Source organism: Dermacentor silvarum, chromosome 4 (assembly GCF_013339745.2).
Source record: "Dermacentor silvarum isolate Dsil-2018 chromosome 4, BIME_Dsil_1.4, whole genome shotgun sequence".
NCBI lineage: Eukaryota > Metazoa > Arthropoda > Arachnida > Ixodida > Ixodidae > Dermacentor > Dermacentor silvarum.
Window position 1 is genome coordinate 21,338,111 of NC_051157.2, and position 122,969 is coordinate 21,461,079.

Genomic DNA, 122,969 nt, shown 5'->3' on the forward strand with positions numbered 1-122,969 from the left:
AAAATTTGGTATACTTAGTAACGTAATTAAATGGAAAAAGAGACATCGTAGCAATTGTTACAAAGGAAACACATACAAGTTCCTCTAAAGAAAAGCCTCGCAGTTGAAGAAAAATTCGTCCTGGTCCGGCACTCGAACCCGAGACCACCGCCTTTCCGGGGCAGCTGCTCTACCATCTGAGCTAACCAGGCGGCTAGTAGATGGCAGGGCGAAGTCAAATTTATCAATAACTCGAAGCAAAGGCAAGTGTTTGACGTAATAGTTCAGCGGAAACCCGCTAGGTGGAGAGAATTAATTAAATGGAAAATGAGACTCAAACCCAGGATTACCGCCTTTCCTGGGCAGCCGCTCTACCATCCGAGCTAACCAGGCGGCTACATGTGATGACATTTGGGTGATGTGGGCTCCCCACACTGGACAATTGGGTGAACACATCTTTTGTACCGGGACCTCTAATTTGCTAGGGCAAGGAAAACTTATTCCACGATGGCACTTGGGACAAATTGTACTGAGGGAAAAGTAGCATTCACTGAAATGAACTGCTAACTGTCCAGCAAACAAAGTAAACTTAAACCTGCCTCAAAAGGGTCAGTGATCTGCATGCGCACATCCAGTTTATTGTGTTCTATTTCAAGTTCTTGCACCTGTTTATGGTACAGCCTGTCAGTAATATTTTGGACAAAGCTATCGCCTGCTTCTAGGATCAGATTTTGCTGACGGCCAGATCCAGTCCCCTCCTCCCCCTAGTATTTATTTAAGCTCTGGTTCTAACCACAGTTTTAAAGGATGTTATTACACATGAAATCAGTTGTGGTAATAGTGCTAATTGGTCAAATTCTTTGTACAAAACCTCTGCATGAGCAGCGTTACCATTGCTTCGGATGACTGAGAAATTATGTTGGAGAGATAATCTGTGATGTAATGAAATGTCATATGGTACTTTTTTAGCTACTTTTACGTATGCAAAATACAGGACCAAGTGAAGTTTCAACACTGTGCATTAATTCGGTTCTCCCGAGCTTTGTACTTTAGGCAGGGCTTTTGTTGTGTGCTCCGACAGCCATAAAATTGCGTTTGGTGTAGAGTGACGTCTTGAAATTTTCCAACATCTGTGACCATTCTATGCACGGTACAGTAGCGAATTGACGTCATGGAGGGGCATGAATAAGTTGAAAGCTGTGCCGCTGCGCGCCTCAGCGGCGCTTCTAAGACAACCCTCTAGCCACTTTGCATAGTTTTAGCAGACACCTGAGGTTTAGCTTCAGCAAGCTGGTTCCTTATTCCACAATTTAGTCACGGCTCTACTCAGAAGAAAACATGAGCATTACATCTTTACCCTCCAAACCACTCCCCGAGAGACAGTGGCGTTATGCTCGGTGTCTTCCTAGGCGCTATTGCAAGACCGGCCAGTGAGGGTGGCTGGGTGGCCACCAGCATGCGAGTGGCTCGGTACACAGTTAATCTCACTGGCCATGCCACTTTATAAACAAGAGAACAGTTATTGTTACAACTTTATTTTTTCTAACCGGCAAATTGGTTTTAGAAGCAAGGTTCAATGTCACCCAGAAGACATCAAACACGCCTAACGTTCATTCTACTGAGCTACAATGTCTTTTCTTGCCTCGTGAACACACTTTGTGAACGCATCGACGAGCTTAGAACAATTTAATGGCGCGCGCTGGTTCTTCGCGTAACAATCCATTACTTTTTGCTGGTGCACCTCGCAGACGGGAGTGCACGTATGTTGGGTGTACCGCTCCTCTACCTGCTTTACGGCACCGGCGAACTTGTCGGTCGCCAGCTTGTACAACTCTTGATTCTGCCGTTCTACCTCCTTCAAATTTTCTCGCCAGACGTCATCAACTTTTTTCAGTTCGTCGTGGTTGAGCCTCCGGCTCTGAAGGCTGTCTCCTGCGGCAGTCCTCGGTTCGTAAGGTGCACCGGCAGCAGTCTGTCGGGCCACTGTGGACGAAATCGAGTCGGATTCTCCCTTCAGCCTCTTCACAACGGAGTCTGATATCTTGATGACATCCGGGGAGTTTTCGTTAACGATGGTAACTCTCCTGGTGCTTCCAGACGAGCCCATAACTGGAAAGAAAACGAAGACGAGAGGCACGGTTCACGGTGCCCGCACGACAACGAGCAACGAGAAAAGGCGACGGACCGGCACGCAGTAGCTAGATTACAACTCTTCTGTCAATTATCCATTCAACTGGTTATCAGTTTCCTTGCATTGCGTCTCGCTAAAATCGTCAAAGCCAGGGCAAAACACATCGCATAGCAATCACAAATACCTTGCTGAGACTCCGCCGCTCTTGCTGCACCTCCAGCAGAAAACAAAACGTTGCGATGACAGCGCTTACGCCGGAGACATCCGCAACTACGTGAATGATTGCTCTATTTATACAACATGCTAAATATTATGCTATTGTAATCAATTTTTAGAATGCAGGCGTGTAACTTCTTATTATGTCTACATTGAGTTAATTTTTGTCACTTTCTGATGTTTTTTGCTGTCAACAGTAAATTCAAGGGTAAATCGCCGCTAGAGAGCGTTTAGCGCGCCAGTGGTAGTTTGTCGGCTCATAATGGCGAGCCGGGTTGTGTCTTTAGACGTTTGTAAAAGTTGGGAAAGATCAGGAAAACTTGAGTTGTAAGTGTTTACAGAAGCAAACCGCACCATCTGCATAGTTTTCAGATGCTACATGTGTGAGAATATAGGCCTGTCTCTTTGAGACAGCCAGAATAATGGCTTTTGCTAGGCCTATCATGTTGACAAAATTGACTTAAAAATGATGCGATAAAAACGATGTGGTGTGCCGGTGATTGCGCAGAACGTGTATAATATATGACATTTCATATTCATGCGTACATGTTCTGACGCAGTTGCGTGAGAGTTCCTGTGAGGAGCGCTGGCACAAGTGTTTTACAGTAGCGCCCCATCGCCACAGCTTGAGCGTGCTAATGCGATTACGCAGTTCGTTTTCTTAATTTGCATGGTACGTTGCTCTTTGGAAGCGGCCTGACGCGTATAATAGTCGTTTTCGGGATGAAAATTGCTGGAGGAAGTGTTAGTCGTACGAATAACAGCACTGATTTGCAGTAACTATTGCTACTTTGAAATCGAAGCTGGCCATTATCTAGCAGCATTGTGACCTTTACTGTCTTGTTTCTTTGTTTTTCTCTAACTAGTATCAAGTTATGTCGTTCAGCAGCAGCCGGTATGCAGACGTCGAGGTTGCCTTCAGACAGAGGCGGGAGGGGTAAGTTCGCGTCAGTTGCACCTAGCCTACAAATTATAGAGGCGTCCCAGCTTCCGTGTGCGCACTGAGCTATATTCTGTGTGCCTCTTTTTTCACGTGTGTTGCGCATTGCGGTACCTTTTGTTCATGGTGCGGGCTTGAAATTATTACTTTAATTTGTCGTTTGTCCTTGCATTATTGCTGTCTCTTGTCTACATGTGTTTGTACTGCCACGAAGCAGGCTCTCAAGGAACGTGCACTGCCGACGTGGTATAGAAACCAGTAGTGTTTTGACGCTTAAATTTTCCACACTTCCCATTGGCTGTTGCGGTAGGAAAACAATACTTTTTTTTTCTTTTGTGGGTTAATGCTGTCGAAGAGGAACTAAAAGTTCATTGTCTTGTTCTGCTTTCGCAGCAGCCTTATCAATACTTGAAATTGGAACTACTATTTGTACAGTGATGAAAAACTGTGAAAACTTAAGATTCTGGGGATTCTGCTCAAATCCCTAAATTTTTTTTACGCATTATTTTTAGGTTTACATTATCTGTGTTGTCACACGGTTGAAAATACTGTTCACTGACATGGTAATTATTACCAAAATTCAGGTGCATGCTAAAGAACGTCAGATGCTGAATGCCTGCTTCGGATGTGTCCTGGAACATGGACGATTGATATTAAGAATTTAAGAAAGGCTGGACTGAAGCCAGACTTACCTGAAGACTATGACTGTTGGGTGACGGGCAATAACTTTGCAAAGACACTGGAGCAATTCTTGCATGATGCAGAGTTAGAAGCTTTTATTTAACTTTATTTGATTCTTTATGTAAGCATTGTGGCAAATCCTCCTGAATAATAATAAAAAAAAATCAGATAGTATGTAAATTAATGTGGATCCCTCTTCTTAGTCATAGCCTATGTTTTGCTTTTGGTAAGAGCACTGTGGCTTTACACGAATGTTTCTAGAGGAAAATGGAGCAGTGCAAGATTTTAATCATGAAAGCCTTGATTAGGTTACGGAACTTTGTTACTTTCCTGGTAGCTTTGTTCAGATTCACTGTGTCTTTCATTGCTATTTGAAGTTTAATTGGGTTGGCTTTCACAATGTTAGCAGATGCTCCAACTTCGCACAGAATTTTGCACTGTATAATCAATTGACTGTGTATAAAAGCTGCAAGCTTGGTCGTTCAGCTAGCATAGGAACGATAGTAGTGTATGGATTTGCTGAAACTTCGACCATATGCCTTTATGACTTTCTATATTGATCACTTGCAACAAAACATTGGATTTCAAGTGCAAGTATTTGGAATGAAGTGTGCATGCAGAATGTTATTGTCTTCATACGTTTAGAAAAATATGATTGAATGGAAATTAAACAAGAACATCTGGAGCTACAAGCACAAAAATTACACAAATGCACATACTACCCGTCTTTCCAAGCTAATCGATCTCAGCATCGGAGTTATCCCTAGCAATTTTATTAAGAAACTCTGCGCTCTGGGCAATATGAAGCAGACGATGCCATCTTGCTGTCAAATCTGTGCTTATGCTGAGCAAGTCTACAACCTCTTGCACAGAACCTTTGCTGCCACTCAAAACAAATGGCATCATGTGTGCACTGCGCAGTGCTCGGGTGCAATAAATGATGGCATGCAACGCCTCAAAAACCAGTTCAGACAACACAGGACAGTCAAATTAGTGTTTCTCGGTCACAGTTTAGTGGGGCCTGTGTCCATTAGGTAAAAGCAATGAAAGATTTAAGTCAACGCCACCCTGCTGGAGGTTTTATGATAGGATAGGTGCTGCTACTAAATACGTGCTAATGCTCGACATATTAGAGTAAGCTTGTGTCTTTTTTCTTTTCTAAGTCATGGTTGCATGGCACTGTTGTATTGTCACTGGTTTTCTGAACAATACGAGAAATGGTGTGATTTGTACGTGATGAACCCTGCATATTGGTACATCTGGCTCCATCTATTTTTTGCTGCCCTGAAATGAAAGGAGGCTATTGGTGTTCAAGCAGAACATCTCAATGTTTTCTTCAGCATTAAAGAATCAAAATACTGTCATCTGAAAATGACAGTATTTGATAGGCCTTTGATGACGGAAGGTTGCAATGGGCTGAACCTGTTTTTGCAGAGCTGCAGTTGCTGTTACATGACCTATGCTGGCACGTGGTGGAGGACCGTCTCAAGGTGGACCAGGCCCTGGCGGCCCTAGCCGAGGTTACCGTAAGTGGTGTTGTCGTGTGGTGGGCGGCTTTCGAGCCGTGCGGATTTGCCCCACGCCTGCTCTGCGCCGGGGCACTTTGTTTGCTTAGGCATTGCATCCAGAGATCTCCTCCATGCTGGTGGACCTGGTCTTCCTACTGGGTATGTGCCTGGCTGCTTGCCTCCTTTCTCCATAAGGCGTTGTCGGTGGCCTATCTAGACGCCTCCTTACCACCTCTTTAGACTTCGAGACGCTGTCCGGGGATAACCGAGACCAGAGGGACCGTTTCCACTGGCTTCTGGCTGGCTGCGCCAAGGTGAGTGGGCTGTTGCCGTTGTCTGTCTATGCTGGCAGCCTTCACTTAGGAAGTGCATGTGACAATCTCTAGATAAGTTGAGCATTCCTGCATATATGTATAATAAAGGCCACCAAATAACCCACCGATATCTCTTCATCAAGTTTGTCTCTAATGAGGTTATGTAGTGCTAAGTTGGTTTGACATAGTGCTATTTCCCAGCTCAAATGGGGCAGCCAGATATACAAAACAGTGCTCTGTCTTGTCGTGATGGTTATATTGACCGATTTTTGCCCTGGAAGATAGCACTCTAATTAACCTTCTCAGCAAAGACAAGTGAGAATTACGGGCAAGAATGCTCAAGGTGTGGCCTGTTTTTCAGTCTTTCTAGCAGTAAGCAGCAGTTGAATTTTGTTTCTTCCAAAATTATCACGCCAGCTTTTCTGTTTGATAAGGTTTTATAAGGTGGAGGACACTGATTATTCTTTTTTATATTGTGGCATTGACCTTATAAATAAGCATTAGCACACATTTAACAGGTAGAAATTTCATTGTGCAGCAAGGTTGGGACAGTATGTTTATTGGACAGCAGTTGTGCTAAAATTTCATTGCATAGCAACTACTATCAAGTGTATGCAAGGCCGAAGTGTTTCTATGAAATCTAAAATTTGAATGATATTCTTTCATAATAATTTTGATACATTAAATGTCTGCAGTTTGTGCTAAAAGAAGGCGCTAGTACCGATTGAAGTTCGATGAGGAAGATACGTTGTTCTCTATCTTAATAAGTGGCATCATCAAATACAGTATAGACCGCTTATAACGTAACCTGCTTATAGTGCAGGACCGGATATAGTACGGTCTTTTCAGACTCTTGTTAATTTTCCCATAGCACTCCCATGTATATGCATACCGCTTACAGTGCAGCCGCGTGAGATGAAATACCGGTTATAATGCGGCTTCCGCAGGAAAATCTCGCCGACAAGGGCGGTAGCGAGCACGCTTCTCAACGAGGGCGATGCGGAGGAGGAGCATGAGACGTGGAGCGTGAGTCCAACGGCGATAAAATTGTCGCCGCGCGCCGTATGTGCGAGTGAAAGCGCGCGGGGGACGCGCGCCTTCACGGAGAGCAAACGCGACTTCCATCGCGCGAAAGGCCGTGGGGGTATGGGAGGGAGGGTGGGCGACGCTGTGCTGCGGCACCAAATGCGTATTTTGCAACTGGACGCAAGGGAAACTGGCGATGCAATATCCCACGCGAAAGGAGCAAAGCGGAAAGGCAGCACGGGAGGGAGGAAAGGGGGCTTCTACTCTGCCAACAAATGCGTTCACGCCTGCGCTGGCTGTCGGTATTGTGGCGCGCACCGTATCTTGAAAGTGATCTCCACACGGCTCTGGCCTTTGTATGCGCTATGCTTACGCCGCTCAGTTTCCGTTGAAGCGATAGACTGCACGAACCTTCGCTCGCTGCAGCGGCCTGCGTTTCCCCACTGCCCGTGTTTTGACAGTGGTTGTCTGTGGTCATCGAGTCTATTCATGTTTGCTTGTGCGCGTTGACACACCGCTTGTTAATTCAGTTAGTAAGCGAATGTGTCAAGTTTATACAGCTGATAAAACTACTATCCCTACTCCTTATAGCTCTCTACCAATTTGCTATTGCAATTGATGCTTCGCCTTTCGGGTAAAACTGAGACATTTTTTATAATTATTACTTTGCTTCGTGCGAAGATCGTAGGTACTTGGACATTAACCTTTCAACGTTCGTAAGTTTAAACGGATGCAAAACTCCCAGTCACACGTTTCGATTTTCGGATACGCGCGGCTGCTTGGTCTACATGTTTTGCATACGTGCAGGGCTTGAAAATCGCTGTTTTGGTGATAGTGCGGTACCGATTATAGTGCAGATATTCACGACTCCGGTGACTTACGTTATAAGCGGTCTACACTGTATACTGACTATTTATTAAATACTAATGTCCTTTGAAAGTGTGATAGCTGCCACCAGGCTGAAATCATAGTGTTAGCAACTGCTATGCCCGCTTAACGCACTTGTGCAATCCAATCGAAGAATTTGTTGAGAGGCGATCCAATACTTGTGCTATGTTGTTGTGAAAGGCTAAAGGAACATTTTGGCTTTACTAGCAGATGTATTGCTGCTCCTAAACCCTAAGTGGCTTTCAGAGCTGCAGTGCATGTACTTTAATTTACTGCATGGATGTTACAGTGAACCCTCTTTATATAGTAAAATCCCTTTATTCGAAGTTTTTGTGGTCATGACTCCAGTGCATGCACTTTAGAATGGATTATTCAAAGTTGAGTAGCAGGACTCTGCTTAGTACGAAGTGAGATGTAGGGAAATCAGTACAGGACTGCTCCAGCTGCTTCATGCAGCATACATGATGACCCATTGCGTTTCTATGGGCCACCCTGCTGAGACAAAGAGCACTGCGAAGGTCATTGCACCACGTGGTGGTAGCTTCTTAGGTCCAACTGTGCCATGTGATTATCAGCGACAGACGAGGCAGCTTTTTATTGGAAGAATTTTGGTGCTGTCACACTGCCATCATCAAGTTGGCTTTTATTTAGATATTACATATAACGAGCTCCTGTGATGTTGGAGTTTACATTGAATGGTTCATGACTCTCTTATAGCTCCTCTGATTTTCATGAAATACCTACTTATAACAGTAAATTTCCTGTCCCCATGACATCATTATATAGTGAGTTTTTACTGTACTTCAATTTACTCACTCAGAGTGCAAAGTTAGTAAAAACAGAAAGTGTGAATTGAATGTGGGACAACTAAAGCATGGCACCTGTATTGAGTTTCCTTTCATCCATTGTTCGATTTTTTTTTTATTGGCTATTCCTCAGTAAGGCCATTTGGTAGACTGGCAGGGAGTCATGCATATTGTTGTGCTTGCAGCTGCTTTAGTGCCTGAGGAGCGCTTTCCGTCAGAGAACTAAAATATGCAGTGCTTAAGATGGACATTACAGTTAATTTGAGCTTTTTCTGTTTTCCTTTTGTTACATACAGGTTGTTCCTGATGCCTTGCTGAAAGAAAGAATAGAGATCGAGTCCTTGGGTGATGCAGGGATTGTCAGGAACAGCCGTACAACGGGCACCAAATTTGTCAAGATCAAGACACGGCTGTTGTGAGACTTTACCTCATTTTTCTATAACTGTTTTTTCAGTAATTGCTTCTGGTAGTGTACTGTGTGTGTGTGAAAGCTGATAAGTGGACGGGCTGGTATACATTGCTTTCAACTTGTAGTGCATAGGTAATTCAACACACAGAAGAGAGAGTGCTCATCCTTCCATGCGTTTGCTCATCTGTGTGTGCCGTTTCTTTTGTATTATCAAAGTGGTCATTAACCATACTCTAAATCTTAGCCCTCTTCTATCATATAAAGTTTTGCTTGTGTGGCATGTTTTGGTTAAGTATCAAGAGCATGTTCTTGTTGACATTTGAATGTCAAGAGGTCATTCTATGATTGTGCATATAATGTTGAACAGATTTGTTGTGCAGGATTTCTGCAGCTGAACTTGGATGACTAAATGAATCGGTTGCTTTGCTGTGCAGTTACAAGCAAAACAAGTACAACTTGTTTCGAGAGGAAAGCGAGGGCTACGCAAAGCTAGCCACAGAGTTGAGCCAAGAGATCACCGGCAAAATCAGTCCAGACTACATGATTGAGGTCATGAGGTCTCTTATAGGTGAGTGTGTGAAATGCCACTAGAGTAAAATTCCAGTGATATGATCCCTGCTGGTACGAATTTCGGTGATACGAATTTGTGACATTCGCCGGCCGAAATACATTGCTCACAATAAGAAAAAAATCGGCTGTTCCTAATGTGGTGAGCAACAGCGGGGGTGGCCGAGCCAGTGGAGCGACCGGCACAGACAAGCCAGCACAGCGGGATCCATAGTCCCCAAGCAACCGTCTACGTCACGCGGCTGCACAATCTCTCATTGGTCCCCACGTCGAGCAGACCGGACCACATCACAGCCTAGCCGATGGTTAGCGAGAATGTAGACAAGGACCGCTGCAGCAACGACGACTGTGACGCAGCCCTGACGGCCAGAACGCTACAGTCGAATTCCCCTACAACGAATGCCGCTACAACGAAATTTCCGCCACAATGAAGATTTTCCGATTCCCCGTCAGCCGCCCATAGAAAGTAATACAAAAAAAGTCGCCATAACAAAGGTGTTTTATTCAGTATTTCCGTTTCAACGAACTTTTTGAGAACGAAACTGGGACTCAATTGAAATTGCAACTGCCGAGTAGTCAAATTAGAAGGCCCTTCCAAAGCTGTAACAATCATATGTCCGCTCGAACGAGGTTTTCGCGAACGAAATCAAGTTCTAAGTATCGATTTACGCCACTGCAATCCATAGCCACGCGTGGTCATCACGCGTGAGGCTGCATGGCATCACCACAATCGCTGCCGTTTTCTATGGTGTGTGTGTCCGGTCGAAATGGCTACGCCAACAAAGAAGCGTAAATTTCTCTCTCTCGAGAAGGCACATATGATCGCCGAGGCAGAAAGCGGGAGGAAAAAATTTCGCAGTTTCACTCGAAAGGCGAAGCATTGATTGCGATAGCAGATTAGTAGACAGCTATACGAACTAAAGATTGTAGTTTTATCGGCCGAGTAAACTTGTAAACATGCGCTTACTAACTAAATTACCAAGCACGGTGTCACGCACGCACAGGTAAACATGAACACATCTTGCTCGATGACCGTGGAAACTCGGTGACAACACGCTGGTATGAAAAGGCACGACAATAGCAGTGAGGGAATTGACCTCTGTGCCGTCTCTCGCTTCAACGCGAACTAACCGTCGAAAGCACAGCGCACACAACTCTTTCGGCACTAGTTGCACTTTGCCCGCATCGCAGATCGCTTTGAAGATGAGGCCCGTGCGGGTGCACACTTTGTTTTCAAGATACGGCGACCGCATCCGCTGACAACAGCGAATGGTGTCAGCAGATGCCAGCATCATGTCAGCGGATGTCAGCATCTCGTCGTCTGGGGAAAATGACAACCCGCTAGACTCAATGACTCCGGCGAATGCTTTGAAAGTAATGGATCCTTGTGAACTCATCTTAAATGTTATCAGAGCCCACGTCATTGACATTGCGATGGCTCTTCTAACGGACTGTGAGACTCTCATAACGCCTTTGCTTGCCGTGAAGCGTAAGAAATCCAGGCTGAGACTTCTGAAAATAAAACCTCCACTAAGCGCAAGTTTGCCGACTTTGTCATAAATATGCAATGAAATTGTGATAATTCAAACCGCTTCATTGCGACGGTGCGTCTGCCGCAAAATGAGTGTTTCGTGATCGGCTGAAGACGCGCATTGAGTTAGGCATTGGCTGTAATGTACGAAAAATGCTGTAACAGTGGCGCGAAATGCATTCTCTCATGAAGTTGACACTTTATTGACCGCCTTCGGTACGTCTCTACCTCTGCCCCCACGCCATCGTGAAAATTTCCCGGACGTTGGTTTCGGTTTCGTTCGTGGCTTTGCCGTTTGGTGTACGTATATACATACTAATTTCGCGTCAACGACGTTCCGCCACAATGAAATTTTTCGCATGTCCTGTGAATTCGACTGTACCTGTACTCGACGTGCTCAGGCGTTCAGTGGTGTGTGAAAACATTCCTGAGATCACACACTTATACGCCTTTCAGAACGCGATCGTTCACGATTTGAGCGAGAGGAAAACGTACACGGTTAGTAAAACCTCTTGATACGTTTTTCAAAGGACCGCAAAAAAAAAAAGTCGCAGTTTCACCCGAAAGGTGAAGCAACGATTGTGATAGCCAATTAATAGACAGCTGTACGAAGTAAGGATAGTAGTTGTACCAGCCGTATAAACTTGTAAACATTTGCTTACTAACTAAATTAACAAGCACAATGTCATGCGCGCACAGGTAAACATTAACACATCTTGCTCGATGACTGCGGACACTCGCTATCGAAACGCTGGCATGAGGAAGTGCAGCAGCAGCAGCGAGTGAATTGACCTTTGCGCTGTCTCTTGCTTTAATGCGAATTAAGCGTCGAAAGCACAGCGCATACGAAGCTACCGGCACTAGGCACACTTTGTCAACATCGCAGATCGTTTTGACGATGAGGTTTGCGCGGGTGCGCAATTTGCGCACGTCACAGATACGGCACCCGTGTGGCTGCGTCGTATCTGCAACGTGCCGGTCGCTTGTTGCAATTCATCGGTCGCTTGTTGCAATGTACAAGCTGGCTGCACTGCTAAATTTACGTGACCACCACATTCAAACACAACGTAAGATGCAGGAACATTACAGATTGACGGCATATCACGGGGAACTTAATACATGTAGGTCAATGGGATTTAGGTTGGGACCGCGAAAACGCAACATAGCAGCCTGGAAAACGCAGCAGTGAGAAAGGTATCATTGGGGTTCCACTATTAGAAATCTTTTCTGGTAAAAATCATTTTCTCTTGATTTTGTGTATGTTTTGATGATACGAATATTTCACGCGGCCCCTCGAGATTCGTATCACCGAGATGTTACTGTGATTTGTTTCCAATTGGCTCCCACTTTATAATGCTTCCAAAGGCCTGCACCATGTTTGCTGTTATCTTCTTTGCAGAGTGTAATAAAAACAACTTATGTGGACAACTAATTCAAGTGCATGAGAAAGAAATGCATTATGAAGATGTAATTAGGGGTAACAATGTGAGAGATCAAGCTACTAGTTGGTATTCGATGTAACTGGGGGGTAGCATTGCCTTGGCTTGTGATGTGCTGGGAATGACAAGGTGAATGGGAAACCTTCAAATGAGGTGAACGGCAACTTTCAGTTCTGCTAAGAAGAATTCACTTGTACGAATGCTTTGCAAAATACTTACGAGAAAGGGTTCATGTCTCATTGACCATTCATGCCCAATTATTGTGAGTTACCATAAAGACTTAGAGAGGAAGAGACTTCATTGAAACCTGGATAGGTTTGCATGGCGTCCTACCTAGCATCCTGCCTAGGTGTAAGCACCAGTGATAGGGCACACACGGAGCCCACTGCCCTCACACAGCACAGATACGCACATATCTACCCCCAAGGCTAACTGCAGTATCTGATTGAGACCAAGGTGATCATCTGTGCTAGGCGATCAGCCCGACTAACATCTCGAGCATATCATTTTAAATTTTGTATCTCTCTCTCTGTGGGCGTATGGGCATGTTGGCCTTACCCATTGCATACTCACCTGCTGGTACCGTGGCTTTATGCAGGCTGCTTCAACCTGGATCCTAACAGAGTTCTGGATATTGTATTGGAGGCTTTTGAGTGTCGCATTCATCTTGAGGACTTCTTCGTGCCTCTGCTCACTAAGTTCTTGTGCAATCCAGCCACCATAAGCCAAGTTCTTGGCTTCAAGTTCACATTTTACCAGGCAAGCTTGCTTTTTTTCTTTATTTTTACAGTAGGAATTTGTACAGAAATAAGTCTAATCCCTAATTGGCCATTCCTGCTGTTAAAAGCTGTGGCCAACTGCTACTGTAGTATCTCAATTTTGAACCCTGCTGCTCTATAGTGATTGGTTGCTTGTGCAAAAATTACATTTCAGAAGCATTAAGAAGTTAGTGCCTTACAACAAATGCAGAAGGATCGGGATCTACATCTATTAACGAATATTGCCTTATGACTTAATCACATTGTCATATAGTCATACTGGCTCACTGAATGGTGGAAAGTTGTGTTAGCTAGTCCCTTGTGATACAGTGCAGTAGTGTGTGGAAGATTGAGCTGCTGTTGATTTCAGCAAAAGGTCAAGCTGCAACTCATACCTGTCCTTGTTCTCATTGCAGGGAGAAGCTGGAGAACCGACACCATTGTCTTTGTACCGCCTGGCTGCAGTTTTAATCCGTAATGAAGTCATTGCCCTGGATGACCTTTACTCTCTAGTAAGTGCCGTGGCACTACGTGCAGTTTTACTGGGCTTTGCTTTGCTTGGGAAATGCAGTAAAACATTAAGATTTTATAGGAGTGGAAGAATTTCAGACTAATCATAATATTTAATTGCCAAACGGACCAAGAAATTAAAGGGATACTAAAGGCAAATATTATTTCAACGTGGACTGTTAAAATATGATACCAGAAACCTCGAAACGCTTGTTTCGTGTCAAGAAAATACTTATTTTAAGAGAAAATTGCGTCTGAAGCGTCCGCGTACCTCTATCGCAATTCAAATCGCGCGCTGAGCGAGGAGTGGTGACGTCATGGCCGCCGGTGAGTAAAACGGCGCCCGCAGACGGCGCTACGGCTTTTTTTGTGGAAAGCGCAAACGCGCGGCCAGAAACAGAGCCAAGACAGAGCCGACGGCAGTGCGAAAGTACAGTGTACTAGTTCACTATAGCGAAAGGGGAAGTAGGGTTACAGTGTACTAGAAGGGGCCACCCTACTTACAGTGTACACTGTAGTAGGGTGGCTCGTCGCCAACTAGTTGACGACCCTGACAACGACACATTGGCTCGCGATGCTGGGTTCGATTTCAGTGATTTAAGCTCTGATGAGCGTGACATACTGCTGAGGGCTCGCACTGCCCGCGTCGTTGCCTACTACGACGGCGGCCTCGACACCGGCTCTTCCGAGCGCGAAAGCAGCGAGGACTCCTGCAATGCGACGTCGGGCGACGAAGCTGGTCACCGTCTGGACGTGCCGTCGCGACTCTCAAGCTGCTAGCAAATTCAAATGCGAGTTTAGCGAGCCAACAGCACCAGCGCAGTCATGGAGGAAGGAAAAGCTTTTCCTCCATGAGCACAGTACTACGCGATAACGTAACTTCTGAAACTCGAAAGCGAGCGCGGCGCAGAGTCGAGCGAAAACGAAACCTTTTGACCGCCCGCGTCGTTATCAAGTGTAACACCAAAAAGGTATTTTTTTCTAAGAATTTAATAGAAGTACCATTTTCTTCCGTCTTATAATCCAACGAAACAATGTTTTTAATACGAGTGGTTGAGTACTAGTGACATATTTTTTTTTTTTTTTTTTTTTTGAGGAGTGCCTTCGTCATCGGGTAAGTACCGGAATGTCCCTGGGGCGTCTCTTATCGTGTCCTACATTTACCTCAATTTCTCGAATACTAAAGCTCTGTTCGCGATTATATTGACGCCTTAGACGTTCTAGAGCATTGCTCTATCACTTTAGCCTGACTTTTTATTTCACTTTAGTGTCCCTTTAAGGAGCAATGCTGCATCAACATAGCTTTATTTAGCAAAATGTTATCCTCTGTCATAATTTAAATGAAACCTTAAAATTTTCTTCAGCTTAATTAAATAGGCATTTACGAACTGCTTTGAGAAGTTGCACAACCGCTTCTTTCATTTTATTTGTCGGTGGTATTTCTGGCAACTGTCATAACGCAACCAAAGGAAGCAGCTGCTTGCCACAGCTGCTGTCTGGCAAGTCCTGCATGCATGTAGTGCCATATGCTGTACTGAATACAAAGAAGCAAACAAACACTATGAAAAATTTTGTCATTCCTTTTGGATTACAAGCATTCTATGCTTTGATTTCTGTTTCCACTTTTGCCACTCGCATTTGTGGCACTTAACACACTGTGCTGTGCAGTGTTAGTCCAATTGCCGTATTTACTTGATACTATAATGCGCCTTTGATGGTATTGCGCACTCAATTTTTCTCGGCTCGAAATGGAAAATGCAGTTTCCTCGATTGTAATGTGCACCCTGATTTTCATTTTACAATCGTGTTTGGTTCTCACTTGAAAAAAGAAACATTATAGCATTCGAGCCACAATGGTACTGGACATCACTCGTCGAACACCAATTTGAGGTGGCGTCCGGTGATCAGTTTTCTGGCACTCACGGGAGCTTCCGGCACGCACAGCACAGCAAATCGTGGCCCTCGAGATGGAAGGTGGTACGGTAAAACTTTGATAATTTGAAGGCCGCTGGACCACGAAAATTCTTTGAAATAACCGAAATGAAGAAAAGAGATCAGTAGCCCCTCCCCTGTCGAGGAGATGGGGGTAAGCGAAGCTTGTGTGTTTCTTCGATGTTCCTCCGAATGAATTCCACTGACGAGTACCACGCTGTGCTCGAACCACAACCGGTCAAACGCACTGCAGCTGGCTCCGAAGTTTCGGCTGAGAAAATACCATTGAAACCTGGCCATGGCACTGGGGAAGTTGGCGCTAGCATAGCTGAAGAGTGCATCACCGCTCTCAGGTTCCTGGAGGGCAAGACGGTGCTGACGTTTGGCCTCAACATCGCGTCCCTGCAACTTGGGGTCGGCAGCTCTTCGCTGATGTTTCGTCTGGGCTTCAGAAGCCCTCAAGCTAGAACCGGCATGTCGACAACCAGCCCTTTCTCAAGCACTTTCATTCTGGATGGATTTCCATAAAATTTCTTCATAATTAAATCTGTCCATTACGTAAGACAATGAATGGCTCATACCCCCGTAAGCACGGCCTCCCCATTACGACGACAGAAGTGAAATTTTACACTGGAATGATTAGTGGCAATGCAACCAGCTGTGGAAGCAATCGACGAACGTCGGATCAGTGGCATGAGTGCGTGCCGAGCACGTGCCGCGTGCCTGTGCAGCTCTGTGGGCAGCTGGCTTTTTTAGTGCTACATTGCCGGCGCAAGCTAGCGTATACAGTTGCCGACGGATTTTTCGGACTTGTTGGATATTCCGGACTTCATAAGTACACCGTCAGGATTCCCATAGAGCTAATGTATTTTTCGGAGGAATTTAGGCCCCAAAGTTCGATTTTCCGGACTAAATCGCTCGTTCCGAGCCAGACTATTTGATCTTGGAGGCCGCCATGTTGGATTTTCTACTGGCTTGGCTTCCAGTGGTCCACTCTATAGCCTCCAAGATTGGGAGGCTCACGCGCTCCATTCTCTAGTCTCGGAGGCTATGCCCGCTCTCCGTGGCTGACAAAGCGCTCCAGGGGACGACAATTTTTCCTTTTTGCGGTCAGCATTATCGTCATGATCATATATTGTGGAATCTGTTTTTTTCTTCAAAAGTTTCAGTTGCTATTTTGATCATGGTATGTCCACTGAGCAGTTGTCTCGGAGACGTTTGTCTCGGTGATCGGCGCCACCTCCTGTGCTTCGCGAGAGCCAAGTGGGTCGAAGCTCATTTATTCGATCTCCATGGCGAACTCTATTGGCAGAGATCACCAGCACGGTGACACTCGTGTCGACTGTACATGGAGACGTCTCTTGCACCAATTCAAGCAAGTCTGATCCCCCTCTAGGCGTAGTATGAGGCAGGGCATTTTTGAGATTTTTTAAGCCATGCTAGCGGCTTAATAAATTGTGTTTTTTTTTTTTGCGGGGGGCGGGGGGGGGGGGGCGAAGGAGTTTTTCGGACTATTTTTCGGTCCCTGCGAGCTCTAGAAAATCGGTCAGCGACTGTATGGAGCGCCCTAACCTAAGAGTCGCACATTGCTGCCAGCCGGAAACTACGAATTGGTTATTTTCAAACTTTACTCCATCAAAAGCTCTTCTAAAGCTTTTTTTTTTAACCAATTCATGTGGAAACCTCATTTTACCTCTTCACTATGCAATATATATGTATACTATATGTGGCACACGCCATCGTTTCAAATCTGCCAAAAGACAGAAAAAGCGCGCAATTTCAAGAACACGGTTTTTGAGCACTGGCAAAGTGCTGCCAACTGTGTAGTAGAAAACAGACAGCAATAGACACACTTATCCAGCACTGATAAAATAGCTGCCATCTATGTTGAACAGACTGAATCAACACAGGTTCAAGGTGGTGAAGAGGAGCTGACATCAATGTAGTAAGAAAAAGAAAAGAAAAAGGCAAAATGATTTCAAATGCTGGCACTGCAGCCGTCTGTGTAGTCGAAGAAAAACTAGGTGGTCATGTTGATTTCGTCGAAAGTGCTTTGAAAATGGGATGCTTGCCATTGACGAGTAGAGCTCATTCAAAGAATAATCAACCATGATTGCTTTAACAGGCTGAGCTCGTCCAAAACACTTAAAAGGTTAGGCATGTGCATTTGGCATGATCATCTTTTGTGTGTAGACCTCTGTGCCGATGCTTTGGTAATGTTGTTCGTGCAGCTGCTGCCAGATGATGCAGCTTGGCCAAGCAACACAAGAAGGAGGAAAATGCAGCCTTGCAGTACGCAAAACGCTCGGCAATGGTGATCATGTCCTCTGAGAAGAAAGAGGAAGAAAAGAAAGACGAGGACAAGGATGATGACCTGACATTGGCAAGTCTGATCTAGTTTTCAGGAACTTAGGAGTACCCAATACTCCGTTATAGCAAGATTCGTTCAAGTGAAATTTGTTGCATTGATAATTTAGGCAGACCAAGTGTGAAGAATCGTCTGTTAAGCCTGAAAGTGTGTTGTATGCAGATTCGTTTTAACAGACATAGGATGTACTTCAAGCCATTTCTTGACCAAGAAAGCAAAAAGGGGGCTCGATGTCTTTTTTTTTTAATCGTGGCCATATAAAGCCAATGGGCAATGAAGCCAAGGTCAGCATAGGGGTAATTAGCTGTGGTTGAAATTGAAATGTAGAAAATAATGTAGAAAAGGGAAAATGAAAGTGGATGAGGAAGATCAAAATGGAGAAAAAGCTAACTTGTCGCCGGTCGAAATGAACACACAATGTCCGCATTACGCTTGTGTTGCACTGTCAATTATACTACAGCGATGGCCACCAGTCCATCCACTAACTTGGGTATTTGTATGTACTAGATCTAGCCCTAGGAGTGTTAGCCAGGGCCATAGCAGACGGATTGGAAACATCCTTTTTTTTTTTTTGCTCAGTGGCGTTGTGTAACATGTGTCTGTGAGCAAGCAGGTGGCTAGTAAACCCTCGTATGCTACCTAATGGTATCAAGGCTGGTAGATTCAAGACACTCGCTATGAATGAAGAAAAAGAAGGGAAACAGAGGGACTAGATTTTTGTTCATCACGATCACATACAGCCATTTCTTAGCACTCTGGCCATTCCTGGCTCTTGCACGGTAAAACAGAAAAATAATCATAAGCAGCAAAGGCTGTATAACTGGTTACAGAAAGTTGTTAGCTGTTGAGTTCATGCTTAGCGCTTTATGGAGGAAGTGGGCCATGCTGCTGTTTTCTTTCTGTAGGAGGAGAACCAAAAGCTTGGCCTGTGTGAGGCTCTGCTAGAGGTGGGCGACTGGCTCAATGCTGAGAAGCTGATGCAGCGGCTGCCTGAACACTACGCTGTGTCTCAGCCGCACATTGCCCGTCGGCTGTGCCTTCTGGTGCACACTCTGGTGGAACCACTGTACTCCAAGTGAGATACCTTGCATGTTGGGCATGAGGCATTAAAAGGACACTAAATGCCACAATAAATCAGTTGAGGCTTGCAGAATATCATATTGATTCATTTGACAGGTTTCCTTCTTGAACTTCATGCCAGAGTTCGTAATTATGCAAGATAGTCGACAGATTTGTTGAGTTCTTAGTTGCCTTAACGGCAACTTTGCTGTTCTGAAGACATGGCAACCTTTTTAGGGACATAAGTAGCCAGTAAATTTGCCTGCTAAAATCCTCAGAAGGCTTTGGTAGGGCGGTGTGAATATTTGAAAATTTCAAATATCATCGAATATTATATTTTTAATACCATAAAAGGTTGGTAATTCACTCCTAATTCAATGTTTTTTTGGTTTATTGGGGAGGAGGGGGGGGTAGGGGGCACGAAAGCAACTAAGGTTATGATGCCCCACTGGGTAATTCAATCTAAACTAACTGGCACAGTCTGACCAAGTTCCAAAGAACTCCATGTATTTAAAAGGTAAATAATTCACATGCAAATCAGATCCACCACGGATAATTCGAACTGGTTAATGCGCACGGCTGATCTTCAGTTTGCGCTTACCGTATGTAGTACAGTCGAACCCACTTCCAATGATCCCAGATATAACAATCTGTCGGTTAGAACGACCACATTCCAGTGCTTTCATGATTTTCTAACCCTCCCTATGGAAACTGCTTCCAGATATAACAAACGTTTTTAAAATCAACGTACTGCTACAACAAACGCTTCGAACCCAGTCACGTTAAAAAGAGGGCACATGTGAAGTGACAAAGCACGAAAGTGCGACCAAACTGGGTGCATGGCACCGTGTGCCTTCTCCCACATTGGGGGTGGGGGAGAGTGAGCTACATAAGCCCTGCCAAAGAAAGCAATTGTTGCCCTGGTGAAGATCAGTCACCTTGTTGAACCGTTGGCTTCAGCTTCAGACCTTCCTTGTTTGACCACGGTTGATCATTAATGTAAACAGGCCAATCAGAATTTCGAAGTTTGTTTGCATATGTATGAGTTCGCTGCCTTTGTCTGTCTGGCAAAGGAGTGACTTGTCTTTGCTCGTGGTAACATATTGGTGTTGCGATTCTGCGTGACAGGCACAGTGGACTGCCAGAGGGTTTCCGCCGACCATACAATCCGCCATCAGGAGGCCTGCGTCCACTGCCCCTAGTGGAGACGTTTAGCGAATTCCAGACACTGGTGCTGCCCATGCTCATGTCTCTGGGTCCTCTGATGCACATAGATCCCGTGCTGATAGTGAAAGTTGTGCGTCTGGGACGGGCTTTCCTTCACCAGAAAGGCTCCACCACTGCAGACCTTCGTTTTGACCTGCTCACATTGCTTGGAGAGACTCTGCTGCCATCTCTGTCGCTGCTCGACTGCAACTGTTGTGTTGCTGATGAGATCTGGTCTCTTGTGAAGCTCTATCCGTACCAGCAAAGGTGAGTGACTTTTTTTCTGTACAGTTGAACTTTGATGAACTCGTGTAGTAAATATTACTCTATTAAGCAACCTTTTAATGTTGAAATGGTGCAGTGTGCACAGATAAAAAACGAACCCTTGGTACTGAAGAAAAGTGGAAGGATTTTGCAGTATGTGAACACTTAATGCTACTGAATTGCCATGGTACTAGTTGACTTCTATCTGCATCAGATTACCGTAAAGTATTAATTGGCTGTTTATTCAATAAAAGAAAGTTGGGAGCTGTAACTGTCTAGTTGAGGACCGACGAAGGTCTATATTAGACTTGCTATGTACAGCTCTTTTTTACTTCAGCAATCAAAGGGGGCAAACACGTGCCCTGAAATGTCCTTGCCATTTTTCAGACAAGAGGAGTCTGAATTAGCAGTGCAGAGTCTCTCTGCTATTCTGAGGTAATGTGGCTCATCGAGGAAATTAGAGATCACTCTTTAGCTGTGTTTCTGGAAAGCCAACCTGCTTTATGTTCTCGTATCTTCTAATAATTTCCCGGCGCCAACATCCTCAATAGAGAACACACACAAAAAAAATGACCCAATGCAGTTAGGCATCTTTTTACCGGTTCATAAGTTCGTGGACAATGTATCGGCACCAACATTCAGTGCATTGCCAAACTGCGATTGTATGATAGGTTTCTGGCCACTAGATCCCGATTAAAAGAGAAAAGGCAGGAGGCGCATCCGATGGAGAGCAGTAGCCGCCCACCGCATCAGCTTCCCCGCAATACTCGCCCGCTCGTCTCATGTGGATACGCTGGCGCGCATTCAGTTTCCCATTTTGGTACCTGCAAATCTCCTCTTTCTCACCAATGCTCTTGTCATATAGCTGCTTTGGGACTCCAATGCAAGCTGCATGCTAGCTGATCTCTTGGCTGTTCTGACATTTCATACCGACCATGCTTCCACAAGCCATTGCGGGAGCCTGCTTAACAGCTTTGATGTAAAATGCAAAAGTAAAGCTGAACTCACTAAAAGCCGTCTCTTGGTGAACTTGTGAACTGGGCATGCCTTGCTTGCCATTGGTTGTGTTACGGAGAAGTGGCTGCATGCAAGCTGCATGCTTTTTATATTTAGGGTGGTACCTCTTAGGGTTGTCCGGAAATTCCCAAGGGTATGGAGAGAATCTCCTCGAGCACATGTGGTGCTTTCTAAATGTATCGAGGAGTTGGGTGTTCGTAATCTCATCACAATGGAGTTAAGGGGATCAAATAGTCAGTAGAGTCTATGGATTTTTTTTTTTTTTCAGGTACCTTCTTTACCATCACTGGAAGAATTCTTCCTACAAGAGTCATCCTCTTCTCATCAGGGTGAAAGCAGACTCACTCAAGAAGATTAAATACATCATGAAGTATGTGTTTCTTTGTTCATCACCCTAACATTTTTAACGAAATGTGGAGTTTAGGGATGTTAGTGGCATATTCCATCTGAAACTTTTGTTTATTTTTTTCTTTTTTCAACACGTGGGTTGAAAAGGCATTCCCACCAGGCAAATGTCTTTTCAATGTTTCGCGTTATAGGACTTCATTCTTTGTGAAGCTGTGTTGTCTTGTAGCTTCGTTGCTTTATTAGCCACATATTTTTGACATTATATTCGAATAGTTATAGGTCACACAGTTCAGAATAGTGCTAACTGTAAATATATTACTTGGCACTTGTAACAATAATTTACTACTGAGAGATAAAAGTATTTGAGTTGGCCTGTCATTAGGTTTGGGGGGCTGATTTATGTGACTGATACTGTTTTCAATGAAGGATGTTTGCGCTCAACAACGTCAACGCTGAAGTCAGTTGGGTTGTGTAATGGAAGATAGGAATTATTTAATGGAAGCTAAATGGAACAACTGGTTCTCTACTGAAGCAGCTTAGTTTCTCTCAACTTTTCAGAGAAGGCTGTATTTGGAATTTCCTTTTGGCTGGCATTGTGTGGTGCATGCTCCCAGCTGTATCGCTGAAACCGACGGCAATCCACACAAGGCATACTGAAGTCACTCTTTGTTCAGAGCACCAGCAGGATGAACGCGGTCTTGGTTGCATCTCAACGGGCATTTCGAGCTCTTCTTCACCTGGGGAATTCGTGGAACAACGTGAAATCACCGTGGAGGATCCCGGCGAAGGCTGGGTTCACAGCTCGGGCATTTCGCAACGCCTTGGCTACTTCTCCTTCAGTCCGCTTCCATCACTTCAGCAACGGGGAAGAGTTGTTTTCAACGCTGCCATCGACTGCTCAACCTCCTCTTCGCTTCACTGAATGTTGTGCGTCATCTCCTGTGTCGGCAATCTCATCAGAAACCAGCATGAGGCTTACATGAGAAAAAGCTCTGCTGCCTGTGTGCCTCTGAGCCTTCACTTGTCAAAGCACCACCCATGAATTGTGCATTGTCTGCACTCACTGCCAATAAATGTCAATGCTGGTGGAATCAACTCATGTCAAATCTGTCTGGTCAACTGGAGAATGCTACAGGCCTGCCTCTAAACCACCGCTTCTCGCTCACTCCTGGCACCACATTCTAATGTGATGAAGATTTTGCTTCACCCTACTTGATGACCACAATGAGCTGCTGCAACCTCCACGACATCCCATGTGATCTCAGCACCTTTGCTTACAATGGCTCTACAGAAGGTCATCCCTTGCTATAGGCTCGTTGCATCAAGATTGTTCCTGGCTATCTACTTGTCTTGCAATCACTCCAATGTCTTCACTCTGTTTGCCATCCTGTCAAGCAATAAAAGTCAGATTCATACTTTGTGACGACTGTTCCATGCTGAGTCCAGCAAGCATTGACAAGAAAGCATCCTTTTTCAAGACTTCAGAAGCAGCATCGTGTGTGCTCAGAACAACACTGTGTTCCATGGAAGTCAAGGGAAAGTTGATGTGTTTAAAGCTGCAGTGAAGTTTCAGCAAGTGCATAGTACAAGCATTGCGACGAGTTTGCATCAAGTCTGGCAAGAAGGAAATGAGACAGCTGTTCACCATCAAGGCCAAGAAGGTTGCCTTACGACAACGATAATACCAGCAATACCTGCTGATGTGCAAGTGGAATCGTCCAGCAATATCTATCATTTGCCATAGGAAGAATGTTTATTTGTGTTTGCACCCACTACCATTGACGCATCTTTGATTGTAATAGTCATGTCCAGTGTGGAACCCGGATGCCTCGACACATCATAGGATGCATCCAGACAACCGTAAGATGTGTAACAACTGTTTGAGAAATGAGAAGATAGTGCATGCCAATGCAAGCTGAAGGCCTGTTGTATGAAGCTGCAAGAAAACTGGGCATTATTTTCCTCAACGGTGTGCAAGCACTTGTCTGTCTTTGAAGTTGCACAAGCTGTTGTCATCATGAGCAAGTTTAAAGAAGAGCAAGTCCTCCTGAAGCAGAGTCCTGACGTGTGTCTGCAGAGATGTGTCCCTCCAAGAAGACGTGTCCCTTCAAAGAAGTGTATCTCTTGTGAATGTGTGGTGTACTGTGCTGACCAGTGCTTGTGTTGTGCCAAAGACAGCCTCAAGCAGTCGTGCTTCAGTGGTCATCTGCAAGTGGTGTGCAAGAAAGTGGTGTGCGATTGTTTGGGGCCGGAGTGCTCTAAGAAGATGGTAATCTTGCTATTTTAATGTGTGGGGATAAAAAGAGATGATACCTTATAGGCTTTATTCTTTTGTCATTGAAGTTACACACCCTTGGGAACGAGCAGCGTGAATCAAATTAACAAGATGCAGGCAGCACAGCGCAGTGATGTCTTTATTTTCCCCCCCATTATTCGATGCTTGTTTCCAAGGGTGTTCCAACTACCATGTCGCCCAACTTGCCATATTGATTGCAATATGGGGGGGGGGGGGCTTAAACACCTGGTGCTAGGAGCCCTGGAGGGTATGTAGAAGAGTTCGTCACACACTCCAGAGCATTGGAGTAGTGTTGATGCAACAGGAAGCCATGTAGACATCCTGCGGACATGTTTGCAGTGAGTTTAATTCTTTTGACAAAAGTGCCGTCTAGTGCACTCTTCGAAGTCCTGGAAAATTTGTCTGCAATTGTGTGGTTCATATTACTGCCACATCTAAATAGTAGCTATCACATCTTGTGTAACTAGAACTGGTACATGGGCAGTTGCAATTACCATTGTCTAGCATTTAGTTTTAACTATATAACCGTGTATGATGAGAACAAAAAGTACTATTTCTTGCTTGTGCAAGAAATAATGCTTCACTTACAGTAGGCCTTCTAAAAATGAACATTTTAGAAATTGATTCCCTGTGAAAGTGCATGGGACCTGCAGAACATAGCCTATAGCCCCCAGATGCAGTGCAAAAAATAAATTGAGGGGATGTGGATAACGTTCAGTAGCCATGCATAATAGAAAGCAAAGAGCTTTCAGTATTAACTTTTACCTTGGTGATGGTCTTCAACTCCCTCGTGTTTAGGAGGGTGGGTTGACCAGGACCGAGGGATGCACTGTACTTAATTTCACTTCAGAATGCAAGGGCCTTTGTGCAAGGAGTTTCAAGGCAGACAGGAAGTAGGGCCAAATCAGTGCTTAGCATGGCAAAGAGCAGTTGGCTGTGAAAAAGAACCTGGTTGATGTAAACAATTAAGAATTAAATGTTTCTTTGTAGATTCATTTTGAACTATGCTTATTTCATTGTTTTACCCAGTGCAGTAACTGGCAACCTGATTTTATGGCACTTGTGCCTACTTCTGATGAGCTAAAGAGACTTCTGTGATCTGTTCAGCATTAAATCTTTAAAATAGTCTGCTGTACTTCCATGACAGAATTTACATCATGCTGTTTCATACTGCATGTTGAATATTTTGGTGTTGTGAGCTTGCCACGATGTAGTTTAAAGGGGCCCTAAACAGGCTTGCACCATCGGTGTGCAAAAACTGCAGGTGTTTCCCTTGCATCTCATGTGTGATGAAAGACTGCAAACTATATCCTCCCTTATGATTTGCCTCTTGCCTGTGCTTGCCTTTAGTGAGCCACAACTACAGCTCTTTTCGTCCATCCACACTAGTTGCTTAAGTACACATTTGAAAAGCAAATAATTGTGGCAGTTGCAACTAGAGCTGACAGTCAGAGACACACTAGCACATGCTGCTGGTACATTGCAAGTGCGCAACACCGAGTAGACCACAGAAACACATTATGCGGGTTAAAGATGCATAGTGTTGGGTTCCACAGTGGTGAAGTCTCTGCCTAGCATTGGTGCAGATGTGTGTATGCACAGAGAAAGGGAGACTAGATGATCTTGATGTAATATTGAGGTAATGTAAGTCAGTGCATCTGCTAGAGGTGGCAAATTAGCAACACTGTATGGCTGGTATATGAGAAGTGGAAAGCAAACTGCACACACACACACCACACAACAATGAATAAGTGATGATTGATTGGCACATATATACACATTCCCTCTAAGGTGTGTTTGCTACTGTATTCTTGAACTGTCACCAAGCATAGTCTCTGCAGGCCCTCATGAAGTTGCAAGAGTGCATAGAGCTGTTAATAAAAGCAAGGCCTTCTTGCACGTTTTGGTACGTGGCGAGTCAACAGAACCATCCATGGTAGTTCTGCAGCACACATGACTGCGTGATGGCATCAGTGGGGTGCCAGCAAAAAGATTTGCAACAGTATGGGCGAGAAACTGGATCACCCGAGTCTGTTCAGGGCCTCTTTAACTAAAGACATTGCAGTTCATTGTAGCATTGAGAGTTATGGCATTGTATGTGTAGAAGAATGACCTTGCAGCAGGGGACTCAAGATCCCATCTGGCATCTGGCTGTGTACATAGTTCATAGCTCCCCATGGGCCACACTGTGCGGTGCATGCGACAGGTGGGGAGGAGAGTTGCTGATGTCTAAGGTAACTTAGGTAGGTGGGGTGAGAACTCGAGGGGCAATGCGAGGGGGGAGAGTATGGGCACGTACGTGGTTTGCACTCAAGAGCTTGCCGGTTGCATATCCGTCTCACAAGCTGCATGTTTACAACCAGTTTCGTTTACCTCTTAGAAGTGGCCTTATTTTTAAAAAGCTATTATCATCTTCTTTGCTGTGCAACTTGAACCTAATGCAACATCAAGCAAAAATGAAAAGCCAGGTAGGTTGCATGAAAGCTGTTTAATTGTTAACTTACTACCTGTCAGTGGAATTAATTCTTCTGGAAGTGTGCACTTGAATGTGAGATGGTGTTGACAGTGCTTATTGTAAACAGGGCTTGGTGTTGCTGCAGTCTTAATTCTGCAGTTAGGAGCAGCTGAGTAAGGGCAAAGGCATCTGGAAACCCAGCATTTGCATCTTGCAACAGCTGTGCAGTGATTTCCACCCATTCTTGCCACTTACAAGCCGTGTTTTTGTGTTTTATAATGTCAGCTGTGTTTAAGGAAATATTGCTTTCATTATGACTGTCCTGACTGGAGCTGTAACAGAAAAAGCCTGCATTCAGAACTTTCTCAGGCTATTGGTGTGTGTACAGGTAATGCTGCAGGTGTTACCTTGCTGAGAGCTTTAGTGGCACTGTAATAGTTACGGCTGTACATATTTTAAGCATGAAATGCTTACAGTTCATTGTGAGATCCGTTTATACCGAGGTCTTGCCCATCAGAAACTGCCATCGTGTGACCCCATTGCACTTGCATAACTACTAGTTTTATTGCCAGTGATATCTGTACATTCTGTGCTGGTCACGTTCCGAACTGTGCTTTAGAGGAGTAATGCCACATGCTAAATGTGTGTTTGGTATAGTATGAAACTAATAATGTTGCAAAAAATTTTAGGTGAGTTTTGCAGTTACTTGGGAGAGCTTAACCTGTCGTAAATGTATGAGGAAAAGGCCTGCCCCTGTCAAGTGTGTAACAGCATTGTACCACTCTGGGAAGGCCAAATCTATTTGCAGGAAAGCACAGTATAGACCTCTCCAATGAGAAACATCTCCAGCATCTCATTAAAGCATGTTTCTCTCCAATGAGAGAAGAGAGTGCCTCCTATTTGGACTGTTGTGCTGAGTGTAAAACTCGCATGCTGCCGCTTGCATTGCTTTTGAGTGTTGGCTCGTGCAGACTTGCAACAGTAGAGGACATTATGGGGGGAAAGGTCTATATGCTGTACGTGGCAGTGAATTGGTGTGGCTTGTACCTTGCTTTGGTAGTGGCACATGCATTGTGTGCCTCCTATGGTTTACTTAAAGTACCACTTAAGGTAAGAATTCAGTCAGGCTAAATTGATGGATTAGGGTTCTGAACTTAATGTGTTGCTGTAGCAATGAGTGGAGCTAATGTTAGTGAGCAGATGGCGTAATTCTAAGAGATCGGTAAGAGACGCATGGAAGTTGTCCCTGCTGATTGTACTACATGGTCATCTGCTCTTCACACCTCATTGGTATACAAATGACACAGCTTGAAGATTTCTTTTACTTTGCAGGGAATAAATGAGGCATTCAATCATGATTTGTCTTTGCTACCTCTTGACACAGAGTGGATGTTTAGGGATTCCTATAGTCTAATATAGATGTCTAGCTTGGCTTGGTGTCTGAAAATTTTCTTGCAGAAAGATGAAAAGTCTTCCAGATAATGCTTCTTTACAGGAAAGACGACTTCAGTAACGACAGTGATGAGAGTGCGCTGGTTACTTGAATTAAATATAAAGTGTGTTTCGGAGGCAATCCATCATGTTAGGATGGCTGGACAGGGACCACAAGGTGGGGTTAGAACAAGTTCTACCTGATAGAAATGATCTCTAGTTCTTTGCCAGTAAGCATTTCATGCTTACTCTACTGAATTATTGTAATAAATACATTAGAGCAATAAGCTTGTTTACTTGTTTGGGAAAAATGAATGATGACTTATGTACAACCAAAAGAAAACGACTGGTGGTATGACAGTTTTGACAGTGTCCCGAATTGGGAGTAAATTGCATGTCACTCAAATGTGCCTTGTTGATGCGGTTTAGCAGTTGACATAATTGGGCAGGAAGAAAGCCTTGTGTGTACTGGTGGGGCCAAGTTTGGTGCCATAAACTACCGCTTTGGGCAGCTCTGTGCACGATGTTTTGATTCTTGGATTCATTGCCCTTCGAGTTGTCCCCCGAGTTTTGAGGGAATGACGTGACTTGGCAGTGTGCTGATTTTTCTGTTGAAACTGCCTCATTGTGGTGTTGTTTTGTTTCTCAGGCGTCTAAGTAAAGAGAATGTGAAGCCTTCAGGCCGTCAGATAGGAAAGCTGAGCCACAGTAATCCCTGTTTCCTCTTCGACTATGTGAGTATTGGACAAACTTGGGCACAGTCCGGATCATAAGGCTTGACTGTGTTGTCTTGTCTGCCAAGCCTCTTAGTGAGTTTGGTGGCCTTACCTCCTCCATTTAAGTTTCATGTACTTCACTGTGTGTGCAATGCAGATCCTGTCTCAGATCCAGACTTGGGACAACCTCATAGTGCCAGTGGTGGACTCTCTCAAATACCTCACTATGCTGTCTTACGATGTTCTTGCCTGTATCCTTGAAAGCTGGTGTATTTTTTGCTCTGGGGCACTGTTGATTTTTAGTTCTTTCTCTTCTAGCTGCATTTAGCATATGTCATTAAGAGTGAGGTTTGGAAGTGCTCGCGTGGCAGAACTTTGATAGCTTCCAAAATAATCATTTGCAGTCCTTGTAGTTGGATGTATTTAAGAACTTCTACATGTAGTCGTTGACGCTATAATACTGCTGAATTTTACAATAGAGATAATCCATATCTTGAAATAAGATATTGAAGTTTGTGAGGAGAGAGTGGGGGGGGGGGGGGGGAAAGCCATGCGCGCATTTGACTGTAGTTGCCAGGGGAAGGACCAGGTGGCACGAGTGCAGCAGCGAGAAAGGAAGGAAGCCACGGGTAGCGTGAAGTGTGCTTGGTGTGGTGTGCATAGGAGGGCAGCTTGTGGACAGCATGGGGGAAGGGTCGCGGAGTGCGGTAATAAAGTGAATGTTTGCGATGAACATGTCAGCCTGTGGTCATTCGTAACAAGTTTCAGCCAATCAGTGCACCGGGGTATAAGCAGCATTTGTTTGGTATAAATGCTCTATTAGACAGCAGTAAGGCTAACCACAGGCCAATTAGTGGTGATCCTATGAGCTGTCTCTTCGAGTTGCTGCTTCAGCAAAGCTCATCTAATTGTGCACCTTTCTAAGAGAGGGTCAAAACATCACTTGCATTTGAATTAAGTTCGAAATTGTAAGTTATTTATTGACAGTCCCAGCATTCCATTTCGAGAACTTAAATGTCCCACTTTTGACTTCTTTGTTTACTCCAGGCTGTGCTTCTCTGCTGCAGGGCAATGTAGCTAAGTTGAAAATAGGCAGCAGTTAGCTTTAATGGGTTTAGTAACCTTAAATCACATTTTATGGCTGCATGCCCTGCAATGAGTGTCCACTGTATTTGCCTGTGCTCAACTTCTTTTTCCAAAGTCAAAGACTGAACGGTAGGTGGCTGACACGTCCTCACTTAATCATACTGTGTTTGTTTGAATGTAGGCTGGTATAGTTATTTTGCGAGATGTTGAATGTCAAATTCACAAGCTGACCTGCATTCAAGGATGCCATTGTGGTGCGCAAGGTTTAAGGAAGTAATTGTTGAATTTAAACGAGTCGGCTGCAACCGCGTAATGTCATGAACATTTACAAATAAATTTAAGGGCAGGTTGTGGAGAACACTGCTTTGTATGGCTGCGTAAAAAAGAGCAAAGGGCGTTGATTTCAGGTTACAAGGAATAAATGTCTTGCCTTAAAACTAGGGGTTTGCAAATATTTGAAAATAATTGACTATTGCATTTTTAATGTTCGTATTCGATTCAGGACTCTAGGTATAGGAAAAGTTTCAAATATTCGGTTGGATGCGAATATTTGAAACAAATTGAACGTATTGCTGACTTTGTGGGAGCAAACACGGTTCTTAGCGTTGTTTCTATCTAATCTAGGAATATGTGTCGGATTTCATACTGCTGGCAAAATTTCACCTAAAAAGCACGCTTAGCCACTGGACTTAGATAAGCTTTGTGGGAAAGCTAGTTTGCAACTGCAAGGGTGCACTCTTCTGCAGGTGCCACTGCCAATCCTGAGCTTATTGCTCGACAGCAAATGCGATTGCTGACTGATTGGCACAAGGTCAAATGCCACTGAGTTTACGGGCAATTAATGCTGCATAAGAAGGCACAGGTTGGCAAGAGCAGGCAGCTAGTGGGAATTACTCAATTGTCTAAGTTAACATTAGCCAAATACTGAATCTTTTGGTATAATTACTTGCTAGTTGAATGTTAAATTAATACAGCTTGCTAATAAATGCATGTGCATATCATTATTCGATATTCAAAGCCAAGTACAGTGAAATACTTTTATAACGAAGTTCTCGGGGCCTCCAAAATCATTCATTATACTGCTAACCTTGTCGTAAAGGTTGCACAGCACACAGCTCACAATAGAACCAGGCAGACTTATTCCTTCATTATTCAAGTTCATTTTGTTTTGAAGGTGTTTGTTGTAGAGGTGCTCGACTCTATTCGTATTCAAAAATTTTGATATTCGCACACTCTTAACTTAAAACAAGTCATTTTTATTTCCTTGTATCAATGGCTGGTTGGGCTACAGTTGTGGTGTTGCCGCATTTTCTAGAATTTGACCACGCTTTTAATATAAACACTTCTTTATTCCCGGTTTTCACGATGGAATAACCTGAGAAAATACAAATGCTAGTGCCTTTTCTACCTAGAGTTGTACCCCGATAATCAGAAGTGCACCTTAACTTCAAGCACATGCTTGACTTGATCTAGATGAGGCCTGGTGAGAATATGCTGAAGGTGCTCATTGAGTTTCCTTCGGCAGGTTCACGTCAGGCGTTATTTTATCCAAGTCAAGCAGGGGCTTTAAAAGGTGCATTTCTGAATATGGGGTAAGTCTCCTGCCCAACTTGGGTCGACATGAAATGGTGAAAGAGGTGCTTAGGTTCAATTTGACTTTTTCATGTGTAAATGTTGAATGTCACAGCAATTGTAGGGTTGGCTTATATGTGCATAAATATGGTACTTTGAGTGGATACATTGTTATAAGTGGCTTTCCTTAACCCTTTGTGCCTCATAGACTGTGTTGTTGAGGCTCTTTCCTCACCTGAAAAGGATCGCATGAAGCATGATGGCACCAGCATCTCAATGTGGCTGCAGAGTAAGTTTGCCAACAATGTTGAAATTGACTTAGCCCATTAGTTGATCTTATACCTCAGCCACCTTCTATGCAATAATTCACCTAGAACATCACTTGGGACAGTGCTTCCCACGCTACTGCGTTGCAGAGCATAAAAAAAAAATCAATATGACCCCATTTCTCCTTTCTATTTTCCCTTGTGTTTAGGGGAGCCGCAAGCTACCTTAAACATATGAGAAAAAACAATTTTTTTCAATTTCACATTGTCAGGGTGGATCGTTTAAATAGGAAATTACTGCTATAGAAAATACATATGTATTACGAAAATACTATCTTCTTAATGACCAAGCTGTTTGTTACAGCGAAATTTCTAAAAATGGGAAACAGTTCTGAGATACTGCAGATTTCATATTTCAGACCCAGCTTTGACATACTGGGTGTTTCAGCGAACACTTTTAAACATTTTTAAAGGTTACATGTGGCAGATAGCACAATTCTAGCTCATGAGCTGGTTTACTCGAAAAGGTGGACATTACTTGCACAAAAAATTGAAAGGCATAATTGACTAATTAACAAAAATTTATTAAGTTTTTAACTAATTATGTTATTGCCCATATTGCAATTTTGAAATTTTAGCCGTGTAGTTCGCAAGGCGGATACACTTGGAATGAATTCTCAGGATGTAACTGGAACACCAGTGCATTTCTCCGGCAAGTTCGGGAATTAATATAGCGAAACTGGTGTCATCCTAAGAATTATCAGTACCTGTGCAGTCCCTGTCCAGAACGGTGGGTATTGACAGTATAGCCTCAGAGATAGCTATGGCATGTTATTGGACCATTGTGTATCCTCATGTGCTATGTACTAAACCTGTGATAACTTCTGCAAGTGAACCTTGTGACATTGCTGTGCCTGTGCACCGGCCTGGGTGGTTGATTTTGGTTATATATTCAGCTCCTACTACTGCACCATTTTAAAGGGGACTGACCCATACTTTAAAGTTGTAGGAGCTGTACCACACGCTTCTCGTGCATAAAAGAATCTCACTTTAGCAAGTGTGAAGGTTGGGTTTATAAGGTATATTTATTTGATACTAAAGTTGGTCTTGCAATGCCAAACTTGGCATCACTGGAACTGTCGGGATGTCTTAACACATCAAAGTTACCGTATTTATTCGAATATAAGGCGAGGTTTTTTTTCCTTGAATCCTTGGCCTCGAAGTCACTCCCTCCCCCCATCTTATATGCGAACTGATAGATTCATTTGCTGTTTTCGTATGGCAGCAGCAGCTGCCACATTTAAATGACAGTGCAAATTGTACAAACTAATTTGGCAGCTGACGGCAGTACTGTATTTTTGAGCATATGACGCACAGTGAGTATTAGAAAAATTTGACAGCAAAGGTGGAGTGCGGGTTATATGCAAATACAGTATAGACCACTTATAACATAACCGCTTATAGTGCAGGACCGGATATAGTGCGGTCTTTTCAGAGTCCCGTTAATTTTCCCATAGCACTCCATGTATACACTATCGCTTATAGTGCAGTTGCGGAAAATGAAATACCGGTTACAGTGCGGCTGCCTGGGAGTACGGAAGTCAGCGGAGATGGCGAACGCTCCCCTCAAACGGGCGCCCTAAGGAGTGCTCGAGGAAGAAAGAGACGAAGTGGAGGAGAAGGGCACGTGGTGCGAACGAATAGCCAGTGAGGCTGAAACCAGAATCTTGAGTGCGAGTCGTGAAATATCACGGCCGCATAGCTGAGTGAGGGCCGCGAAACTGCCAACGCCATCCAACGCTCGCTTCACGATAACGGCAGTAAACGAAACTTCAGGGAGCGGGTGGCGCCGGCACAGCACGGCGAAGGGCGCACGCGGAGACCGTGGAATGTGAGGGCGGCAGGGAAGCGGATTTCGCCTCGGCAACTCCGCCGCTTCGGTGGCTCCCCTCGCCCTCCCTCGTAGCTCCCTCACTTTCGACTGTCACCTTGCGCGCCCTCCGCCGCTCCAGCCGGCTCGGCGCCAGCTCTCCGAAGTTTCGTTTTCTGCCGTTATCGGGAAGCGGGCGTTTGCCGGCGTGGGCAGTTTCGTTGGCCGGCCTGGGACAGCGCCGCTGCTTCCCTCTGCGCCGCAGCCGCAGCGTGCAAGGTCAACACGTGGCTAGAAAGTAGAGGAAGCATAAAGGAGAAAGAAGGGTTCGCTGCCAGTTTCTAAGCGTGGCTGAGACGTCGGCACGTACACGCATGTTCCGGCGCAACGCAGAATCGGCGACCTTGCCATTTCAGAGAGGGTGAAATTTCCGCCGCATTTTTTTTTTCTTTCTTTTTTTTTTCTTTGTTCGCGCGCAACATTGAGGGGTCTCTCCTAAGCTTTTACTCTATGGCGGTGCCGGAGCAATGCCAGTCGGAGGCGCCGCCCCGTGATTTGGTTCGAATTAACAAGATTCGACTGTAAATTGAACGCAAACGTTCTAGCCGCATTCCTCGACTGTCGCATACGCGTGGCAGCTCGGTGCACATGTTTTGCATATGTGCGGGCCTTGAAAATTGTTGCTTTGGTTATAGTGCGGTACCGCTTATAGTGCGGATATTCGCGACTCCGACGGACTTATGTTGTAAGCGGTCTACACTGTATTGCCTTGAGGTGTGGGTTTTAGGCAGTGTGAATTTTGCCTTATAGAGTTGCTTCATGGCATCATGGCGTGCACTGCCATAAAGCCACACCTCAAGAGAATGTTTTCACCAATCCACTTTCATTATCTCCTTGGGAACACCACCCTCTCCATGCTTCCCTGTATTGAAGCTCGCTTCCAGCCTATTGGAATGCGCTCACTTGAAGTGTCACTGAGTTTGCTCATCTGACTTGGGTATCACCTGTCTTTCCTCTGTAAAACAATGTAAACTTTTGCAACTGACTGTTTTGTCTTTATCAGGCCTCGCCAGCTTCTGTGGAGCTGTCTTCAAGAAGTACTCCATTGACTTGACAGGGCTTCTTCAGCTTGTGGCTAACCAGCTGAAGGCTGAGAGAAGGTAACTCAGTTTCAAGCGGAGATTCTGATTAGATGAGCTGTCATTCATTACCTGGCTATCATTGGTGTGTTTTTCTTTCCTTTCACAAGCCTGGACCTGCTGGTACTCAAGGAAATAGTGCAGAAAATGACTGGCATTGAGTCTACTGAGCAGGCCACTCAAGATCAACTGGAGGCTATGTGTGGGGGAGAGCTCCTCAAAGCAGAGGTGAACTTGATACCTCCATACTTGATGGATGTTGCATGCCTTCATTCTTTTAAAAGCACTGTAGCGTTTTTAGGGAGACCGCCAGGTGTATGTGTGAGGTACAGCAAAGTAGAGTGTGGCTTCTCACCTATGTGAGCGCTCACACTGAATAGTTAGACTTCATGAGCTGGCTGATCTGCTGTCTAGGTTAATATATTTATGGAAGTGGAGATTTTGTAGAATATGTGACTTGCAAAACTTTAGTTCATGTGCCTTATAGCTCAGCTAAGAACTCTTTATGGCCTGTGCCATATGTTACTGCATGTGGTGTTCTGCTGCTGATCACAGGTGGCATAAAAAGAACCATGTGCTGGGTATGTTGGTAATCATACTTGAAACTACAGTGCAAAATTACACAGTACGAAAAGGAAGACAAGACGGACAAGCGCTTCAGTGCTTTACCCGTCTTGGCTTTTTTTCGTTCTGTGTAATTTTGTGCTGTAGTTACAGGTGGGGTTTTCACTAACCAGCCATCACGGCAGCATTTCAGCGTGGGCAGAAATTAAACATAGCAACATACTGAGGTTTTGTCAAAGAAGTGGATGTCAAAGCACCATGTAATTGGAATTAACTCAGCCCTGCACCATGATGTCCCTCATAGCATTTGCTGGTTTGTCATGTTGAAAAAATCATCCTGCAATGACTGCTGACCAGCTGGGGTAGACAATGGATGAACAAAGGGCACCTGCTTGCAGGGAGGCTACTTCCACCAGTTGAGGAACACCAAAAAGTCGTCGCAGCGGCTGAAGGATTCATTGCTTGAGCAGGACCTGGCGCTTCCCCTGTGTTTACTCATGGCCCAGCAGAAGAATTGCATCCTTTACAGAGAGCAGGAGGCCTCGCACCTGAAGCTAGTCGGCAAGCTGTATGACCAGGTGATGGCATGCTGCACTTTAAACATTCTTTAGACCTACTGGTGCCTTGCGGTGCCTGTGTCCTGTTAGCACCTACTGAATTTCGGGTCACATGGGGCGGCATGGACATTGCATTTTAACTTTTCACTTTGGCTCACGGTGCTAGTGGCTATGTATGGTGTTTAACACTAAGAGACATACTTGCTGACTCCCATATTTTCTGTAAAGTTTACAAATTCAGGCTTATTTTTTTATGGTGTGAATGTATTGTCAAGTTCTGCGAAAAATAAATTTTGTTCGTTAACAATTTTGCTCATCGGTCTCCTACCTATTCTTGGGAGTCTTCTGATTATGAAAGCACACAAGACTTGTACTTGCTTGAGCAAGTTAATCAGGTTCCTGAAGCAGGTGAAATCAGCAAAAGGAAAGTTGTTGAAAAAGTCACTGTCACATCCTGTCAGCTTCAGCTGTTAAGTTTGCTCCTGCTTGTGTGCCGTGTCTAAAGATAAATGATCATTAACCCTTTGAGGGTTGAATTTTTTTGCCAAATGTGACCCCTCAGGGTCGATTTTCTTTTATTGCTGATTTAAATTCTTCGAAAGAACCCATTTCGGAAAAAAAGTCGTAATTTTTTAAGGGTGACCGTGAAGTGACGAAAAAATTGTTTGTGTTGTAAAATACACAATGTTTATTCATGCATAAGAAGCGCACTGAAAAATGGTTGTGTGCATGTCCGGAAACCGAAATAAGTGAGAAGCCTTCGTCTTATTGCCAACAAGGTGCGATAGAGCTTTTGTGGTCTCCAAAAAAGGAAACCCAAAAACGGCAGCATCATTTGTGTATATATGCGCCTGTGCTGGAACAGGTTTAATCGCGCCGCGGTGAGCGATAAACGATTGAGTAACAAGCGGTCACCCTTTGAGAGATTTGAAACCAGATAGCCATCAGTTTAGTGCGTGCACCAAGTGCGAGCCGCCGCAGGAAAAAACCAAAACTTGCTGCGGCCATTGTCGTTGCCATAAAAAACAAAAAACGGAGAGGCATTGGCGCAAGCAAAAAATTCCACGTGTTCCCGTCGCGTGGCAGCACATGCCAAGCGAAAGAAATGATCAAAAGGGGTGCGCTTTTTAAATGTACAAGCGATGACGTACATGTACGTCATTGACCCTGAAAGGGTTAATAAAGTGTGTATCACAAAAGCAGATGATCAGAGGAGACCTTAATAAATGCATGCTATTTTCTTATCTGGTGCATTACGTCTTTTAAGGTTCCCAGGTTAGCACATGTGTGGAGATATGCGATCACATCGCAGTCATTGAAAATGTGTTTTAGGACCAATGTGAGAAGGAGCAAGGGAGAGGAGGAAGGTTGGGTGAATGGTCGTTTTGTCTTTCCTTCCTAGTTCCATTGCGGTACAGTCGATCCCGTATATATCATACTACTCGGATATATAAAGTTATTGTCCATATCGAACAGTTGTAAAATCCCCTTGAAGATCCCATGCAAACCTATACCGATGTACGTGTACATCAAACTCCCATTCACCGACACATTCGATATATCGAACGCTGTGCCTTGCCGCGCCCCTGCAAGTGCGCTGCTCCTCACGAATACGCGATCACTTCTTGTGTCGGCGTAAATATTTAATGCTGACAAATTTGAACCGGCACTGTTTTGGCAGGTGCTGTTAAACAAGATATTGAATCTGAAAGGCATTACATGCCATGGAGAAAAAATGATGAGCAGTATACTCTACAACCGCTCGCTGCGCATATGGGTGGCTCATGCAAACTGCTGCCGTTCGGTATCAGCAAAACCAGATCGCTACTCTGCTTCAAGAATGCGAAAAGCTTTCCAGTCTGATATGCGTTCGACAAAAAAGCATGGATGGCTCTTGATATTTTCACTGGGTTGCGCTGCACATGGGATGCCAAACTGGAGATGCTGCGCCGCCGAATTTGTCGTCTTGTAGACAAAGGTTTTGCACGAACAGCGTTTTAGGATTCCACGAGCAGCCAAAATGAAATCCGACCCCAACCTCCACTTGAACGGATCTTTACATTAGTTTGAATTTACCAAAGTCCCTGCCCGCCACATCCACACTTCGCGGAAAGGGCCATTGCGGCAACGGTGCGCAGGATATGCTGTGCGATTCGCAGGTCCACGCTGAACATGTTTCATTCGTACATGCACAGTTACATGTCAGTCGGAATGGCCTTGAATGTTCTGAAAAGCTGAACGGCACTTTCGAAACTAACAGCGTGTGTAGTGTCGGCAGTCACCGACGCATAGGCCAGAGGGGAAGAGCCGAGAACAAAGGGAGTACATACCGGCCGCAAGACATCGTAGTGCTGAGTGGCACGCAAGAGACCAGCGGACTCTTTACGATGATCGAGAAGAGAGGACAACTGGTTCCAACAGAAAGTTGGTTCCAAAACCCAGCTTGACAATTCACTTGGCTCATTGCCCACGTATGGCAATCGGCCGTTTAAATGGCACATATTGTAATGGTCACGTGGCTGGGCACGTTCACATGCGATTTTATGTACGCTTGTGCACTGATGGCGGCATGGCACGTATTCATACAGGGTAGTTTGTTTCCGAAGTGCATTTATTTCTACCTTTCCTTGAATAAAAACATGCAACATGCACTTCGACGCGCCTGAGACACACTGCTGTCTTGTGTTTGGGCGACGTGGGCTTTTAGGGTTAGCGTTGCGAAGACCATTCCGCAGCACGAGTGACTTGCAAGGTTCGTGAGCAAGAAATAAGCCAACTTTTGTGCAGTCGACATGGTCTTGGAGAAGAAAATTGGTAAGTTCCGGCTTATCATGATCTCGAGGAAACTGACAGACTTGCGGAGATCTCAGATGAGCTTCAAATGGTCATATTTTATATTTCGAATGATCAATATATCGAACTGTTTAGCGATTCCCTTCAAGTTAGATATATCCGGGATTGACTGTAGTTCCAAAATGCATTGTGAATCATTGCACCAGTTAGCTCAATACTCTGTGATAGTCATCACAGTTTGTGGGTACAATAAAGTTGTTTGCATGGCTACATTGTTATATCATGTTCATTAAAAATGTTGTGGCTTGCAGTGATCCAAGAAAAACATCTTTTGATCAGTGTTGTCTCTTTACAGTGCCAGGACACGCTTGTGCAGTTCTGCAGCTTCCTCTCAAGCAGCCTGAGCACGGAAGAATATGCAGGAAGGCTACCTTCAGTGGACCAACTCCTGTCAAGATTTCATGTGCAGGCAGATGTGTCTTTCTTTCTGGCAAGGCCCATGTTTGGACACCAGATCAATGTGAGTGTGACTCCTCGCCTTCCCAACATTTATTTTCACGAAGCTTTCCCTGCGATCATAAATGTTTATTTAAGCGACAATTCCAATTCAGTGACTTTGAATTAGAGATATTATAATTGGTACCAGCAAAAATACTTGAGCTGAAGTTGTGATACTCTTCCACTGCTTTACTGTCACTGTAGTGTTCATCCTGCTCTACTTATCCTGTTCTGGTTTTCTGCAGCTCAAGTTTGATGAAGCGAAGAGGAAAGACAAGAGCTTCAAGACCATGGCTGCTGCTCAAAAGGTAAGTTTGAAACAAACGTGAGCGTTTAGGCGTTTTGCTATGTGTACATTTAGAAGCTTCTGTGTAGCATCTTCTCTTTCTCGCCTTTTTACTAAATTTATTATCCTTGTTCTAAGGTGCATTTTGGGGAAGCAGTTCATCCTATTAAAAAAAAAATAAGAGGGGCACACAAAAATGTGTCGATATGGACAAGTTGGCTAAACTTCCTTAGCGTATCAACACAGTATGCAGAGTTTCATTGTGTTTGCACATAGAAAGATGTCTCGTAGTGTGAGATAGTCTATTTAGTAACCTCGTACAGGAGTATACAAGCATCATTTGCTAGTGGAAGATTATATGACAATGCAGTTCCCACTAGTAAAAGAAGTTAAACATGTTTGAGATAAACTATGCTAGCACTTGCTGTGACATAAAAAAAGAACCTGCTATGAGATTTGAAAGCAGTGAATACAAGTTTTTCTGCAAAAGTGTGGCTCTCGCATGAAATTAAGGCACATGAATACACAAAGCTTGTGTGTTTGTTGAGATGCTGCATTAAAGGGGCCCTGACCACCTTTCTCTGAAGCCTCAAAACTCCTTGGAACAAACGAAACGCTTCCAAGGAATATACATTCGAACCCATTTATAACGACGATATCGGTTTTAACAATACCGTATTTACTCCCTATAAGACAGGTCCAAAAGTCCATAAGACAGGTTTTTCCCTATAAGACAGGTCCAAAAATTGTGTGCGCATTAGAATCGAGTACAACCCTAAATCTGCGCTACCATATAGCCATCGGCATTTCAAAATGGCTGCCTCATGCGCGCTTCGAGCCTAGCTGCCGTAACTTTCACCATGTGCTGCAGTACTTGTGCTTGGGCATTAGTCTACCGTCTGTCTTCCCGTTTTCTGCGTTTGCTCTATCAGCATGAACTGCCGAGTTCATCACGATGCCACATTTAAAAGGAAAGTGATCATGTGCGCGGAGACAGACGGAAATCGAGCAGCATCACGGGCGTTCGGCTAATCCGAAACTAGCGTGCGGGACTGGCACAAACAAGAGGATTTTCGCCAGCAAAGCAACGCGGAAGGGTTTCAGTGGACCGAAGCGGAACGTATTGTGCGACGATCCACTCGGCGATACTATCGCCTTAGCCCTATCTTGAAAGCGATCTGTGACGGGGAGAGTCGGCTGCACGCTGTGTTTTCACCGCTTATATTTCGCGTTGAAGCGAGAGGCATGCTAGCACGAAGGTCAATTCGCTCGCCGCGCTTCGTCACTCGCGTTTTGACAGCTAGTTTCCGTGGTCAACGAGCGGGATGTGTTCATGTTAGCATGTGCGGCACGACACCGTGTTTGTTAATTTAGTAAGCGAATGTTTACAAGTTTATACGGCCGATAAAACGGCTATCCTTATTTCGCTTAGCTGTCTACTAATTTGCTATCGCAATTGATGCTTCACATTTTGGGCGAAACTGCAACTTTTTTTATTCATCGCAATTTTAGTGCATCGGTAGTAAATCTGTTTTTTCGAAATGAGAGAAAGTTGTATTTCTGTATGAAAGCATGAGGTGCGCGGTACTGTAAAGTTTTTTTTTTTTCTTTTCGGTCACGGATAACGGGTGCGCGTTAGAATTGAGGGCGCGTTAGAATCGAGTAAATACGGTATATTGGTTATAACAATGAGAACCTGCTGCACCATCAGCTTTTGTATGTTTTCCATGGTGAAATAACCTGCTTACTACAGTGCCTCCATGCCGCATTATCGTTTATAACGATGAAGTCTGGGTACTGGATGTCCGTGCCGAAAGGTAATGGAATGCGAAATCCTTCAAAAGAAAGAGAAATTCAAGCCGCTGAGTGCCGCTGCACACTGTTTTCCAGCCTTCTTTGCATCGTCAGCCTCGTGCACCTCTTTCCCATCGCCCTTCCACCCCTCTGAACACAAATGGGCTGCGCCCATAGCATCTACACTGCACCACCCTCCGAAACGCTAATGGACCGCTGCGCTGACAGCCCTGACAGCACAGGGCGCTTTTCCGAGATTACTCGTTAGTCCCTCATTCTCCGCAGTTATGCCGACGGATTAAGTCGCTCGTGCTTGTCTTTGTTGGTTGCGTCGAAGTCGTTCCTGGCCACGTGGTTTCTCATCCTTGCTTGACTCGCCGCCGAAACTGAAGATGGCTGATCCGCCCGCCTATCATTGGCAATGCACGACGTTGCTGGTGAAAAGAAAGTGCACTGCTATAGATTTGGGAACGAATGCTGTGCTTCTACCAACGAGGCGATTGCCGCGAACGTGCGTGCATCGGATAGCGACGACGGCAGCGATGATGCAGTAGATTCAGTCCCTCAGGGGCATCGTTCTTGCGAGGGACCTTCTGCTGCACTACATGGTGCCTTGGAGAAGCATGTCGGCAAGCTTCGCGTAAAGCAAGCAAGCAAAGCTGACGGACATGGGGTTTTATCGTGCAAGCCAGTGAGAAGTGCATGGCGAGCTGCTTGTGGCGGTCACACCTCAGCGTTTCTTCTGGATTTCTCAAGCTGAGAGGCTGCCACAGCAACTTTCTCGCATTTTCTAAAAGGCCCATTTTGAATCCACCAAAACAATGCCTTGGCGGAGCTCACATGTCACCTGCCACCCGTGACCACCCCGCTTTGCAGTTGTTACAGCAGTGTAGCACCCTGCGACACCACAACACGGGGATGCTATGGCCGGCACTCTCAGCCGGCTCCTTAGTGCTGGCTGCAAAATTAGAAAAAGTCAACGCAGCTTCACTGACTTGACATCGCGGAGACTCATGAAACAGCGGAGCTGGTGGCTTTAACTTGGCTTTTACTTCCCGATGAGTCTCTTCGTACCGTTGCCGCGGCGTTGCCTCCTTCACTTGAAACTGTGGGTCTTCGGATCTTCGCTGTCACTTAGCCTTAGCTTCCCTTGCTCGGTACTCTGAGTCGGCACGTCGTCGTTGGGCCCATGCTCGAGCAGCTTCCCGTCGTCTTTCCTGCCGCGCTGCTTCTTCCGGATACAGTTGCCTCTTCGTCCTCGCCATACTCGTCGCTGAATGTCGGTATGCTCGTGCCGACAGTACGCTTTTATACTGCTCGGTTGACCCCCCCTGCTATCTCTCCCTGGAAAGCGTCGCTGCATCGCTGCCGTCTCTCTCTCTCCTTGGCTTTGCCCACCTGTCGTTTGGCGCGCGCTCTCCCTCTCTCATCCTCGCCACTCTCCAACTACCTGTGGCTGGTGTGCGCTTCGCAAAACTGATCAACGCTCGGCATAGTTCAACCTCGGCCTTAAACAGCTCTGCTGTTTAAAAAAAATGTGCAGCGCATGCTCGAGGCGCAAACTCGGCACGAGCAGTGCTGTTCTAGAAGCCAGCTACGTTGGTCCTCTTGGTCGGGCACTCCGCTTCGACCCTGCGGTTCCTTACAGCAGTGCCATTCTTGAATGCTGACAGCCACGGCTAGTTAAAATCGGAGCGGACAGGAAGCAGAGTATGAGTCGACAAAATCAGCAGCCAGATGGAGGAAGGTGGTGGGGAAGAGCACTGGCCACCCTGCCATTATAGTTTTCTCACAACAGCTCTGCCATCCTCCTATATTGATTTCTTTCATGCAACCCGTTTGTAACAATTATCGGTTATACCAATGGAATTTTTGAGGCACTCGAATATTGTTATAAGTGGGTTCGACTGTATTCCCAAAAGAATTATTGCTAGTACGAGCAGAGATATTACAAGGGCAATGTTTACCTTTCCTGTTCCTCGTCAACGTCCTCTCTTACGAAGGAGTGGGGCAGCGCTGGCCCGGCTATGGCACTACATTTCACTCCTGCTTGGGCAGGTGCTGCCGAGCGTGAGCAGACAGTCAGTTTCTCCTGGAAGTGTGCAATTCTTATCAAACTTCAAAACGCAGATTTTCAGTTACTTCAGCCTGTTTAGCTAAATGCATCAATTAATATACACAGAAACAGTAGGACGAAGTGCGCTGATCCAAACATCTTGCTTGCTTCATGTCAGCTGTCGGCTAATATGCCAAATCTCTATGGGAATCTGCTTTATGACGACACATGGCAGCTGCTGGCGCTGCCGGCTGCGTTGAAATGGGTGAGGATCGGGCCTGGTTTGAAAAGAAGACGTTTGAAGAATAGTCATCTTTGCACTCCACTTGTGAACTCCACGCACCATGTTTGACAGCAAAATTTGGCTGAGTTGTTCACGGCTGCGTATAGTACTATCCACAGAATACGTTTCCTCACCATGTTCGATGGGTGGTTCAGGGCCTTTTTAACAGCATACTGGGCATTAAGAGCATAAATGCTGCTGCAGAATTGCCCATTACCTATAGTGTTTGTGACTGGATAATTGATGCTTTTGTGAATGTTACTTTGTTCAAACAAAATAGTCTTGGTTTGTGGTGACGTTTCATGTTGAAATCCTTTACCTGTGTAAAGCAGCAGTGTATGTTGGGGAATGGTGTGTTCTGTACAGTGTAACTCCATGTAACACTTTCCTCTCTAGCTCCAGCGCTACGTAGACGCCGTGGACCAAGTGATGTCCCAAGTCGTTGAGAACATTAGGCCACTGCATCCTGCAAAGACATGGGAAGACCTGAGGTGAGTAGGTAGAGCTGACGAAACTGAGGGCACCTTGCTCTTCACAACTGAGAAATTGGGTCAAAAGTTGCTTCTTTAGTCATTCTTCATTAGAGAGCTTTAGCTTGTCTGGTATTCTGCTAAATGCAAGCGGACTAGGCCTTTTACTGGATGAGTGGAGGCACAAACTTGAATGGCCTGCACGGTGCAGCCACCTGGTGGCGTAGAGCTCAATCAGACACAGAGCTAATATTGCAATAATCAAGTGTGTTTTAATTCGCTGCTGGTGTAGATTTTGGCATTGACATAATCGTGCTGCTGCCAAAAATATACACTAAATCACTAAATGCATTCAGTTGGCGGCCATTTGCATGCATATTAGCAAATTAATTTATCAAAACCTACTGCAATAAATTTTATCTTCAGATTTGGAACACAGCAGGTGAACAAGACAGATCGACTGTGTAGAAAAGTGTAGATATCAGAGCGGCTGAGTTTGTTTGCAGAAATCGGAGCGCATTGCTTCCGTTTCTCACTGCGGCTTTAAGGCAGCACCGTATTATTGGACTTGTATAAAGGTCACATAATTGTCATCGCAGTGTTAACATGTGGCCAAGCGTGTGCCACTGAATTTAGTTCTTTTATCCCAAAAGTACGGAAATAGAAAATTAAAAGGAGCATGCGGCTTACTAGCCTAATTCTTTACTGTTGAGTTGAAGGGACACTAAAGGCAAATACTAAGTTGACGTGAACTGTCACGACGAAGTACCATTCCAGAAACCTCAAAATGCTTTTTCCGTGCCAAAAAAAAGACTTCGTTTATGAGAAAATTGCATTTGAAGAGTCCGAATACCTTTATTGCAATTCAAATCTCCCAACACCCAACCGGGGAGTGGTGACGTTGCATACACCACCCTTTGTGTCTGTCAGTGAGTAAAAAGGCGGCCGATAGGCAGCGGTACAGTTTTTTCTGCAAAACACGTGGCCATAGAGAAATCAATCCAAGACAGCGGTTCGCGGCTGCAGCTTCTTTTGGTCAAGTGGGGTGGACTGTTCGGGCATCCCACGGCATCACATGGAAGTGGAATTCTTGGTTACTTACAGTTTGTGCGAGTTTCATGAGCCAGCAAAACGTGCAGCACTACGCAATAATGAAACTGCGGAAACACGAAAGCATGGGCAGGGCAGAGTCGAGCAAAAACGAAGCCTTTCGACCACTCGCATCATTGTCACGGGCAATATTAACTAGTTCTTTTTCTAAAAATGAAATATAACTGGACAAATAGCATTTTCTTTTGTCTTATAATGCAATTGAATGATGTTTTCATAATGAGTGGTTGAATACAAATGCCAGAATTTAAATGAGTAGTGCCTTTGTCATCGGTAAGTACTGGAATGTCCCGGGGCAGTCTCTAATCGTGTCCTACATTTACCTCAATTTCTCAATTACTGAGGCTCTGAACGCGATAATATTGACCTTTTAGAGATTCTCGAGCACTAATCTATCATTTTAGCTTGACTTAATATTTGCCTTTAGTGTCCCTTTAACATAGCCAAACTTGCTATTAAATTCATGTGCATATCGTTATTCTGTATTCCATTTCATAGTCAAAGCTAAACATTCGTGTTAGAAAATTTTGATATTTGCACACCCCTATTTCTGTGTTCTCCACTGGCATTGTTAAGGCAATTGTGCACAAATGTTATGACAGCCAGGAATGGTTTTCTATGTACCTTCATGTGGCTTATTTTCTGTGTAGGGACATACAAGGCCTTGCATGTTGTAGCACTGAAAAGACCAGAGTGATGCTCTAGCTCAAGTGTTAGTAAAAGTTGCGCTGAACTCTCATCTTTAATACGGTGTTTGACTTGCCTTTGTATGCTTTGATCTCATTATCTCCATAGCCCGCAGTTCTACGTGACCTTTTGGTCGCTGTCCATGTATGACTTGCACGTCCCTACATCTAGCTACCAGCGTGAGATGCAGAAGCTGAGAGATGCATCCAATTCTGAAGAGACAAAGGACATGGTAAGTATTGTTAAATTATTCGAAGTATTCTCTAGCTGTCTCTTTCGATTTTTCACATTTTCAGTCAGGGTAGCCTCCAAGCCGCAGATGGTTCATTGTGCTGTCATAAGTTTTCCCCTCATATGCATCTGATGGAGCGTCTAGCCCAGTCATAGGTCAGCATCTCACTCACGAGTACAGTGATTCATGCTTACTTCACGCTCATTTCACAGGTATGAGTTAAAGCGTTAGTGAGTGACGAAGTGGATGTGGGTATGAAGTGGAGTAAGTGGTGGTGAGTTTGAGTGGATGTGAGTATGTATGTAAGTGAGTGGTAGTGAGTGGGAGATAATGTGAGTATCAATGCATGAGTGGGTGCCAATAAGTGTGAATGGAAGTGTCTGTGAATGTGAGTGAGTGTTGGTGAGCATGAGTAGGAATGTGAGTGCACGTGTGTATGAGTGCGTTTATAGCCTGCAAAAATATTGGTGAGTGAGAATCCGCATATTCTGCTGTTCTAAGCATAGCGTTGTTAGTTTCCATTCATGCTCCCATAGGAAGTCAGACTTGTGTCTGTGTTTCTTACGCCGCCGTTTGCTTTGAAGGGAAGCAAATTCAAACAGCTGCACTGCCCATGCTGTGTTGGTTTCAGTGCTGCTGAGAGCACCAACACTTCAATTACTGTTCATCATATTCACTTATGCCTTAGATTTTGTTTTATTTTAGAGACTGAGTTTTTGTAGTGCTTTGCTAAACTAAAGCTGCAATTGTTTGTTGCATCTGTATGGGGGCATTCACACAAATGTTTCCTTCTTGTACACTGCCTTGTTTCCAGTCTAACCCAGTACAGAGACGACCATCGCAAGTATGCTTTCTCTAAAATTATTCTATATTTAATTTGGTATTCACTTGTTCTATTCAAAAATAAATGAAAATACTTCACCAACGAAGCCTGAAGTAATGAAAATGCCAAAGCAAAAGGTTGTAATGCAATCTGTTGCCAAGAAGAGACACCGTTGCTGTGCACATGCTTGTTTGTGTTACCAATTATTGTTTTCTCTAGGAGATGAATTTCTTGTATGCAGTCACTAAGTTATCTGACTTCATGCTACATCTCTAGTGGATGACAATCTTTTCCTTTCAATTTACTGTATTTACTGGATTCTAATGCACCCCTATTGTGAAGAGCACCAAATGTTTCATGGCCAGAGATTAAAATGGCATGTGCTCTATTATAACATGCAGCTCAAGTTAAGTATAAAATTCAAAATTCAGAACCCTTGGTCGTTTTCTCGCTACTCACCACTTTCATGGTGAAAGAGAGAAATAGCAATTTGTTCTCGCTCATATAAAAATTTTTTTGATTGCATTCGAGCTACAGTGGACTCCTCGGTGCTGTCCGAGAGTGGAAGGGGGAAGATTAGTTGGATGAGACTGGGACACCACCTAATTCAGTATTAGTTCCGTACTGAACTCTTGACTCAAATTTCATACTTTAGCGCTTTAGAATAAATTAAATATGGTACTGCTGGTGGCATGAGGTGACATAGAATTACAATGGAAAGTGAATTCGCCGATTCGCTCACCTTGTGCTGTTCCCCCAAATCCTGTGAGCCACTTTTCCATATCCCTCATTCTAACTTCCCACCCCTGGCAACAGTGGTCGCTGTGCCATTTCCTGCCACTAGCGAACCATTAGGAAGATAACATGTGTTTGGTTGCTGCAGGCTCCCAGCAAACGCAAGAAGGAGAAAGACAGGTGTGATGCCTTAGCCGACAAACTGGCCGAGGAGGAGCGCAAACAGCAGGAGCACTGCACTCGAGTTCTGGCTCGACTGCGTAGTGAGAAGGATGCCTGGTTTCAGTCAAGTATGTATTTTTGCTTATGTGCTGTGCTTGTCTTCTGTGGTATTGTGCCACATGCTAGTCACTCGGAATAGCCAAGTGAATAGCACGTACCATGTTCCTAACAGTCGAGATGCACGAATGGTTCCGTGCAAAATGTGACATTTGAAATGAGTACAGGTGCATCACTGTAGGCTCACAAAAATCTGACATACTACAGTTGATCCCGGATATATCAAACTCGAAGGGGAAAGCAAAATAGTTTGATATATGTCTATAATTCAAAATATAAAATATGCCTATCTGAAGCTTATGTGAGATCTCTGCACGTATCTGACAGTTTCCCGAAACCATGAAAAGCCTGAATGTACTGATTTCGTTCTTCAAGGCTGTGTTGAATGCACAAAAGTTTACAAATTTTTTTCTCACCATCGTTGCAAATTGCTAGCACCACAGAATGGTCTTCACAACGCGGGGGAAAAAAAAAGTAGCAGTTTCGCCTGAAAGGTGAAGCAAGATTGCGACAGCAAATTATTAGACAGCTGTACGAAGTAAGGATAGTAGTTGTACCGGCCGCATAAACTTGTAAACATTCGCTTGCTAACTAAATTAACAAGCACGATGTCACGCACGCACAGGTAAACATTAACACATGTCGCTCGATGACCGTGGACAGTGGCTATCGAAACGCTGGCGTGAGGAAGCGCAACAGCAGCAGCGAGCCAATTGACCTTTGCGCTGTCTCTCGCTTCAAGGTGAACTAAACGTCTAAAGCACAGCGCATACGAAGCTACTCGCACTAGGCGCACTTTGTCAACATCGCAGATCGTTGTGACGGTGAGGGACTTCACGTCGCAGATCGCTTTCAAGATACGGCACTCATGCAGCTGCGCCGTATCTGCAATGTGCCGGTCGTATGTTGCAACGCATCGGTCTCTTGTTGCAACGTACAAGCTGGCTGTACTGCTAAATTTACGTGACTGCCACATTCAAAAGCAACGTAAGATGCTGGAACATTACAGATTGGCGATGTATCACGGGGAACTTAATATTTATACATGGAAGGTCAATGGGATTTCGGTCGAGACCGCGAAAACTCGACGTAGCAGCAAGGAAGGTATCAATGGGGTTCCGCTATTAGAAATCTTTTCTGGTAAAAATCATTTTTTTCTTGATTTTGTGTTATGTTTTAATAATGTGAATTTCTGGTGATACAAATATTTCACGTGACCTTGCGAGATTCGTATCACTGAGATTTTACTGTATATCCAATGTGGAGGTGAACAAGAGTTCAATGTACATGTACATCGCTATACTTTTGCATGGGATTTTCAAGGGAATTTTACAACTGTTCGATATAGACAGTTCAATAGATCCGAGTTCGATATATCCGAGATCGACTGTATTCGGTACCAAACAGGGATGAAACCACGTCACTACCGCCTGCTCTGAGTGGCACAGAATCGGGACTCCCTCCTGTATAGTCAGACTTGCTGCTTACAAATAGTGGCCATTGTTGTGGGTCTGCGATTTTCTTTCTTCATTTTAGTCGCAGTAAATGCAAAGCAGTAACAAACAAACAAACATGTACCATGAGGTGGTGTGCGAGTGCAGTTTTTCACATTTTTGGGATTTTGATTGGTAGGAGCCCCTCACTGGGCCCCATTGCTGTGTGTACGGGAATCGAAGCATATGGCCCAGATGTGCCCTCACTTTTGTTTGCGAGGTGGTTCCTCTGTTTTTCAAGTGCCATACAGACCCTAGGAAGTATTTCATTGATTCTGCACTAAACCACAACTTTGGCTGCAGATTCCTGACGAGACAGCGCTGGTTAGGACTAGCAACATAGGCAACCTCCAGGGGCACTCTGAACCAGCATGCTAACGCTGCAATTGCCGCTATTTCTTCTTTCTTGCCTTCTTCCACACTGGAGCTGAGGGATTGCCTCATGTTTGCGTCGTGAGCCCCTCCGCTTTATCTTTCTCTTCTTTTCCTCTTGCTGCACAGCGCACTCCCAATAATGGTACATATTGCGTTGTTCAGTGTTAGACGATTTTTCAAGGTCACATGCTGTAATCGGCGACATTGCAGGCAGTACATCTATGCTACATGGTGGCATTTGTGTATGTGACCTTGACTTTCTCACTGGATGCGGGGTTTCCTCGTGAGGAAGGGTGTGCAGTTTTCTTTTTAGTATTTCAGCTGTTTTTGTTCCATGCAGCTGCCTAATGCTTTGCAGACCCAGTTGCCACCGCGTGATCTATGTGCTGCGCTTGTTTGCTTGCAGTGCCCAATCTTGATGAGGGGCACTATAATTTGTTGGTAGTGACAATTGTGCTGATAGCTCCACTGGCAGGCAAATACGACTTTTACTTCTGCATTATACCCGCCGCGGTTGCTCAGTGGCTATGGTGTTGGGCTGCTGAGCACGAGGTCGCGGGATCGAATCCCGGCCACGGCGGCCGCATTTCGATGGGGGCGAAATGCGAAAACACCCGTGTACTTAGATTTAGGTGCACGTTAAAGAACCCCAGGTGGTCCAAATTTCCGGAGTCCCCCACTACGGCGTGCCTCATAATCAGAACTGGTTTTGGCACGTAAAACCCCACAATTTAATTAATTTAATTAATTTTACTTCTGCATTATGCCCTCATGTTGTGAAAGTATAGCTGTGAGTAGCATTCAGGTGTTCACATCATATCTTACTTCCTCACTTTGTCTGCTCAAGGGCTAATTAAGTGCATGCAATTAAAATATGTGAGATAACGAGGCCTGCAGCTTTGCCACGACTGCTTTGACGGCATTTGTAAAAGTTTGTTTAAGTAAAACTCTATTGCAGTTTGTAAGTGATCTACCTGCTGAGCTCCTCAAGTGCACCTGGGAACATGTGTAAAAATGTTAAGCTGGGAAAGACAATTGTCTTGGGATGGTACTGCTTCCTCTTGCATTATTGTTGAGGGTGGATCTTTTCCCATTGAATTTATGCACAGGGTCATCCAAGAACGAGACAATCATGCAGTTCCTGCAGTTGTGTGTGTTTCCACGCTGCACATTCACAGCGTTGGATGCCTTGTACTGTGCCAAGTTTGTTCATTTGATCCACATCCTCAAGACACCCAACTTTTCTACCCTCATCTGCTATGACAAGGTGAGATCATCAGGACTGTTTCCTTTCAACAGTAAAGTTGTTGAACTCCACATTGCAAATGTGGAACTGGTAATTGCGCAGTGGTTTCAGTCGTATGTTTTCGTTTCTTCATTTACTTGTACGTATTTATTTGTTTATTTTTGTATGTATTCATTTATTTAGACATACTGTTGTTTGTACGTACATTAGCAGTAAGAAATTCATCTAAAGGGCACTCGTGTACATTTCCGGGCAAAGCATTCCAGCACTGAATTGTGTGAGGGTAAAAAGTGTACAAAAACAAGTCTGTACAAGAACTATACGGAACAATATTTAGAGCATGATATTTGTCAAGTATTTGAGTATTTGTGAACAAACATAAATGCAAGATGCATCATGGAACTGTGAAGATTTTATTCCAGTATGTAATAAACGTTCATTACATAACGAGGGCTCAAATCCGGCAACATTGATGCCTTCAGGTAGCATATGTGGGTTTATTGACCAGTTGCCTTCACCCAAAAAGAGCACATACTCGTGACGCCTGCGGCAGACAGGATGTTCCACATCCGCTGCCTAGGTTTGTGAGTGGTGGCGCTGGATAACACTCCCAGGGTTAGTTCTAGTTGTAAGACATAAATACCCCAGAAAGTGGATGGGAAAATGGCGCCGCGGTAGCTCAATGGTGAGCATCGCACGTGTAATGCAAAGATGTGGGTTTGTTCCCCAGCTGAGGCCAGTTGTTTTTTTCATCCATTTTCATTTTCATTAATTTATCCTTAGGGATGACATTGCCCGAAAATGAAAAGCTGAGAAAATGTTGCCCAAAGTTTTGTTTGTCAGAATCATTGCAAGAAAGCCTTAAAGCACCCTAATCTTGCCTGGACAGCAGTCCTTTACCAGTGTGGCAGATCTTGATATGTAAGTCTCTGAAACACTCAAAATGCACAGCACACTGCTGCCAAAATGCGCACAAAAGAAACACGCCAGTGATTCAAATCTGCATCAGCCAATTGGAGAGGAGCTCTCTGCGTGGACCAAGTGACTGCAGTAACGAATCACGATGCTAGTTTTTTTCTTTTCGCGACAGCTTCTTCTCTGCTTTAATTTTTGCGGGCAGGCTATCTTAAGCTCTGACCTCCTGTTTATGCCGATATGTACAAGGGTGGCGGTACTTCGTTACATTTTGTTACATTCCACTGTGAGGTTAAAAAAAAAAAGTCAGGATTGCAAAAATAGGAAAGTAGAAAATTTTGACCAAATTGACCGTTTCAAAAAAACCGCCTCCCCGCTTAATTACGATTCTAGCTCAAGCGCACTTAGCAGGTTTTGTCTCTGAACCTCTTTTCCCTGTCAGTGCGCCACTGCCTACAGTTGACCTTTATATTATTTTATTTGCTCTTTTACTAAAACTTTGTTTTTGCATAGGTAGGGCATCTTTAAAGATACCACATCACTCTACATTGACCTGCCATTTCTGTGTTCGTTCTCTCTCTAACCTGCAGTTCACTTGCCTTCTCCTGCAGATCTTTTGTGACATCACATACACTGTAACAGCATGTACAGAGAATGAGGCCAATAGGTATGGTCGCTTCCTTTGCTCCATGTTGGAAACAGTGATGCGCTGGCACAGTGACAAGGCCATCTTTGACAAGGTGCGTGCTGTCTGCTTGCTTCAATTACCGTAAAAACCCGCATATAATACGGACCCGCATATAGTACGAGGTGTTATTTGGGGATAGCAAAAACAAAACAAAAAAATGTTTTCATCCGCATATAATGCGAGTGAGGAAAACTCATAGAAAGCATTTATTTGCATTGCAGTTAACGTTCAGTACTCGTCCGTTTCACTGGCACTGTCTCCTGATAGCCCCTTGTTGGAGATATCTTCCCACAGAAAGTCGTCTTCAGTGCCGTCAAGTGCGTTGGCGATGCCGCATTTCTTAAAAGAGCGACTTACGAGCTCCTCGGGGATGCTGGTCCATGCATCCGCAATCCAGCTACAAAGCACCACTGGAGAGGCCCGTTTCAGCCATCCGGTAGCCGTTACTCCCGGGTCTCCCGACCTCATCCACTCTTGGTAGCAGCACTTGATCCGGTCTTTAAAAAAAGGGCTTGTTAATGCTAATGTTCAGCCGTTGCATCTGGAATGTCATCCCAGCCGCGAACGCTGCCCTCGGTGACGGAGAAGTGCAGCCCTGCGGTGCAATTTCCAGTGGTCTCGGCAGCTAAAATAACTTTCCTTTTAAACGCAGCTGGGTGCTGCTTTCGCGGTCCCGACATTGTGTAAGATTAGCATGGTCAAGATGGTGCCCGTTGAAAGCAGTAGCAGTCTACCAACGCCACCACAAGATGACACATCTTCTGCTAAGAGTCTTGATAATGATAGCACTCAGCAAAAACGAAACCGAAACTGTAAATTTCAGGCTGAAAGCTTTGGGATCCGCATATAATATGAGGCAGAAATTTTACATGGTAAAATTTAGAAAAAAACCTCGTATCATACGCGGGTTTTTACGGTACTGGCTTGTTTTACAGAGGTGGCTGTTACTGGTTCTTTCAGCTCTTAATGTGTCTGTACACTCGTCAATATGCTGCACCACAAGACTAGTTATCTTGCACAGCCTCCATATTTGCTTTTGCTAACTGTGTGGGGTTTAACGGTTGCAATAAAGATTTATTCTAATGATATGGAGTTCTAGTGTAAGAATATTTACTTTACCTCTTTCCCAGCATGGGAAAAGTAGGTGTTTTTTGTCGGCTATGCCAGATTTTTTTAACATGAAAGTGTTTAATGCCGGCTTTCACGAATGACTTCCTGCCACTGATGTGACATGGTGCCATGTAGGAGCGGTGAAGCGAAATACAGTATCATGACACTAACGAGCGCCGACAGGGAGCACTTCGGTAGTCACAGCGCAGCGGAGGCTCCAACATGATGCAGCCACAGAATAAATAACCAAGTGTAAACGGCTTGTAAACTAGTCATTTTCAACGAAGTACTATATAATAAATAATAAAATAAACATAAAAACTGTCCGACGGCAGGATTTGAACCCAGGACCTCCAGTACATAAGCCAGACATCGAAACCATTACGCCACGGACACATGCATCGACACGCGGCTTAGAACGCCCTTATCAATTTCTCACGGGCATGTCAGCGCGTTGAGACGCCTGGCGTGTTACAACACCGCGTGCAAAGCAAACATGCAGTACGGTCACCCGCCGCCTCAGTGGCTAAGGCGTTGCACTGCTAAGCACGAAGTCGTGAGATCAAATCCCGGCCGCGGCGGCCGCATTTCGATGGAGGCAAAAATGCAAAAACGCCCGTGTGCTTGTGTTGTAGTGCATGTTAAAGAACCCCATGTGGTCAAAATTAATCCGGAGCCCTCCACTACGGCATGCCTCGTAATCGGAACTGGTTTTGGTACGTAAGACCCGAGAAAGAAGAAGATGCAACACGGTCGCCGTCCCACAAATCGTGCGTTTTTCGCTGCAGCGGACCGTGAGTTCATAAAGCAAACATGCAGCAGCTTTTGTAGAGACACGTTTCACTTTCGTGTTCTACCAATTCCCATGAAAGAAGGATCAACCATAATTTTTTTTACTGAAGGAACCACTGCACTCAATATTTATGTAATACAAAAACAAGAAGCAGAATGAATGCACTTTTCTCACATTAAAAATTTATTAACGAGATGTATGTCATAAAGAAGATATAAATTGAACAAAGTTTGCAAAGACACGCTTGTACCTACTAGAAAAAAATGTTATGAAGATTATGAGATATACAAAATGTATTGCTGTCTAATAGTCACCATCTCCAAAAAAATCAATTTTTCATTGAACAGGTATTCCGTTAGATACATTTAACTAAAAGCACTACAGTTGGGCGTGCCGAGTGCGGCCACTGATGTTCCGGGCTTGTTTGCGCCGTCGTCGCTTGCCGAGTCAGTCCAACGAAAAAGCAGCATCGTTAGGCTCGCTGCTATTCAGTCCATCGATAAAATCATCCGCAGACGCAGCGGAATCATCTGTGATCTTTTGAAGTGCGCGCTGCTCTCGGAAGTGGCCAATTTTGCTTTCTACTTTGACGATCGCGAAATTTCGGAGCGCGTTAAGAAATTAATGCCGGGGGGGAAATAAAGTGAACTGCTTAGAAAACAAAAATGTAGTTCCCCTTCTTCTAGTCCGATGGTGGCGCTGAAGTTCTCAAAAGCGGCATTTCAAACCATCGATAGCAGGCTAACGATGCCCAGTGGACGTACATAGAGAGTTAATCTAAAATCGTTCTTATTGTAAAATAGTGTTCTGTGCTCAGTATTGTAACCAGCATCATTGGTATCCATAATTGTGTCAATGGTGACTGTGGTTTTGTTCACAGCGGTTGCCGCAAACGCTAGTTCCTTTTTGGCTCAGTGCAATGCGCGTGCAATGTCAAACACAGCGAAAGCTGTCGAGGATGAAGAACAATTATACTGCAGCCTTGCACAGTGGCATCATACCCACTGGCTACATTGCGATGCTGTTGCTGGCCAGCTCACTAGCAAAAAAATAGGGATGGGCATGCGATAATGAAAAGCATGTCTCAGATGAAGACGCAGGCCTTCCCAACTGCAAGCACTAATCAGTCAAGGCGATAATTGTAGGTTCCGCACTGATTTTGTGAAAATGGAAACAGGATTTGCTCATTCATTCTGTAAATAAGGTGTGTTGATGAAGTAAGCATTTGTTTATTCTCTTGATACCCTTGATAATTAGACATCTGGTAAATTTTTTTTTTTTCCAGTTTCATGAAACCCGAATTAACAAGGTTTTACTGTACTACAGTGAACTAGAAGGCTATATGAAATACAACTTAATTTTGGGTTAGGACCAGACCCGTGTCACAACACCACCTTCATATTAGAGCCCAAACATTTAAGAAACAATATATCTCGGAAATTATCGGTGCACCTTCTTTATTTTTGATCACATCATGTTTGCCATGGCCATGTCGCTGCAATTGCGGGTTGCAGTGTGCAAACATGCGAGGGCTCGTGCCACTTTCCTTGCTTCTGAGACTCCAAGTAGCTCATGCGTTTGTCTGCTCTTTAGTGCACATGCTGTCTCGCTTCCTGCAGTAGCGACTCCCCAGGCTTTGTGCATTTATAGTTGGCTCCTGTTAATCCGACCTCGGTTAATTAAACTTTTTTATTAATTCGAATGCACTGAGTCTCGGTGAGAAACCATACTATGGAAGGAAAACTCGTTTAGTTTGAACTTGAAAGCATGTCACTTCGGGTAATTCTACCAACCCCCACCGGTGCTTCCTCAGGCGTGCAGCGGCTACTATAAGCTTGAAAGCAAGAAATTCAGCAGACGATGCTACTGCTTCCCTAGGCATGAAGCTGTTTTATATTAATTTTTATCTTTTAGTGGCTGATGACGCGCCTTCCACCTGTGAAGCAATAGGTTGCCACTTGTTTTGTGTTATCATGCTGAGCCAGCACATGTCATCACTCTTCACCTCATGCTGACTTATTTGCGCTTCAAGAGCTAGACACAAAAAGTCATTACAGACTACATTAGGCTATAAAAAAGACAAATTTGTTCATTTTGCTTCCCATTGTTCATTCAACTTTTCGGATAATTCGATCAAATCTTGTGGTCCTGCAAGCTACGGCTGTTAACATGCCTCCAGGGTTTTGCTACTTTGGTGGACATTTATTTGTCTTTTAATGGCCGTAGGTGAAGATGATGGCTTGTGCTTAGCTGCTAGGGCTACAACTGTCATTCTGAATTCTTGCAGGAGTGTGCCAACTTCCCCGGTTTCATGACCAAGTTTCGTGGTGCTAGCCAGTCATCGGACATTGCCACTGATCATGTTGACTATGAGAACTACAGACACGTCTGTCACAAATGGCACTTCAAGATCACAAAGGTATTTGTGTTTCTTTAATGACCATTCGTGTTACCTGAGCCTGGCATAAAATATCTCATTTGGTGACCTTTACCGGAAAGTCTGATAATTTCTTTAAGCTCACATTCTTTTAACTATAGCGGCGTGGTTCAGAAAAACTTAACACACAATAGCAACAGACACGAAACAATAACCTGTAAGTATTGATTTGTTACTCAAAAACATTATTTTTTTTTTTTAGCTAAATGCGGTTGCCAACTTAGGTGGGAACTTAGGCCAGCCTCAACGTACGGGGGAGGAGGATGTGGGGAGCACACGCATCCATCTTCTCCCGTGTACTTCCGTCGTCGCGTGTGCACGTTGCGGACGCAGCGGGAGCCGGTGCAGACACGAGAGAGAGGCATTTTGCCCTCTCCCGGTTCTCGCTTGCCTCTCGCGATGCACGTACGAAAGAGAAAAGGTATCCGACAGGTGAGGAGTGGTTCTCCTTGCGAAAGGTAAAAAGATAACTGCCTCCCTACCTCTAATCTGCCAGAACGGATATACCCGCTGCAACCCATGAGTGACCTCACTTGCATGACTACCACACGCAACGAGGCAAGCCAATTTATTTCTTATTACAGAGCGGACTTCCCTCTGCCAGTGTGCCTTATTGCCCGCAGCAATATATGCTGTTGACTCGCTCGTTGCCTTATTCACCCGAACCCTACGTAGCTGCGCTTGAACGCGCTGCGGGTTGGGGAGTACCCCCCCACATTTGGCGCTACCAATGTGGTTCGAATAAGGCAACGTGCGGTCAACTCAACAACATTTATTACTGCGGGCAATAAGTTTCACTGGCAGAGGGAAGTCCAATCTGTAATAAGAAATAAATTGGAGGCCAGAGAGAGCGGGTCTCCCCCGTTGGCGCTCTTACCTTTTTACCTTTCGCGAGGAGAATCGCCTCGTCGCCCGTCGGATACCTTTACTCTTTTTTGCGAGGGTATGCGTGTCGTGAGAGGCAAGCGAGAACTGGGAGAGGGCAAAGTACCTCTCTCTCGTGTCTGCGCCGGCTCCTGCTCCGTCGGCAACGTGCGCACGCGGCGACGGAAGTAGGCGGGAGAAGATGGGTGCGTGTGCTCCCCACAACATGCATTTGCTGTGAAGACAACTTTCATATAGTAAACACCACTGTATGTAGCCACGGAGCAAGCAGTGCACGCATTTAGTGTTTGTCTACATGAAGCATGTCTTAATAATAATTAGAGGTGTGCAAATATTCAAAATTTAGAGTTTTGCACACCCCTAATTATTCAGTTGATATTCGATATAAAAATTTACTGTTTGAAGTTGTCAAATATTTGTTTCTTTTTAAAGGATAGCAACATTTATTGATTCGAGTCCCAAAGGAGAGATAATGATGGAAGTGAGGACAGTTCTGGATGATTCTTGTGCAAGGGAGCTTCGGTTGCTGCACAGGGGTACCAGTTCTGGAGAGAATGCACGAGGCAGATAATTTGTGCTCAATATTTTCTGTCATTCGTGAATGGCCCACTTTTAGGAAGCCTATAAACAAGTTTGCTGTTTTGATTTAGGCAAACCAATTTATTATTCGGCCATTTTCATCATGTTTCTGTACCTTTAAAACAGTGCAGTACTGTAAGATCACATTTTTCTCCTTGAGCGAACTCAACGTGCTGGTGACATGCTGTTCCCTTTATTTTGTTACTGTCATTAGAGAAAAAAATTGTCATCCGCTTTTTTGTAGCACTAAGTTTTCTCAGAAAGAAAGCTTCTCAGCCGAGTTGTGCTTTGGCACAAATGTGTCTGTTTTTGCAATGCCTCCTTTACTAGATGCCTGCCGCGTTGTCCGATAAACCCGGTTCCGTGCCCTCTCCCTTTTTTCGTCTCCGCGGAAAGGCAACGAGCGCCCCTGATGGCGCACGCCTGCAACCTAGATCACGTGCTGCGGCCTCTGAGATTACTGTAGCATCTCTTACCGTCTCGGAGGCGGCAGACGCTATCAACGCGCCGGCGGAAGTATTCGGCCGCCGCCTCACGGAATTCATGCAGAACTAAGGGAACCGCCGCCCCAATGGGAAAGTGAGCGACGCGGCGGGCATCTAGTAAAGGAGGCATTGGTTTTTGTGTGAAGTGCTGCTGCTTGTTTCAGGTGTGTAGCTTGGACCATGACTTTTCTTATCTTCCTTCCAGGCACTCGTGATCTGCCTAGAATCTGGTGACTATGTTCAAATCCGGAACAGCTTGATTGTGCTCACCAAAGTGCTACCTCATTTTCCTGTGATGACTAATTTGGGCCAGGCGCTGGAGAGGCGCATAGAGAAGATTCGGCAGGAAGAGAAGGACAAGCGGCCAGACCTTTTTGTTCTGGCTACCGGGTGGGTTTTCTGCTGCTATTGTTTTGCCGACTCTGTCAATGTTCTTGAAGACCACGTCACATGAAAAGTATGCTGAAAAGGGTGTGCGTTCAAGAGTTTGTTGTGTACAATTCTGCTGCAAGATTATTATGGATACGTGCAATTATTAAGTGGGCTAATTTGTGAGAATGAGACCACAATTAATTCAAGTATGACTTATTTATTGGAATACTTAGGTATGAGTAGGACTTGTTTAGTCTGTTCAGTATAGTACACACACCACAATTCTCACATGTCGCAGTTTCCAATGTTTTGAAACGGCGTTTGAGTTTTCTCGCAAATAAAAATTTCTGGGCAATTATGAAGGTTATGGAGAAATTTTTAAAGTATTTATTTTTATCCGAAACTTGTTTTTTTTAACTTAGTGTCTGGACACGGCGGCGGCGGCGGTGGTGAGATAAGAGTGCTGGAAACCAGGGTGCCAAGATTGGCAAAGATAGTGCGGCGCATACCGACGTATCCAGAACTTGTTGCTCGGTTTCTTTTGCCCACTGTTAAACAAAGTTGATTAAATGACGACAATATATTTAAAAGCTCCCATCATAATATATATACAGTTTTGCTGAACATGCGAGTTTATTTTTGATTTTAAAAATCTTGCCTAACCGATTATTAGACAGTAAACAAACTTTCACTGTGAGTTTGCCAGCATTTCGAAAAGCACGAATATTGCAACTGCTCTCGAAGCGAATATCGAATAGCGTAATATTAGAAACTATTATTCGAAAATACGCATATTTGCACAGCACAACTCGTTACACAACACTGTCAACGAAATCCGCGCTCTTGGTCACTGGAGTGCTGGCATTAATATCTTACCAGAATATGCTTTCCAAGTATCCGAAATTGTTTGCACACTAGGAAGTGAGGAAGGCACCTTCAAAAGAGCCCCTGAAGTGCTTGGAATCTAATTTGGTATAAGGTGACCGAGAATTCGTTCAAACAATACAGAGTTTGAACTTTGATGCTAAGCTATGGTGCAGTCTGCGAGTTAAACTTGGGCTATGTGAAAGTCTTGACATTACTGTGATATGCTATTTTCCTGGTACAAAAATGAACCGTTTGGCACAGAAGCAAAAGGCATAAGCATGCAAGCCCCCTGCTCAGGCTGAGCTTTGCAACATTTATGGCACAGAAACATGATGTGCATCAAGACATATCAGCTGGCTGTTGGCCTACACCCACAGATCATGTGACCACCAACATGACGCAGCAGTCCAAGCTCACTGGTGATGTCTGTGCTTTCTCTTTGGGCTGTGGTCGATGACCACAAGTACCTTCAGCTTTCCTTGAGGGACAAAGACTTGCGCTTGCTCGATGCCATCGTCGCACCTGTCGAACAGACTGTTGCAAGTGCAAAAATGAAAGCTCTTTCTGTGCCAGTGGTGCATGAGGGCGGCATGTAGCTTGTTCAGCCAATGCGGAGAGATTTGGCTGCTTTCATTTCTGCAAGCGATGCACACTTGGACTGGTCCCACTCGGAGACTGTAGGGAATGGCGGTGCGTATAAGCCTATCGCCTTTTAAACGCGTGTGGTATGCTTCCAATGGTACTATGCCACACTCACTGTCAAAGTGATATGCTTATTGAACACGCTTATTGCAATAGTGTTGGTGGCAATAGCTGTGACTGTTATGTGCACCAGCCAGCGAGATTGCTGGTACCAGAATGGGAAACTCTGTGCACGTCCACATTCTCACAACGCGGGTGGCTGGGAACAGCAGGAAAGCTGCCCGCCAGTTATTCATCACTGGTACCTCGCGCCTTTACGTGCTTACATGGGATCTAGCAGTCGGGAGACATACCATATGATTGTAGTTTGGCAATGTACTGAACATTGGTGCCAAAGGAATGCGTTTTCCAGGAACGCATTAACCGGTCATAAAGAGGCGTAGCTTTATTGGGTCATTTTTTGTGTTCCCGATTGTGAACATTGTACCGGGAGATCATACTAAATGGGATCGTAGCAATGAGGTTCTACTCTGTTTTGCAGTGGCGAGAATTTTGTTGCCTTGGGCTGTCGTTATCACAAGATTCGACTGTATTCATCAACAGTGCTGATCAGAAAAATGGCTTTTACAGGACAGCAGCATATCTTCCAGTCATATTGTGAGAAATGTTCCGAAACAGCTCTTAACATTACGGTCGTTGCAGCTGTGCCATTGTAGAAGAGGTGCTAAGTATGCATCGGAGCCTTTACCAGTATGATGTGGCAATTAAGATTTGCAATTTGGAGTCATCTTTCAATCAGTCAATGATCAAACTGATCAGTAACCTCATTAAATCCATTAGTCATGGAAAGCAGTCCAAGATTTCTATGCTAAGTGGTATGTGTGAGCAAGGAATCTTATTATAGCCGTTGTTTACCAGTTAGAATCGGAGCCAAACTTTGTTTCTTCATATTTTATTGTTACAAATGGTTACTTCAACAAGCAGGTCTTATATCCAGAGTGTATCTGGACCTCAATGCACAGGTTGCCCTCATTCAGAATGTAACAGGCTGCCTTGAAATGCGCGGTGCACATTGCATCTGCAAAGTTTAGGTGCTGAGTTCCAAAAGAACCCACCGTGGTGGCGTATTGGCTTTGGTGTTGCGCTGCTAAGCCCGAGGTTGCAGCATTGAATTCCGGCTGCGGAGGCCGCATTTGCGAAAACACCCGTGTACCATGCATTGGGTGCACGTTAAAGAACCCCAGGTGGTCAGAATTTGCTCGGAGTCCCTACTACGGCATGCCTCATAATCCTATAGTGGTTTTGGCATGCAAAACCCCAGAATTTAATTTAATTTAGTTCTGAAGGGAAGTAGTATGTATTGCAGCGCATGGAGTATGGCTCCACGTCGTTACACTTGGCACATGTGCTTGGTACTCCGTGCTTGATTTACTAATGAATTTTTTCTGTTACAGTAAAACCTCGTTAATTTGGACCTCACGGGACCGAAAAAATTGTCCGAATTACCCGAATGTCAAATTATCGAGGATATCCAGAAAACAATAAGCAAATGCTTACTACGTCAACGCGCTTTTATTTTGTGAATGGGTGAGCAACTCCTGTTGCTATTTTGCACAAAAGCAGAGCGGCAGCTGAAATTCTCGTCATCTCGTGACTGATTGGCTCTCGCAGCAGCGATCGAGGCCTCACGACTTTCTTCACAGCACGGCCGTGGAGCGCGCCTTGCTGTTTTCGCCAGTGAGCTTGCGAAAACATAATCGCGATGTAGCCGGTGCTCTTCAACCTCAACAGCTTTGCACCGAGTCAAAACGAAACACTGTTTGCTGCAATCGCTTCGGAGAAAACTATCGACGCTATTATGAACGGGGAGGGGATTTCATGGGACCGAAAAAAAATGTCCGAATGTCGAATTATCGAGGGTATCCAGAAAACAATAAGCAAATTCTTACTACGTCAACGCGCTTTTATTTAGTGAATGGGTGAGCAACTCCTGTTGCTATACTGCAGCGATTATGAATGGCGACTTTGCGGTGCTGAAGGCACGTGCCCGATGCATGCACCGAGTATGAACAAAACTACCATTCGCTGCAACAACTGCGGACGAATCCGCGGTCGCTATCTATGCCATGATCGATGGTGACTACGCAGTTTTTTAGGCATGCGGCCGATGCACGTACGGGGTAAAAACACGAAACTACTGTTCGCCGCAATCGCTGTGGAGAAAACCGTGGCCGCTATCGACGCGATTGTAGATGACTACGCAATTATGAAAGCCTGCGGCCATTGCGGTATTATGCGGGGCGGTAAATGCAAGAATACAGGCTTTAAAGACACAAATAGGCATGAAGCGTTCCGGCGTTGCTATCATTCCCGTACGATTTGCGCTGATGACTATGGCGACGTGGACTCGGCCGCTTCGTTTCGATTGGGCGCTATCGCCATATTTGCTCTTTTGCATCGTGGAAAATTGTCCGAATTAACCGATGTGCGGCCAAGTAAGTCCGAAATAACGAGAGTTTGATTGCATTGAATAATGCGTACGCTGGCCGGTACCAGAGGATGATGGTCGAATTAATCAGGTTTTACTGTACTTTGCCTTCTCAACCTATACACCCAGACATTGTACTTCTAATTATCACACACTGCATCTACTTGCAGGTATGCCGGCCAGCTGAAAAACAAGAAACCTGATTTGATTCCTGAGCACGAATTCCATGTGAAGGACAGCAAAGAGGTGGGTGAACCTTCATCTATTTTGAATGTATCTTCAAAAGCATAGCTATGGCTTGATATCTTGGAATGATAAAGGAAAATATTTAGGTCTATTATTGATAGATCACGCATTAGGTATAATAGATGAGCAGCGTTTACTGACATGGGAGGTTTAATAGTGAAAGATGTGAGGGTGGCACCACCTAGCAGTTATCCTTGTACAGACTACTTTGCGATTCACTAAACTGGCATTATAAGACTGAGGCTCAGTGAAAATTCAGTCTGGCAGTGTTTAGGTAAATGTCGCTTTAGTGGCTGCAGGCAAAAAAATAATTACACGTTACTGCAAATTTGTTTTATTATTTGCTTCGCCATTAGGGAATCTGTATCGGCCACTCTGATCACGTTTGGACAAAACTTGAGTGCTGGTTTTCTCGCAGTGCGCATTGTCATCAGCTAGGGATGAACGGAGCAAAGCGATCCCTCTGTAGTACCTAGGATCCATAGTACCTAGCATAGGTACTATGCTAGGTACTATGGTTAACCGGACGTGCGTCGGGTTAACCTCCCTGCCTTTCCTCTCTTCTATTTCTCTCTCTCTCTGATGTCACCTGCTGCCGCCATAGTTCTGATACAGCGTGGCAATGAACGAAGTTAGATAGACAAAACCTTCCTCCAGCGCCTAAATTTGTGTATTTTAATTGTGAATTTGCTACCTGTATGTCATACCGTATTTTTCCATGTATAACCCGCCACTGCTTATAACCTGCAACCCCAATTTCAAACGCACGGAAATAACGGATGCACTACTCGTCTACATCGTATCTTCAGCCAGTGGCTCTGTTCCTCCCCTATTCGGCAGGGCTGATAAAGCTGGATTCACACAACAGACATGATTCGGATTACTTCGCAGCTAGCATTCACATGACAGGATGGCAGCCCGAATGGAGTAGCCCTCACATGGGCAATGGCAATGAGCAAATGCAACTGAGCCAAAAATCCCTACGGTGATTTGACTCTCTGCCGTATCGTGAAGCGCTCTGCGCGGACCGAGCGAGCCCCATGGGAAAGGATGACATATGATCACATACATGATATGCAATCTGCAAGGTCAGATCGCAATTTGCTCTATTGTGTGATTATCTTCTGTAAAGGACGGCCGTTGAGCGCCACTCATCGTGATCAGAGTTATAGTTTGTCGGTGCCACCTGCACCATTCGGTAAATACTAAACGCAAAATGGTGACCGGTAAATAGGAGGAGAATGGGCGTCCATAAAAGAGGGAAGAGGGAGCTTCAGCACACAAGGGTGGGGTTCCCTAGGTGATAACGAAACTTTGAATGGGGAGAACCTTGCGTTAACGTGTGGCTTCACATAAGCACGTGCTGCGCTGGCATGAAGCTGCACCTCAAGGCTAAATTCGACCTTACCCCGGCCTTTCTGTCAAATTTCTTAAATTCTTGGCGCAGGTTTTACCTGCAAAAATACGGTATGTTTAGAATCTGCAATACATTTGCTAACCAGGTGTGCAATAAAATGTCCTTTTCGGAGCGCATTTAATTTTTTTTTTTGCAATCAAAGCATATAGAACATAGGGGTCGGCACATTCTATACATATACTAGTGTAGCATGGGCATTGTAATAGTAATGTGGTATAAATATTGTAATGAAAGTTTATTGATCTTGCTGATGCTTGTATAATACACCAACAGGTAATTTTTAAATTTCTTTACCTGGATCCATTTCATTTGCAGGTGTATGTTGATCAAGCTTTTAGACCTGTGCCTCTCTCCACTCGTTTTTCATGGATACACGTAACTAAGCTCAAATACAAGTTGATGAACAGTAACATTGATAGAGCGTGATATTATAGTGTGTCCTTAATATGAATTCTGGGGGTGTTTTTCTTCTATTAGCACTGCCATGTATGGGAATTGTGCTGACGGGCTTGTTTTGCACACATTGGTGGATCTACAGGAATTGAAATACAGTGTAGCAAAGATACGAAAACTTCTCAGTCAAGGCTTATGTTAGTCTAATATTTTTTGCCTGTGCTGTAGGTCTAATGAACACTAATGTGTAGATAACAATAAAAATATTAATTAAGCATCTTTATTTGCACGGAAACCTAAAAAAGGAGGGGAGGTGGCAATTGTTTTGGGTGGCATGCTAGGCTTGGCAGAGTGGTGCAAACCTGTATGCGAAGCACATGCCAATCAGCTACACGCCCAGAAAGTGTGAGAAGGCTGGGTACACACCACACAAGGCACTGCATACAAGATGTGTGAAAGAATAATGCAATGGAAACTTACTTAGTTCACTGAAGGCTCAGCTGCATCAATTTTGTTTTGTTCAGCTGCTATGCGAGTGGAGTATGAAATGCACTTAAATAAAGCTAGGTGAAAAAAAAACATTAAGTTCATATTGTAGGATTGCTTGTATTATTTCACAATTTGCTGTTGTGCAAAGGCAGCATTATTTGGGCATTAGGCCAGTGTAATACTAAAGAGGCTATTAACAAGATTCCTTCGCTCACCTGTTTGTGCCTATTGTACAGTTGCTGGCATTTCACATTTTTCCTTTAATACCTACTTTGTATGGTTATAGTACAAGAGGTTTTCATATAAAAATGAATGCCCAATTTGTACTCAGCGTAATAATTGCTGCAGAATGATGACTTCAGTTAATAATTTCTAAATAGTCACCCTTCTTAAGAATCAGCTATTAGTTGCATTATTCATTTCAAGCATAAACGTAGCACAGTTAGTGAGCTTGAGGCTTTTTGTGCTTTTCAGGCACTGCACTTGCAGTTCAGTGAAACCCGTTTATAAGAAATGTGATAGTTCCGTGGAAAGTGGTCGTTGTATCAGCAGTTCATTATATGTGGACTCTCAAAAGGCACAAAAATTAATGACTCTGAAGCTGACCACGGCAGTTATGATTAGACACCACGTTGGTCCGAAAATCGTATTTTTAGTATCTTACTTTTTTTTCATGGCACTTCCCCGCATCTAGTTCAGTTTTTATTGAAAACATAATCTGAAGAACAAAATGCGGCATTGTAGCTCTTTCAAAATGGAGTTCAGCAGGTTCCAATCACCTGCTATTTTGAAACTACGAGCGCAACCGCTGCCTTTTTTAGAGCTTGTTTGGGAGTCGAGTAGATTGTGAATGATAGCGAAGCATTTTGGTTGGCTGGAATTGCTGCAGCATGCAGGCATTTTGCAAAGGTCTTGTCGTTTGGTAACAACGGCTGCGCCGAGAACCGCGAAGTTATGTTTTGATGTCGCTTCGGTCGAAAAAGCATGTTTTCTATGCCGCTTCGGTCCCGATTCTGGGCTTCGGAACTTCGTGAACTTCGGAACCTCAACCGATTTTGAAGTGTTCGTTGTAACAGTGTGCCACTGTTGGAAATGTTCCTTATATCTGGGCGCAGTTTCTATAGGCAGGGTCGGAAAATCGTAAATGCAGTGAAACGTAGTCGCTATAACCGATAAATTGTTATATCTGGGATCGTTCTAAGGGGTTTTGACTGTACTTTGTCATATTTTTTTAGCGATGCAAAAGAATATAAAAGCAGAATATGCAACAGAAAAAATTGCACACAGTCGAACCCACTGTAACTGCTGACGCCAGCTTCAGTGCAGTTAATTTTTTAGCGTTTTAAAGGTCAGGTCCATATATATAACACACTACTGATATATAACGACCACTTTTCGCGGAACTATGGAGTTCGTTATAAACGGGTTCTACTGTATTTGCTACTGAATGAATTGAATTTTTCTTGGACCATGTTTTGCCTCGTCAGCCATGCATGAAAAGAATTTCAAGCATAATTGCACACATTTCGATACGTGTACCCATTTGTATGTGTGTGTACGTTGAAGTCCCTGAATGAAGGATGCACTCTTACTGGTTTGCCTGTTTACTTGCTCCAGGGGCGAGCAGCAGGTTCTTCCCAGGTCAAAGCATCTGACCCTGTTGCGCAGCTCCGAACTGCAGCAGGCTTGTCCTCTGGTGGGGGTAAGTGTCATCCTTGGTCTTACTAAGGAACCCGTACAGGTTCCGAAATGTTAGTTTTTTTATCTTGACTTGGTCAGTGACCGCAACATCATGTTGCTCGACCAGACAAATTTTTTTCGAACCATTGACTACCCACGGCCACTGTGAGGTCATTCGTGCTTGTGTTGTGATTGCTTCTTATCTGCTTCACAGTTGTTGAGCTTTTCCGTCTTGCCTGCATCTCTCATTGTACTGTATTCATTGTAATCATAGAATTCTGTTTGGTATCCTTCTGACTGTCATGTCTGTTGCATTAGGTGGAGACACTCAGAAGGAGAGAAAAGCAGAGGCCATGGCGAGAGTGTCACCACAGCCTGGAACAGTGGTATCAAAATCGGCCAGCGTCAACGCTGCAGGCTCAGGGATAAACAGCAGCAGCAGTACCTCATCTTCCAAAACAAGCTCAACTGCGCGCCGGGAATCCAGCCGGTAGGCATCTAAATGCTGTCCTACACTGGAGATATGAAGGCTTGAATAATTTTCAAATAAGTTTTCTTTTAAATATCATACAGTCGACTTCCCTGAAGGGAAGACGCGAATTTCGCATCGCGAACAGTGGCCAGAAAATATCTTTTTTGAAAATCACATTTTCAGTTTCTATAACTCTTTTTCTGTCTGATTCCGAAATATGTTCACTGAAACCCACGTAGAAGTGCTTTAAAATATTTGTTGCATCAACCAAGGCGGCGAAAAATTTCGTGGAAAACTTGAAAAAACTGCAAGCCCCGATATCTCTAAAACAGCACAAGCGAGCACCCCTATCTTGCTCTCGTCAAAAAGTGCATTTCTCTGTCTTCATTCTTCAGCTAGCTCGTAAACTGAGAAACAAGTGTACCGAAAGAAAAAGATTGAAGGTCGTTCTGAAGTCGTCAATTGGCATGCATGTGTGTGCGTGTATGTTCCCCAATAAAATTTAACCAAAATACCGCGTTTGCGGCGTTTGTATGCTTTGCCGCATAACATTGCTGTATTGCGCTAAAGCTGACTTCAAAAACTGTGCGGCAAAGCTGACTTCAAGAAACCGGCCAGCACTGTGCAACACCCATTAGACCCTTGCCCATTTGTCTTGCTAAAAAAATAGGGTGCGCATTAAATTTATTCTTTGTTTAGGAGCTTTAACGTTATCTCTGCATTAGTTTTCTACTTTGGACGTATAGAAAGCGTGCACGTGCTTATGGTTCTAAAACATACTATTCTAAAACAGTAAATTTGATCTTGATGACAACCACAGCCTTCTTCCTTTTCCATGCATTATTGAAAAGTTATTGCACTAGACAAGAGGTTTCTCACCTATGAAAATTTTCAAGCAATCTTCTCCATGGACGGTGTAAAGGGAAGCTTGCTTATGGATTTTAAGATACCGCCGTTAGTACTTGTTCCTGGGCAGTGAAATTAGTGTCATGATACAACACTTTCAGCTTGCCTTCCGTATGAACCAGTTATGCATGTAGTCTCTGGTTTGCCTGATGATACAGTCCACAAGCCTAGTGATGCTCCCTTTTCTCTCTACCATCAGGTCAGCGAACAAGGAGAGCAGTGGTGATAGTCATGACAAGGTTGCTGGCACACTGGCTGAGCGGAAGAGTGCCTTGCAGCATGACGACCCTCGGCTGTCCAAGGATGACATGCACAAGAGTGACCATTGGTCAGAAACTAGTGAAGGTCAGTGGGGCCCCTTTTTATATTCTTTTGGTTTGTCCCCTTCTCATTCTCATGAAACACTCATTGCATTTGTCCTGTGGAGGCTGGCAGGATTGAACCCACACCACAGTAGGCAGGTGCAGATACCCCATGAGCATAAACTTTTATATAAAAATTATTAGACAGAATTCTGGCTCTGTGATCGTTCAACTATCATGTTAATGACCGGTAGTGTACATGGATTTGTATTAATTTTCAGGCTTGTGACTTGTGACACATTCCGGTGGTTGTTTGTTACACTTTCTTTCTGAATTTTCAAGAAATCATACTTTTCTAGACAAATTAGAGGCTTACAGTGGCTTAAGAAAAATGTTGCAGTTTCGCCCAAAAGGCGGAGCAACAATTGCGATCACAAATTAATAGACAGCTATACGGAGTAAGGATGTTAGCTTTATCAGCAGTATAAAGTTATAAATATGCGCTTACTAACTAAATAAGCATGGTGTCACGCGCGCACAAGTTAGATGAACACATCTCGCTCGATGACCGCGGAAACTCATTAAAACGCTGGAGAAAGCGCGCCAGAAGCCGCGGGAAAATTTACCTTCGCGCTGTCTATTCTCTCGCTTCAACGCGAACGTCGAACAAACAAAAACAGAAAAAAAAAACAGCACATACGAAGCTACTGGCACTCGGCGCACACCCTTTGTACCCATTGCAGATCGCTTTGGAGATGAGTCCCCAGCGGGCGCACACTTCGGCCACATAGCAGATCGCAAGATGCCGTGCCTGCGCGGCAACTCCGTCGGCAGCAGCCGCTAGAGCTGAACGCAGCTCCCTACCGTCTCCGTTTCCGTCGCCTTGTCCCTCCCTGTGCCCCGCGAGCGAACGAAGTCTGCGCGCTTCCCACCGCTTTCCTCACTCCCACGGGATGTGCGTTACCGGCTCACCCTCGCAAGCTTTCACCCGCACACAGTATACGGCTCAACCGAAACTTAAAAAAAAAAAAAAAAACTACGACTGCTGAGCTTACCAGGGAAAAAAAAAAAGCAAGTGCCCCTTTTTGGAACGTTTTGTCGGCCAAGGAAAAGCGGGCATGGCCTCCGAGACGGGAGGATAGCGTGCGACTACTAATCTTGAAGGCTATACAGGGGACCACTGGAAGCCAAGCCAGCGGAAAATCCAACATGGTGGCTCCCAGGATCGGGTAGCGTGGCTCGGAGCGAGCGATTTAGTCCAGAAAATCGAACAGTGGCACCTGGATTCGTCCGAAAAATCGGGTGTGAAAATGCATTAGCTCTATGGGAACCCTAACGGTACATCCATGAAGTCCGGAATATCCAACAAGTCCGAATTTTTGGAGTCTGAAAAATCTGTCGGCTACTGTACTTGTTTTTCTTTCTTGGGTCCCTGAACTGCACCCTAGTCTTACAAGTGTTAACGAAATTTGTAAAAGGGCCAACGTTTTACAATATAATTTAAAATCTTGTATAATATTGAGATTCTAGTTTCACATAAACTTGAATTGAGAACCGAAGACCATGCTTGTTGCTGTGGGTTGTACATTTATGTCCCGTGGGTGCAAGTTCACCGAAGAAATCATTGATTTCTGCAAGTTTGTCTATTTTAACCTGGCCTGCACATTGTCATCATAATGTCGTGTTTGACTGAACATAGCTTTTTACTGCTGTGTCCCTCAGTCGGTCCATTGTCTGTTTGCAGAGCACAAGCGTCGACGGTTGGACGCTGCAAGCAACAGTGTGACCTCGGGAGGTGGCAGCGGTAGCAAGGTAGGGGGCAGCCCACGGGCTGCCACGGGTGGCCGTGGTGGCTCCTCCCAGCAGAGCCCCAAGGTGGTGGACGATCTCTCGAGCAAGGTGGCCTCCACTGGGGAAGACCTACGCTCTTCGTCTGAGAAGTGGGCCCATCCGAAGGACCCGCACGATGGGGACAAGGCCAAGGTCAAAAAGGGCAGCCGCAAGCGAGACCACTCAGAGGAGAGTGCCCCTGAAGGCAAGCGCAAGAAGGATGAAGACTCTGGTAGGCAACTTATTGTATCTCATGCAAAATTCCACAGTTTGTTGCAAGAACCCTAGACTTAAACATACATCCCCAGAATTGGGGCGACGTCTAGTCCTGTGCTGCGCCAGCTGTTGCCCAGATTTGCCTTAACAATAGTTGTTTCTGTCTAACAATAGTTGCACAGATTTGCCTTACAATGACGCCTAGAACCAACTTGTTATAAAGGCTTCGTTTCAATTGTTTTCTGAAGGAAATCTGGTAAGCGGAACTTTAAGCAGTTGAAGATTGCACAGTATGGCTCACTATTAAACTAAAGCCTCATTGATGTTCAAGATGACATAGCCATTTCTTCAGCTTCAGAGGGAGAAAAAAGCACTTGATTTTATTTCATAGACATTGTATTCACATTTTTTTCCCCAAGCCTTCATATAAGGACTGAGTTGTGATCAGTCATTTCATACTAATGAAGTATTTTCAACAAGAGACAACCATAATGGACCATAGCTACCATAGCTATTTATAGCTAGCAACATTGTTATAACGAACTTACGCAGCAGCTGGCTTTCCTGCACAAAAAGTTTTGAAGCATTAGACTGTCATATTTTCTGATATTCCAATTCGATATTTGCCTTTCTTGATTTAATTCGATGTTATTTGAAATCTACTTATTTGGTGCTTGCATACCCATAGCATTGATGGTAGGGGCGCACTTCTGATAAACTTATTGTGCTCTCTGTCTATGCAGCCAAAAGCTCGAGCAAGCGCAATGGAGAGGATGTCAAGGAGAAGGATCGCTATAGGAGGGTGAGGGATGTGCAGTCCTTCCCAGGACTGCCTCATGACCAGCCACTCTCCTCTCTCCAGGAAGAGGTGTCGCCCAAAATTCGTGGGGAACGACGAGCCGATCGGGACGACAAGAAGCAATATCCTTTCTGCCTCTGTGTGCCTTTAGAATTGTCTGGGAGAGTTTGGGGAAATGTCGAAAAAAATTGTCTGCTAGCTAAGAGGGATCTTTTTTGAAGATATGCAGCAGCAGTGATGTGTTACAGTGAATAGGCAAACATTGGGTTAAAAAAAAAATTGGAGGGCGCTTAAGCATCGCCTTTAAGAGTGGAATGTGATAGCGTTAATGGGCCCCGTTCGCATCACATTTTTGTTTCAGTGGGCTTCACTGCAACACAGAACATGTGAAAGCCAGCTTACAAAGACCAAGCTTACAACGATCCCTTTAAAGTCGGCTTCACTTTTAAACAGAAATGCATTGCTGGGAAGACGTTTTTTCAGGGACAATATAAGTTGTCTTATATGAAAATGTGAAGGCCCTAGCACCTTTTTTTTATTATTTTATTAATTGTTTGCTATTGCCCCGACACGCGCGCATGTCCGAAACGCATTAGGCAGGCGAAGTCCCAATTTGACGTGCCGAGGATGCGAGCGCCATCTGGATAGTATCTTCGCAAGTAAATTACCCGAGCGCTCCCTGTTGGTGTGGCAGAAATGCTGGAAAAGGGGTTTGTGTTTGAGTTTCCTCGTAACAGAATTATGTTTTCTCGTACATTCAAATTACAATTTGACGCCACCATGCCTGTAGGATGTGGTTAAGTCGTACTTTACCGTTTTTCTGATGGGTTTCACTGTGAGAAATTCAGTTTTTGTTCACCAAAACCCTGCACCACATGGGTGGTTCGGGATGATTTTCTCCTTTGCTAACACCTTGCGCCACGCGGAGAGTCTGTGTGGTCGGCGTGGTTGGGGATTTTCCGCCACGGATGCCAACATCCACGCCGATGCCGGACTTTCTGCGACACGGGGCCCTTAACGCTATCGCGTTAAAAAGTGCTCACCATTGCATATTATGCACATGGCTTTTATAGAAGGGCAAGTTGTGTGGGAAGGGTTGGAGGGTGCATTATAATCGGTGACAAAGCTGGTCCCAAGGCTGTCATGTCAGTAATTGAAAACGAATTATGCAGCCTGTCATATTAATGTGGCACGTAAAATGCTGTACTGTACATTGTGTCGGTGAAGGAGTAGGCAAAATAAACATTTTTCGTAATTATGAAGCTAGCATTCTTGTTAGGTATGTTTAACAACCAATGGCAGTGCAGTCATTTTTTCATACAGTACATGTAAGCGCAGTTTGGTTGTATTTACGGCATGCTAATGAAGATGTGGCTCTCATGATGAAACTACCATATTTTTCTGCATATAGCTCGCCACCGCTTATAACCCGCAACCGCAATTACAGCAGCCCGGGTAAAAAATAGAAATGTGCATTTAACTCGTGGAAATAACTGCATACAAAAATGCTGAAATCTTTGCAAAAACAGTCTCCATTCATGGATGGATGACTCATCCACATGTTTTCTAGCTACTCTTTACCCCCCACTCATCGGCAATGCTTATTTGATAAAGCTGGATTCACACGACAGATGTGTCGCGGATGAATCAGTCATGTGATGTGATGTGAATCCGATCACTTCGCACTTTGCATTCACACAACAGAGGATAAGAGTGCAGACAGAGCAGCCCTTGCATAGGCAACAGCGACGGAGCCAAAAATCTCAACGATGATTTGACTCTCCGCCATATCGCGCCTGTGGGAACGGGGGACGTTTTGATCACATGATATGCAAACCACAAGCTCAAATTGCGATCAACATGCAAGGGTGGGGAGAGAGTGGGGTTTCCTTGGAGATAATGAAACTTTGAATGATGGGGAACCAGTGCGCGAGCTGCCGTGAAGCCACACCTTAAGTCAGAATTTTGAAAAACCTGCACCCCGACATTAATGTTAAATTTTTTTAAATCGTGGTGCAGGTTATGTGCGCGAAAATATGGTACATGCAAGAGAGAAGCCCCAGGATGTGCAGCTAGCACTTTGCCCCATATAAGCAATGACCAGTGCCACCATTAGCTGCGCCATGTGTTGCACGCTCTACTAGAACACGCGGCAGTCCTCCCTAAAATGCTGCTTTCTGCAGCTGCCAGAAGGCGGCGACACAAGTTTATTATTGCTCCGACATGCCAGAAAATTGCATCCCCGTAAACAAAGGCAAATTTGCACTTTTTTCTAAAAACCAGGAATTTAACTGTGGCAAGTGTTACACTGAACGTTGTAGACTCCAAAATTCGATCTTTATGCAAAATTTTAGCAAGAACAGTGCAGCAGTAAGCGCAGAATCTTTTTTTTTTTTTTTGAGTGTATTAAGCCAAATATGCATATCCGTGTACAGTGTAGAGACATGCCCTTGAAAATTAAAGAAAGTATGCACCATGTTGTCAAGTAAAACCTGGGTAAATTCTTTGTTCTTGCACTTTTTCTTTTATTCTCTTTTCTGTGACAGTTCTAGTTGCTCTATGTGCAGGTGTATTTGCTTCCTTAACTTGTCATACTCATCGTTCGAGTAGCAGCAGTTCAGCATCTGCAAAGAAGAGGTCATCATTCTGATCACCATGTTCCAATTGGAGAGTGCATCCACTTCACCATTGGTTGCTGTGTCAAGCTGTCATCAGTCACCCGTCCCTGTCACCTCCAAGAGTGCCTGTACAGAAACGAAAGTTGTGTTAATCATTACAAACATTTCATTGTGTTAGCAATGTGCAGCTGTTCATGTTGCCTGATTCATCCTCCATCTCCTGGCCTGTTTCTGTACAATAAAAATTATGGCGCCAGGAAAGTAGCTCCTCATTATTCCTTGTTCATACTGATTCGTTTTAGCCCTGGAGACCCTTCAGTTTGAATCTGAAAATGTCATTTTGCAGGCCTTGAAGTAAGTATTCGAAAACCTGGATGTGGCCAAACACAGCATATATATTTTCTCATTTGCTGTGTGCCACTGAGTTTGCATGGCTCAAGCTTTGTCGGCACCTGACTTGTGAGCTCACATTGTAGGCAGTCACTCTATGGGCCCCTTTCGGCACTCTTCACCAGTGGAAATTATAGCATATTGTAGGCACTATTAGCATGCTTCTTTTTTTTTTTCATAAAGGGTGGTATCAAAACATTTTGTGACTGGCTCTGTTCTGAAGGAATTTATGTGCATTTAAATGGCCGTAACATTTGAAATTGTTCCCTTGTGCAGCAATACAGTATCTCCAGGGTTCCTGTCACTTGGTAAATATGTCCTGGACGTCTTCGTCTTCTTTCGGGGAAGTGTCGAGCACCCTTTTGTGCTGTCGCCTTGATTTAAACAATCGTGTCTAAATGCTGACTATTGAGCTGGGTTTTATTTTTGGGAAGCGAGCGAAATAAGCAGAAGCAAGTCCTTGTAATTGCCTGCCTTTCACGTTGAGGATCATCACTAGAAACCAAACTTAGGTGTACAGCTAAGACTGCAACAATCTTCGCTGTGGAAAAGTTTGTCTCCATGACTGAAAAAAGGCTGGGCATGTCCGCAGTGGACTCCGTAGATTTTCTGCTGTGGGGACTTTAGTCCGCAGCTTGACCAAGTGCATGCTCAGTGTTTTTTGGCAATTGTAATATTGTGCATACGTAATTTGTCCCAAATGGTTAGACTATGAACATATGTTTTATTACCAAGTTATAGGTTATCTGAAGGAGGCTGTTTGGAGCCTTATCAGGGGCGCGTGAGGAACTGGATGCTGTATGACGGCAATGCACAGTCAAATGGCCGGAAACTACATGGTTTGTACCCTACTTATCAGTTAAAAGGAAAACACATCCACCCAGTCGTAGCAGCAGCAACAAAGGAAAACCATACGGGTTCCTCGAAAGAAAAGCCTCGCAGTTGAAATAAAATTCGGCCTGGTCCGGGACTGGAACCCGGGACCACCGCCTTTCTGGGGCAGCCGCTCTACCATCCGAGTTAACCAGGCGGCTAGCAGATGGCAGGGCGAAGTCTAATTTATCAACAACTCGAAGCAAAGGCAAGTGTTAGACGTAACGGGCGTTCTCCGGTAACATCAATTACCGGACTGTTGCATGGCGGCATCAGATCGTCGCCATTGCTTTCGGATGGTGCATTACCCGGACATTCCATAGAGGAAGTAGGCTTCGCGTAAGTGCTCGTGGCTCAGTGAGCGTGCCTCTCGTTTGCCTGTGCGAAGTGACATACGATTGATTAGTTCGTATGTTCATGTGTTAGGCATATGCATAAATTCGGCGGGGTTAAGTTGAGCGCATTTGTTTTTATAAAGGCAGGAAGCAATAATGTGGGAACAGCATTAGGGCTGGGCAAAGCCAAGCATGCGACGTTGCGTGGAGTTCGTAGTAACAATTTTGCCTGAGTGGCTAGAGGCGTCAGATTCTGAACATGAATGTCACACTAACGGAGACACTGCAAACATGGCATGAAAGTCTGCTGTACGTTTCATAAGCTTGAAAGGCGACGGATGCACGCAACGTGAGAGACTCAAGGGGCCGCAAGTGACCGCAGTAAGATTACATTCTTCGGATCGCCTCTCTCCTTTTGCCGAGTCGGAGGAAAAAGAAATCTTAAATACACAGTAGTTCCCCCACTGCAGGTATGCGCCACAACCACTCCGGTATTCTAGGTCACTCCGGCCAACAACAACAGTATGCTGGGCCGACATGGCGCGTAGTCGCTGTTTCAGTGTCGTTTTCGGTCGTTCTGCAGCCGAGGCCAAGCTTAATGGGCGTCGTTCGCGTCTCTGGGAGATGCGCTTGTTAAAGCGAAATCAACGCAGAGTTATGTTTCCAACTGAAGCCAATCATGCCCTACTGGGCACCAGCGACCTATTGCAGCTGGTTTTGCTTGTTACAGTTGCTTTCCAACTGGTACCAACTTCTGTAGCCACCTGAACGCGTGAAATATGTACGGAGCAGATTGATTCATTGATTTTATTTGTTACAAAAACAATGAGGTGTAGTTGGAACGTAAGCGTTCTGCTGTACCGAAACCGAAACCAGGTGCAAAGCAACTGCGCAAACTAAATAGCCGTCACGAATGTTTTTGATTAACATGTTTAAAGGGTGAATTAACAACTTACTTTAGGAATGTTCACAGATAGTTTTCTTTTTGCCAGTACGCACCAACTGCGTACTGCAAGAGTAGTCGAACCAAGAGAAGTCGAGACAAGGCACTAGAGGGTCGGCTGTCCACACGTTTGTGGTGCCGGCAGTTCGGGCAGTTTCGGTAAGTTATATTCCTATTTCTGGCTCCTTGTATGGCGATGCATTACAGTATGCACTTGTCTGTGTGTTCTATGTTAATTTCATTGTGAACGTGTTTTCTTTTTCAATTTACTATGACAAGGCACAGTCAACATGAACAGAACTGGAGTGTCGGTAAGCGCACACCTTGCGATGTAACGAATTCAACCCCAGTCTAATTTTCTCCTGCATTTTTTTTTTTTTAGACCTTACTACAGCTCACAAGTCGGGCTTTAAGAACTCCTGTTTCCAGTGCAAGGTCGATCATGAAGTACCACGAACCGGAATATCTTCAGGTAAAGTAGTTCTCAATCGTGTGTGTTGATGTCATGGTCAGTAATGTGCTGCTTCTCCATTTTTTTCACGTGCAGTATTTGAAACCGCCACTGCCAGTTCACGAAGGGCTTATTAATGTCCAGCTGAAAGGTTACGACTTCACCGTGCTCGAGAATAATGCCAGAAAAGTGGCTAAAATAGCGGCGATGTTGGGCATTCGGGTTTCAGAATGGTAAGTGGTTGTTCAGCTCTGATAGTCTTCTGGTCAGATTTTGGAGCACTGCTGAAGTTGCCGTTTTAGATTATACAAAGAAGCGCTCAGTTAATTCACTCTTTTTCTTACAGCTGGGCTACCCCTTTGGAATCAATGGCAATATCTACGTATAAACCACAGAGCACTACAGTGGAGGACACGTTCAAGCTGAACGTTTACGAGCGAAACATTCAGGTGATTAGAAACATGTCTTCGCATGTACTAATGTGCAAATCTGGGGCAGATCTGTAGCGCACATATCATATCGCCCCCGCACTGAACTGCCAGATAAAACGCAGTGTAACTAACATGCTAGAGTGGAAACTATAGAGTGGAAATTTCAGTCGGCCGTGCGGACCTTTAAAGAAGCAGCTTTGTGAAATAGCAGTGTCTCAAAGGTGACAATCTGGGGCAGTAGTTTTGTCCCACTACAACTATCGAGCAAGATTGTACCTTTGGATTTCAATCACATCACAATATTCGAATTTGGCAATATCCAGCACAACGTTAAAGAAAAAAAAAAGAAGAAAAAAGGGAAGCTTTCAGAAGCCAGTAGATGTGATTCTGCTATACAATGAAGCGAAGATCGCGGTCTTTTTTCTTGGTCGTGGCGGCCACTTTCTGTTGGTCTAGTGTTGCGCCTGTTAATGCATTAAGCTTGCCCAGCTTATTAACCGTAAAGCCCGTTTCACATGGTGCGATTTTGCAGTGCGTTTTTCGCAGCTGCGAATTTCGCAGATGCGAAATTCGCAATCCCGTTTCACATGGATCTACGGCAGCTGCGTTTTTCGCATACTCGTTAAGCATTCTGACTGGCAATGACGTATGAGCGAGCCGCCTCCTATTGGTCGTCTGTTTCCACCGCTACAGTGGCTACCACCGCATCTGCGTTTTTCACAGAGAAGTTCAACACGCTGAACATCGAGAGAGAGAGAAAAGTCACAAGGGAAAGGCAGGGAAGTTAACCAGGCTGAGCCCGGTAGGCTACCCTGCACTGGGGAAAGGGGAAGAGGGATTGAAAGAGGAGAAGGAAGAGAGAAGTTCACAGTCACCTTGCACATTTACAGTCAAGCGTTCGTCGCTGACTTTCGTCACAGGCGGTCGTACAGGCTTGTGCACTTCAAAAAACGCAGCAGTGCCCTTGTAGCCCTGTACATGGATGCACGAGGCCACGGGCCTAAGATATTCTCCGTAAAAGGCCTGTCGTCTAAGTGCCCTAAAGGAGTCCGAAGGGCAATCCTCTCTTCTTCGTATCTAGGGCAGTCACATAAGAGATGTCTGGTGGTTTCCTCAACACCACATGTGCTGCAGTTGGCACTGTCCGCCATTCCAATTAGGAATGAATAGGAGTTTGTAAAAGAAACTCCTAATCGCAGGCGGCACAGTAAAGTTTCTTCATGTCGTTTAAAATCGGGTAAAAGTTATAATTGCATCTGTGGGTCCATGGCATACAGGCGCCGGTTGGTAAACTCTGGTGTATTCCATTTTCTTGGAGTTATAGTATGGGCTAGACTGCTGAGGTGCCGCGCTGCATCTGTTCTTGACAATGGTATTGGGATACACATCGAACATCGAGAAAACGCACACACGAAGGGTCCGGCGGGCCTATTTTTCGCAGCTGCGAATTCACAGACAAAATCGCACCATGTGAAACGGACTTTACGCTGCCTTTCCCGAGGTAACTCGGGCACCTACCCTCGCAATATCTTTGCTGTCACTCCAGAGTATACTCATTTTGTGCTTTCAGTGCGCTCCCTGCCTGTGAGCAACAAGTGCAAGAAAACATTGCTAGAGTTATTCAATAAGCTCGCTTACATTAACTATACAGCAAACTAAACATTGCTAGGGAGCCTGCATGCAACACTGTTTTAGGGTGGTGACAACACCAAAATTTTGACTGCTATTTACTGCCAAATTTGGTAGCCATTTTGGTCCCCAGTCTTTCTGCATTTTTTTTGTCACACTCTGATGTACCCATGTTGGCATGCAATCTATTAAATTTCTTTAATTTAGTTTTGCACCAATGCGCACACAAAACCTGCATATATCTTTAATATACTAGTTGCCTTTGCCTTTTATTTTAACACATCGAACTTATTTTTCTATTGCATTTTGTGCGACACATATAAAGCAAGAAGTTATAAGGCACGATGGCACGCTTATGGTAGTATTATCTCACGTCAAGAATGTGAACTACATTAAGCATTGTTGTTGCCTTCCACTTGTGTGTAATATATAAAAGGTGTTTTTCGAAGTGTCCTGTAATAAAGACTGCTTACTAGTCCGTTTAACTGAAACGTAGATGTGTCGTGTACTGCGCTCAGACACGCTATATGTCTCTGGCTTCTGAGGCCAAAGTTTGTTAAAAGAAGAAGTTAATTAGTTTCACAGCAACAAGGGTTGCGGGAAACGTGGTCTGTTGGCTAGTCTTTCGCCATTTTGTGCCCCACATTCTAACCCGCCAATTTAGCTGGCGGCGGCAAGTACCCTTACAAAGGTTGTCACCATCCTAAAACAGCGTTACATGTAGGCTCCCTAAACATTGCGTACCTCTTGTGCCATCTATGGAGAGATCATAAAAACACTTACAACTTGTAAATTTCTGACACGTGCCGGGCACGTTGCCCCCCCCCCCCCTCCTATGAATTGCTGGGTGTCGAGATAGGTGGCATAAAGGGACGTGCCACAACACTCGCCTGCCCAGCCACCCCCTCCCTGGTCAAGTGCATGCCCCCTCCTCACAAAATAACTTCCTGAAAACGCCACTGAAAAGTGTACCTATACATTACTGGTAAAAGTTGCTGCTTTTTTGTATTCCATAACGCAAAGTAGCGTGCGCCGCATTCGGACTTTTGTATTAAACCTTATGTTTGTTAATGTTGTGCCAGAAACTTCGACTGTTGTAGCAAAAGAAAAACTGTCGGCACCTACAGTCTCTGGAGCTGGTGCGCATGTTGTGCACTGTAATGGACATTCAGTATCTTGTGAAATAAAAATTTGAAAGCAGAATAAATAATTTTCCTGGCTTTTTCTAAACGCACATTGATAGAAAACTAAAAGTAACCACACTTTGCATGTGTAATTTTTCTTCATGCAACAGAGGGTTAATAAAATTCAAATAAAAAAGAAAACTTTACTCATGTCAACCAACATTTTTCTGTTAAAGGAGCGAAAATAAAGTTTTGCAATAGTATTATATACCAGCCTAAACTGTTTCTTTCTCTTCGTTGTCCCCTTTAAAAACTGGCGGGTAGGTGTCCGAGCTGCCGGGAGTCATGGCGCCGATCTTCCTGGAAGCTGTCCAGCTCAGTCTGGCCGAGGGCGTTCGTCTGAGTGTGCACCGGCACCTCCCCGAGCACGAGGAGATTCGCTACGTGCCCGACCTAGAGCTGGAGGAGCTGCAGAGGCAGCTGGACGAGATCGTCAACCCACCCACGTCCAAGCATGTCAAGAAGCAGTTCTGATGCCTTTTGTGTGGCATGCGTCATTGTAAATAAAGTGTAGATGCTGTGGGGACGCTCGAATTTAGTCTTCCCGGCGCGGCTCTCGCGTCTCCTGACGTTCGGCTTCCATACGTGACACACACGATGGTGGAAGTTGGTGTCGCAGTTAGGGAGCTGGCCGCACTGGTGGATCCAGAGGGAGGCCCTGGTGTACCCGGCCTTCTCCGAGACATGCCGACTGACAGAATTGAGTGTGCAGCGAGCCCTTTTCCGTTTTTTTACTGCGGAAGCTGTTATGGGCTCATTCCAATAGCCGTTTCGGGTCGCGATGATGCCGCCGCCGGCGTTCCCTGCGTAACCGCTATCACCGGAAACGCGAAAAAATGTACCCGATTCCCGCCTGGATCGAACCAGCGCCCGCTGCGTGGGAGCCGGAAACTCTACCACTGACCAACGCAAGCGCTTGCTATCGGGTCGCGGAAAATACCCATATATAAGGCAAGCACGCAGGGGGAGCGGACTCGAGCCTCCGCCAGTATGGTGGCGCCATCTTGGTACGATATGTCTGCAAACGCAGCGTCCGCAGGCGCAGACGACGATATGCGATTCAGACGAGGCGCGAAACCAACGCGTTGCCGAGCCTGCCAGTATGGTGGCGCGAGACTTTCCGCCGCCGAACAGGCCGGACGTGTTTCGAGCGAGCTCCTCAACAACGACCACCACCAAGGCCACGAGCAGGGAAAGCGGCGTCCGTCTCGGCTCCCTTTTCTCCTCGACCTGGCGGCCGGCCAATGACTCCGACCATTTTCGACCTTTTCGAACCCTTGTGATCTGCTACGCCACCGACGCGCTAAGCATAGCGCGCAACGCTCGACTCCGAGCGCCTGCGCAACGCGCAGCTGCGTTCCACGCCACACCTGCGGCCGACGCCGCCCGTTTTCACCACCTCCGCCGAAACCGTTCGTGACCATCCAAGCCGCCGACATGGCATACCAAGTCGAAGGCGTCTCCATCACCCCTGCTGAGCTAGAAGCCGACTCACGATGGATCCGTGGCGTGAAAGCACACCGTGCAGCCGCGGCCCACCAGGCCATCGCCTCAACGCCGCCTGCCTCGCCCCCATCCAAGACCCCTACTCCACCGCCAGCCATCACCCCCAGCACTACCACTCTCCGTCGTCACGCTCCCCTCCCTCGTCTCCCAGCAGAGGACTTCAAAATCGTTTTCAGACCGGGAGGGGGGCTTGACCTCCGCACTACCACTAACGGAGCCCTGCTACAAATCCTCTGCACGCTTGCCACCATCGACTATGCCACCGCCCGCACCGCCGACCGTGTACGGATCAATCCGTACAACTCCCTGACTATCAGCACCCCATCTGAACCCCGCGCTCGTCTCTACCTTCGGGTATCGGAACTCCGCCTGGGTCCCACCTCTTACCCCCTGCGTGCCTACATGGCAGCACCCGACAACGCCCTCCGCGGCATTATATACAACGCCGTGGACTCCCAAACCCAGGACGAGATCGTCCAAGATCTACAAGCCATGAATGTCAACACCCCCTACGCCATCGCCGACGCACGCCAGATGGGGCGCTCGCAATCTATCCTCATCACCTTCGTCGGCACTACAACACTCCCCACTGCCATCGTCTTCAACTGCGGGATCTACCGCTGCCACCCGTTCCGCGCGAAAGCCGAGGCCTGCACTAACTGCTGGGCTCCCGGCCACCGCGCGGACGTGTGTACGAAGCCCAAATCCACCCTCTGTCACCGCTGCGGCCAGGCTCACAAGGCAGTCGAGCCCCCGACCTGCGTCCCCTGCTGCATCTTGTGCAGGGGAGCCCACGTCACAGGCTCGCGTCCGTGCAAGCTCCGGTTCGACCGGAACGGCCCGTCGTCACCTCCGGCCACCTCTAAGCCTCAGCCTCCCCCACCAGCGCCACTCACCGGGCCCATCCACAAGACCTCTCGGCCTTCCCGCCGCCGCTCTCCCTCCCGTGGTGCCCGGTCTGCCAGCCGCCACCGCTCCGTCTCCTTCCCGCCTCTGCCCAGGTCCGAGGCGTCCACCGCCCCCACCACCACATCACCGGTAAGCTGGAAATCGCAGCCTCACACGTCGGACCCCCAAACCGCGGCCCTCAAGACCACTATCGCTGCCCAGCAGCTACAAATTCAGGAGCTGTCGCGCCAGTTGCAGGCCGCGCTAGCGCGTCTGTCCTCCCCCGCTCCTTCTCCTTCTCGCCCAGCTACCGCACCTTCACAAACGCCGCCTCAGCTGCCGCCAGCAGAGGAGCCAATGAACACGGCACCCTCGGCTGCGTCATCGCGCGCCTCCTCTCCCACCCGCCACCCCCCCGCACGAACGCCGATCACCCTCTTCCGATGACGTAGCGCCCGAGCGTGACATCGTTCGCAAAGCAACCTCCTTCTTGGAGGCGTTTGAGCAGCGCGTCATGGCGCGCTTCGTGCGACTTGAGGAGCGCATCCCCAGTGTCGACAACCGCGTGGCCACCATCGAATCCCACATTACCGCCCTAGACACCAGGGTCGCGGTCCTAGAGGCCCGCCAGAGCGCGACTGAGGCCACCCTCGCGCACCTCTCGCTCCCCGCCCCCCTCCCCCCGGCACCTACCCCAACTCCGTCCGGTGACCCCGCCATCCATCATGGCCAGACATCCCCCGCACCTTAATCTCTGGCAGTGGAACTGTCGGGGGTTCCGCGGCAAGCGGAGCACCCTACAGCTCCACCTCCAGAACATCCCTCCCGACACTCTCCCCTATGTCCTAGCACTCCAGGAACCCCTAGCTCCCGTGAAGCTGCGCGACTACACCTCCTTTCATCCTTCTTCTGAGACCCACCCAAACGTTGCCACCCTGGTGCACCGTAACCTTGCTGCCGTGCTGCACCAGCTGGACGTTTCAGGCTGTGCCCATCTCCTCCTCGAAATCCTTCCCCGCCGTCGCACTGAGGCAAGCCTCTTTGTTCTCAATGTGTACAGCCCTCCCAAAGCCCCTTCAGCCCCTCTACTCCTCGTCCTCCGCAAAGCGCTCTCCTGCGCTGGCCGCAACGCCATGGTCGTTCTGGGCGATTTCGACGCACCTCATACTAGCTGGGGCTACCCCCAGAACACCCGCAAGGGCCACTCGCTCTGGACTTTCATCCACAATGAATGTCTTTCCGTCCTTAATGACTTCGCTCGCCCCACCAGGATCGGATCCAGTGTCCAACGAGACACCAATCCGGACCTTACCCTCGCCAAAAATGTAGCCGATCCGACCTGGTCTAATACGGGAGTCTCCTTCGGTAGCGATCACTACATCCTCTGCACCACTTTCCCTCTCCCCTCCCTTGCTCGCACCTCTACTCGTCTCACCCAGATAGTTGACTGGGACCGCTTCCGTTCCACTCGTCTTTCTACTTCCTCCTCTGCTCCTATCATCGATCTCTCTGCCTGGACTGAGACCCTTTTGGCAGACGTCCATACTGCCACATCCACACTCCCTGCAGCACCACACTCCACCACGGCAGACAGCCGTCTATTGCACCTTTGGGAGGCCTACACGCTGTCCACCGCCGGTGGCAGGCTCAGAAACACAATCGCCGCCTGCGCCTCCGTTTGGCCCGGCTCGCGTCGGACATGGAGGAGCACTGCTCCTCTCTTCTTCGACAACAGTGGGGCCAGACATGCGACCGCATGGCCGGCAACCTGGGTCTCCGCGACACGTGGTCACTTCTCAGGGTGCTGCTAGACCCTACACACACCAAAGCTTCCCAGCGCAAGGATATATCCCATCTCCTTCACTCCTCCCCACTCACCGATACTGACTTCCTGGCGGCCCTCCGGGACCGCTACCTCTGCACCGACCCCCCTACAACTCTTCCCGCCTACACCGGTTCCCCCAACCCTGACCTTGAGGCGGACATCTCCCTGGGAGAGGTTCGTGCGGCGCTACTCACGCTCCGCACCACTTCGGCCCCGGGGGCGGACCGCATCACTAACAAGGCACTCCGAAACCTAGATACCCCCTCCCTCGAAGCCCTTACTGACCTTCTCAATGAGCATTGGCAGGCTGGTACTCTTCCTTCCTCCTGGACCCATGCACGTGTCTCTTTCATCCCCAAACCCGGTAAACCTATTGCCCTCGAGCACCTCCGCCCCATCTCTCTCACCTCCTGCCTCGGCAAGCTGTTCGAGCACGTCATCCTGGCTCGCCTCCAGACCTATCTGGATCATCATGACCTATATCCGGACTCTATGTTCGGCTTTCGTCCCCAGTTGTCCACCCAGGATGTCATGCTCCAGCTTTCGGAGGATGTCCTACACCCCTCCCACCACAAACGCGCTCGAGCTATCCTGGCGCTGGACCTTACCAAAGCATTCGACAATGTACACCACACCGCCATTTTGGACGCTCTCTCCTCCCTTCATGTCGGACCCCGTGTCCATGCTTACGTGACCGCTTTCCTCGCCCACCGCACAGCCGAGATCTCGTACGGCCCACTTTCTTCTCCTTCTTTCTCCCTTGGCAACAAGGGTACTCCCTAAGGCTCTGTCTTGTCCCCTCTTCTATTTAACGTCACCCTCTTCCCGCTGGCACGTGCACTACGCACTATCCCAGCTCTGTCTCATGCTTTCTACGCCGATGACATCACCCTATGGGTGACCACCGGCAATCTTGGCGACATGGAGACCACTCTCCAGGCGGGCGTGGACGCGGTGGCGACTCACGCCCGGTCTGTCGGGTTGAGCTGCTCCCCGGCCAAATCGGAGCTTTTGCTCTTTCTGCCTCGGGGATGGCCCCCCTGTCGCCTTCTCCACTCACAGTCTCCCTTGACGGCACACCCATTCCCCTCGTCTCTACTCTCCGCATTCTCGGACTCTTTCTTCAGTCCAATGGCAAGCACACCACCCTCATCACTCGACTCACAAACACTGTACACCAGACCATCCGCCTAATACGCCGCATTGCCAACCGTCACCACGGCATGCGCGAACACGACCTCCGCCGCCTAGTCCAGGCCTTCGTTCTCAGCCGCTTCATCTATTCTCTTCCGTATATTTTCCTTTCACGCACCGAGGAAGACAAAGTCAACAGCCTCATTCGTCAGGCATATAAGTCGGCCCTGTCTCTTCCCACATCTACTTCAACGGCTCGGTTACTGTCGATGGGCGTCCACAACTCCCTTACAGAGCTGACGGAGGCCCATCGCACGGCCCAGCTCCTCCGTCTCTCCCGCACTCGGCCTGGTCGCGCACTTCTCTCTACCCTTAAACTCTCCCCTCTTACCCCTCTTCCCACCTCACTGCCCATCCCTTCCCACGTCTACTCCCTGCTAACCGTTAATCCCCTCCCTAAGAATATGCACCCTGAACACCACCCGTCCCGTAGAGCAGCGCGAGCCTCCGCGCTCGGCGTCAGTACGAACGGCAACCCGCCGTGGCTTACGTGGATGCCGCCCCGTACCGCCACTACCCAGCCCATGCCCTTGCAGTCACTGACAACTCTTTTCGACCCACTCTTACTGCCTCAGTATACACTTCGACCTCGGTCGAGGCCGAAGAGGCAGCTATTGCCCTTGCCATCACGCAAACCTCCGCGGAATACATTTTCAGTGATTCCAAGCCTGCAGTCTACAACTACGCGGTTGGACGGGTGGCATCCCCGGCCTCCGGTATCTTGCGTTCCGACACTGTTCCCTCTCGCCCAATCCAAATCATCTGGGTGCCCGCTCACGCGGCCCATCCTGGCAACGAGGCGGCCAATTCCATCGCTCGCGATTCGACTGACCGAGCAAGCCCGCCCCCGCCGGGAATGGATACGCGCGATGCGCTCCTCACGTACCACGATATCACCTTGCACTACCGCCTATCTCGTCTCACCTTCCCCCCACCGCACAAATCCCTTTCCCAGCACCACCAACACTTGTGGCGCCACCTTCAGGCCCACACCTTTCTTACTCCTGCACGTCTTGCCCTCTTCCACCCCGGGACGTACTCGCCGGCCTGCCGCTTATGTGACAGCTCCCGCGCCGATTACGATCACATCTTATTCTCCTGCCCGGCACACTTGCCCCCTGCCTCTTGGCACCTAACCAGTCCGCAGCAGTGGGAGGCTGCTTTGTCCAGCACCGAGCCGGATCTCCAACTCCGGCTGGTGACCTGGGCAGAGGACGTCGCGACTAGGCACGGCCGGACGCCACAACCGGCAGCCTGAAGGCCGCCCACAACGCTGCTTTTTAATTTTCATTACTTCGGGCCTTCTCAATAAATGTTTTCCACCACCAGTATGGTGGCGCCATCTAGTTAAGATGCTTGCAAAGGCGGTGCACCCGACATGTAAGTTGCAGTTCTAAGGCTTGATCGGGCTCGGCAGACTGCGGTGCAGAGAGCATTACAAACCGCAGCTCGCCGTCCGACGCCGGGCGGACAGTTTAGACCGTTCTCGTCAAAACGAGGCGAACAGACTGCCGCGAAGACTCTGTTGTGCGTGGTGACCAAATTGGAGTTACTCTTGAGCCGCTCCACCAGCTTACGCTGTGACTGTGCTGCGTGTGCCGCGCAGGCCTGTGACTTTTATCCATCTTCCCGAGTCTTTCTTCAAAACTAATTTTGCTGTGCGCTTCTGTGACTTTAAAAGAGGCTCAACCCGCGCCACCCTGCATTGTTTCGTATGAGGTTTTAACGTGGGTCTCGAATGTCAATCACCCCACCGACCTTTGGTTAACTTCCAACCCCGACAAGATCTCTGATTTGAATGCACAGAATGGCATCTGCGAACGTTAGCGCCGGCATCATTGCTTCTTTACAAATTGTTCGCACTGCCTCATACTTACAGCCACAAATTGCTCTGTATGTTTCATTATAGCTGCATTCCGCTTCCCTTCATCCTCAGAATTAGAGCACTACCCGGGCCTCATTTTTCGGCCCGGGCCCGCTTTGCGGGGCCCGAGCCCAGCCCGGCCCGCAGTACAAAGCCCGAGCCGGGCTCCGGTTTGCATGATGGAGACGGGCCCTGTGTTACTGAGCCCGGACCCGGGCATTCAATACTAAGCTTAGCTATGGCCCGCGTGTGCATGACGAGGCTCGGCCTGTAAGAAAAAAAAATTCTGTTTTCTACTTATAGATTGTACCGTATCTGTCAGCCTCACCTTCTCGAGGTTTAATCAGCTGCAGTATATAAGCAATAAAAGACCGAAATCGTTTCTCCCACGGGAACATCAGTGATCCAGGCCCATTGCCTGTGCTGCTATTTTTCCACTGGTGCACTTACCTTGATTTGTACGATATGGTTCAATGATGTCATTTAGCATGCAAATATACAGGGTGCTACATTTTAGCTGCACCAAATTTTTAAAAATTGCCTGTGAAAGATTCATCAGTCATCATCAGCCTATGTTTATGACCACTGCAGGACAAAGGCCTCTCCCTGTGATCTCAAATTACCCCTGTCTTGCGCTAGCCGATTCCAAGTTGCGCCTGCAAATTTCCTAACTTCATCACCTCACCTAGTTTTCTGCCGTCCTCGACTGCGCTTCCCTTCTCTTGGTATCCATTCTGTAACTGTAATGGTCCACCCGTTATCCATCCTACGCATTACATGACCATACTGCGCTCTTCTGTGTCTTAACGTTAGGCCTGAAATTTTTCGTTTCATCGCTGTTTGTGCGGTCCTTAACTTGTCGAGCTTCTTTGGAACAAATTCTTGGAAGGAATCCACTTGGAACGAATTCTCAGGACTGAACCAGTTCCGAGATATTCATTTTCAAAGTGTCTGACGAAATGTATGGGCGTTCCAGTTAATTTTTTGAGCAAAACGCTGTTTTATGCATTGAAGCCGAAAAGTAACTGGAACGCCCACGCATTTCGTCGGACACCTTGAACATTAATATCTTGAAACTGGTTCAGTCCTGAAAATTACTTCCAAGTGGATCATTCGTAGATTGAAAGATGTGCCGTAAAATAATTAATTATAAAGTTAATTAGCGTAATTATGTTAATTATTCAATTAGGCTTTTTGATTTTTCGTGGAAGTAATGGTCGCCTCATCGAGTAGTTTAGATAAAGGATTATAATTGTGCTATCTGCCACAGGCAATTTTTTAAACAAAATTCGGTACAGCTAAAATGAAACACCCTGTTTATATGTTGGTTATTACATGGATTTGTCTGATCTTTGTGCTTGGGGCTTCAGACGTGCTTTTGTGGCTTTGTTTCTATGTATATATAAGGCGGCGAATTCACAAGTATACAACATGAAATAAACGCACAAGTAAAGACACCTCTTGCCTTAACGCTAAAATAATGCATTAGTATCGACACTGGTAATAGTGCAGTCGCAAAAGTGGTAACATGGAAATGGTTTGAGGAGCGGTTCTTTGTGTAATTTATGTTTCCTTACGCGGAAAACAATGATCGTTTTTGTGGGAAAAAAAAAAAAAAAAGCGTAGCTTGCACTGGCCGCGCAACGCTAAAGAAGCAGCGGAGCTGATGGGCACCTAGCTAGTCGACCCTGGCTTTTGGGCCAGGCTAAGCACTACCAAGTCATCCCCAGCATTTCCCGGGATTTATTGATTATTGATCGATTATCTATTAGCTATTGGTTGGCTATCAATTGGCCATCGCAATGTATTGGCCACGTATTTGGGCTAGGCTAAGCACTACCAAGTCATCCCCAGCATTTTCGGGAATTTATTGATCATTGATCGATTATCTACTAGCTATTGATTGGCGTCAATTACCCCTGGAGCCAATCAATAGCTAGTTGGTAATCGATCAATAATCAATAATTTCCGGGGAATGCTGGGGATCACAGGGAGAGGCCTTCATCCTGCAGTGGACATAAATATAGGCTGATGATGATGATGATGATTGATTGGCTATTGTTTCCTGTGTTACCGGAAGCACCGGAGCCCTCACAATGCATCTTGCGCACTTCAGCAATGACGCCGTTTCTGGGGCTACAACACACATATTTCACGACGAATTTAAGAAATGCCTTCGGAAGCAGTTATCGAGCGGAAGAGTAAGAAAGCAAAAAAAGTAAACTTTTTTTTTTTACTATAAAGCAGGCTGTGGCAAGTTTGTAAAAGTGCTCAATGACTTGCACAAATAAATTGCGATACTGTTGCAGGTATAAGGCACTATACGTAGGCTATTTCGACTACCAGGTAGTAAAACTTGGACGGCGTCTTCGCTGCACTTGCGGGTTGTGCTTAAATGTGACTGCTTCCACGAAATCTCTGCTATCGCTGCCCACACCCGCACGTCTTCACCTCCTACGAAACCTCATCGCACAGAACCCGACTCTGTGGCGGATACCCTCAATACAGAACACAAACTATGGGAGTGCCCTCATGTGCGGTTGGCGAGAAAATAGCCCGTACAAAATAGCCCGCAGCTAGAAAACCCGCGACGTTTGGGAACGGGGGAAAAAATTCAAGAAACGTGCACGGAGCAGCCCACTGACCAAGTAGTGATACAGTCCTAGACAGGTTCAGGATCAGTGCCGCGCCACTGATTTCAGTGCACAAGGCCGGGTTAAACCACAAGAACAGCTTATGTGTGCATGTCACGTCTGCAACGTCACAATTAAATAAATAGTACATTTACAGGGCTAGAGTTGGATATTCTACACACAATACAAAACCAAATAGACGGATTATTTTGTTCTTCTCGCACAGCGTTGCCAGCGGGATGCACGACTACGCTCCTTCGAGCTCGGCGTGCTTTCCATTATAGCTTGCTGTGTGATGTTCTTCCGGTACAACATCAGGCAATCCGTGAACAGTGTCTCGAATCAGCACTAGATTCCCGCGGCGTCGCACGAAGGCACCGTCGTCAATCCAGACTTCGGGTTGCGAGGGCGGCGTCGTGGCGTGCGATGACGACAGCGCAGTGTTCGGCGAGACGGCGGACACCCAAACCCGGGGCAGTTCGAACGCTGGCCGTAAAGTTTGCGCTTCCATCGTTGCGATTGTCGTTTTCGCCTCGTGTTGGCGCACGTGCCTGCATGGATCCCGCCTGATCGAGACGCTCTCCTGTCCGTGGCGACTGATTCTCACGGCTGCTTTAGTGGACGAGGTGTAAGGCGGCCACTCGTTCCCGCTCAGGGTCCTCGGCAAGCGCCTGGAAGCATGTAATTAAGCGAGCAGAAAATGAAGTTACGGAAAAGAGTGGCGTGAAAAAATAATATGCCGATCCAATGCACATGAATCTATGATCAGTGTAGGCTTAGTGAAGCGGTTAATTAAATGTGCTGCAACCAAATGCGATGCACACAATTATGTTTATTTTCATCTTAAGTTACATGTAATTTCATGCAAGATATTTTATGTTTATGCAACGCAGAGGCGACAAGTTTATTCACGCAATGTTTATATTTGTGCGCGCAAGCAATGCCGAGATGCAAACACCGAATGAGGGTGACGCACAAAGTGAGACATTTACGCACGAAGGCAAAGTGTAATGCTTGTGTAGGGAACGGAGGGCCGGCACGATGCGGTACCGAGATCGTGCAAGAGACTACTTCGCTGTATGGTTTCGGCAGTAACACCCTCCTCCGGCCAACCTGTCCGCATTTCCTCTCATACCTTCTCTCTCTTTTGTCGAGGGAAGAATCGTGATGTAAGCGCTTGTCCTCGTTTCTTTGTGTCCCTCGTCCTGCTTCGCTCTACACCACATGATGAGAGGTTTGTGGGGGCACAGGGAAGTACGGTTCTCTCTCTCTCTCTCTCTTTCTCTCTCTTTTGCGGCGCATTTCGATGAGTGCAAAAAGCAAACACACTAGTGCGCCGCAATTTAGGTGCTCGTTGATCAGTTGAAGCCTCCATTTCCTGTGACCCCATTACGTTCTTTGAAATTTGTCGCTACTCCGAGCGCGTCAAGCTGCTTGCGGCCGCTATGTATATGTATACTATATCTGAATCTATTAGCCACGAGGAGCGTTCTGGAGAGAAAAGGGAGGAAGCAGAAGAGTCTTCCCACTTGCCCCGTGTTGGCAAACAAGCCGAGCGTCCTGACGAAGCTGTTCCGAACGGCGGTGTCCTCATCGGTAATGCGCACGCTGCTGAGGTCGGTGAGCAGGAGACGCACGGTAGTGTAGTGACCGGCCTCATCGCCTCGAACGTTCGCCTCTTCAAACGAAGGTTTCGCATCGAACACGAACCGGTGCACGGTCACGCCGCTGCTGGCCATCCGATCGGCGAAGCGACGCACGGGGCAACGGTACCTGACGTCGGCGTACGCCTCGGTCCACACCACCGTGGAGTTGGTCGTTCCTAGCTCTCGCTGCATTTGAGAATGGTGTCGGCCCAACGAATCAGCGCGTGACAACCTCGCATCTGTCGGCAGATGTGTGAGAATAATCGAAATTTCTTACATTCACACAACCCTAGCGAATGTATGCGAATCAAATATTTCTGCATCGAGTAGCAATACCTGATTCGAGAACTTGAAATTGATTATAATTAAATAATTGATTATTGCCGAATATGGTCCTTGTAAACTCTAATACTTTGCTCATACGAATGCAGAAATGACTTTAAAATAGCGTTGCTTGCAATGGAGAAAAACTGAGTTGGTGCCATCTTTGCTTTTCAGGTTCCTCTCGCTTCCTTTCTTACTTTCCTTAATATATGCGATAGCAGACGCCTGTAGTTTCGCAGTACTGGGGTATATGCATATATACCGAGACCGAATGTACAGAGGCAAGGTTCGTGAGATGCGAGCTGAACAGGTGTGATTGTGTGCTATTATCGGCGACGGTGTTTATGTCCGTCGCGCTCGGTCACTAGCTATAACGCGTTGCTGCTGGGTACAAGGTCGCGGGTCTAATAACAATGGTCACATTCCAATGGGGACAGAATGCAAAAGCGTTTGGGGGGGCTATATTTTAGTTCACGTTAAAGGGAACCGAATGGTGAAAACTATACTCGGGGACAACTTCTCTTGGCAGTGAAGCGAAGGCTAAAGGGGGCGGAGCTTCTGCACAAGCGTGCTACTCCGCGCCAAGTAGTGTGGCAACTAGCAGCTGCTTTCGGCACCAGTTTCGGTTTTATTTACGCGCTGTGTGCGCCCGTTGCCCGTCTTCACAACCTCCGATATAGCCCTGGATGTTTAATAAAAATTGACGAAATATTGATGTTACCGTTGAAAATGCCATATCTTGATCTCATATCTTTGTGAGAACTATGTTCTCACCAAAGCTTTTTTTTTCTTTTTCTTTTTTTAAATCAGATATATGTATAAACGCGACCCTCAGCTCGGCTCTCCGTGAGCCTGCACCATGCTTACTGTACAGAACGGGTGCCCAGAAAATGTTGTGGGATCCGATGAAGAAAAAATAAATAAATGTAGCGAATTCTTTTTCAAAGAGCACAATAGTTATATCACGTACGGCTTCTCATAGCATTGTTACCATAATAATAAATCAAGTACAGTTTACTTGAGCTAGAGAAATGTGAAAATTAATAAAGAATTTTGGGAACTGTTCCTTGGCGCGTAAGAAGGCTCTGCATCCCAGAGCTTTCCCTGCACTGCCAAGAAAAGTTGTCTCCACGCGCTCCTTCTCTACGGCTTCCCTCGTGGCCTACCGGGCAGCTTTGAGGCGTAGAGTCGCTTCAAGTACAACGACTACGGTGCGGTTCAGGCATAAAATGGAGAAGCGGCACGTCATGCGTATTTCGACCGTTCAGTTAAGATAAAATGAATGCAGAACTTGTCATGCAAATTTACTCTTATCAATGGGATTCTTGGAGTACCGACCTCGTAATCGTTTAAAAGAACAGAGGCGTTGTCTATGCCCTGAGAAGTGAGCCAGCGCAACATCCACTCTTGATGCACGCTGTGCAGCGTCGTCATCCGGCCCACGAAGTGGTAACCCTCATCGGGAGTGGTTCCCAGAAGCAGAGACCCGCGCAGTCCGACAACACTCGGCTCTTGTGCAGTGGGAATGTCATCCATGCTTCTGGAAGTATCGGTGACGCGTCCGTTCAGCCCCGTCAGCCGTGGCACAAGCACCGAGGACGGAAGTCTTCTGAGACAAGGAATAATCTCCTCGGCGGTCGTGACCTCGTCGTAGCTCTCGCATTGGACGCGGCGGGCAAGAGTGCGCATGTTCATCGCAATCACGTCAGCGTCTTTCATGTACCTGCGTAAAGCGGGGTAGCAGCATTGTTATCCTGTTTGGGCAAGTGCAGTCTTTATAAGACAAATATCAGACGAGGACCTACGAGGGCTTTCGCTAAGAAGAATATTGGTTCATACCACCGCTGTTCTAGTAGGAAATGGGGGTAGGGGGAGGAGGAGGTTAAAGCGCGATGCTCCTGTTGTTAGCGCGTCACATATATCTCCGGAATGATTACAGCGATCAATGACATACTTAGTCAAGAGCTGTAGTCAATCCCCCGTGAGCCTTCCATGTAAGGGGACTAATCCCACGGCTACCACGTATTGCAGCACTTACATTTACTCTAACCATAAAGTGAATGCGACCGATTTCCATGGCTGTAAAAAATTTATTGTCCGCGCGAGGCTGCAACCATTGTTATCTATCCTCCCACCTACAGCTGAGGGGCTGAATTAACACAAACTTTTCCTTCGCACGAAGGTAATTTACCATTAGTCGGCCGCTTTCCAGCATCAGAATTGGCTAGAATTTTTGCTTAAGAACAATTCTATAGAATTGTTCTTAAGCAAAAGTGTAAGTGTATAGTGTAAGAGCTTTTTGTGAATACGCGCCCATGTTTCCGGGTATGCGATCTGTCTGGGTACGCGATTTTTTTTTCTTTTCTTTCGGGAGTCTCACCGGGCGTAGGGGCTCCCGCTAATCATGATGAAGCGCTGCACGTCTGCGACTTCGGGTTGCGTGCTGAGCATCCAATGGCCGACGGACGCGGCTCCTGCTCCGTGCCCCGCGAGAACAAGGCGAGACGCGTTGCCGCCGAAGAAGCCCACATTTTCCCTCAGCCAGCGGACGGCGGTGAGCTGGTCGCCCAGACCCAGGGACATGAACTCGGACTCGTTCCACGCGGAGTGGCCCAGCAGCCCGAGCCTGTAGTTGGGTACGGCGACCACGACGTCCGCCTTGGACGACAGCACGGCGCCGTCGTATGCCCTGTGGCGCCAAAAAAAGCATTTCTTTATTAGAAAAAATAAAAATAGAGCGGTATTGTGATGAGAAATGGCGAACCATGGAAAGATTGTACAGCGCGTCTGAATTCTGGAATGGAACGTCTTTGTTACACGCTGCATGCTGTTTGACTTCAATTACAAACTGCAATATTTTGACTTGTTTACCATTCACTGAAGTCATTTGCGCTTAAGTTACGTAAACGTGAAAGCATAGTCTCTTTTCATGTAAAAATGTTTCAGCGTCATGTTGCTATATCCCATTTTGTTCTCGCTTTTAATGTGACGGCATCTGTATGCTGCCGCCAAACCAATATTTATAAATGCGGGCTACAGGTCCACTAAGCTGCCAAACGGGAGCCTTCGTCTGCCGCTTCTCCGTCGGTTCTTTCTGTTAAATGAAAATGAAAAAAAAAAAAATTGTTGACTGGCTTATAGCTGTTGCCAATGTTGCCGACACACACACAAACACACACACACGCACGCACACACACACACACACACACACACACACACACACACACACACACACACACACACACACACACACACACACACACGCACACGCACACGCACACGCGCACACACACGCACACACGCACACACACACGCACGCACAAGATGGAATACTTTCAAGATGGTATATAGTACTTGTTTCCAGTGTGGTGAAGATCTCCACCGTGAATGAACACGATGACTGCGCGGGATCCACAGTCCTGGCCCTGGAACAGGCACTCCGTGTCGGGGGTCCACAGGCTCATGTAAAGGCAGTCTTCGGATGTCTCCTTGGGACTTGTGTACAGCCAGCTCGGGACAAGGGCGCCGTCCTGGGGGCAGGAGCGGGCTCGTTCGGCGAAATTAATCCTTCGCTTGATGGAGGCGTTGTTCATTTGCGCTGAAATAAAGACAGTACCAATCGGCTGCTTACTGAATGCTACGTTCCACCGACTACGTTCAACCTATAGCTGCTAGTTAAAGGTGTCCGCAGCAACAGCAAATTAATCCGTTAATTAACTTATATGTACTACTTATTTTTTCTCCTTTGATGAGGATACTCATGCGATGCAAAAACCTTTCTAATGCGTTGTGGTTGAATACAGTGCCACATGTAGCACTGCTGTTACGTCTCCCGTATTTATGTATTCTGCGTACATAAATACGCGTACAGATAGTCTAAAGCTATGTTATATATCTTATAGCGTTGCTGTTATTTCCTCACCTGTAATATAAAAAGGATCGTCAAGAATGGAACACCAAACTGGGCTAAATAACATCAGGGCCAGGATGACGAAATACTTCTATTCATTATAATTTTTGTCTTCATCATTGGCTGTCACCAGCTGTGCGGTCTCCAGATCTCGCTGGAACGAAGTAATGGAGAATGAGTACGGAATAGGATCGGCTGATAAGAACGGTTGCGCCATACCGGTCCAGGAACACCCATTCAGTGCTGAATATAAGATGAATCGTGGTGTTGGAATATTCTTTGATGACTTTCCAGTACGTTGTCGTTGCTATTACGATGAAGACAGACGTCCCTACATTGAGTCAGTGGCTATGGTGTTGGGCTGCTGAGTACGAGGTCGCGGGATCGAATCCCGGCCACGGCGGCCGCATTTCGATGGGGGCGAAATGCGAAAACATCACTGTACTTAGATTTAGTTGCACGTTAAAGAACCCCGGGTGGTCTAAATTTCCGGAGTCCTCCACTACGGCATGCCTCATAATCAGACCGTGGTTGTGGCACGTGAAACCCCATAATTTAATTTAATTAAATCACTCCACTGAGGTGTCTCAGTGCTTAGGCATGGCTGAAGTTAGAAAGTGACATCACTTAAGAGGTCTATACAACATGCAGTCCGCCCCATCTTGAGAATTGTAATTCAATGCGCTTTTAGACCATAGAACCGTAGCTACGACAGGACGAGGCGAAGACAAGAAGCGAGATTGGCGTTCGAAGTTTTTACTGGAACGCTGTGATGTTGCTTTTGCGCGTGCTGTGCTTCACCTCGCATATTTCTCCTCATCTTCAGCTACCGAATATCTAGGGCCTCTACAAAAATATACTTATATCATGGGCTCCAAGATCGGGTGGCGCGCGTTGTCTTGCTTCCGAGACCATTGATACTGACCGCGTCCGTTTGTTGCCATTATATAGTTTTGTTTTAATTTATTACGCATCATTCTCTTTCTCGGTGCTTCTAACTGTTTTTTTTTAAATTCACAAACTTGGAAATAAAGCAAGAGAAACGAGGAAGAAACCTCATTTCCCTTATTTTATTGTAATGTTCTTGAATATCGTTTTAAGGCGCTGTCTACACAATTGTGTACGCCAAGATAGTGCATCAACAGCAAAAGCACTGATGACTGTAGTTACATTTAAAAGGCACTCACTACCGTGAGGGGGCCCGTCATAATTATAGTCTATACAATATTATGACGGGCCCTCTTCACCGTATAGATTGAGGGGGCCCTTTTTATTAGATCGCATATTATGTACACAGAGTTTCGCTACCCAGTGGTTGGTCTGTCTCACTGGGGCGCAAAGTAACAACGTAACAACGCGTCATTATTCATTGGTCTTCGGCCGCTAATCTACCTAAGACCCCCACCCTCCTCCCCCTGGGCTACACAACGGGTCGCTTTGCTTCCATTGGCAGAGCTCTCTGTGTCAGGCGTGGTGGTGAAGCATACGACAAAAGAACGTGTATATGCAGAAGTCAAACGAGGAAAATAATAATGCAGCAGCGTTAAAAAAATGCCGGAGACATGATTCGAACCCAGGAACGCACAATCATCAGTCCAACGCTCTTGCGCGGCGCCATGAAACCAGAGGGAAGCCTTCACTATTACACAGACTCTACACCGGCTACTGTTACCCCGTCACTATAGACGGATGGCAATAGTGAAGGGCCCCCTCATTATATTCAGTTTCTATTTAAAATGCGTCGCACACATCTTCAAACACTTCTGATTGGAATTGTGCTGCAAGCTCGAATAAGATGTGCAAAATGTTTTAGTAAAACGAGTGGGTAAGTAGACGGTTGGGTATTTTTTGCTGGGTGTGAGCATGTCGTTGTATGCAGCGAGTTCAATTCTTTAATCATTTTTCACAATGTGTTGCACCAGGAATAATTTTCAAGAGGCTGGATAGGTGCTTTTCAAGCATGCTAGACATGAACATGAGTTTATGTTCTCGTATCTGATGTTCCTGTAGTGAGCGTTCGCGTGGAGTCCACACTCTGTAAACTTTGACAAGACTCACTAAAGAATCGAAAATTCTTAGTATATTCTGCGGCTGCACGCTTTGTATGATTCTGAAGATCTAAGGAATGCTGGTGAAATTAAGTTTTAAATCAACATAATTAACTGACACCTGAAAGGGATATCGCAGCTCACCAGGAACCGCTGACGACAAATTTGTCCCGCTGTGGTGACGCCACTAATCGAGAATTAAAGGCGAAGCGCCCTCAAACGTGAGGAGCAAACATTGGTTCTAACCGCATCACCCATTTTCATACGTGCATTATAATTTTTAAACAACCCCCCTTTTTTTTAATTGGACGCAGGGAACACACCTGCTTCAACTTTCTTGAACAGAAAGCTCTGGCTCAAGCGTCGCACCGAAATGAGCAGCTGCGTGAGCTCCAGTACATCAAACAACACAGGAACAAGACGGCCACGCAAGTACAGACTCACAAAGGTACAGATACTTTTTTGATGAAGTGGGCAAGAAACCTCGCCTCGATTAAATATCGGACTATATATAATAAAGCAATTAGCAAGTGGCCAAAACAAAACAAAACACTGCTCGTCTAATAATAACCTATAAGTGTAACGTATCTTCCGGAAGGGGCACCTTCATGTCTGGTTTCTTATCATGGGTGGCAAATCGACACCCAAGTGTGCCATATCAGTACCCGACACAATTTAGTTTCCACCTGCTGTTTCCGAAAAGGTATTGCACTCATGCTGCCCATGTTTTCCTTGCGGTCACGCCCGTGGCGCATTGACATCTTTCGCACAACGTGCAACAACTATCCTAACTGCGAGTTATAATCACCTAGAGATTCCGCAACCTGCGACGGCTGGAATCGCAGCTTGTTCACGGGTGGCACGGCGAACGGGATTCCAAGGTAGCGGAATGACCGGCTGCTCGCCGGGCACAAATATTTGATCGCCCTCGATACGGCCGAATTTGCTTGTCAGTGAGAAGGTGTAGTTGCCACGACGCGTCCCTATGAACTGCGATATGATGACAGACAGCAGGAGCAGGCTGCCGATGAACGCCATCAGCCTGCAGGCTTGCGATTTTGTGCTGCAATAGCGAAGCAGAGAATTAACAATGGCGCGGCTGTTATTAACTCTTTCCCTACCGCATCCACACAGCGTCAATCACCCGTGATCGATGGGTGCAAAAGACCATTTTAGAGTAGAGTGTCGAATCGAAAACTTTTTCGATTCGATTTCCGTTCAGTTTCATCGAAAGCGGTTTAGCTTCGGTTCAACTCCGGGGCGAAAGAATAACGGTTCAAACTAGTTTGTTTGCTCACATAAACCAAAGAATAATTCCAAGAAAACAGCATAAGTTTACTTTGTAAAAAAATCTAAATTGCTCCTAAACTGCACGCAAATACTGCTAGTAACAAAGTTAAGTAGGATAACACTGATAAAAAATAAAATTACGCGCGCTGTTCTTCAGGTAATTAGTATAGTTACAAAAAATCACATTGTCGAAAGCGCATCTCAGAAGTAATAAATAATTTCTATTTAACCTTCTTCAGTTTACATACGGTGTGATAAAAAGCAACCTCGCAACTAGGAAGCGCTTCATTTCAGTGATCTCAGAGCCCTCCAGCCCTTCAGTAGTCGGCGCCGTCGTGCCGCTCCCTTCGAGGTGTCGCCTTGGACTTCCGAGGAATTCTATCGGTGACCGCAACGGTTCAATGTTTCTATAACAGTTTTTAAATCATAAACCCCAAAACAACGCGGCGTCACACATTTCTGTCCGCTATTTAAATGTAGCCCATGCGAATGACATATCTCCGCCATGCCTGATCTTGCTTCGAGACGACTGATTAGTACCGCTGCGCGCCGTTGGTGGTGCGTCTCTTTCCATACAAGTAATGTGCCTCGATAGCAGCGCCGCTGTTACGGGCTTGCTATCGCGGTGCCCTACGTTCAAACCTGCAGCGCACGAGGCCCATAGTTTTGGTATGTCCGAAAGAACCGGAACAGTGAAGGGAAGCATTAGCATGTCACGGCCATTTAACGACATTGCGGAAGACCTTTGAGTGCGCGAACGCCTAGAATTACTATCTGGCAACTCAAGTTCCTCGAACAAACTGCCAGTGCTATACGGCTACATTATTTAGACGCGATGGTAGCTTTTGTTTCCTTCCTCATTGTCTAAACGCAGCTTTTTTTTTTATCTACTCCCGCTATATTTCCCCGCTGATCTCTGTAATCCTGCTTCTCGAACATACCTAACGTGCTTCCCGTAACCAACACATCACTAGGTGACTTTTCGGACTCAGGTATCTGACTTCAGGTGCCGCGAAGGTTCCAACATTAGGAGCCCCATGTTGCCGTGGGTCCAGCTCATACTTAAACTGGTACCTCGCACTAGCGTGTTCATTTCGAGGCAATCTTTCCGCGCCCGTACAAAAGTGAGAATTGTACGAATTGCTACGCCGCACACAGTGACCCGCAGAACTCACCCTGAGGGCACAGCGTGTTGCGGAGACGCCTTGTTTGCCCTGCCCTCTGGCACGGAGCAGCTGCAGTCGAAGTCGAACGAGAAGCAGCTACTGTCACCGATGAGCGGCCGGCGTGCCATTCTCGACAAGGGTGCGGCCATCACAGAAGATGCACTGGGCAGAGGGGACGAGCCTTCGGGCAACGGCGAGGAGCTGTCGAAGTTCACGGCTGAGCCCGAACAGCTTGGCACCGGCAGCGACTGGCTGCCAGCCGAAGTGCTCAAGGCGCTCGACGCGGCGCTCGACGCGGCGCATACACCGTGGTCCACGTTGCAGTCATGTGACATCTGCGGACTCGGTGGGTCAGAGGGCGACGCGTCGCGCGTAGTCGCCTGGTCTTCCTGCATGATCTCGGGTGGTGTCTCAAACACGAACGTATTCGGGGCTTCTTCTTCTTCTTCTTCTTTTACCCGCGGAACGTGGCTAGGCCGTTCACTTCTTTTTCTTACTCATCTTGTGCTAAATATCGTTTGGAAACAGCTCCGCACCTTTTTAAGTGCTGACCGTGGAACAGCGGCGTTCTTGCTATGTAATGACCACCGTTGTCAGCGTACACATTCTACAGGGTGATTTTGTTTTAGCTGCACAATTAAAAAAAATATCGCCTAAAAAAATATCGTAGATATAGCACAATTCTAACCCTTGATCTCGATTACTCGATGAAGCGGTCATTGCTTCTACAAAACATCAAAATGCATAATTAAACTAACAACATAATTACGCTAAATAACTTTTTCTTTAATTATTTTAGGCCCATATTTCAACCTACGAATTGTGTCTGGTGAGTTCGGAAGACGTATGCACTTGGAACGAATTCTCCGGACCGCGCCAGTTTCAAGATATTGATTTTCAATGTACCCGACGAAATGCATTGGTGTTTCAGTTACGTTTGTGTTTCAATGCATAAAAGAGTGTTATCTTTAAAAGAAAGTAAGTAGAACGCGAATGCATTTTGAAATTTTGACACTATGAAAATTATTATCTCAAAACTGGTGCAGTCCTGAGAATTCGTTCCAAGTGGATACGCCTTGCGAGCTTACCGGCTATAATTGGTAGATGTAAATATGTACCGTAAAGTATTTGATTGAAAAGTTAATTAACGTTGTTGTGTTAATTAAGTAATGACTCATTTTGATTTCTCGTATAACTAATGGTCGCCTCATCGACTGATTTAGATCAAGGGTTATAATTGTGCTATCTGCCACAGGCAGTTTAAAAAAATTTGGTGCAGCTTAAAAATAAAGACACCCTGTATATCTATCCTGCCTCTGAAGATGCCATCATTAAAGAGCAGCACTAGAGCCACAATTGAAGTTACCTTTCACCTTGCCCGTTCGTCTCCCATCTCACCAATGTCGGTCGCGTACGCAAGCATCAACACGGGGAATGAATGCGGAATACTGCGGGGACAGACAAAACATTAAATGCGACATGCATGAAAAAGATCGCTAACTGAGGGGAAGGAAGCTAGTCTGTTCTGAACGAGACTGCTCTTGAAGACGTGAACGAGATGACCTGCAGTATCAAAAAACGTGATCGCTCTGGTGTTCAAAGTGAGTTACCTACAGCGAAGACCAATACTTATAGCACTAAAGCTTTGCCGGAAGCCAGTCACACATGCTGGAGTACTGTTTTGGTGCTCCAATCCTCATGTCACCCTGACGCTGACAAGATTTTCTATCAATTCCTCACACAGTAAGTAAGAAAAAAAAAAGATCGATGTGCCCAGGACTGTCCTTTATTTTGTATGTTTCAGTACGGTAACCACCCACATTAACATCTGTGGTGAGGACTGCTTCTAGACAGGGTTTCAGAACGTCAGGATGCGATTATTTCACCCTGAAAAGTATTTGGTTGCTGAAAAAATCATGAGCCATTCCACTCTGTCAAGGTGGATGACCAGCGAAGCTGTTTAGCAAGTAGGCGCATTGCTCCTCGGGAGTCCGGACTATACGCGACCTCCCCACTACGACGACAGAGGAGAAGTGAGATTCAAAATGGAGAACGGCAACCTGGTTTTCTGGTTTTTTGTATACATTCATGTGGACGACGGGACCGCCGCCCCGAGGAGCCGGAGGAAAGTAGACACGCGGGACATTTCGACGGCGCCGCCACCACGGGAGAGCGGAAGGAAAGGAAACTAGATACGCAAGCGCTTGGAACGCCGAAAAAGAGAGGGCGGTGCGAACGTAGACATGGCGGACGCGGCTCGCACAGCGGCAAATCTTTGAGCAACCTTTTTTATCTACCCGAGAGTAAATTGATCTTGAAAATGGTACCTATCAATATCTAATCTACTCAAGATGCATATCCAAGTGATGAAACGTATAAGCTTTTGCGTAGAATTAAACGATTTTGCATCAACATCTGGATCTGAGTTTTTGTTGACGCAGAACAAAAATGCACGGAACCCTAGCCATAAAGAGCTTCGCCGTAAAATTCCATCAGGACATCGTGCACAGCAGTGACGGCATGAATGACAATGATGCGAATCCTTGTTAGGGCATTTTGGTTCATACTTGACACTAATTTTCAAGTGGTTCTCACCGTTACATTGCAGCCTCTTGCGCATATGCATCCAAAACCTAATGTCGTCAGAACAGCGGAGGCACGACCATAGAACAAGTTGGGATGCAGCGTGAATCGGGACGTTGTCATATCTTCCCCGAACGCCAGGCGGCGGTAGTTTTCTTGTGCCTAGAAGTCGCCGGTTACCGAACATAACATGACACACGAGCCTCTAAGGGACAAATCAAACACACAAAACGAACAACAGACGAACTAAAAACAGTAATTCACTCGTGCACGATGTCCGCACATAATGTACGTCACAGACTTGACTTGAGCTACGCCGCATACTTGATCTATGAACTAGTGCCGCTTGTGCGTCCCGCGCAGCAAACCTACTTTAAACTGTTGTTAGAGGTGTCAACGAGACTTTAATTATGTTTTGTGTCGATTTTTATTTATGTTGTGTGACACTGTTGCATGCACAGTGCGTATGATTTCGTTTATCATCGTTCCTCATATCCTGAGCAGCATAGTAGACCTGCCGCTAGACAAATCTCTCCAGGACATAATAAAGCCCCCCCCCCCCCCCTCTGCTTCTCTCTCTTTGTCTCTCTCAACGGCCTGTTGCTTCTTTCCTTCGTATGCGTCTTTCTCGCAGTTTTATGCATGTCACCGCACCAACTCACCCGGCAGCCCTTCTACAATGCCAAAACTCAATGTCGAAACTAAGTGTCAAAACCAGAGTTACAAATCGCGGAACGATAGCAAACGCTTTTATATGCTAAAATGCAGATGACAAACTTTCTAAGGTAATACCGCTTCAATTAACTCTCGGTGGATTTATAACACTCGATTGAACTCGTAGAAGTCGCAGTAGCCCGACGTAGTAAGTTACTTCGATACTCACCGAACCAACGATGATCTGATGCTCTGGAAGCGATCATATCGACCATTTTTTTTTCTGGCTTCGACTACACGTTTGCAGCTTGCCTGGCAACGCTCCATCTGCTTCAACAATGTTCAGCGTTTCACAGCTTATCTCATAATTATATTTTTTTCCAGAAGTACCTCTCCCCTCTTCTCTCTCACTTCCTTATTATATTTAGTAGAATTGACGGTGGTCGTGTTGTTAATTTTGCCTTTACTATTAATTAGGCATGTGACTCTGGTACTCCAATTATCTTATTATTTGATGAATATACTTTAAATACCAGCGTTTTCTGGAAACTTATAAACGATAAGTGAATTTTATGTTGTCAACGCCGTAATAGCCGCAACAACCTAATCGCTGCGATCTCATGCCTCTGGTCTTCCGTGTATCACAGTGAATTACAGGATAAAATTAACTCCGATGCTTTTAAGTATGTGCTTCGAAACCAGCTTTTAACGGTTCATGCACAATTGCCTCTGTGATTTTGCCTACGTTTACTGGATTTCATAGCCAGCAACGTTTCAATCACTAGTTCAATGAGACAATAAAAGACTTGCCTTGATTTTTAAGTTTACTACTTCATTTACTTATACATTTTATTGGAATAGCAGGTCCGAGGTATTTTACAATCGTGCATTATTATTTTCGTATTCGAAAATGAACTATTTGGTGTGCTAGAATAATCGAAACTAACCCAATATTTCCTCAACAACCGACTGCTAAAGTCTGGTTACTGTTCTCCGTCTGTTAAACAATGTAACGTAAATCATCAGAAGTTGAACAATAACAAATGTTTTCGAAGCGATGTAGAGACAGAATGTGTGATGCAAGCGTTGTTTCTGGCTTTGCAGCAAAGCCTACATGACAGTCTGGAATTTTTGCTTTAGTCTATATCATTAGTGTTATTTGGCCGCCTAGTGAGGTAGCAGTTCTAACTTTTACGCTATGCAACCATAGATATTTTCCTTACAATGGCTGTTTTATATTTTTATTTACTTATTTATTTGGGTATACTGTCAATCCCATGGACGGGATTTTTGCAGGAGTGGGTGTAAAATACAGTCAATATACAATTACAAGCAATGTACTCGATATATAAAGAAAAAATAAAACATTCCAAAATTAACGCCACACGAAACCTTTGTCGCTTTGGTGGGAGCACAGGCGGTATACATTTCTCAATTTCCTCTACAAACTTTTCTAGTGTTGGCTGCTCTACACGAAATTGGTCAAGCGCGTTCCATTCCATGATTACTTGAGGGAAAAATTATACAGGGATTATATGCATGTGTCTACTGCACAGAAGACCTTCGGCAGTTCTTTCTTTTTTTCTTTTTTGACAACTTCTAATCCTTTCTCGGCAAACATTTATTTAGTGTTTTTCGAGAGCTATTCAAGCAGCAGTCATTCATTCTTGTAAAGCTTGTTTGCAATCTGGCTCTACTAAAGTTGCTGAGAGGCTATTTGTGCATGTTTTATTTTTCTTTATGACAGTTAATGATCTTGCGTTAAAACTGATCCTTTGTTCCCGATAGCTGTCGTTTTTGCACTAGTCAGTGCAGCCGTGGTCCTTAATTATACCGAAATAAATATTTCTGCTTTAAATATATGCGTCCGCGTTTGACTATTCAATATTCGTTGCGATATTCGACACATACACTATTCGTATTCGATTCATATTCGATAAAAAGTTGATATTCGTCCACTTCTAATCTTTAGTTGTCCTACGATTATGCCTGCCACCATTAAATAAAAAAGAAAGTGATCGGAAAATGAGATGGTGTAAGATTTATACAGTGAATTACCACCGTAACTTCTGTACTAACAGCAGTTTTCAAGCATTGAACAAGAGTGCTATAGGGAGAGAAGTAGCTATGGCAAGTTAGGTGCTTATACATAAGTGCATCGATGCATGACATACCACAGCTGCGTGAATCTGTCGCGGGCAAAGTGAAGAAAATGAAATTGAGTACGCCGTAGTGGGGGACTCCATATTAATTTTTGACACAATGTAAAGACACAATTTCGAATACCGTTGTATATATGAAACTTAAGTATCATTTTATTATTATAGCAATTATGTGGACATTCCAGGCGAATTTCTTGCCGTCATCGGCGTAAGCCGTGAGGCTGCGCACATATTTAGCTATATGTATGCTATATGCTTATCCATACGCAGGTTATCATCATCATCATCATCATCATCATCATCATCATCATCATCATCATCATCATCATCATCATCCTATTTTATGTCCACTGCAGGACGAAGGCCTCTCCCTGCGATCTCCAATTACCCCTGTCTTGCGCTAGCGTATTCCAACTTGCGCCTGCAAATTTCCTAACTTCATCATCCCATCTGGTTTTCTGCCGACCTCGACTGCGCTTCCCTTTTCTTGGTATCCATTCTGTAACCCTAATGGTCCACCGGTTATCCATCCTACGCATTACTTGGCCTGCCCAGCTCCATTTCTTCCTCTTAATGTCAACTAGTATATCGGCTATTCCCGTTTGTTCTCTGATCCACACCGCTCTCTTCCTGTCTCTTAACGTTAGCCCTAAGATTTTTCGTTCCATCGCTCTTTGTGCGGTCCTTAACTTGTTCTCGAGCTTCTTTGTTAAACTCCAAGTTTCTGCCCCATATGTTAGCACAGGTAGAATACAATGATTGTACACTTTTCTTTTCAACGACAGTGGTAAGCTCCCAGTTAGGATTTGGCAATGCCTGCCGTATGCACTCCAACCCAATTTTATTCTTCTGTAAATTTCTTTCTCGTGATCAGGGTCCCCTGTGAGTAATTGACCTAGATAAACGTACTCCTTTACAGACTCTAGAGGCTGACTGGCGATCCTGAATTCTTGTTCCCTTGCCAGGCTATTGAACATTATCTTTGTCTTCTGCATATTAATCTTCAACCCCACTCTTACACTTTCTCGGTTAAGGTCCTCAATCATTCGCTGTAACGCACGTTATACTGCTACACTATTCAATCACAAAAGTTGCTCATACCAGGTCTTACGTTCTTGAATAAATTATTCCTCAGAATTCGAGAATGGCAGCCGCAAACAATTGTCGTGAAACGTAACATTCACAGCACATACCTTTTATCTTAAATATTCTCGGGCTATTAAATATTAAAAGTGCAAAACAATATCAGCACTCAAAACTGAAAGTGGTGTAATTTTACTGGCGCGACTATTTACGGGCAGCGTATAGCGGCACCTGTGCGATGTCATTACAGGCCCTACACGGTGCGTTAAAGCTTTTAAGGAGGGCGCGAGCTCACCGTGTCCTTCCTCCCCCCTCCTCCCTCTTTCCCGTCCCCCAGAGTAGGGTAGCCAACCAGACGCATTTCTGGTTAACATCCCTGCCTTCTCTCTTTCTCTCCTCCTCCTCCTTCTTTGAGGGTGCCAGAAATTTTGGCGCGCCAGCGTGGGTCACGTCCGCGTTAATCAGACCCGCGTCCAGCAAGTACGTCGATCAGCTATGGCCAGTGGAGTCCTGGAATGAGGACACCACCCACTCGTCCTCAAGATCAACGACCTCGATGGTCCAAATAAATGTTTTCTCTTTCTATCTCTCAAACGTAACGCCAAACCTCGCTATCACAGTCAGTGCGTCGCCTTTCGTGCGAAACTGCCACTTTTTTAGCTAATTCGCGCAGTTATCGAACTAACGATAAAGAAACTGGTACAAGGAACTTGGAAGTTGTCATCGAGGCAGTTTTCGTATGCAGCGCCTACTTATAAAGCACAGTTTAAAGTAAATAATAGATAGTTATGTTTTGAAGAGTAATCACAATTGTGGCGTGGCGGTTTAATTGTCACAGCGATGAATTAGCGAACTGATGTATGAAACATGTGAAGTTAACGCTGGTAAATGTAGACATGACAAATCAGAGATCGCTTTTCGGACAGCTCGCACTATAATCTTGAATTGCATGAAGAGCACAAAGCAAGAAAAGTTGGAGAAAGCGATTGTGGCTTGTATTACTTCTCAATCACGAAGTTATTAGTAGAATAAGAAAGAAAGAAAGTCTCTCAATAAGAACGAATGTGGAGTAAGGTTGCGTTCACGCCACTTGAACAAGTTACGAAAAAAAAAAAAAAAGGCGTGTTGTCTTGACTTGTATAAAGGAGAAATTGAAAACATCATAGTTATTATTTCGCTTTCCTTTCGGCATTTGCGGATAGTCGGCTATAAGCTATTCACTGATGAGGTATTTTCACTGTAAATCAAGACCACGCTTGTTTCGCCTAAACTTAAACTGCAAGACAGTCCGAGTGTACCGTCCTAGCTTGTTAAATAAATAAATAAATAAATAAATAAATAAATAAATAAATAAATAAATAAATAAATAAATAAATAAATAAATAAATAAATAAATAAATAAATAAATAAATAAATAAATAAATAAATAAATAAATAAATAAATAAATAAATTTTTGCACGGTATTGAACCTGCACAGTAAGCCCAGCTATCTGCAAACTGACCCAATACTTATAAATGACGCGTGCTTTTAGACAGAAACGACGGCTAGTTGAATTCGTACACCGCTCAATTCAACTAGCTCAATTCAACGAATTCAACTAGACGTATAGTTTCTGCAAAATATTAAAAAAATCACGTCACATAACTTCTTGGCTTCTCATATGTCATTTTAGCATTAGGTATTGATTCAGAGTGCTGATTGCCAATGAGGACTAATGGCTGTAGTGGAAAGATTTCGAAATCGCAACTGGGCAGCCTTCGCCAGCGGTAATCTTGCGTTATTAGGACAGAAGAAGGCGCTGTCTGTCGACAAAAAAAAAAAAAAAAAAGAAAAAAAAAAACCCTCAATCACAAGATTCCGACCTCCGCTAGCTTGTTCTCATACACCTCTTCTCATTGATCCTTCCGTTCTGCGAACTATAGGGGTGCAGCGAGCGGAACCATCCTGGCCACAAACGACCATTCCATTCCTTTGGCGCCTGGCATGACCCGAGTCAATCGATATCCCTTACAACAAGACAAGTTCACCCTCGAATCGAGCTCTAACGAACAGGACTGGCGAGCTACGCTGAGAAACATCACGGGCCGACACGTGTACTGTATGCTTCTTCTTTGTCCCTTGCGGATCTCGCAATGGGCTACGCACCGTACGACGGTCTTCAATAGGTGGCGACACGATGGCGAAGCTTGGGAGACAACAGAAGGGAAGGGTTGACGGGCTGATAAGAGACGTCGCACAAAGGCTCTTCGCACAAAGAACACATGCTGGTGCCCCTCAATATTTACAAAGGCGGTGTTTGTGAAGAGCGTGGTGTGTCGAGCGTAACTGCGGCTCGATATATCGTGGCGCTGCGTGAGAAGTACCGTGGCGCACGGAATCAGTGCATGACCTTAATTTCCGAAGTCTCTAGCTTTTTTCTTTCTTTTTGTGTGTGTGTGCTCGAGTTTTTCCACTGCACTTCTTGGTTTCAATGAACTATACAATGTTTGCACACTAGGCTAAGCACAATGTATTCGCAAAAGCGTGATGCACCTTTTTCAAACTAAGCACTCGGCAAGAGAGAGAGAGAGAGAGAGAGAGAGAGACTGTTTAGGACACGTATTTTCGATTTAAATTGTAATAGAAGAAATGCTGTAGAAGTGTAACAAAGTGGGAATTTCGATGTCTTTGTGAGATTACGGGAATGGTTTCTGCGGTGATGAACTTTATGGACTCTTTCCCGACCACTCAGTATGTGGGCAGCTCGGCGTTTCACTGGAAATACTAGATGGAATGGTTTGGCGCACCACGCCTCCAGTTTCTACACTAAACTTCTGGCATATGCGCTCTTCGGCAGTATCATCGCCAAGTTGCCTGCTTTATATTTAAGGAAAACTCGACAGAGGGCTAGTTGGTTAAACATACTTATAAATTTAAGTATTTTATTATTATGACTTCAAGGCACGGGTAGAGATTGCTGATGAGGTATTTTGTGTGTTTGATGACTGGCAGTACGTGCTTTACTTTGCACCACTTGAACACCGTAGGTAGTGGAAGGAGTATAACAGTCGGAATCTCATGACTGAGGTGCAGCGCAAAGCATCGAGGAGCCAACTAGAGCGCAGACGTACACTTTATTAAGATTGCACGTTTGGCTTGTTGGTACGTTATGCTGCAAAACTGCGTAGCTTACACGCCCTGTGTGTGTGCGCACAGCTTACACGCACTGTGTGTGTGTGTGTGTGCGTGCGTGTGTGTGTGTGTGTGTGTGTGTGTGTGTGTGTGTGTGTGTGTGTGTGTGTGTGTGTGTGTGTGTGTGTGTGTGTGTGTGTGTGTGTGTGTGTGTGTGTGTGTGTGTGTGTGTGTGTGTGTGTGTGTGTGTGTGTGTGTGTGTGTGTGTGTGTGTGTTTTGCTGCAGAGAACGTGTTCTTGCGTTTAATTTTCGGCCGTGGCAGCCTCAATGCGATGGACATGGAATATAAAAAGTTCACGGACGATTACGATACTCTCTATAATGCGAAATTTGAGTGCAGCTCTATACGTGTTTTCATTTCGAATACATTGGCTGGCGCGGACAATATGTCTCATGCTGCACGTTGCAAACGGAGCGAAGTAATGCGCGATTGCCTAGTTCTGGACATCGCGAGCGCCAGCGCGTAGATGACGCGTAATCGCGATTCACAGCAGCCGCCGCCGACAGACTTACCAGACGCGCGCTACTCTGGCGCCATCTCGTAGCTATCGTCGCCGCACTACGCTTTTCTTCTCACCCTTTCGCCATGCCCTTATCCTCCGCTCTCCGCCTCACGGTTCCGCGGCACCCTCCTCCTCCGCTTTCCTCCTCGCGTCTTTCATCCCCCGGTGCGCTCCGCGTTAGCTTTCATCTTTCGCTGTACTCGTTCGCTCGATTACGCCGACGCTCGCCGCAGGAACGGGCGCCTAAGAGCTGCGCTTCAAGACTCTCGTCTTAGATTTACGCTCACGCAAAGGATCCCATGTTACCAACGCGGCCTAAAATTGTGAGTAGCTCACACGACAGCCCCCCTGAAGTTATTAAGCAAGATGGATTGCCGTTGGGCGTCATTCTACTACTACTACTACTACTACTACTACTACTACTACTACTACTACTACTACTACTACTGCAGCCTGGCTCCTCTTTCGTGCTTCTGTATAGATAGGTTTATAAACCAACAAACTCATCCTATACAGCAAAGTGGGTGAAGTTCCCTAATAATTGTAATCGCATTAATGATAATAATAGTTTAATTGGCTTTCACTGCGTATGAGTTGATTGGCATATCGAGCTTGATATTGTCACATTGTCATATTTAGAAACTATTTACAGCGAGCTGTAGAACTGCCAAGATGGCGGAAAGACAATCTTTTGAATCGTCGTTTTCTTCACCCCAGTGGCCAACGTCGTCCTTGTTACATTGTGCGCTGTCTCATGACAATATTTAATGAGAAAAAAAAAGATGCACTATAGGGACGGGGCATGAAAGCACGAAGACAACAAAATATCGCTGCCACCAGTGAGATCATAAAATTGTCGAGACCGGTCCAGTTTATTTTTGAGTAGCCATCACCACGTGCAGCCTTGGTGTTGCTGAGGAATGGCAAACTGAAAGCGACAACATAGTACGTTTCGCACGAGGCAGTGGAGAACGACTGAAGCATAGAAAAGAGTTCTTCGTCCACTCTGGGCCGCTATTCTTCGCGTGAAATTCCATCCAACCAGGGCAGCGGATAAGGCGTCCAGTGGGCGGAGGAAGTTTCCGGGTCCTTTCAGTGTTTGCTCGACAGGTAGCCGGGATTAATGACTCGGCGAGACAGCCAGGACCATCCGGGTGTGCCGCGCTGCGAGAAGTAGCCGCGCAGACGTCGCCTTCCGCGGTTGTCTGCGTTTCTCCTCTCGTTTCTTTATGAGATCTTCTCGTTTCCCCATCTTCCACCGCTTTTCTCTTGAAGGACCAAGTGCGAAGAATGCGAGACAAGCACCAGAGCACTCGAGATTTGGCCAGATTGGTCCTTTGTTCTTTCGGTGACAAAAAAGAACGAGATTCTTGTTTGCAGAGTGGGAACCAGTGGGGAAAAGTGTATTTGAAGAAGTAAGAAGCACGAGGCGAGAGCTGCGTGAGTCCCCGAGAGTAACAAGGAAGCGTACAAACACTAATTAATTTCACTACTGAGGGAAAGAAAGGCAGTAAACGTCTTTCATACAGTGGCGTTAGCTTCTATATGCCCTTGCCTTCAGAGAAAGCACATAAGGCCACGGGTAGTGTTTCTCAAGAAACCTCACGTTATCGCAGCACGACTGACCTCCTCCTTTTCTTTTTTTCTGGTCTCAGTCTCTCAGTTGCGTGAGCAAAGGCACATACCCTGGAGTAGCATGAACCTCGCAGGACGCCCGCGATAGGCGGCTGCCGCCTTTTCCTGGCCTCAATGTTCGGAAGTTTCCAACGTTGTCCCCACCGATGCCGCCTGGAAGTGTCGACACCTTACTTTTGACTAGTTCATGCGATTCATCCGAGTAATCCGAGGCGCGTTGGGGCAGCAGATGCGTTCTAATCTGATCTAACCTTATTTCCCTTCATTCTTGGCGGTGATATGCCTTTTCTATTTAATAAATCAGTCGATCGCCGTCACCAACACGCAAAAAAAGGAAGAGCTCACCACTGTCCCTAAGTGCAGGCTCTGGAAAGTGCATGGGAACTGTGCGTGAGGTAAAGTAAATTGTAAAGAATTGAAACAAAGGGCGCGGTCATCATTGTTTATTCATCATCATCAGCCTGTATTTATGTCCACTGCAGGACGAAGTGATCTCCAATTTCCCTTGTCTTGCGCTAGCTGATTCCAACTTGCGCCTGCAAATTTCCTAACTTCATCACCCCACCTTGTTATCTGCCGTCCTCGACTGCGCTTCCCTTCTCTTGGTATCCATTCTGTAACTCTAATGGTCCACCGGTTATCCATCCTACGCATTACATGGCCTGCCTAGCGCCATTTTTTCTATTAATGTCAATTAGAATATCGGCTATCCCAGTTTGCTCTCTGATCCACACCGCTCTCTTCCTGTATCTTAACGTTAAGCTTAACATTTTTCGTTCCATCGCTCTTTGTGCGGCCCTTAACTTGTTCTCGAGCTTCTTTGTTAACTTCCAAATTTCGGCCCCATATGTTAGCAACCGGTAGAATGCAACGATTGTACCATTTCCTCTATAACGACAGTGGTAAGCTCTTAGTCAGGATTTGGAAATGCGTGCCGTATGCATTGTTTATTTATTTATTTATGTATTCATTTATTTGCAATTTATTCCAGCATGCTCTGTTTTGGATGATGTGGTTAAATGCACATGAGCTATGCCTGACTAGGACTTCGGCAACAATATATTACTCACGAGCTATATTCAATCAATCAATCAATCAATCAATCAATCAATCAATCAATCAATCAATCAATCAATCAATCAATCAATCAATCAATCAATCAATCAATTTTATTAACGTGCCCAGGACCACACACGTACGCGCACACTCCCACGCACATGTGTAGATCTGTGTTTACTCGTGTTTACGCAATTGCATCACGTGCAACGCATGCAAATGTAACACTCGGTGTAACTAACACAGCTTCGTTGTTCGACCATATTCACGGAGTGGAAGGGAAGTATAATTTTTTTTTTAGGTAACATAGGCTTGACAAGTTTCCGATGACGGAGGAAAGAAGAAGGAGAAAGCGGAGGGAAGAGAACTGGAGCAATGCCCTGAACTTTATAAACAATGAAGAAAACAAACAGATGTACCTTACGTAGAATAACAAATTACAATGCCACGATACAAAAAAGGTGTCGAAAAGAGCCCTGACGTTCTGTTTCGCGAGCCGCCTTCGTCTTTTCACATGAACAGTTCTTGAAACAATACCAACCTGGGCTGTGTAAGGAAGCCATTTTTCTCACTTGATTCTATTGCCATCGTATTATCTATTGCTTCCAATTGTCGACTACAGTACCGACTCTTGTTGGGGGAGAAGAAGCTGAGAGCCAATGTTGAAGGACAAAATAAATGTAATCCAAACAGCGTCGTTACGTTGAATTGGCCTTGAGTGAAGAGTCTTCAAGAGCTTTCGAATTCCGCGGCATGGATTCGTGCGTCAGTAGTCGGGTAGTTCGCTAAGAGGTGCCGCTACGAGTTCTAAACCGCGTACTCGGTTGCCTAACAAACGTGCACAGGATCGATAACTAACGACGCCGGCTATGGGTGTATCCGGGAATGTGTAAAGAGTCGGCGGCATCTTCAAGTCTCTGCTGTATTTAGGTTGCTAACGACAGTTGATCTTATTTATAGCTTGTTTTGCTTCGGTTACTCTCATTATACAAGTGCACCGACACTTCCAAGCTAATATTAACTTGGCAGTTTCGGTGTTACCTATTCAGTGTTCTGAATTAGGCAAAATTGAATTCATCGTAAGGAAGCTCGATCTAAACCTAAACCGAACGTCGCCTTACTACCGCTTCGAGTCTTGCTGGTTTCAGTAAGCTGGCTCAGAATGCATCACAGTTCGGCATTGACCACATATCCTGGATTTAACAAGACACTAATCATTAAAATATTCTTGCACTCTAGTTGTTGGATTTAGCAGAACCTTTGGTCAGACCAATTAACCGGTCATAAGTAATGGATAATGGTTAATGCAATGAGTAGAGCGGAGAACAAGTATCCTATTAAAGCGACAGAATTGTTGCCAAGTGAAGGGAAAGGTGGGAATTCGAGGACGGCAGAGGATTAGGTGGTTAGATGAGATATGAGATGAGAAATATTAAATGTGTGACTGAATCTACGCCTTAAACCAGTGGCGTTGATAAACAGCATTAACCCTTTTATATGGGCAGATTCCGTGGACTCAGTCAGTCCACAGCTTATAGTGAGTCGGATTCCTAGATTCGGGGCTAGGCATTTAATTCCTTATTTATTTAAGACAGTGCCTTTCTTGGCGAGTTGCCACCACTTTCCGTATCGGGTATGTCTGTTTCTAACCTGTTTCTAGCCTCTTTCGTATCGGATATAATGCAGTCTAAATATAAGTGCCACTGGGTATGTACCACAGGATATATGCCACAGGTTATGTGACCCTGGGGTTACTGTACATGTAACACCGGGTAAGTGATGACTGTGATAATGATTGTAGTGATGACCATGATGATTGTGATAACTGATAACAAAAACTTGGAAGGTGGTTTAATGTCCAATTGACGTCGATGAAATGTTGTTGCGCCAGCGCAGCTCTCATAATAAATTACATGGTTCATACGTCCCATTATCACCCCCAACTCGCCCAGGAAGACATTGTCTTTCATCGGCTTAAACGAGACGTTGAATCGCCTTTAAACTTTTTATCTGTTTGCAGCTCCAACGTAAGTGATGCAGTTGCGTTCTTGCTCGTTCTCAGCAGAGCGGAAATTGCTCCCGAGTTTCTGAACTGTCTTGGCAGCAATATACGTATACGTGCATATTTCCAACTTCCTGGTGTTGCTTGGTGCAAGACCTGTATCAAAGCTAAGATACCAGCATGTGCCAGACCTGTACCGTCCCGGACGCTACCACACTCGGTGGAGTTTGGACTAATGCAGAAGTATTTCTGTCTGGCCGCTGAGGATATATGCCGAAATAAACCACCAAGTTATTTGCCTGGCTCGCTGTAAATTTGACGAGTGCTTCATTTTCTATTTTACTCGTTTTACTCGTTTCTGCTTATACTTTGTGATTCTGTGTGTTGCCAAATTGATTATTCATTCATTCATTCATTCATTCATTCATTCATTCATTCATTCATTCATTCATTCATTCATTCATTCATTCATTCATTCATTCATTCCATTATCGCAGAGTAAAGTGGGCTCTCCTGTTTGGGCGCAGGCAGTATTATAATCTTTTCTCTGGAGGCCTCCATCCCAGTTGGCCACGCCGAAGGTGCGGTGGCGTGCTCATGAAACATAGCAGAGCGACTGTCGTTTGGCTATCAACGTGCGCACCAGCTGACTCACGGCCTTCACCGTGCGGGCGTCCCGTCACAAGACTCGATCATCGACTCACGGCATGGCGAACATTGATGGACGACAGAATGGGAGCCTCGAGTTGTTCTCAGGCTTAGCGTCATTTGTATGCATGTGCATGCGTAGGAACGCTATAGATAAGCGCACATCGGCGCGTACTGTACGCACCTATATATTGCCAAGCCTGTTCAGATTTTCTGGTTTGCTGTAATATTTTTACAGTGCTCACGGGTGTATAGTAACTCTAGTGTGTGCGTCAGCAGGTTCACTGAGTAGTTGAATGAATTTATCAGCAGCGAAAACCGCAGGAGCTGCGATGCCTCTAAATTTCATATAAGCAACATAACTCAATCGGCGTTAAAATTCGTAATAAGAATTTCACTGTGGCGCACTCCCGCCTGGGTGCCAACCTGTCGAGATGAGCCGGCACTCATGCTCGTTAACCGAAATTTCGAAACACCACTCAACTCATTAAAGCTTATTTTGCGAAACCTTACAATTCGTGACGATTCGCGTTTGTGCGACAGCAGGAGATAGTCAAGGTGGTGGGAGGACGTTCACAACAGTTTCAGAGCAATCTGGGCAGGCCTCACTAGGGTAACCACGTTATAGAATGACGGCACGTTCTGCCGATGCCTGCGTGAAGGGCTTGCTTCGGCGTGTCTCGTGACGCCACGCAGCCGAACAGGAGAGTGCATTTTCTCGGTTGATTCGAGCAGTGATCGCGTCAGCACCTACGAGCCACGCTGGCGAAGATGGCAGGAGAAGTACGAGGCAGCGATGCTCAAGCTCGACGGTGGCTGCACGAGCAAATGGCCCGCGAGGAGATTGAATTCGATGGATGCAAGAGATCATTAGCGCGTTCCTTCACGCTTCCGACAGACGGAATTTGGCTGTTCTCGGAGAGGGCCATCAACAAGAACGAAAGGCGAAAAGGTAATGTGATAATGGCGGCGGCCGTCGAAAGATTGATTGAACTTTTTCGGGCGTATTTTTATTGTCGACGCTGTCCTTTTACCAGAATCTTGTAGCATGACTGAGCTTGCAGCCATACGCGCAACGAGACTTGGTTTCTGCCGTCCCCTCTGCAACGCCTTCACAGCGTATCTTGATTCCATTGCTCTTGTTTAATTATAATGTTCGCTGTGTTCTTTAGCACGCATTTGGCTACGTACTCCGTTTGTTTCATCAAGTTCTTCGAGTGACTGTGAAAAACCATGTAAAATCTTGTTTTTCTGCGGCGCGGATGTTGCCTATACTTCAAGCATGGGGCACGTCAATTCATTGAAGCAAGTCAAAAAACAACTTCGCTGACTTAGATCAAACTTAAATCCCTCTAGATATAGATAAACTTTGTTTTAAGTCAACTGGAGTTCTTATCGAAGAAAGAGGATAGCGTTGTAACCTTCATATGGACCTCTTCGAGTGGCATAGGTAGTCGAACAAAGGACCATATACAGTGTGTTTCAGCGAACACTTTCAAAAATTTCTAAAGGTTGCCTGTGGCGGCTAGCACAATTATATAGTTAATGAGCTGGTCTACTCGAAGAGGTGGACATTACTTGCACAAAAAATTGAAATGCATAATTGACTAATTACCAAAAATTCACAAATTAAGTTTTAACTAATTACCTTATAACCCATATTGCAATTTACAAATTCTAGCCGTGGAGTTAGCAAGCTGGATCCACTTGGAATTAATTCTCAGGATGACACCAGTTTCGAGGTATTTTAATTCCCCTAACTTTGCGGAGAGATGCATTGGCGTTCCAGTTACTTTCTTAAGAAAACATCGCTTTATGCATTGAATCACAAAAGTGATTCAATGCAAAAACGACATGCGTGTAAGGCCCGCGCCTGATGCGCTGAAAAGTGCTCCCAATAAGGAGCTATCCAGGGAAAAGGCCACGATTTTACGTTTAGATACAAAACTGAGCCTTTCCCCTGCCCACACAGATTGGTGTATATTACGTGCAGACAGGTGGACACAATTTGCATAAATTGCTACCGGAACCAACTGGCCACCCAAAATGATATCTTATGGGGATGCTCTGCAATCCCCCTCCGAAAAAACTACTGCCAGCTCCCTCGGAGGAAGCCTGTGAGGCCCTCTTAAGATCAAAGGACAAGACCATCCAAGAAGATCTCACGACCTGGGCTCTGCAGGTCGCCTCAACCGAGGCCACCTAGAGGCCATAAAACTTCTAATCTTTCTCTCTGAAATTTTGAATAAAGTTGTTTTCTCCTCCTACTTGATAGACGCGCAGTCCGTTTGGCTGCAAGAGAGACGAAGCCAAGTCAACGCACCTTCACGCTGCACTCAATCGGCTCTGCGTGAGCCATAACAGCGTTGTGGTTTCCATGGCTTGCGTGAGACCATAGTTAAAACATCGTCCGAGAAGTTGACGCGAAACGCTTACAAACCTTGATATCGCAGTCATTGCTCCCTGCCGATATAAGCGTTGTGCGCACGCGCATTAGCGTTCCCGTTTGCGTTCCGCTGAGCGGCTCTACGCGAATCGTTAGGGCACGACGGTCTGAGCGGAGCGGGCCGTGAACGCTCTGCTAAAACTGTCTATTAGCTCTGAAAATGTTTCTGAAGTTGATCGCGGAGGCTGCAATTACGACGCGCTGTACGCGCTGATTTGACTCGGTGACGATTCAGTTACGTGCTTTGTCTTGCGCGTTGTATTAGTGTGTCAGTTACGTGCTTCGTCTTTCGCGTTGTGCTAGCGTGTGCAGCGTAGTGCAGCTTCCATATGCACGACGGTTGCTCATGGTCATCGACGTTGGTAGTCGTGATGGAGGAGACGTGCCACCAGGCGTCAGCGTGGCTGCATCAACGCCTAAGGGCGCTTTAGCCACAAAACACCGATAGACATTATATATCAATGTGCAATAAACATTACACTACTTCTGTGAAGACACGTTTCACTTTCGTGTTCTATACCGATTCCTATATAAGAGGGATCAACCACATTTTTTTAAAGCCCTATTTGTCGAACGCACGGGCGCCACAGCTGAGCAAGCGTGAAATTTCTGCAACATATCACACGCTTGTAGACTTTATAACTCCTCATGACCACCAGTTTGAGTTTGTAAAAGTATATCTACTAGTAAATCTACTAGTATATCTATTAGTATATCTGCTATATATACTATGAGAAAAAAATTACAGAAGAATAAAATTGGGTTGGAGTGCATACGGCAGGCATTTCCACATCCTGACTGGGAGCTTATCAGCTGTTGTTGAAAAGAAAAGTGTACAATCATTGCATTCTACCGGTGCTAAGATAGGGGGCAGAAACTTGGAGGTTAACAAAGAAGCTCGAGAACAAGTTAAGGACCGGACAAAGAGCGATGGAACGAAAAATGTTAGGCCTAACGTTAAGAGACAGGAAGAGAGCGGTGTGGATCAGAGAGCAAACTGGGATAGCTGATATTCTAATTGACATTAATAGAAAAATGGAGCTAGGCAGGCCATGTAATGCGTAGGATGGATAACCGGGGGACCATTAGAGTTATAGAATGGATACCAAGAGAAGGGAAGCGCAGCCGAGGACGGCAGAAAACAAGGTGGGGTGATGAAGTTAGGAAATTTGCAGGCGCAAGTTGGAATCAGCTAGCGCAAGACAAGGGAAATTAGAGATCACTTCGTCCTGCAGGGGGCATAAATAGGCTGATGATGGTGATGATGATCTACTAGGTTATAGTGAGCTCTCTCAAACGCGACCATTACTGCCTAATAGACGAATGTACTGCTAAGCTACGCCTCTCTGAATGGCGCACGCAACCCTAAATTTAGCTCCGATTGCGTCATGCATGGCGCGACAACAGCGCCATCTGCGCACGCGACACATGCATAGTCGAAGAATGGCTTCTTTCCTCTACACAGCGCTATCAAAGTAAAGCGCAGTAAAGCGCAAGACATTTATTCCTGCACTAGAAAGCTTACATGCTTGACTGTATGCTACAGCTAGTGGGGTCCTTCGGTCTAATCTTGCAATCATGCTCGTTTCCTACAGTGGGCCCACCGTATAGTAAATGGTGGGGGGCACGAATTGACATTCCTCTGTCTTGCTCCGGCAGCCTCTTCACCCCATGTCTGCGTGTCGAATTCGGGCGCGCCATACCCGAGAAAGCGTGAAATCTCTGCAAAAAAATGTTGCACACTTGTAAGCCTTTTAACTCCTTATGAGCACACAGGTTTGAGTTTGATGGAGTAGACCTAGTATGGCTAAGTTAGCTCTCTCAAACGCAAACGCTCCCGCTCGGATCGACAAACGTACTGCCGAATTAACGTCGAGTGAGATGCTATATTTAGCTCCGACTGCGTCATGTGTGGCGCGAAAACGGCTTGAATAATGCCTTCTTGTTTCCCCTCAACGATACCAAAGTTAGGCGTGTGAGTAGTGCGGTTGCAAAGATATATGAGTGATAATAGTTTAACATGATCTTGTGACATGTGGTTTTAGCAAGCGACCCCTTCGATAAATTAAAAAATAAAACGACAAATCAACCAGTAGACGCAGCCTAACGCTCCGCTCAAATGGCTTGGTAGCGGACCGTGGGCAGCGTTCTTCGTTCCGCTGCCGATATAAGCGTTGTGCGCACGCGCATTAGCGTTCCCGTTTGCGTTCCGCTGAGCGGCTCTACGCGAATCGTTAGGGCACGACGGTCTGAGCGGAGCGGGCCGTGAACGCTCTGCTAAAACTGTCTATTAGCTCTGAAAATGTTTCTGAAGTTGATCGCGGAGGCTGCAATTACGACGCGCTGTACGCGCTGATTTGACTCGGTGACGATTCAGTTACGTGCTTTGTCTTGCGCGTTGTATTAGTGTGTCAGTTACGTGCTTCGTCTTTCGCGTTGTGCTAGCGTGTGCAGCGTAGTGCAGCTTCCATATGCACGACGGTTGCTCATGGTCATCGACGTTGGTAGTCGTGATGGAGGAGACGTGCCACCAGGCGTCAGCGTGGGTGCATCAACGCCTAAGGGCGCTTTAGCCACAAAACACCGATAGACATTATATATCAATGTGCAATAAACATTACACTACTTCTGTGAAGACACGTTTCACTTTCGTGTTCTATACCGATTCCTATATAAGAGGGATCAACCACATTTTTTACAGCCACGCTGAGCGCGCGTGGCTGGCGTCTCTGGGAGACGCGCTTGTCAAACAAGCCAAATCAACGCAGTTCCTGCAGCCAACGGTGTGCGTGAAATGTTAGCGGAGCGGAGCGTAAGCAACGCTCTGCTAAAACTGTCTAATTGCGGAGGCCACGCTCCGCTGTGCTGAGTACGGTGAACGCCACCTAGGTGGCGTTGGTAGTGCTTCTTGATGCCAGCGTCCCTTCGAATGCTGGCATCGAGGCGTCGTAGTGCTGAGACCACTGAAGCGTTCACTGTCGGTGCGCGTTAGTGTCATAATGCAGTACTTCTCTTTTCTGCTCGTAGGCGGCGGCACCGCCCCGAGCAAGAGCGCGGGTACACGGAGGAGTGTTAGATATATAAGGCGCGTCTGTGTAGCTCTCTGCAAATGCGTTTGTGGCGCAATGGGTTAAACGCTCGGCGATCTATCGTCGCGGACCGAGAGGTCGTGGGTTCGATTTCCAAATTTTGCATGTTTGTGGAACTTTTTCTTCTGGTTTCTTTCTTTGTATTATGTTCGTGTACATTGTAAGCTGACGTATTTCCGTGACGGAAATACGTCAGCTTACACGTATTTCCGTGACGGAAATACGTCAGTGAAGTCTTGGTGGACCCCGGCATAAAACACTTTCGTGTTAAAAGACATTACACGTCAACAAAATAAACAAATGTACTGGTGTAATTCTTATGCCGAAACAGCTTAAAAATAAAACTGAGAGACAATGTTATAAGTGACACATGCCGATAAAAAAAATGTGGTTGATCCCTCTTATATAGGAATCGGTATAGAACACGAAAGTGAAACGTGTCTTCACAGAAGTAGTGTAATGGTTATTGCACATTGATATATAATGTGTATTGGTGTTTTGTGGCTAAAGCGCCCTTAGGCATTGATGCACCCACGCTGACGCCTGGTGGCACGTCTCCTCCATCACGACTACCAACGTCGATGACCATGAGCAACCGTCGTGCATATGGAAGCTGCACTACGCTGCACACGCTAGCACAACGCGAAAGACGAAGCACGTAACTGACACACTAATACAACGCGCAAGACAAAGCACGTAACTGAATCGTCACCGAGTCAAATCAGCGCGTACAGCGCGTCAGTAATTGCAAGCCTCCGCGATCAAA

General features: G+C 45.8%; 5 protein-coding genes across 5 annotated transcripts; 2 read left to right on the plus strand and 3 right to left on the minus strand.

Annotated features, from left to right (window-relative positions):
- Positions 1-1,498: 1,498 nt before the first annotated feature.
- LOC119449610 (MICOS complex subunit mic25-a) lies at positions 1,499-2,393 on the minus strand. The gene is made up of 2 exons (XM_037712823.2): positions 2,295-2,393; positions 1,499-2,088 (listed from the first exon to the last, which is right to left on the minus strand). Exon 2 carries the CDS (start codon positions 2,084-2,086, stop codon positions 1,595-1,597), a length of 492 nt encoding a protein of 163 aa, XP_037568751.1. The 5' UTR covers positions 2,087-2,088; positions 2,295-2,393; the 3' UTR covers positions 1,499-1,594.
- Positions 2,394-2,517: 124 nt separating this feature from the next.
- Positions 2,518-74,887, plus strand: LOC119449604 (THO complex subunit 2-like). The gene is given in 37 exon segments (XM_049665329.1): positions 2,518-2,653; positions 3,193-3,263; positions 5,382-5,473; positions 5,563-5,614; positions 5,696-5,769; positions 8,786-8,904; positions 9,333-9,466; positions 13,034-13,194; positions 13,610-13,705; positions 17,867-17,879; positions 17,882-18,018; positions 18,909-19,078; positions 20,191-20,535; positions 21,818-21,919; positions 28,729-28,813; positions 28,953-29,046; positions 31,662-31,742; positions 34,653-34,749; positions 34,839-34,956; positions 35,691-35,870; positions 38,998-39,162; positions 39,386-39,448; positions 43,956-44,050; positions 45,935-46,058; positions 47,765-47,906; positions 50,873-51,030; positions 52,536-52,664; positions 56,803-56,934; positions 59,107-59,291; positions 63,441-63,516; positions 67,433-67,517; positions 67,814-67,985; positions 69,073-69,218; positions 70,920-71,237; positions 71,965-72,023; positions 72,084-72,142; positions 74,616-74,887. Coding segments are annotated over 37 exon segments (4,449 nt in total). The 5' UTR covers positions 2,518-2,588; the 3' UTR covers positions 74,671-74,887.
- A 2,332-nt stretch (positions 74,888-77,219) lies between these two features.
- On the plus strand, positions 77,220-81,400 carry LOC119449609 (39S ribosomal protein L48, mitochondrial-like). Its single transcript, XM_049665332.1, has 6 exons — positions 77,220-77,338; positions 77,459-77,490; positions 77,562-77,651; positions 77,727-77,863; positions 77,977-78,079; positions 81,139-81,400. Exons 2-6 carry the CDS (start codon positions 77,470-77,472, stop codon positions 81,346-81,348), a joined length of 561 nt encoding a protein of 186 aa, XP_049521289.1. The 5' UTR covers positions 77,220-77,338; positions 77,459-77,469; the 3' UTR covers positions 81,349-81,400.
- Positions 81,401-91,398: 9,998 nt separating this feature from the next.
- On the minus strand, positions 91,399-95,574 carry LOC119448350 (acetylcholinesterase). Its single transcript, XM_037711705.2, has 4 exons — positions 95,135-95,574; positions 94,093-94,477; positions 92,314-92,616; positions 91,399-91,455 (listed from the first exon to the last, which is right to left on the minus strand). The coding sequence occupies exons 1-4, from the start codon at positions 95,335-95,337 to the stop codon at positions 91,399-91,401; spliced, it is 948 nt and encodes a 315-aa protein (XP_037567633.2). The 5' UTR covers positions 95,338-95,574.
- Positions 95,575-96,115: 541 nt separating this feature from the next.
- LOC125944632 (uncharacterized) lies at positions 96,116-101,563 on the minus strand. Its single transcript, XM_049665152.1, has 3 exons — positions 101,178-101,563; positions 99,521-99,775; positions 96,116-96,352 (listed from the first exon to the last, which is right to left on the minus strand). Exons 1-3 carry the CDS (start codon positions 101,561-101,563, stop codon positions 96,316-96,318), a joined length of 678 nt encoding a protein of 225 aa, XP_049521109.1. The 3' UTR covers positions 96,116-96,315.
- Positions 101,564-122,969: the final 21,406 nt, after the last annotated feature.

Coding starts and splice junctions, on each gene's coding strand:
- LOC119448350 (XM_037711705.2), bottom strand. CDS start 95,337: ATGTCCCTGGGTCTGGGCGACCAGCTCACCGCCGTCCGCTGGCTGAGG. Junction 94,478..95,134: donor AGCGGGAGCCCCTACGCCCG/GTGAGACTCCCG, acceptor CGCTTTACGCAG/GTACATGAAAGACGCTGACG. Junction 92,617..94,092: donor TTCTTTTAAACGATTACGAG/GTCGGTACTCCA, acceptor TCTCAAATGCAG/CGAGAGCTAGGAACGACCAA.
- LOC119449610 (XM_037712823.2), bottom strand. CDS start 2,086: ATGGGCTCGTCTGGAAGCACCAGGAGAGTTACCATCGTTAACGAAAAC.
- LOC125944632 (XM_049665152.1), bottom strand. CDS start 101,563: ATGCAGGAAGACCAGGCGACTACGCGCGACGCGTCGCCCTCTGACCCA. Junction 99,776..101,177: donor CAACACGCTGTGCCCTCAGG/GTGAGTTCTGCG, acceptor TCGCTATTGCAG/CACAAAATCGCAAGCCTGCA. Junction 96,353..99,520: donor GCAGGTTGCGGAATCTCTAG/GTGATTATAACT, acceptor TCTTTATTTCAG/CGCAAATGAACAACGCCTCC.
- LOC119449609 (XM_049665332.1), top strand. CDS start 77,470: ATGAACAGAACTGGAGTGTCG. Junction 77,652..77,726: donor ACGAACCGGAATATCTTCAG/GTAAAGTAGTTC, acceptor TTTCACGTGCAG/TATTTGAAACCGCCACTGCC. Junction 78,080..81,138: donor TTTACGAGCGAAACATTCAG/GTGATTAGAAAC, acceptor ACTGGCGGGTAG/GTGTCCGAGCTGCCGGGAGT.